Source organism: Lepus europaeus, chromosome 15, assembly GCF_033115175.1.
Source record: "Lepus europaeus isolate LE1 chromosome 15, mLepTim1.pri, whole genome shotgun sequence".
NCBI lineage: Eukaryota > Metazoa > Chordata > Mammalia > Lagomorpha > Leporidae > Lepus > Lepus europaeus.
This window is the reverse complement of record NC_084841.1, coordinates 29144242-29266137: the sequence shown is the minus strand read 5'-3', so window position 1 is coordinate 29266137 and position 121896 is coordinate 29144242. Positions and strand designations below refer to the sequence as shown.

Sequence of the window (121896 nt, the reverse complement as noted above, 5' to 3'; positions counted from 1 at the left end):
CTACCTTATTTGAAGGTCAGACAGGAAATTACTTTTGGGGAAGAACTCGTGGTGGTATTACACTGTTCTAATCCCAGCATGGGAATGACTCCATTTATCTGAGAAACTTGAATCTGACAGGGACAAGTAAGTGGAGACAATTACAGCCAGCACCCCCTCCTGTTGTCAGCTCCAGTGCCAGGAGTCGCACAGGGAGAGGGAGATCGGCCTTATTTTCTCGGGGCTGGCTCCCCCAGCGGGTTCTAGCCAAGATTTTGACCTGGCTACGTGGCGTCCTTTCCCAGCAGGCCTGAGCTCCTTGTAGGGCTTCCACGAGTGGGAATTTTACTTTCCTTCGGGGAGAAGAATAAACAACAGCAAAGTTATGGATGTAAAACTATTTTTCTTTTTAATTGGAAATATTTCTACAAAGTAATGCTGCCCAGTCCATACTGGGTGCACACGTATGCAGAGCCTGTGCTGGGATGGTGAGTTACCCTAGGGGACCTGCTTTCCATATGAAATGGTTAGTGTATATATATATATATATATAAAAACACACCATGTAACAATTAACTTGACATGATTAATTTTTGCTCCACTAGTGTCATGGCAACCATGTACATTAACTTTTGTAGTGTATTTCCCAAATAGAGCCTTGACATTAAATGGTTACTCCATTGTAGCCTAATGTTAGGTTTTCTGTGCACATAACATTCAGGATCTACATAAAAATCTAATTGTATATCAGAGGACGTATGTCTAGATTTTCAGTCTGTTAGCATAATGAAGTCCATTCTTCACCATTTTCAGTCAAACGCAGATGCATCTGGCATCGTCTGACAGCTCCCACTGAGTGTCTTGGACTGGATATTCCTTAGGGGGTAAAAATTATTCTCCTCCCACCCTGATAGCTGCCTCACCTGAAACTGGTGCCCCTGCTGTAATTCCCTGCACTCACTGTACGGAGTCATCTTCTTCCATTTCTCTTAGGGACACAAAACAGAAGCACACTGCACTCCAGCTGAAAGTTTTGAATGATTTGGTAAGTGGAATTCCAACACAGATGTCTTCTTTCATCCTACTAACTTTAATTAAAGTAAAAAACATTTTCAGATAAGAGACCAATGGACCTCTGTTATCTGACTTCTTTAAAGTATAGAAGTGAGCTTATGTTTTGGTACCTAGACTTCTGTGGGGAAATGATTTTAAACTGAGAAGTAGTATTTCAGGTTTAAAAAAAAAAAAAAGGAAACTCTAAACTCTGCTGTTTAAATCTTTCTAAGGCCTCCATTCCTGGTGTTTTAATGTCAGCTGAAGTCCATTCTTTTTCTTCGATGTTCCAGAGTAAGACCGTGGGCCCCCTTGCTAGTCTTCTGCTTTATTTTCTAACTGTCAATTGAGCGATAGGGGACATTTTTTCCCAGAGCAGTCAATCCATTCAGATTGGGAAGGATGGAAAGCTCACATTATTTTTCCTACTGGGAAGAACTGGGCAGAGGATCTCGGGAATAATTCCACTCCTCGCACCTAGTGACTTACATAAATGGTATTTCGGACATGAGCCCAGTGAACAGCCATCCTGCCCCTAGTCATTTCTGAAAGTGTGGTCCATGGCATGGAACTGGTACAAAGTGTATGTGGTGCGGGGAGAACAGAGGGCAGGCTCTTCAATGTCACAGAATGTCTGGCCTGGAAGATTGATTATGGGATATCGGGGGCAGTCACTCATTTTACAGATGGGGACACTGAGGTCTGGAGATGAGATGTGACTGCAAGGCCGCCCAGAAACCTCATTTTCTGCCCCTCTCCACAGCTGTGCTATTGTCGTGCTACTAACAAAATAAGGACACAGTCAGAAGAGAAAGGGAAAAAACCCTTCTGTCCAACTGATAACTGATTGTAGCTCATCCAGTTGCTTAGTCTTGAGACTAACTCATTTGGGTTCCAAGGGACCCGACCACAGTTGGTTTAAATTTGATTTTAACTTACTGAAAATAAGTTTATGGGGTTAAGTGCCACATAAACTCATAAGATTTGATCAAGATTATTTTTTTGATCTGAGTACCTTAGCAGGTAAGACGAACATGATTTAAACATTTTAAATGTAGGTGAAAACTTCACATTTTGACCACTGCAAAATCCTCCCTTGTGCTTGGATAAGTAGTTTCCAATCCTATCAGAACAGAGAGGAAAAGGGGTCTGTGAGAACGGGCTATAAGGAGATGGACGCATGTCATGACGGCTTTCCAACACCTGGTGCTCACGAAGGCAGTTCTTTGTTTACATCTTGGTTTCACTGTCGATGGTTTTCTCGGTTTCACTGTCCTGGGCAATCAGTTGATATGGTTTCTTCATTTCATTCTCTTCGATCACCGAGTTACCCATTTCGACATCTCGGTTCTTTAGTTCGTGCCGTGACAAGTGCTCGACGATGCCGGCTCCCAGGGAGTCGCCTAGCACGTTGGTGGTGGTTCGGAGACGGTCCCTGCAGGCAGGATGCAGAGGAAGGAACAGTGAGGCTCCCTGGGAGCACCGTGCAGGTTCACTTATTGTGAACTGACCAGGCGTGCAGGTTCACTTATTGTGAACTGACCAGGAGGTCTTTAGAAGCAGCTCTTGGAACTCGGTTTGGTGTCCACCAAATGCAGAGTTACATAACTGACACAACATTTATAACAGCTCTTAAAAGTTAGGAGCACATATAGATGATTAATTTTCAGTTAGTAGTCTGACTGGAGCTAGAGTCCCAGCTCTGGGGAAGAAAAAAAAAACCCTTCCCTTTTCTCCATCTATTTAAAATGTTTCCTCCAGCTCACTTCCATTTAAACCAGTAGTTCTCAGAATGGGGCCCAGAAGCCAAAACTAGCCTCCTCATGTGTTACTTAGCCCTTTTACTCTTACTTTCTTGTGAATTATAGTGGAATTATCAAAGACTACATGATGTGCAATAGCACATTGAATGCAGAAGCGATTGCAAGACTCCAGCTAGTTAGTATTAAGCTGGACAATTTTTCTTATGTTATTATGTAATTCATTATAATCTTTAAATGAATTAGAAATTTTAAAAATTTCCATCTCTCTAATATGACAAATATATTTTAAAAGTTTTATTTATATTCATTTTATTTGAAAGGCATAGAGACATGGAGAGAGATCATCTACTGGTTCACTCCCCAAATGCTTGCAACAGCCAGGGCTGGACGAGCCTGGAACTACATCTGGGTCTGCCAGGTGAGTGGGAGTGACTCAAGTACTTAAACCATCACCTGCTGCCTCCTAGGGTGCATATTAGCTGGAGGGGAAATGGAGTAGCCAGGACTTGAACCAGGCATGCTAAGTGGCTGCTTAACCACTACTCCAAATCCGCATAGATAAAATGCTTTTTTGATGCTTAGTACGTTTTGAAGTGTCAAGATCAAAAGCTTTGAGAACCATTGCTTTGCACTGTGAAAGTGCTCACGTTGAGTGCAGACTGTGGCCAGATAGCGCTTTGTAGGCACCAATACATTTACTCCTCAAGGGACCACTAGGAAGTAGTAGGCATGAGCATCCCTGTTTTACAGAGGTGGGATGGAGTGGTTGGGTAACCTGCCCAGGATCACACAGGGCTAAGATGCAAACCCAGATCCAAGGTGAGCGGGGAATTCATGGGTCCTCCACGTGCTCTGTGCAAGCTCTCCAGCTCTTCATGCTTAGTAGTGGGGTCAGGTCAATGTACGTTGACTCCAGCACCTACTGCTATTGTCTCCTAGGCATCTGCTTTGGGCATCCTGGGGAAAATTTTCTCAAAAGTGGAGGGGAACTCAGGGGAGGAAAGGGGCAGAATGTCACTTGGAATGGTGAGGGAAGAGGGCGGAGGGGTGGGCCCGGGAGGTTAGGGTCTGGGAGAGTGGAGGGCACAGTTCTTGGAACTTTCCCTGGAGCCAAGACTCAGTTACACTCGATGACACTAGATCTCTTCCCACTGTCAGCACGGCCACCCCTCGCTCTGCTGGGCTCAGATGGGCAGATCTGCGCTGCATTACACCATTGGAACAGAAGCACAGGAGGGAAGGGCCTGCAGTTCTGTTCCAGCCGCCGTAGGGACGGACACGTTGTGCAATGCCGAAACGGCCTTGCTGATTTATGCTGGCTTCGCAGACTGCAGGTTTCCCAATATCTGAATGGCTTTATGGAGTGAGGAGTACAGCAGCCAGATGTGCTCTGCCAGTTGATAAGGGAGTGCGCACGCGCGGTGTCCAAAGCTTTGTCTCCAGATAAGGGCCAGGGGTCAGGTAGCGAGGGCTCTCTAATTACAGGCCACGCTGCCCCTCTCTGAGGAGTCGTTTATGGCAGAGGAGGGGCCCCCACGGTGTGAGCCGGCACGCGGTCCCGGAGTACTCACAGGAACCAGTCCACGGCAATGATGAGCGTGATGTCGTCAGTGGGCAGGCCCACGGATGTAAGCACAATGACCATGGTGACCAGGCCTGCCTGAGGAATCCCAGCTGCTCCAATGCTCGCGGCCGTGGCCGTGATGCTGATAAAGGAAGGATGGAAAAGAAAACACTGTTACAGATCTGCCAAGGAGAGAGCGTATCCTGAAAAACGCACACGGTGCCGATGCCTGATGTGCCGTGTTAGCACAAGAGGACTTGCTTCAAACACGTGTAGCTGGGGTTTCAAAAAATCCAGTGAGCTAATAATCATACTAGTCTTATCATGTGCTTATCATAAGTCATACTCAGCATCTCGGATGACACATCTTACTTATTATCTAGTTGATCATCACAACAAACTTCATGAAGTTGGGTGTATTACAGCCATTCTTGAATGAAGACGCTTCGTTTGCACATTCCTTACTGTATTTTGTAAAGGTCTAAAATGTCAGTTACAATAGAATCTGTTTCTAATAATTTCCTTATCTAAGTGGACGGTTGTCAAGACTCCGAGTTTGCCGATGTCTGTATTCTCGGCGGTGCATGCCGAAGACATGGGAGCAGAGAGGAAGTGTTTGGATCTAGGAAGAGGATGCTTTTGTAATATTAATCTGACTTTTCTCTATGCAGAATTAAAAAATAGAAATTTGTGGGAAAACCCCCCAAAAGTGACTTACTCTGCTCTTCAAAATACAATGTGAATAACAATGAAAAACGAGCGCCAGCAATGAAGAGCAAAGGCAGATCTGGGACATGAGGCATGAAGTCTTCTGTCGCCTTAGGCTTAACGGATGCTGCACACGGTGACGTTCGGGGGTGGGGGTGGGGGTGGGCAGGGGATTATGTTTGCACGTGGCTGTCCATGGATCTCTCTGCAGGGATGCCAGAGAAACTGGGTGGGTGATGCCAGTTGCCTCCACAGGAGAAAACTCAGAGACTGGGGGAAGGTATGGAAAGGAAAACTGCTTTTCACTCAATACCTCAAACGCAGCAGTTAAATAATGTCTCCGTAAGAATCCAATCCCCAACCTACTTGTCAGTGTGGTCTCTCCTCTATGTTATACTACCTAAAAGTTAACCCAAGAGAAAAAGTTAATCTACTTTTTCAAGTACGTGTTTATTTTCTAATCTTGCCTATAAGAGCTAACATGTTTTAATGCTTTTTAAAATTGAAATACAACATTTGAAAAAGAAAAATCTATACTAAGTATTTTGCAAATATTAAGAGGTATAACTGATGTACTGATAGGCAAACTATAAATAATGGAATCATACCATTCATAAACAAGGAGTGTGTGTGTGTGTGTGTGTGTATTCACAGGAAAAGGTCTTTCTAAACCAAACATGAAGCATGGTCACCTATAGAAAGAGGGGCTGATAAGATGGCGGGTAAGATTTTTTACCTTATATACTACAATATTTGAATGTTGAGTGTGCACATCTAATTTCAAAAATTTTTAATAAGCATTTCCAAATATACAAATAGAACTATTGCTCCAGACTTTAACCTTTTGTCTGTGTGATCCCCTTCCCAACCAGTTTCTCCACCCAACCCTGATCCCCTTCTTCTCTATTAGTCATTTTTAAAGAAAATATCATATGTAACTGTTTCCTTGTACCTGATTGTAATAATCTGTCCAAAGTTCAGATCAAAGTTGTTAACTTGAGCGATGAAGATGGCAGCCAGTGCCTCGTAGAGCGCAGTCCCGTCCATGTTAATGGTGGCCCCCACAGGCAGCACGAAGCGGGTGACGCGCTTGTCCACGCCATTATTCTCTTCCAGGCACTTGAACGTGATGGGTAGGGTGGCAGAACTGAGGACAGTGAAACAGTTCACATCAGCTGAGGGCCTGCCTGTCCTTACCCTGTCTGGTCTTTGGGACAGACAGTTCCTTCCTGTCCCACGTCCTAAAGGGAACTAAGTCAGCACTTGTATAAATAAGGGTGCGGGGTCGGGAAGAGCGTGGCCCCCTCATGGGGTCATTTGGCAGCTCTCCTGCTTCTGGGTTCCTTGTGGTTGCTCCCCATCCCCACAACCTGTGCAGTTACTCTCCTCTCCTCCCTCAGGCCAGGCCAGCTAGAAGAGGGAGAAGACAGACTTGATTCCACTGTTTTCCCCATAAGGATTCAGAGCTGGCCATTCTGGGAATCCCAAATAGGTCTGAGTAGCATCAGGGATGAAGAAGCCAATTCAGGGGCTGGTGTTGTGGCACAGCCGGCGAAGCTGCTGGTTGTGATGCTGGACTCCCATATCATATTGCCAGTTTGAGTTCCAGTTGCTCTGCTTCTATTTATTTATTTATTGACAGGCAGAGTGGACAGTGAGAGAGAGAGACAGAGAGAAAGGTCTTCCTTTGCCATTGGTTTACCCTCCAATGGCCGCCGCGCTGCGGCTGGCGCACCACGCTGATCCGATGGCAGGAGCCAGGTGCTTTATCCTGGTCTCCCATGGGGTGCAGGGCCCAAGCATTTGGGCCATCCTCCACTGCACTCCCTGGCCACAGCAGAGAGCTGGCCTGGAAGAGGGACAACCGGGACAGAATCCGGTGCCCTGACCAGGACTAGAACCCGGTGTGCCGGCACCCCAAGGCGGAGGATTAGTCTATTGAGCTGCGGCGCCGGCCCGCTCTGCTTCTAATTCAGCTTCCTGCTAGCAACTGGGAAAACATCTGGTGATGGTTGAAGTACTTGGCCCACTGCCACCCACATCAGAGACTTGGACGGAATTTCTGGCTCCTGGCTTTGGCCTGGACCAGCTCTGGCTGTTGTAGCCTACTGGGCAGTGAACCCGTGGGTGAAGATTTTGCTCTCGGTGTCTCCCCTTCTCTGCCGCTCTGCCTTTCAAATCAAACAATCAACAATCTTAAAAAGCCAATTCAGTATTTCTGTAAATTTCAAACCCAGAACAAAATGTCTCTTCCTGCTTTCAACTAAAGGGGTGCAGGTTCAAAACAGAGCTTCAGAAACACTCCGAGGAGTCAACCACACATGTGTACATACCTTGAAGAGGTCCCCAGAGCTGTGATAAGGGCTTGCAGCAACCCTCCAATGAAAACCCAAGGGTTCTTCCGTGTCACCAGGAAATAGAGGAGTGGCAGGACAATGACGGCGTGGATGAGCAGGCCAATGATGACTGTCACTGTGTACATGGCCAGCTGCCCCCCAATCACACCCATGTCTTCCATCTCAACAATTTTCCCTGCAATCAGGAAGAGAATGCCCAGAGGGGCATACCTGTGGAGAACAACATACATGCAATTGGAGTCCAGTGAGGGGAAAGAAATGGGTTTCCAAACACTGTTGCCTTGGGTACTGTTAGAACTTGTAGGAATTATGTACACCTTTCTGGTCTTTTTTAAATATAAAGTTGGTTATCACAGAACTGGATCTCATTTGGGACTGCTCTAGGACAGGTTTTTTTCTCCTAATATTGGGACAAAAGCAGATGCAGAGGTTTTATTGTCCACCTGCTGTAGATAGCTGTCTTTTCTCCATCCCTGACCCTCAGAGGCCCTCGCTCCCCCTGGACTGACACAACCTACCTCCCCAACATCCAGACTTTTGGCAACATTTTCTGTTTCTGAACTGGATTTCCAGTTAAAGCAAGAGTCACAGAATACCGTGTCAGTATTCCAGATCGGCAGGCACTTCGCTTAATCTGTGGCCCCTTTTGTTACTTTTTCCCACACCTCTATATCACTTCTAATATTACTTAGCATTCGTCTTTAAATCACCTTCTCTCTTTAGGTAAATTTATTTTAAAAGGAAATTTTTTTGTTATAGTACAAATGGAAACCTGGTACCATTTACCATAAATAGGTGACCATAAAACAAATTTAGAGCTATTAATATTAATAGTATTTACATATAGAGTCCCACAATCAGGCAATAGGCATTCTATTGACATAATACTACCCACAGGCTGCTACTGCCGTTAGGGAGCATTTCCCCGTGGCCTCTGTGAGGAGGAACACAGTAATAACCTCGTAGCTTAAAGGTCTTGCTGCCCAGCTTTCAACTCCGGGTCCACTGTGTGCTATAAACTACAACCAAACGCACATTACTGAAAACAGAGGAACCGACTGCCCTTAAGGAGAAGGGTCTGTCGGGAACTGTGGAGGACTTGTTTCAAACTGGAAAAACACCCAACACAACGCTTCTTTCAAAAGCTCTTTAAAAACGCAGGCCAGGAAGTCACAGGAGTACCTGTTTGCAGAAATGTAATAACTCAAGGCTTGAGTGTGTGGGCCAATGTACGGCTAGAAAAGCTGCATGTGAGGTTCATTCAGTGGCCTTGAATGGGCTTCTTTTATAAAAGAGGTGAAAGGTGGAAGCATTTTAATAATACGAAGATAAATGCCCACTTTGGGGATTCCTGTGGAGACCACATTCTGGTCTTTGTGCCGTGATTCATATCCACCTTGCACCAATTCCTAAAAAATGGATTTCTCTGGGCTTTGGTGGCATTCAAGACAAAAGAAATTGAGTCATGTTGACAAGTAAGTGCTTTTCTTAGCAATGGATGCTTTCCTGCCTCAGTTGCCAAGAAGAGCCTGGATTAGAAATCAAGCATAGAAGAAAATCAATCCTCACCCAAGGCCTAAACCAAGCAAAGGGTTCTCCCTTCTGCTGGGGGGCGGGGGTTTACATTCCAAGGTCAATGTTCTGCTTTGGATTTAGTCTTTTCCTTTGTTTCCTGCTCTCAGCTTTATTAAAGGAGGTTTTGTTATGAATTGTGGCTTGGGTTTCCATAATGCCTCCCACCAGTCCTATAGGGATTGCAATAGAACTGCCATGTGAGTTTCTAAAGGCCAACAGAGAGGAGACCTGAGCTTTTCCAGTGGACCAGGGGCTTCTGCATTTACTCTCCCTTCTACTGGCAATGCTCTCTACTGGCCTTTGTGTAACTGGTCATTCAGGCATTAGCCTCTCTGAACCATCCAGGGCAAACTTTGTGCCTTTTCTTCAGTCACTTGGTGTTATGATTACAGCTTATGGTTGATGGATTTGTTTATTGTCTGTCTCCCTTAAAAGCATGTAAGATTTAAGACATCCTTATTAGGTTTTTCATTGCTATATCCACAGTACTTGGCATTATATGCTTAGCATAGAGTAGACACTCCTTAGATGGATTAATCACTAAATAGATCTAAAATGGAGGAATGAGGAGTGGGTTTCCATCAGCACTGGGATAAAAAAGAAGACACCCTGCGGGTTGGCACTGTGGCATAGCAGGTAAAGCCGCCACCTGCAGTGCCAGCATCCCATACAGCTCTCTGCTGTGGCCTGGGAAAGCAGTAGAAGATGGCCCAAGTGCTTGGGCCCCTGCATCTGTGTGGGAGATCCAGAGGGAGCTCCTGGCTCCTGGCTTCGGATCAGCACAGCTCCGGCCATTGTGGCCATCTGGGGAGTGAACCAGTGGATGGAAGACCTCTCTCTCTCTAACTCTTTCAAATAAATAAATTAATTAAAAAAAAAAAAAGACACCTTTCCAAGACAAGGAAGCAAACTTATTAAGATAGGCTTACAGATAGGTTCAAGGCCTCTCTAGACTCGGAAATTCCATTTTTCTTGTGCTTACCAGAGTGGGATGACTGCACTTGGCCATCCCGCCTGCTGGCATCTTCCTCAGGACAGAACATATGTTGATGGCAATAAGCATCTTGCATATAGGATGTAGAGCAAATGGAAATACATACCACATTATCACTGCCACTAATCTCATGATGGCTTCGTTAAGAGAATCAAAGAAATCTCTCAGGGCTTGTCCCTGCTCCTTCATGTTTCCAATCACAAAACCGAAGCACATGGAGAAGACAACTAGGCCAAGGGCATTGACCCCATTCACAGATCCCGGAACCGGAACCAGCTCCTCTGTGATCCGCGTGAGCGCCTCCATGGCTTCTGACACATTGTTTATCACAGCACCCACGAGCGTTTCATTGGCCTGGATGGGCACTTTAAAGCTTCTCTTCTCATAGTTGGTCTTAAACTTTAAAATAAAAGCACAACATGGTTTAAAGGTGATTTTCATTTTTTCTTCACACTTCTCTGTTGTCCAAATTTTCTGTTTTCTGTAATAGTATATGCTACTTTTTGTTCAGAGAATAGTGTAATTTTCTCTCTCCCTCCCTCCCCTTTTCTATTCACCTACCACCCATCCATCTATCTTGTGGCAAACCCCTACTCCTTCCTCAAAACACACACACACTCAAATACATAGAAATCACAACACACACTCAAATACATAAAAAAATAGAGAAGAGGGATCTTGTTAAAGATGTACTAAACACACATGGGCTTTTGCTATCTTTTGAACCAAATGACTATAATGGAATATTTAAAAAGCTATAAATACAAATAGTCACAATAGTCCTTTTACGTTCTGTGAGGATCATGCTATGGGAGCATGGATAAGTCACTTTATATCCTTTCATAGTCCACAGCTATGAACAAAGGAAAACTATGCTGGTTCTACCCTGTGAGGTTGTTGATGTGACCAAATTAAACAGAACACAGGAGATTATCTTACAAATTTTAAAGTACTGTACTCATGCTGGCTAGTGATGTCCAATGATAAAGTCCTCCAGGGATTACGTTTAGTTGGAGAGTTCAGTGGATATTAAAAATTCCAAAACAACCACTCTTCAAGCCATTCCTAATATTATCAGTTCTTAAGGATAGGTGCTTAATAGTTGAGGATAACAACTTACTTTCTCCAAGTCCACAGTGGCATTTCTCTTCTAACCCAAGAGATGGTCTTTTCCCCATAGCTGCTGCATAGATGCCTCTGACGGGAGATGCTGAGTATATTACTGTGGTCATAAGATACAAGGAAGCCCATCCCTCTAAGATTTTAATGAGAGTAGAATTCCTGGCATTGATGGTGATGGTAATAAAGCATCAGCGAGAGTGAGAATATAGGACTGTTGGCTGCATCTAGAGTCTTGGGGAAGAATGCATAGCCCAGCATGAAGTGCTTGGCCATTTCTTTACCAGGAATAAATAGAGGGCTTTCTTGTCCATTGGGAAACCACCCTTCCCAAAGATATATCCAGCCGTCAATATGGTGAACCATCCCTAAATAACCAGTGGTACTGATTGGTAATTTCAAACACCACCACCAAGAAAAAACTGGCTCCTGTCCGTCTTATATTTCAGTCAACTCTCAAATCTCTATTCCAATGGTTGCCTATGCAACGTATGGCTACACAGTGTAGATTTTCAATCTGCTTAGCCTTTCCCATGCCTCCCTTCACCTTAGACACAGTTTGCAGCCTACTCAGGAATTGAGATCTCATTTGCATTCTGGTCTAAGCCAAACAGATTTGGGAAGATACATTTCCTCCCCCTTCAAAACCCTTTAAATGCAATCCCAAACCAAATACAATAAATCTACATGCATCAGCACTTTTTCCATCTGAAGGATCTGGAAATCAGCATTTTTTTATATTACCCACTGCCAGCTAACGACAATGTCAGCCCATAGTGCTGGGGTTGGCTGGTTGAATTGAAATGGGTTACAGTTGTTTTTGAACAAATACAGTCAGATATTGGCCTCTTAGACTTTTTTTTTAAAGAAAGGATTCTGTTTGAATTTTGCAATGCGCACACGTATTACCTATTAAAAAGTCTTCATAAAAATATTTAAAATGAGGGGGAATAAAGGCCAAAGGAGAACTTGCACATGTGAAACCCAGCCACCAGGGTGGGCCGTTTGGGCTGTGGTTAAGCTGCCAGTCAGGATGCCTGCGTCCCATAGCGGATGGCCAGTGTTTAAGCTCGCTCCCCATTCCAGCTACTTGTTAATGCTACCTGCTGGGGGCAGTAGGTGATGACTCAAGTTACTGGACCCTTGCCACTCACATGGGGAACCCAGATGGACTTCCTGGCCCCCAATGACAGCCTGGCCCAGACCTGGCCGTTGTGGGCATCTGGGGAGTGAACCAGCGGAGGGTGCTTTTTCTTTTCACGTTCCAAATAACCAAATATTTAAAAACCCAGTTCTCCATGAGATCATGGTTTTGTTTTGTTATACTGAAATTCTAAGCAGAAAGGTTGGGGAAATACAACTGGAGCAAATTGACACCATTTGGAGAAATGCTTGGGAAGTATTATTTAACCCAGAATGTCCAACTAATTCCTTTTTTTTTTTGACAGGCAGAGTTAGAGAGAGTGAGTGAGTGTGAGAGAGAGAGACAGAGAGAGAGAGAGAGAGAGAGAGGTTTTCCTTTTTCCGTTGGTTTACCCCTCAAGTAGCCGCTATGGCCAGAGCTACACCGATCTGAAGCCAGGAGCCAGGTGCTTCTCCTGGTCTCCCATGCGGGTGCAGGGCCCAAGGACCTGGGCCATCCTCCACTGCACTCCTGGGCCACAGCAGAGAGCTGGCCTGGAAGAGGAGCAACCGGGACAGAATCCGGTGCCCCAGCTGGGACTAGAACCTGGGGTGCTGGCGTCGCAGGCGGAGGATTAGCCAAGTGAGCCGCGGCACTGGCCTAACTGATTCCTTTTTAATATTTTGGGCAATAAAACTTCTTTATTATGTGAGTTTAGAATTAACACCACTGATTTTATCCCCAAGTACTAAAGTGTTGTATTTTTAAAATGTTTATTTTCTACTTGAAAGGCAGAGAGACAGGGGGCAGGGAATAAGTCTTCCATTTGTTGGGTTCACTCCCTAAATGACCCTAAGGCTCAGGGTTGCACCAGGCTGAAGCCAAGAGTCCCAAACTCCTTCTGGGTCTCCTTTGTGGGCAGCAGGGACGCAGGCACCAGAACTGCTGCTTGCTTCCTCCCAGGATGCAGCAGGAGGAAGAGTGGTGGCTGGGACCCGAACCAGCACTCCAATATGGGATATGGGTGTCCCAAGCAGCGGCTGAACCCACTGTGCCACGAGGTCTGCCTGAGTATATTTGTATCCACAACACAGAGATGAGAACTGCTTGGGTAGGAGGCTAGAAGGATATGGCCTCCAATTGTTCAGCACCCTAGAGATCCCTGTCTAGGAAGCAGAATGGGGTAATTAGACGATAGAATTTGGTTGGAGTTGACACAGTGGATTTGAATTCTACCTAGCTGGGCTATTTACTACTTGTGAGGACTTGTGCCTGTTACATTCCCCACCCCCTGTCCCCAAGTTTACACAGATGGGTTGCCTCACGGTGAAAGGAAGAGAATGATACTCCGCAGGGTTATGTGAGGACTAAATACAACATGGCTGGCACAGAGCAGGCGCTCTGGAAGTGATCATGCCATTCTCTCCTGATAGGGCTCTCCTGATCCATAAAGCCCTTAGCAGACTTGTAAAACACAGTCCACTGGTTTTTAAATCAAACCCAGTGATCTGAATAGTCTCTAACTTTCCTTAAAGTAAGTTTTAAGTGTCTTTTATGTTGGATTTGCTTATTGTGTTGGGGGAACTTTCACATGTGAGAAGTGGACGCAGAAGGAGGAAGGAGGTCTCCTGATTAACCTTCTTAATAACAGAATCAATGAGCTATTGCATGCAAGACACACTGTATCTGACAACTAATAAGGCTTTAATGCAAGGTGATCTTCCCTCTCCCAGAAGAGATGCTCAGAAAACCCTAGTGCTTTCCATCTGAGTGGCAAGAAGTTATTTTTTACTGTAGAGAGATGGAATATCAAAGGAAAAAAGAGGGTATCACTTGGGTTGGTATGCCAAAGGGGAATCTGAAAGGTGAACTAGTAGTTGTGTTTACCTGTTTGAAGCAAGCTTCCACCAGATTTGGAGGGAACATGTTCCTGCGAAGAAAGTAATAATCACTTGAAAAATTTCCCAAATAATAAGTCTTTTTCCTGAATACTGTTTCATTGTATCTAAAGTCAAGAATGCACTGAGCCAAGCAGCAGATGGGCAAAGACAAAGACTTTGGTTTTATGACTTGAATGTACCCCTAAGGGTAGGCCAGGTAGGTACTGTTTTTTAAGGAACTAAGAAACTCAACTCGTATTGTCTTCATGTCAGCCAATGAGATTCTTCATTCAACTGTAATATCATCAAAACCCTGTTCAAAGGATCAGAGTGAGAATAGAAACGTCACTTGTCATCGTATTCTGACTGAGGTGTTATTCAACAGTGGCTATTTTTGGATACTGTACTGAATATTCTAAATTAAGATCATGGTGAGAATGTGGGTATTCTAAAATACAAATCTTCCTTCCAAAGTTCTTCTAGGTGATGGGGTAGTGGCACTGAATTGCTGGAGCTTCTGAGGCTCTTTGGTGGCTAATGGAGACACGGACCACAAAATTCGAACTTGAGGCTATGTGGCAGGGTTTGTCACTTCCTCAGAAACTGTGTCAACCCAGCATTTGAGTTCCTGGGGTTAGGGTGGGGAGAGTTACCAACCAGCTGTGTAATACTGATTGAGTCGCACTACCCAATTATGTCTCATTTGATTTCATCTATAAAAGAGGAGGCTGAATTAAACAATCGTTTGGGTTCCAGGAAGTAAGACTGGGAGAAGGAGACACAATGTGGACAGTTACCTTGAGCTGGCGACTCCAGCAGTTGTATGTTATCATTCGTATTTTAAGATTATGAGCTTTTGTTCCTTTCTTCCTACTACCTAGACCATTCTGTTTCCTGTTCCATCTATGCTTTATAAATTTGTTTCTATAAACCTTGATGGAAATGTTAGATCAGGAGTTTCCAGGATATATGCTCAAGCCATGTGCCTGGGTGGGGACAGGATATTCACACATTTGCCAATGGGACAAGGGAGGGCAGAAACACACGCAGTGCTCCAAGGAGTCAACCAGACTCGGTATAACAAGATCCTGGTTCTTCAAACAGTAGAAATTATAGAGAAAGAAAACATAAAATACCCCTGGATCCAAACTACTTGAGGACAAAGTTCATGAAAAAATGCTGAAGAGCTTTCACTATTTGAGCTTACCGAAAACGCACTTATCAGATGCCAACTTGGTAGGCAATATTGTTGTAGAGTGGCTTGTTACCCTCAGGTCATTGCAATTAACTTAAGAGGCCCCATGGGGTTGGCTGGTGGTTACACAGACACTGCAGTCACCCCTGGGGAGAAGTACTGCTAAAGGAGACCTCTGTTCCCCAAATCTCTCTTGGATCTTCCTGCCACAGGATTCCTTGAGACGGCATGTGAACTCGGTCCCTTGGAGGAGCTTCTTTCAAATGATCGCTGGGAAAGTTAGGGTCAGAGTCTGTGACTGACAACCCGATCACTTTGCAGGTAAGTTGTAAAGATGGGAGTGAAGGAGCGAGGCTTTGGGAGGATAGGCTGGGTGGGGCTGCATGGGGGATCTAGAGGCCGGTCCTGGGCTGTTTTTCGCTTGCCCTTCTAGACTCATCCTTCATTCTCCACGCCCTGGGAAGCTGACCCCTGTGGACTGCAGCATGTGGGTTCTCTCGCCTTCTGCTTCTCATTGAGTTTGTCTTAGTGGCACGCACCAACAGATCACAGGGTGGGCTGAAGACCCTATGTATATTCTTTCGACTCTGATGTGTTTGGCAGCAGCTCCCTTCCCTCAAATAAAGATGTAGCTCCTACTCTGAGACCAGTCTTCATAGCTCCCCGAGTTCCAGGAACAGCGCCCTTCCTTTGCCCTTTTCACAGCTAGGAGGAACAAAATAGCTTCCCACTGTTGTTAGTCCTCTGGTGCCCACCCTCCATTCTAACTTCCCTCGGCCCCACCTACACCTTCACACACCTTCTTCAGTGTTCCATTGGGCTATACACGATGCTTCCTACCAGGACCTGAGTGATACAAGAGCAGGCGTGGAGAGACAGAGGAAGCAGAGAGGTTCTAACACTTCGGTTGCTTCACAAATATAAGGCTTACTGTACTGCCAGGGCTACTTCAAGTAAAGACTCCTGTAAGAGGTGTTTGTTTTGTTCATAAAGTTGAGGAAGCCATAATCTTTGATTATGCTATTGATCTGCCAACTCCTTTCTTCATAAATAGTAACAGGGGAAAATCTCTGGACAAGTATGACCAGATCATCTCTAAGTTCCTTCTGGAAATTCATGAATGCGTATAATGGGTGATGATACAGATCACAAATTTTAATTAGGAGAATCCAATGAATAGACCACATTTGAATAAAACCTGAAAGATGAGGACTTAAGAAAAATGGGTTAAGAATTATTAATTTTCCAAAGTGGATTTTGTAACAGAGAATTGAGTAACTACTAAAAGTAGTGCTTTCAGAAGTCTATCTCTTCTCTTCATCCTTCCCACCTATTTTACAGGAGACCAGAAAACAGGTCCTTACTTCAAGTTCTGCCAGAAAGAAGTAAAAAATGTGACCTCCCTGTAAGCCTGGCAAGGCTCCTTGAGTCCGACAGCTCTTCCAAGGGTCTGCTTAGCTGCCCAAAGTCAGAGGAGCTGGGTGGTCAAAATACCCAAGGGGACGGGCTTGCAAGGACGTACCTGATCAAGTCCAGGAAGGCATCCGCAGCTGTCACTTGTACGATTTTGCCTTCTCTGTGCATGTTTTCCTTTGTGCCCTTCCCAGGATGGATGATGATGACAATGATTATGCCAATCACCACGGCAACGATGGTGGTAGTCATGTAATAGACTACAGCTCGCATGCCCATCTTCCCTGACGCCTTACTATCTAGGGCCGCCATTCCTGGTGAAGGCAAACAGAAGGAGATTTTCAGGCAGTCAGTCCAGGGAATTCTCCAGTGGAGGATAGTGGGAGCAGCGTTTCCTTCTACGCTCCCCTACCCTCATCCCGCCCGGCAATGGGATTTTGTACATCTTGGAACTTGGCCCCATACTTCCAGGGCTGCACCAAATGGTGAAAAGGAAAGCTATAGGATGGCTAGAAATCAGCTGTGTCAGTGAACACACAATCAACTGTTTTTTGTCCCAAGAGTTCATTTCACAAAAAGGATCTTCTCTCCGGTAGTTTCAAAGTACAAATTCTTTCTCAGGTAACTATTAGCTGGGGAAACTGTGAGTGTGAGTAGTGAGTATGTGTTGTGAATATATGGAGAAACACTTAAAAAAATTTCTGGCTGGATAATCTAAATTCAAGGCACCAGTGATTCACACAGATCATCTGGCATTAAATTCTTTCAAAATAATTATTTTATATATGTATTTGGGAGTCTTATTTTTAAATGTATAATTTAGGCCGGCACCGTGGCTTAACAGGCTAATCCTCCGCCTTGCGGTGCCGGCACACCGGGTTCTAGTCCCAGTGGTGGCGCCGGATTCTATCCCAGTTGCCCCTCTTCCAGGCCAGCTCTCTGCTATGGCCCGGGAAGGCAGTGGAGGATGGCCCAAGTCCTTGGGCCCTGCACCTGCATGGGAGACCAGGAGAAGCACCTGGCTCCTGGCTTCGGATCAGCATGATTCGCCGGCTGCAGCGGCCATTGGAGGGTGAACCAATGGCAAAGGAAGACCTTTCTCTCTGTCTCTCACTATCCACTCTGCCTGTCAAAAAAAAAAAAAAAAAAAAAAAAAGAGAAAAAAACAAAAAAAAAAAAGAAAAAGTATAATTTAAGCTACTATTCTGACTACGTGTTAATTTATTTTCAATTATCATTAAAGTGGACATTGAATTAAAGGCCAAAGTTCAGAAATATTTCCTCTACTGTTTCATATATCATGTAATAAAAAATTTTAAAATATATACATTTTGGTGGGGTTCTTTGAATTCTTCCATCCTGTCCTCCTCTGCTGTTCACACAGGTCTAGAATACCTGATCTCATGTCAGAAACCCCTCTTCCCCTCATTTTCAGGACATCTTCAAAGTCCACCTCTGGGAAGGTGTTAACCTAGGTTAAAAACGGTAGCGTGACTTGAAGGTTTCCCTAGTGGCTCTTGCTGATGGAACATACCTCAGTGCTTCTTGGGCTGGAAAATAGTTAAGAAATGACATGACAGGGCCAGCATCGTAGTATAGTGATTAAACTGCCACCTGTGATGCCGTCATCCCACGCAGGCACCAGTTTGAGTCCCAGCTGCTCCATTTCCGATCCAGCTCCTTGCTAATGTGCCTGGGCAAGCAGCAGAAGATGGCCCCTGTACTCACGTGGGAGACCTGGGTGAAGCTGACTTTGGCCTGGCCTAGCCTTGGCTGTCACAGCCATTTGGAAAGTGAACCAGTGGACAGAAGATCTCTGTCTCTCACTCTCTGTTAACTGTTTCAAATAAATAAATAGATAAATCTTTAAAAAATGACACAAAACTCTCAAAATATTCAGTTATCTACAATATTGGGAGCTCTTCTGTCTCATTAGCTGTTTCCTCATTTTCTTCCTTCTTTATCCTTCCCAACTGACTAAACCACTAAAAATGGATTATAATATAATCCAACTGTACTTTATTGGAGTATTTTCTGTACCATTTATCATGTGTTTTCATAAGTATTAAAAGGCTATATTAGATACCTGGAGTATCAGATCCTAATGATAGTTTAATATTTAGGTTATGACTCTTAAGTATATTAGGATAGTTAAAAACAGGATACAAAAAAAGAAAGAAAGTAATGTGTATGACCGCCACATGGATGGGTTTTCTCAAAAATCTTAATACAAAGGTAATTAGATTAGGTGTTACTTGAAGCCATGATCACCAATTCACAATTTTGCTTGTATTTGAGTCATATCATTTCTAATTTTCATAAGCATGTACTTATTTTTAATTATAAACTATAAGGCAAATTAAAAAAAACAAGGTCTTCGTTAACACCAAGTAGAATAGAGGGAAAACTCAAACCTAGATCGTATGTAATTAAGTTTAAGCAAGTTTTTACCCCTAAGAAAACCAACGACAGCTCCTACAAATGAAGAAGTTCACTTTGGTTTTTGGCTTTAGTGTGTGAACTTCCTGCGCATTTTCTTGAAACCCAAGACAAGCATCCATTTATTAAGGTGGTTCACTTTAACACTTCCACTTTATCACAAATGGGCTAATCTGTTCTCCCAATATCCCACCCCTCATTTCATTCTCAGGTTTGAATCACATCTCAAAATATCTTGGCTTGCCTATGCTCAAAATGATTTCTCTCTGAAGAGGCCCCCTCTCCCGATTGCCTGAACTTATCCCGAAAGCCTGCGATTCTTCCACTCTTTCCCTGCCGGCCAGGGGAGCTGTGTGAGCACAGTAGGCTGGGAGATGCCTGCTGGGGGGGCCAGGCAGTGGGATTTCTACTCCACGGTGTTTCCTTCCCCTCTTGCTGTCTGTTCTGTGGTACTGTTCTGTTCTCATGCCAGCTCTTTTCTGATGCTTCTGCCCCTACCATTCCCGACAGCAGCTATTTACAGAGAGCACCGAGTGGTCAAGATAGAGCACGCAAACCAAAATGGAAAGCATTTACATCTACCCCTCCCTCACAGCAAGAGGAACGACAGTTAGCCCAGTACTCGTGATGGGGCCATCAACTCCAGGAATGAAGCTGGTAGCTTTCTTAATTATGAAAATCAATATGAAAGTCTTTCCCCATACTTTCTGAGTCTGACATAGCTGAAGACAACATCGAGACTTTTTTTTTTAGCAGTGAGCACAGACAGAAAATCAACAGTCAGTGAGAGGCCCTTTTCCTTTGAAAGAGAATAAAGCAACAGCGACTATCTCCAAGGAAGCGGTTGGAGGGTATCTTCATTAACCAGTTGTTCGTGGAGGTCTGAAGCACTCCTTGCCCACCTCTGCTCCTGGTGCTCCAGCTTGTAAAACTGAAGAGACCACCAGAAGCAAGGCCACACGCTGTTGTCAGGGCAACAGCAGCACAGATGTGTACACGCTGCTACACCCGCAGTGGCCTCCATGCTGGGGGAACCAGGTGCATGGAGGAAGAACTCTGGAAGACAAAACCCCAGATGAGCAGGGTTCCATTCGTCCTCTCCCTCACCTGAGCTCTGTGGCCATCTCCATTCCCAGCCTCCTGAAATATGAGACGGGCTTTACCCCAGGAAGTCAAACATAAGCGTCAGCATGTTAAGGGGCAGGGTTAATGTACTAAATCACTGTGCAGAAATGGGAACTCGGGCAGGAAGGCCCTAAATGTTTGCGAAGGGCAACGTTTACATTGAGCCCTGTCACTTCGAGAACATTCAGGAGAAAAGGGCACTGGAAGTCATTTGGGTATGCGGACACTGGTGGGAATGTGTTCCAACCGTCATGCGTTCATCTAAATACATGGTTGAGAAACACATTCCAGAGCGAGTAGTAAAGATAAGATCTTAACTGGCTCTCTTTTCTTCTTCTTCTCATCTGGACTTAGCGAAGCCAGCTCCATTCGAGACATCTTGACATCTTTATTATGAACGTAATCTGCCATCAGAATCCGGTCCCTCTTGAAACCCAAAGGAATCCTCCTACTGTAACATTGCTACAAGTACCTTGCTGGCTCTTCCAGTTAGGGAGACATGTGTGTGTTCTGAGCTAACTTTTATGCTGGTCCACCGACTCACCAAGTCCTGCCTCTGACCAATGGTATGCATTCATTTAATTCCAGGACAGCTGTATAATGCAAATAGTGTTTATGCTGTTTTATAGGTGAAGAAAGAAGAGGTCAGAGACGTTAAGCAACTTGCCCAGTAATGCACAGCAAGTTCAAATGAATGGAGCGTAGAGGGCCATGGAGACTTCCTGGCTGTGAGCATTCAGACTTTATTTTAAGCAGCAGTCGCTTTGGAAAAAAAAAAAGCGAAGAGGAAGGGAATTTCTTGACGCAAATCGATAATGACCTCTGTATTTATGAGGACAGCCTTTTGCTAAACAGTTTAACACAACAAATATGCATCAAATTCATGAGATTTTTGGAGGGGAGGGAGAGAATGTGTCATAAATATGTATGTGGAACTCTAAGTCTGTATTGTAAATTACAGTTCTTTGGGTATAATACTTGGGACGACTTCTTGGAAAAATGAAATATGTATTCAGCCAAGTATTGAAGGATTACATAAATAATGCCAAGTTCCCCAGGTTCTATCATTTGCATGGATTTTAGTCTCCCATCTGCTGAAAACCTACGTCTTTTACATTACCGTAGCACAGTGCACCTCCCCCCAACAACTCCTCTTCCTGGTTTTGAAACGTGGACTCTAAAGAGGCCTTCTGTTTCATATTGCCATTCCACTTATCCCAAGGATGTTACATTGTTCTTCCAGGGCCCTGGACCAGGCCCAGAAAGAGCAGAGAGGGGCGATGGCAAGTGCTGATTCCAGGGGATTGCTCTGCATCAGTTTTTGTTTTATTGTAGATGTGTTCCTTCTCCACCAAGCACTCTCAAATGCTCATCTAATCAAAGCCGCCTGTTCTCCGTGCTCCTAGAATTTCAAGATGGGCACATTTACAACAAGGAAATCAGGGATGAGCTCCAATAGGTACCGTATTCCTGGGAGTACAAGGTCCTGGGGTTTTAAAACATTAAACACTACCGATAGAATATATCTCTTACTACAGGTTGAAAAATGAGCTTCCATGTACCAAACAGCTGCTCACTGCTGCCAGTGCTTAGGGCTCACTGCAGACATAAAGGAGTGAAAGACCAAAAGCTCATAGAGAAAAGGCAGTGAGGGGATGAGGTATGGACATCAAGGGAATCACTTTAAATCTGTGTCTAAAGCCGTATGAAGTTTTTCTGCACAACAGTATTTTCTCTTGGCCCCCTAGTAGATTAGATTTTTATTTTTATTTATTTGAAAGAGTTACAGAGAGAGGCAGAGACAGAGAAAGAGGTCTTCCAACCGCTGGTTCACAGCCGGAGCTGTGCTGATCCGAAGCCAGGAGCCAGGAGCTTCCTCCGGGTCTCCTACATGGGTGCAGGGGCCCAAGGACTTGGGCCATCTTCTACTGCTATCCTAGGCCACAGCAGAGAGCTGGATTGGAAGAGGAGCAGCCGGGACTAGAACTGGCACCCATATGGGATGCCGGCACTGCAGGCCAGGGCTTTAACCTGCTGCGCCACAGCGTGTTTGTTTGTTTGTTTTAAAGAAAAGTAGAGTTCTTTGATTCTATGGCTTCTGGAACTGAAGGCAAATCTTTAAATGTTAGGTTCCAAATTGTTAAAGGATGATTGCATCACAATTTTGAATTACAGGGTGTAAGCAGGTGACAGAATCTGAACTTAAAAGGAAGACTACCCAAGCAAGGCCAATGGATGGCAATCTTAGGGCACAGGGGTTAAGGGCTCAGGCTTTAAAGTTAGAATGCCTGGATTTCATTTCTGGCATGGGTACTACGTGGCCCTTCTAAGCCTCAGTTTCCTCATCTGTAAAATGTGAATAATAATATTTACATTGCAAGAAGAGAGTCTACCCAGCAGGCCCTTGATAACGGCAGTGACGAGCACTCTGCCTCCCTATACTAGGCTGTCAGTGCCCAGAGAGCAGGACTGTCCGTTTCATTCACTGTGTGGCCTCAGTGCCTAGAACACAGGAGGTGCCCAATACGTATTTGTTGAATAATCCGTCCTTATTACTGTTAATGGTGTTCAGCTGGGTTAAAGGCCACAGGCATTAACACTTAGGTAGATGACTTTCAGGCACTCAGGTTTCCTTTGTGTTACTTATTCTGAAATTCTGACTCACCGATTTTGTTCATTCTTCCTCTAATTAATCCAAAATAGTGAGGTTCATTTTGTCTGGAACAGTGAGAGGCAGACCTGGTGGGGAAGCAGTGACGGCACATCCAGCATCATGCCCAGAGCTGGGGGGGGCAGGGGGTCGGTCATTCCCAGCAAGGTGTTCCCCCACAGGCTGGGAGGCTGGCACACATCCACCACCCACCTTGGTCCTGCTCTCTGTCCTTTGCCCGCCTCCCCCTATGCCTACGTCGTATTCCCTCTTCTACTAGCTTATTTCACTCTTGCCCATGAGCCCCTAGAAGTCAGTGAATGAGTGAGTCCATTGAAAACAATAAACAATGCAGAGAACAGAGTGGACGAGAAGGGTTCGGTCTGAATGAGTGCTGACTGTGCAGATCATGGAATCAATTGAGGGGGTCATGTCATGAGCGGGTTTTTTTTTTTTTTTTTAATCAACAAAAGAGGATAGGATGGAAAATACCAGTGTGCATCACATGTGGCAAAGGTAAAGTGCTGTTTTGTAAAAATTCCTTTCAGGTCTCTGTGTGCACACATGTGTGTGCCAGGTCCCAGTGCAAAGTACAGCTATTATTGTGGGTGCTGGCAAAAATACGTTTGCAAGCATAAGCAACTTACTTACTTTCCTCCGTGATTCCTGGTGAAGAGAGTTAAACCATCTCCACCAAGGGCTGAGAGCAATTTTGTGGAATTCACAGTCAATTAAATCACAAGTATGTTCACATGGGTGTTCACCCCCGCCAAAGTTTCCTTCCTATTGTGGACTATTCATAAGATCACACAACTTGACATTTCATTAGCGCAAAACACTACAGAGCTTTCCCAAGTTATATTGCCCAAGAACGGCAAGTGAGGCTTCCTTAACAAACTTGTCGTCGCTTGGGATGACAAATAATTTGTCAGGCAAACTGATTTTTTAATTTGACTCTTAAAACTTGTCAACAAGTTTTTTTTTTTTTTTTTCCTAACTTGAGCATTCCCTAGGAAAATGAGGTGCAGAAAAGCAAAAGAGAAACGTTCTCTTTTGAAAAATTGTTAAATGGAAAAATCAGTGAAGTGGACAATATTATTAGTGGCAGAAAAAGTCAAATAAATCACTTTTGCCCTCAGCCCGGTAGGGTTAGGCAGACAATTCCTTTTCTCCGGCTACAGTTTGTCCTTTGGGAATAAACTTTCATAGGAGGAAACGTCTCGGGGAAACTGAGGCCCCACACCCACCACCACTACCTCGATTGTCAGAGCTCCTAGCACCGTCTGATTTAATGTTTGGGGTCCCCACTGCCTCTGCAGGAGAGCCAGCTGGTGGGGTGCTTGGTCAAGGTTTGCCTGTGTGTCTCTACCGTGGTCTTGACCGTCTGACGCTCATTACAGCCTAACACAGCCCCGCCATGCGTCTCGTCGTGCGGTTTGCCCATCCCAGGGGCTTCCTCTCACTCTCAGCAAGGTCGCGGGAAACGCTCCGAAATTCAAAATTCGCTTCTCAAGGCCAGGGCTGCCGGCGCGGGAGCCGCAGTGGGTCATTCAGACACCGGTGCAGCCTTCACAAGAGCCCCTCCTGCGCTCACGGTATTGGAATGTGCCGCACAATATGCTGGGCTGAAGAGGAACCAGAGATAATTCATCTTTATGTGTGCTAAGCAGAGCAAGAGGGAGAGACGCGCGGGACCCAGCGCGGGCCGCACGGCAGGCTGGGGGGGAGTGATTAGTAACAGCTGACAGCCACAGACCAAGACCCTTTCTTTGGTTACCTCATTGTAACAGCAGAGCACAAAGGAATGACTGTCCTCTTGCCAAGATTTAGAAACCGAGGGCCAGAGAAAATAGCAGCGAAAAGGAAAGTGTTGGGCAGAGCGGGCAGTGGGTTGACCAAAGCAACTCTTGGTTGTACCTGTTGGGCCCGGCCTTGGAAAGAAATCCCCACCAGCCACGGGGAGAGGGGTGGGCCATCCGGCGCATCAGCAATTGTGAGCAAAAGAGGTGAATTCAGCAGAACCCCTATGGGGAGCCACACTTTGCTCTGGTTTAATGAGAGGGAGTTCTTTGAGGGTCAGAACCCCAACGCCTTCTGCCATTTTTTCTGAAAAGAATCATGACTTAGAAACAACCCCTGCAAGGGTAGTTTGTGCGTTCCCAAGATGCCCTCGTTCCTTTGGGTTGCGTTTCTCGCCGTGACTTAGGAAAATGATCAAGAGAGCCCATTTCCTAGCTGGCAGGATGCTGAGCGGCCGTGACTGAATTCCACAATGGGGCTCCACTTGTCCAAAGTTAACCAAAGGGTGTCTCTAGTTGACTACAGAACGTGCCCAACTCACGGGGTGCCCTTTCTTCCCACAGAAGGCCTGGCCCTCACAGAAGTAAAAGAATTGAAATGAAAGCAATCTATGGATGCTAAAAACCAATTCAACCTGGCCCTGCTTCCAAAAAGAACAGCTGCAGCAAGAGTGTGACTCCAGACCTTCCAGCAGGTTCCCAAGGTCAAGGGAGCCCCACACATGACCCCCGTCTGTCCCCTGCCACTTTCCCCATTCTTTGGCATCAAAAGATTCTGGAATCAGAACCCAACGTGAGCACTCTGAATTAAGTATGTTCTAGAAACTGATATTAAGATTTTCCAAAATGTAAGATACATTTCTTACTAAAAAAATAACCAGAGGATAAAATGTATTCACCTTATCTATTTTTTCTTTTTTTAATTTTTGACAGGCAGAGTGGACAGTGAGAGAGAGAGACAGAGAGAAAGGTCTTCCTTTGCCATTGGTTCACCCCCCAAGTGGCCGCTGCAGCCGGCGCGCTACGGCTGGCGCACTGCGCTGATCCGAAGCCAGGAGCCAGGTGCTTCCTCTGGTCTCCCATTCGGGTGCAGGGCCCAAGCACTTGGGCCATCCTCCACTGCACTCTCGGGCCAAAGCAGAGAGCTGGACTGGAAGAGGGGCAACCGGGACAGAATCCGGTGCCCCGACCTGGACTAGAACCCGGTGTGCTGGCGCCACAGGCAGAAGATTAGCCTATTGAGCCACGGCGCCAGCCACAACTTATCTATTTTCTACATGAAGTCTACGTGTGAATTATACCATCTAAAAGAATAATTATACTTAATGTATGAATAAAAATATTTGTTAAAATTCAGATTCACATTCTGGCCAGTTAAGAGAATGTACAAAATTGTCTTCGGTGATAGGGGTGGAAGCAGAGGAGAGGAGAATGAGAAGAGAGTTGAAAGAACACTAGGAGGAGAGAGAAAAAGAGAAAAAGTAGAGAAATAAAGGGAGACCAAAATGTAGAGGAACATTTAGCAGAGAAAAATTTCAGTAGGTGCTTTTAACTCAGTGCATTTCTTGGGCTGTGGCCAACACCACCCCATTTTAATTTTGGTTGATTTTCTCAGCATTTAAAAGCTCATCGATTGTTCTTATCTAATCTATAAAGGAATGGTCACACCCAGGGAGTGGGAGATTATTCTTGCAGCTACCTGAGCCAAACAATAAAGCAATATCACTTTGTAAAATAAGGAAAAAAAAAAAAAGGCCCTCTTGTAAGCTCTGGAACTGGTCAGCTTCCCCCATCTCTGCCTTACTCATAGTAAGAACATTCTCCCCTTAGAACAGGAAAAGCTGCATTTTTGCCCCTTGCTCCAAGGGTGCCAATAGCATTTAATTATTCCTGATATATTCTACAAGCAGTAGCTAACACTTTCTTCCTCCCATGGAGGGCAGTTGTTTGCATATTTGACCTTAGTTTTGTAATACCTATGTGCATAGTTTGCTTCTCAGCTTCATTTTTTAAGCATTTAGGACAGTCCCTTGCAGTACACTTCTCCTGAACAGAATTGAGGTTCAGGAGGATGTACACAGAGAGGACGTGGCCACGACATATGGTTGAGTCGAGTCTGATGTTGCGTGGAAAGGGTTGGCAAAATGTTTCACTAGAATTTAGGTGTAGGGTGGGTGATGATGCAGTCCTCACTGGAGCAAATACAACTAGTGGATGGGTCCACGCTAGCCACATATGGCCACTGAATGGTTTTACAAAGAGTGATATCCATATACATGTATGTGTGTGTGTGTGTGTGTAGAGTGTATGTGTGGGGCTGGCACTGTGGCACAGCGGGTTAACGCCATGGCCTGAAGCACCGGCATCCCATATGGGCGCTGGTTCAAGGCCCAGCTTGCTCCACTTCCGATCCAGCTCTCTGCTATGACCTGGGAAAGCAGTGGAGGATGGCCCAAGTCCTTGGGCCCCTGTACCTGCATGGGAGACCCAGAAGCTCCTGGCTTCAGATGGGTACAGCTCCGGCCATTGTGGCCAATTGGGGAGTGAATCAACAGATAGAAGACCAACCTCTCTCTGCCTCTCCTCTGTGTAACTCTTTCAAATAAATAAATAAATAAATAAATAAATAAATAAATAAATCTTTTTTAAAAAAAAAGAGTGTATGTGTGCCTGAGAGAGATAAGACTCAAGGTAGGGGCTGGCGCTGTGGCACAGCAGGTTAACGCCCTGGCCTGAAGCACTGGCATCCCATATGGGTGCTGGTTCTAGTCCTGGCTGCTCCACTTCCAATCCAGCTCTCTGCTATGGCTTGGGAAAGTAGTACAAGATGGTCCAAGTCCTTGGGCCCCTGCACCCACGTGGGAGACCCGGAAGAAGCTCCTGGCTCCTGGCTTTGGATTGGCACAGCTCCAGCTGTTGCGGCCATCTGGGGAGTGAAGCAGCAGATGGAAGACCTCTCTCCCTGCCTCTCCTCTCTGTGTAACTCTTTCAAATAAATAAATAAATCTTTAAAAAAAAAAAAAAAAAAGACCCAAGGTAAAGGGAAGCAGAGTGCAAAACATTGATTTCAAATGTATAATTCAAAAGGCTCTGACTGCCCCATCACAAATAATGGAATGAGTTGGTAAGGTAGTTGACTTATACTAAGAATATATTGCTTTTTCTGAAAGTGACTATTAATTACTTCTACAGTTAAATTTTTCACTTATTCACGCATTGATTCACCATCTCCTAAGGACATCTTTGTGTGTGTGTGTGTGTGTGAGAGGCAGAGACAGATTCCCCCACTCACTGGTTCATCCCCTAAAAGCCTGCAACGGCTCCTGAAGCCAAGAGCAGAGAACCTAATCCAGGTCTCCCACATGGGTGGCAGGGACCCAACTGTTTGGGTCATTATCTGCTGCCTCTCAGGGTATAGATTACCAGGAAGCTAGATTGGAAAGAGAGGAGCTGGGACTTGAACCTGGGCACTCTGATCTGGGCATCCCAAGATAAGGACATCCTATCCAATGGACCAAACACCCTCCCAGGACATTCTTGAAATGTTGATCAAAGACATAGTAATGAGACCCCAGAGGTACTTATTACAATAAGACTCAAAAATATTACTATGAATCTGCCCTAGGTAAATAAGACACATAAAATTACCTTGCAGAGTGATTAGGAACAGAACTGGGAAGAAAACAGGGAAATTTGTTGACATGTCTTAGAAAGAAATAGTAATCTCAGAAAACTCTACAGAGTGTTTGGTTTAAATGCAGGCTCCCCTACTTACTTGTAACATTTCAGCACCTTGGTTAATAAGATTGTTCTGAGAACCAAATAAATCAACCTTTGTGGTGTCTTAGAACAGTATCTGACACACAATGAGTATGATGTTTTCATTTTTATGTTTTAAAAATATTTTTCATCCTGAAGGGCCCCTTAGAATGTGAGAACTCGGTGAAAAGCGAGCCCATGCTGCCCGGCACTGTGCTAAGTGCTTTATCTCCCAGCCAACCCTCCAAGCTGGGGACCAGCAGTGATCAGTCTCCATTTACAGATTAGGAAACAGAGAGGTTAAACGGCTTGCTCACCACCACACAGCTAGCAAGTGGCATTGCTTGCAGCTGAACTTAGTTCTTTCTAGACGCCAGAACTCACTACTTGATCACTATACCACTGGCCTGGAGATTCTTTGTAAAATGCACTATTCTTTGCATCACACTTGTATGAATTATTGCATTGGGTTCATTTAATGGGGAACTGTAACAAGAATCTGTTTAGATTCATATTTAAAAAGATGCCATATAGCACACTGATTTGTATATGGCACAGTAACTGGCAGTGATGAATGGTGGCTGTCACAGCACAGGGACCCAGCCCTGGAGTCAGTGTGGCCTCTCCCACGGCCCTGGAGAGTCATAACCTGGTGGTTTAACTCAGAAGACGCTGTGCTAAAGGCTAAGCCTAAATCAAAGCAGAAAGAAAACTCACCCACAGATAGTTCTACATTGCAAAGGCCTTGGGTCATTCCTAGACAGCCCAGGCTACCTGGTGTAGAGGCTGCAGCGTTCCCCTTCATGTCACTGTGCAGAGCGCCAGTTATCCAACTTTCCGAGTTCCACCACGATGGTGCTCACCATCCTCCAGAGTGGCTCTTTGATTTTCATAAGCCCGTGCTTAGAAATAAACCTGAAATCTGGCTCCTGTCACCCTTCTCCCTTGTGAAAAATTCCTGCTTCTGGAGGAACCCAGAGCAAGGCTGGTCTACATTGATCAGGGAGATTTTGTTCTTTTCTCCGGAATAAATGCATGCTGCTTCTCCAACTGAGCCTCAGGTACCACTGTTTGCAAGGGCTCCTGCTGTCTCGTACTCTGGCCCAAAGCTTTTCTCAGCTTTGTTTCCCACGCAGGCCGCCCCGATTCTCCCAGGCAGCGCGGACCGCTCAGTATTCCCTCGCTGTGCCTGGAGTTCTCCTATCTTTGCATCTTTGCTTTTAAGGTTTCCTTCTTTCTCATTTCCTGTGGAAAACCGACGGCGAGGCCAGCCCCCGAATTCCCACAGCATTTTCTTTGTGCCTCTTGGCATCGAAGTCAGCTTTGTTTTACAGTCATGTGCGTACCTGTCGGGCTTGCCATTAAACATTTCAACTCCTCGAGGCTAGAGACTGGCAATGTCTCTTCGTGTCTTTATTGCCTGCACCAGTTAACACAACAGGAGCCCCATAAATGTACCTTGGATTGGCTCCAACACTCTTAGTAGCTGCTCTACTTTGTCAAGGTCCCTTCTGAATGTGCTCAGAACTAAACAAATAATTCCCAATGCACTGTGTCCAGCGTGGGGAACAGAGAACTATTAATATTTCCACCGAGGAAGCTCGCGGCTATTTTCATTCTTTTTTCACCACTACTTCCTACTGTTGGTTCATATTAAGCTTTTAGTCACATGAACCGCTGCCAAACTCAGTGGCTCCCCATCCTGTAATTGCACAACCGCCTTTTGAATCTAAAAGCAGAATGTACATTTATCCCCTGCTCAGCTTCATCTTGTTGGCTTCCATCCAGCATTGCAGCCCATTGAAGTCATTCTGATTCATGGTCACAGGCATATGTAGCAGGAGCCATTCTTCTGGGGCTTATGTCATCTGAAAACACAATGTAGGTGTCTTCCACCTCTGAGTCATTGATAAAATATGGGACATGACAGGGCCTTCTGAAAAGTGTACTAGGGTACTTCACGGAGTACTTTTTCAGGTTGAAATGGACCTTAGACACTCTTTTTTTTTTACTTAAGAATGTATTTAAAAGTCAGAATGAGAGAGGGAGAGACAGAGAGAGTGAAATCTTCTATCTGCTGATTCATTCCCCAAATGTTTGCAACAGCTGGGGCTCAGCCAGGCCAAAGCCGGGAGCCTGGAACTCCATCCGAATCTCCCATGTGGGTAGCAGGGGCCCAAGCACTTGGGCCATCTTCTGCTGCTTTCCCAGGTGCATTAGCAGGGAGATGGGTCAGAAGTGGAAAAGCCAGGACTTGAACCAGTGCACATATGGGATGTTGGTGTCGCAGGCACCAGCTTAACCCACTGGGTCACAATGCTGGCCCCTTTAGGCACTCTTTAGGTTTAAATGTTCAGCCAATGCCAACCCCCCCTTAACTGTTTTATTCCAGCCCTGTTTTGCTGCTATAGGTATTAGAAAGACTCCAAAATTTTCAGGATAACCAAAACAAAGCGTATCTGAAATTCCACAGCCAGATAACTATTATGAAAAGGGAGTATTCTTAAAAAATAAAGAGATTTCTTTTAGTAGATGGAGCTATTACAACATATTTTGTAAAAATTCTGTAGACCCGACTCTGTAATTTTAGGAAATAAGCCTCATTCCCTAAAAGAATCAGTAATATATCAATCTTTAAGGTGTAAGCTTTTTTTTTTTTGACAGGCAGAGTGGACAGTGAGAGAGAGAGACAGAGAGAAAGGTCTTCCTTTGCCATTGGTTCACCCTCCAATGGCCGCCGCGGCTGGCACAAGGCTGCTGGCGCACCGCGCTGATCCAAATGCAGGAGCCAGGTGCTTCTCCTGGTCTCCCATGGGGTGCAGGGCCCAAGCACTTGGGCCATCCTCCACTGCACTCCCGGGCCACAGCAGAGAGCTGGCCTGGAAGAGGGGCAACCAGGACAGAATCCCCCGATTAGGACTAGAACCCGGTGTGCCAGCGCTGCTGGGTGGAGGATTAGCCTAGTGAGCCACGGCGCTGGCCTAAGGTGTAAGCTGTCTTATGAAGTAGGGACATTATTTCATTTGGCAGAGATGGAAAGGCATCAAGAATTGCTATAAACATTAAATTATTCACATGGGAAAGGAATAGCATTGTGATTATTTTAGGCTTCAGAAAGTTCATTGGATAATTCGTTATCAAAAAATTCTGTATTTGCTACACTATAAAAAATCCATTATTTAAAAGCATATGCATTTAACTCATCTTTACTTTTACTCCTCTTACTGTTACATATCAGCTTGTGATTTTGTATGTCCTAGCCCTTCAGTTATAGAAATACACAATGGTCTGTATTTATCAGTATATGCCCAGTGGCTAATGCTTTAGAGATTCAATGTATCTTTGTTGTATGAACGGTGAACCACAGATCTTGCAAACTCAGCAGGTGAGAATATTTAAACTGTACTCAACCCACAAATGACCGAGTTATTTATGTAGCATCTACTGTAACAGGATCTCATTACTGTAACTAGGAATAGGGTGCAAATGTACTAACAGTAGTTCCTACTCTCAAGTATTTTTTTTTTTTTGTGGTGTCGGCATTGTGGAATAGTGAATAAAGCTGCTGCCTGCAATGCAGGCATCTCATATAGGCACTGGTTCATGTCCCAGCTTCCTGCTAATGGTTGGGAAAAGCCAAGTGTTTGGACTGCTGCCACTCACATAGGACACCAGGACGGAGCTCCTGGCTTTGACCTGGCCCAGTGCTCAATGTTGCGGCCATCTGGGGAGTGAAAGAGTGGAAGACCTCTCTGTCTCTCCCTCTCTCTTTCATTTTCAAAATAAATATTTAAGAAAAAAAGGTATTTTTTAAAAATATAGGTAAGTCATATTCTCATCAAATAATTGTTCAACCATGCATAATGTTAAAAGTTAAGTGTCTGGGGCTGGCGCTGTGGCATAGTGGGTAAAGTTGTCACCTGCAGTGCCGGCATCCCTTATGAGCGCTGGTTCGAGGCCTGGCTGTTCTACTTCCGACCCAGCTCTCGGCTATGGCCTGGGAAAGCAGTAGAAGATGGCCCAAGTCCTTGGGCCCCTGCATCCACGTGGGAGACTTGAAGGAAGTTCCTGGCTCCTGGCTTCCAGTCAGCCCAGCTCTACCTGTTATAGCCATTTGGAGAGTGAACCAGCAGATGGAAGATCTCTCTAAGTCCACCTTTCAAAAAATAAATCTTTTAAAAAATTAATAGGCTTTATTTAAAAAAAAAAAAAAGTTGTATCTGGGGTCGGCACTATGTAGGGGCTAAGCCTCCGCCTGTGGCGCTGGAATCCTATATGGGTGCTGCTTCACGACCTGGCTGCTCCTCTTCCAACCCAGCTCTCTGCTATGGGCTGGGAAAGCAGAGGATGGCCCAAGTGCTTGGGCCCCTGCATCCATGTGGGAGACCCAGAAGCAGCTCCTGGCTTTCGATCAGCTCAGCTCTGGCTGTTGTGGCTATCTAGGGAGTGAATCAGTGGATGGAAGACCACTCTCTGTAACTCTACCTCTTAAAAAAAATCTTTAAAAAAGTGTCTGATATTAGAAATTTAACAACAGCATAGTGAGCTTAATATTTTCATGTCAAAGACATTTTGGGGCAGGCATTTGGCATGGTGGTTAAAATGCTACTTGGGATGCCAATATTTACATTGACGTGCCTGGGTTCAAATTCTGGCTCTGATTTGAACCTAGTTTCGTATCAGTGCACATGCTGGGACATAGCAGGTGATGGCTCAAATACGTATATCCCTATAATCCATGTGGAAGACCTAGATTGAGTTCTAGGCTCCTGGTTTCAGCCTGGCACAACTTGCAGGCATTTGGGGAGTGAACCAGCATATGGAAGATTTCTTTCTCTCTCTGCCAGTTAAATAAATAACAAATTAAAAAAAAAAAAAACAAAAACAACAACAAAAAAAGTTATAGGTAGAAAAATTAAGTCAACAAATGTAATTTATCATTATAAGCTGACCAACACAACTTTGGAGGAAACAAGACATTAGAGATTGCTTGATACTACACAGAGGGGACTTTGGTGACATAGAGGTTTGAGTTTGAATCCAGGCTCAGTCACGTGCTAGCAGAGAAACCTTGGGAAGTTTGATAACTTGTTTGAGATCTAGTTTCTTCATCTGCCCAATGTGGATGACAACGGTGACCTTGGAAAAGGAATAACAAGTATGTGTGTTTAATAACCAGCGTGTCTTTTTTATTTAGTAGCTGCTAGAAATTATGGCAGGTAAAATGAAGAGGCTGTAGACCAATCAGAGAATGAAGATGCGGTCAAGCTCATCATTTTCTCACTTTGAGGTGGAAGAGGAAGCGCACGATCGGAACTGCCACACTAACGCTCTGCAGGAGTTACACTTCCGCTGGAAATCAGTTTCCGAGGAGTGACCATGCGCCAGGCTCGGTCACAAAGCAAACTCCGCACCATTGCCTCTAAAGGACACTCATCTTAGTGCAAAAGAAACTCGATTGCAGAGAACATAATCCCGCAGGGAACCTGCAAACACCCTTGGAAACCAAGGCTGTCATCAAGAAGCCAAAATTAAATGCCTAAAACTGAGGTTAAGTCATGACTGAAGCCATCCAGGTTTGGTAAGCAAAGCCGAGGAAGCCAAGAGGCTCAATGATGTACAAAAGAGACTGCAAGTGAGTGGTGAGGCTAGGATACAATGAAAGCTTCATGTTCTGTGGTTTAAAGCTTTGTCTTAGCTTCCTACCTGAAACCAGTTAAGTTTAAGGCAAATGAAGTTTTCCCCATCTGGGAGGGTCACGAGCCTTCTTGGTCAAGTGAGTTTTTCTTCTTCTTAAAAAGTATGTATGTATGTATTTTGAGAGGGAAAAGAAGGAGAAGGAGGAGAGAGAGCGTGCATTTCCATCTATAGTTCACTCTCTACATGCCTACATCAGCTGGGTTGGAGCAGTCCAAAGCCAGGAGCCGGGAATTCAATCCAGGCCTCCTATGTGGGTGGCAGGGACCCAACTACTTGAGCCATCACCACCAGTCCCACGAGGCACATTTTAGCAGAAAGCTAGAGTCTGGAGGGAACGAGGACTAGAGCCTCGGTACTCCAACATAGGATGCAGGTGTCTTACCTGCCGGGCCACACACCCAACATGGGCTGTTCATCCCACCCTAGGAAATACAGCGATTTCACCTGTTTACATGGGATCCCCCAGGGTAGCTTTCTCATTCAGAAACACATAGGAGCTGCAGTGAGGGGGATAAGGAGGGCAGCAAGTGAGCTGACGCAACACGATCTCTGAAACTGGCTATGGTTTCAGTGGCAGAGCCAAGTGGGGCCAATGTGAATGCCATCGGATGAGCCAGGCCAAGACTGAGGAAACGATCCTCTCTGGGCAGACCCTAGATGTAAGTGCCAGGAAGGGCCTTACACTTGATCCTCTCCAGCGAGGAAGCCCCAAGGACCTTTGAAGTTCACGTTTATGGGACTGGGGTGGAATCTGACTGGTAGCAATCACCACACAGTCCAGTGACCACGGATTCAGGTCAAACATGCTCGCAGCCATGATCTCCTCTCTGGTCCCTAGGAGGCACGTACAACAGATATTTTAATCACCATTGCTATTATTTCCACTCCATAAATGAGTCCTGAATGCCAAAGTGATGTCTCCTACAGCTAGTCAGGGCTGCCATGGCTTAGAATCTAGCCCTGGAGTTCCAAAGTTTGTGTTCTTAAGACCCAAACAGAAATGACCGCAGTAAGTGAGCAAGTGCCACAGATCCACGTACCACTCAGCAGGCCCCTGTTCAGCTTTTCAGATGCAAACGTTTTGTCTCTGTGCAGAGGAGGGGGACCCAGGGCCTGGTGTCCAGATTCAACAGCTCTGTGACGTCCTGCTTCAGCACCTTGCACAGCTAACCCGAGCAGCGCAATCAGGAATGAATTAACCACCTCAGCCAGATGCTACTGCTGCGCGTGACCCACGGCACAAATTCGAGGAGGACACAGAAAGGAATGAAGCATGAAAACACATGGCAGATGCTGTCAGGACTATTTACTGTGAGTCGAGAGAAGACGCAGAGCCGTACAAGGTTTGACAGGGTAAATAAAGGCAGCGGTGCAGCCTGGGCTTCTGAGAAGTTAGGAGGCCACAGCATATGTTCAACGCCATGTGAATGCTTAGGAAATAACTTCCAAATGCATGGAAATGGAAAATATTTCATGCAGGGAGAAAAATTTGTAAAGGAGTAGGTGAGTGGGATATCCATGAACAGGGGACTCTGGATGCGGGCTACACAAATGACCCCTCATGTTGAAGCCTAAGAACGTTCCCACTGGCTCATCGCATGCACAGTGCATTTTCTGTACATCCGGACACCTCCCGGTCTGCTCCCCCATGGCCCCTGGAGGGCACCAGCACCTCCTCAGAAGTGGATTTTGGGCCTTCTGACATTAAATCTGATTAAGAAGAAAACAGTGACATTTTCCTAATTCTTCGCTAACCACCCTTGGCTCATCCGAGATACATACGTTGAGGACCTACCATATGTCAGACCCAGGAACCACAGAGATACACCTTAGCGCGTGCACCGAGAGCTCACAAGCCCCAGGGAACCCAGCATTCCCTGAGAACAGTGCGTGGGATGTTTGTGTGGATGAGGAACCAGGATGGCCTGGTTCCCCCGCCCGGGAAAGTGGGCGGGGACCACTGTAACAACCTGTAAGCTACAGATCTGGCACCCCTATCGGGACAACTGGAAAAGCTCATCTCAAAAGAAGGAGCAGCTCCAGTGCCAAATCAGATCTGCCTGTGCATGTTTACCAGATGCAACCCTGAGAGCCAAGGATTTAGTGGTGGTGGTGTCAGAACCAATAAAGAGGTTAGCAGAACTCGTGAAGGGGTTAGCAGGGAAGCAAGGTCAAGTGCTTACATGAGCACGGGAACCCACGGAAGGTCTGAAGGCTGAGCGAGTTCTAATTACCAGCCACCAAGCAACCTACATTTTGAGCAGCAGTGTTTCTCACAGCGCTGCCCAGCACCTAGCATCTGTTCAGATCCGTGTATGAACCATTCCCTCAGGGAGGGAATGTGAAAGGATTAGAAGCAGCTGCTGAGAAGTAGGTCTGCAAGGGAGGCTGCTTCCACACCGCCAGTCGATGCGCCGAACATACTCACTAGGTAACAGCATCACCCATCACCAACGTGCGGCAAAATGGGGGGAGGAATTCAATCACCAAGCAAATGTGAGGCCAAGTCCTTTAACAGCCAAGCCACAACGTAGGAGGTCCCGCCTGGGAAACACATTAAAAAACAAACTGGCAAGTCCATCTGACTTCTCACCTGGGCTTTGCAAAGCTGTACCTGGGCTTCCCAGGGTTTCAATTTCCAGTGCTGGCCTCCAAACCATTTCAAAGCTTGTGGCTTGCAGGAGCCAGGCCAATTTTTCAAATTCATGTTTTAGAGGTATTTATTTTAACTTGTTTTCTGGAAAAGGTGTGCAAGGTTCCTACGAATTGTTCTTGGAGAAATTTTTTTCCACTGTGCATTTGTCCCCTAGAGTCACCATGGGAGAATAGGAAGCCACGTGATAACAGTATTAGTAATACATAGCTATATTGGGTTACTTTCTTTTTACTAAACATTTTTGGCCTGGTTCTTGCTCTGGGAGTAACTCTGGGAATTCTCTAGAGGTCTGTAGAAGAAATGAATCCAGCTCTTTGTGTCTGTAACTATACACCTGTTATTGAGGCACAGGATGAAAAGAACACGCCAAACACACATTGTTCTATTTTTAAGCTGTTGGACTCAGCTCCAGGGGAGGGCAGATGCCCTTTCTCCCTCTGAAATTTACCAACAGCCAGCTATTCTGCTGGAGCTCAAACCCAACTTCCAAACTTTGAAGACAGATGATCCTCAGTACTGAGGGGGAGTGCATGGAGTGTGCTGGTGTGTGTGTGTGTGTGTGTGTATGCGCGCGCGCGCCCACACCAGTTGAAGCTAATGCTGCCAAAATAAATCTTTGCTCACATCCGGAAATGCCTGTCAGGGAAGCTAACTAGCTGGCAATCAGAAAACTCCCGTGCAATGCTTACTGCTCTCAGTGGTAGGCATGTGTGTGTGTATGTGTGTGTGCACACACAATATCCTGGGGCAGAATTGCATGCCATGGCTTTAGGAGGCATTCTACCAAATACTCACTGAAAGATTGAATCAGTGAATCTTTCCAGGAAAAGCATGGCAAAGTTTTGTTTATTTAAAAAAAAAAAAAAATCCCAACCACATAAACTGGCAGCAGGGTGCAATATTTCTCTAAGAGTCTAAATGTTGATTTTTCTAGTCTGACATGGCCCAAGGCATCAGTATAATCGTTTCAGGATCTTGGAACTTTCCTCCTTCCTCCCTCCTGTAAGAATTTTCCTGAGATGCGGGTGTATGGCCTAGTGATTGAATACCTGAATCCCGTATCAGAGCGCCTGGGTTCGATTCCCAACTCTAGGTCCTGACTCCAGTTTGCGGCGAATGCAGACCCTTGGAGGCAATGGTGATAGTTCAGCTACTTGGGTTCCTGCCACCCACATGAGACTTAGATTGTGTTTCTGGCTCCTTGTATTTGGCCCTGGTCCAGGCCAAAGTCCAGTCCTGGCTGTTGTGGGTATCCAGGGAGTGAACCAGTGGGTAAGACTGCTGTCTCTCAAGTTAAAAAGAAATAGCAATAAAAAGAATAAGTTCTATGGAAAAGTGTTATACAGTTTAAATATCCAAAACTCTTTAAAATGCAACTGGTGACTTTATAATACTTTGTAAAATAACTTAAGGCTCTGTGGAATCTCAAAAAAAAGTTGCCAGCCCCTGTAATGGGGCACTGACCAAAATGGTCCCTATTTCAGACACATTTGTGGTTGGCTAGAGAAGATGGAGTTTGACCTTAGGACCATGTAAGTACACTACACTGGGAAGGTTTCCTAGAGGAGGTGACATACAAGATTGAGGGTAAGGAGGAGCTCGGGGGAGGCTGGGAAAAATAGTCCAGGCAGGCACTGGGGCAGGAGTGGGAAATAAACCAGGACACACACAGGAGCTTTGCAAAGCATGCTCAGGTGTTCGGCCTGTAGGTGGCCATTTGGGGAGTGAATCAGCAGATGGAAGATCTTTCTTTCTCCCTCTCCTCCTAACTCTGGCTTCCAAATAAATAAATAAATCTTAAAAAGAACTAAAAGGGGTTAAGGAGGCAGAATCAGCACACTTGTCGGGTGGGGGAGCAGTCTAAGGGGAGGACTGAATTTCTGGTTTAGCCCCTAGTTTTTCTTTTTTTTTTTGGACAGGCAGAGTTACACAGTAAGAGAGAGAGACAGAGAGAAAGGTCTTCCTTCCATTGGTTCACCCCCTAAATGGCTGCTACGGCCAGCATGTTGCGCCAATCCAAAGCCAGGAGCCAGGCGCTTCCTCCTGGTCTCCCATGCGGGTGCAGGGCCCAAGGACCTGGGCCATCCTCCACTGCACTCCCGGGCCACAGCAGAGAGCTGGACTGGAAGAGGAGCAACCAGGACAGAATCCAGCACCCCAAATGGGACTAGAACCCAGGGTGACGGCGCCGAAGGCAGAGGATTAACCAAGTGAGCCGTGGCGCCAGCCAAGCCCCTAGTTTTAACACTTACTTTGATTAAAAAAATCATCCAACCAACTGGCCAACCAATCCTTTTTAATAGTTTTTCTACTTTTTCTAAATCTAAAATAGCTGAATTCATTTCTATTATTTGACCAAGAATACATTTATTCGACATGCCTCCACTATCTTCAATATAATGAACCAGCTCTGTTAACTCTTAGTAACTTGAAATGGACCACTGGGTCCTTTTTGGCAGGGAGATGAACTTAGAATTATGAAGCCTTTGTCTACAAGTTTATTTTGCAGACAATTTTAGTTATATATATAACTGATAATTACCTCTTTTTCTCTTTCTCATTGTAGATATAAGTAGCAATTGCATTGTCAAAGGATGGTGCTACCTAACTCAATATTCTTTGGCCAATTAACTTATAGCGGCTCCTAAAAACGTGGTTACTGAGGCTCTTCAAGGGGCCTTTCAACTGTAGAATTCCACTGCTTGAATCTGTCAGTCCCACAACTGAAAAACAATGGTCTGGGGAACCGAGGAAGATGTTAAGACATCTCATGAAGGGGCATACATTTGGCACAGAGGCTGAACCACCACTTGGCATACCCACAACTCTTATTGGAGAGCGTGGTTTGCACCCCAACTACTTTGCTTCTGACTCCAGCTTCCTGCTGATGCACACCTTGGTAGACAGTGGTGATGGCTCAAGAATATGGATCCTTGCCACCCATGGGTGAGACCCAGATTGTGTTCCAGTCTCCTGGCTTTGGCCTGCCTCAGCTCCAGCTCGAGGGCATTTGAGGAGTGAACCAGCAGACAGCGATCTCTTTCCATCTATCTGTCTCTATGCCTTTCAAATAAAATGGGGGAAAAAAAAAACTGACAAAAAGGAAAGTGTTAGAAAAATGAGGGTGAAAGAGGCAGACTACAAATTAAAAAACTTGGTGAAACAAATTTAATGTATGAATGTGGATTGATTCAAACTAATAAACTGTACAGAGAGAAAGAAAACAAATGGGAATTTCTGAAAATGGACTGGATGATATTATTAAGGGATTATTATTAATTTTAAAATAAGTGATAGTGGGCATGATGGTTATGTTTGGGGAAAAGAATCCTGAGAGGCAGATAAATGACTCCAACAGAAACCAGTCTTTCTCTAAGACTACAGGAAGTCCCTACCCTCTGTTCAGGAAGGAAGGCTTTTGCTGTTGTCCCAGAGTTAGAGGTCAAGGAAATAGCACTGGACATGTTCACTCAACATTTAATCCAGTTCCCCCACCTGCCTCTGCACTGAGAGGTGGAAGGGCAGACCAACATGCACTAACTCAACTTCCCTATTTTCCCAGAAATGTCTTCCTAAAAGTGAAATCAATGTTCTAAAAACCTTGAATAAAAGTTAAAAGGCACTCAAACAATACTTGGTGGAGCATTTTCTAATTCATTAGTTTAGAAGGCACAACTCACAAGGAATGGGGAATGGGAGAAATGAGTATCAGAGTAATCTTTGGAGTCCCCTAAAAACTACAAATTTACATAGTTCCCCCTGCTCTCTCCCCATGAACAGTAAAAATTAAAACAAGAGATTACATTAAGTACTGTTCATGACTGAGAAGAGGTTTTTTTGTTTTCTTTCTTTTTATTTAATGGTTCAAGTATGTTGGGATTGGAAAAAATTTTAAGAGCCATGGATCTGGGTTATATTTTAGGATATTTTCTCAAAGAGAGCTATACCTTGTCCTTTCTACATAGACATTGTTTTAGAACAAATCTGTTGGAATTAAGTTCTTGAAAAAGAAAGAAATATCTTTCTTTTTAACAAATAACAAGCTACAGAAAGGGTACAGCCCTGTTCTTTATGTCACTTTTCAATCTGCCTTGTCAACCAACAGAAGATAGCATTGTATTTTCACTGGGGAAGCTTAAAAGTAGGAATTTACACCAATTGTCTGGCTTTGTTTTTTTTTGTTTTGTGATAGAGATAATGAAATTCTCAGAGAATGCTTACCAGTGATCCAATCAGATAACTTAATTCAGCTAGGATAAATTTGTGACTTTCACAGTTAAACATAAAGAATAAAATAACTGTATCATACAATCAGCAATGACCATTATATGTAGCACAGAAGTATTTTTGATGAGTTTTGTGTTATTTTTTGCCTTCATTGGAATCTTAGTAACCCTTGAATCATGGGTCATTAACATGGTTAAAGTCATGAAAGATCAAAGTCCTATACTTTCCGCCACTGACTCTTTACACAATGTGTGTGGCTGAAGGGAAAAATGGTGAGAAATGCTATCTCTGTCGACCAGATTCTGAAAGCTTCATGCCTTCAAAAAGTCCTTTTCAAAAGTCTCTCTCTTGATGAAGCTGCACTTTTTACTGTGATTTGGACTATCTGTGCATGCAGGGGGTTGATATCAGTGGCTCCATGTCACAAGCAGGCCAGAAAGATTATCCTACAAGAACACTGTGACTACGAACAAAACCCATTCAATCCATAAATACCTTCTGGGGCAACCAAAGGTTGTAAATGCCAAAATCAAGATATTCTGAGAAGAGACAGTATGAAGCATGACAAGATACATTTGGAGACTGCACCAAGGTCTGATTCTGTGGGCAAAAATGGCTGATTCTGCAGATTTGAATTAACAGAAGAACAATTTAAGTCATATTCGTAAAAAAGTTTTAAGTTTTGAGATTTTAGTTTGTTGCTCCGAGTGGTATGGTTCTCCCTTTAGCTAAAGTAATGGAACACAGAACCTGTTTTCATTTCCTTTCAACACAAAGGCAGTGCACTCATTCATTAAAACTTAGAAACGGAAAGGTATTTGAAGAAAATGTATGTCTATCAGTGTGTTTGGTCCTCAAAAGAGTGACAAGTACAAATCAAATGGTAAGCTTACTAATTAAAGCCTTAATTAAAAGAAAAACCTAAGTGATCACAGATAGGCAGAGAAATCTACATTAACTCTTATTCTCATTTTATAGAAAATAATGATTAAAATAACAGAACTCCAAAATGCCCAAATCATCCAAATAAAGCAAGAAATGAGAACCAGGGTGGGTGCTATGGTACACTGGGTTAAACTGCCCCTTGGGATACCTGGATCCCATATCAGAGTGCCTGCTTTAAGTCCGCCTTCACTTCTGATCTAGCTTCCTGCTAACATGCCCAGGAGATAGTAAATGCTAGCTCAAGTGCTTGGGCCCCTGACACCATGTGGGAGGCTGGGATGGAGTTCTTGGCTCCTAGGTTCAGACTCGCCCAGTCTCAGTCATTGGAGGTAGTCGGGGAATGAACCAGTGGATCAACGATCTCTGTCTGATTTTCAAAGAAAAAACAATGAGAATGAGAAAGCCCATCAAGTTACTGAACAAACTGTGATAAAATAAACTGCTCCCTTTTAGTCTAATAATTACAGTAACTGCTGCTTCATATTACAAACTGATTTCAGTTGTAAATGAAAAAAGTGCATCCTTGGAGCCTGGATCTTTGTTAAGGGAATGCCTTTCAGCAAAAATTTGTCTTTTTTTGACGCTGACAAAAATATCCATCCATGGAAGAATCACTGACTCTGTCTTAATTTTCATACTTGCTCTTGAGTGTGAGTACACTGACAGGGAGAATGTTAGCAATAATGCGCCAAAGCAAAATTGACTCAATTCGGTTTTACACGTTTGGGCTCTCTTCCACCTCCATCTGAGCAATGTCTGGAATCATTCTGAATGCCAAAGGAAATGTTCCCCCTAACAAAAAATATATTTGAAATTGAGTGTATCTTGATTGAATGTCAAAAACGAAAATATTTATTTGGAAGGATTGAGGATGCTTTGCTCCAGAGAAACTCATGGAGGCTAATTTTGCCCTTTTTTTGCACTGCAAACAATTAAATCATTTCATTCAAGTATTCTTAAAAGTTTGCATTATGACTGGCATGTGGCTGAAAATAGAAATTGGTCAGCAGTGAGTGTTGGTTGAGTACTCACAGTGCTCGAAGAATATTTTAAGAGGAAAATGATCTAAGCAGATTCTTATTTGAAACTACAAAAGACCAACACATTTCTAACAATGTAATCAAAGAAAAACAACTGAAAACATCTACTTTATAATGGATTGTCTTATGGGGCTATGTTTTACTGGAAGAGACACCTCTTGGCTGGTGTTATCAGCGTTTGGAATAGAGGTGATTTCAAAGAGGAACAGCTTATGGGACCAGTTCTATCCTTGGCCTTTATACCCCAGCAGCACCATTCACACTGGGTGAACGCAGCGGACTTGTAAATCCATGCCAACAGCTCTGCTTCCCTCACATTGCACTGTGTGTCCTCCACCGAGCCAGGGCTGACTCGGACCTGCAACATTTCAAAGAATCTTTTTCTCAGAAGGAGCCTCTTGAATGTTATTTGTGCATACTATGGAAACCAAGTTTTCCAAGATTTAGGAACCACTTGGTGAAATTTTCTCCTTAGAGAGACCACAAATATGATACCACAAAATGTTTTTCTTGGGGAAAATCTATCTTTCTATGGGGGGTGGGGGTGGAAATCATCTTTATCAACATGAACACACTCTCACAGAACAGCTTTAAACCCTTGTGTGGCTCACATAGAAGCACTAAAGGCAAAACTTAATCAAAACAGAGACAGGCTGTCTGCCTTCATGCAGCTTGCACTTGGAGAGAAACCCTGGTCTCGAGCCACCAAAAGCAAATTCCAGGGTTGGAGAACAAAGGGCACACACAGACTAGAGTGTGTTTTTGTCCAACCACAGCAGCCAGACAGTACTGAGCAATGCCTAGCATTTAGATTTCCAAAAAGTTAGGATATTTTGTTTATTATTTTGAGGGTTTTTCATTTTATGCCCCTTGTGTGGATTTCAACACAGAAGAGATAATCTGAAAAAGCAAAAATAAACAGAGGAAACCAACCACCAACTGCTAGTGAAAAAAGCCAGTCCTTCAGGAGAGTCCACTCAATCCTCTATCAGCATTCTTTGAAATTCCAGCATATCCTTAGACTGACCAATAATCCAGCCTGTCTCCAGCAGTTGCTCTGAGGTTTTGAAGGAAGATAATGCTGCCTCTCTTGACATCAACTTTGAAAGATTCAGTCACCTCTAGTTTTCCCTTTACGACATACTTTTCTCCACAAAGCATTAAGTGGATGAAATTTAGTTTACACCAGAAGTTTTTTTTGGGGGGGAGGGTTCTTTAATGAACACAAAAGAATGAATTTTAATCAGCACATATAAGGGTATTTCAAAAAGGCTGTGGAAATGGATTAAAAGGTTAAGCTTACTTTGGTGCAAAAATATTGAATTTTGTGCATTCAAAGGGTTTTCAAAAAGTTTATGAAAAATGAAAAAAATGCATGGATTTTAACATTTTTACATTAAATTTTTAAATTCTATTTTTCCATAAACATTTTGCAGTACCTTTGTACATTCCTTACAAATCAGAAAGACAATGTCAATAATCCACACAGGAACATGCTTGGGCTGTAGGTGTATTCAGGAATAAAAATTAGTAACAATCGATACCATGAAAAACTGGCTCATTGAATAAAATGAAAAGGTCTGTAGCTCCTGCCAGGAATTCATGACATGTGATGGAAGCTGAAAGAAACCTCAGAATGACAGAGTTGTCAGCTTAACCTTTCCGACCAACTCCACTTTGCCCTTTTCCTACTGAAGGGCCAAGACAGTGGAACTCATTCCTCAAATATGCAAGGTTCAAGATTGGGGTTGGAGGGGTTTCACATGAGTTCAGAAGTGGAGGAAATGTCCTAAAGAACACTAAAGAACATGATTGTAGGGGCTTTCTTACAGTCATTCAATTGTAGACACCTTTGGAAAGCATTTTTTTTCTTAATTTGACAGGTAGAGTTATAGACAGTGAGAGAGAGACAGAGACAGAGACACAGAGAGAGAGAGAGACAGAAACAGAGACAGAGACAGAAAGGTCTTCCTTCCATTGGTTCACTCCCCAAATGGCCGCTACAGCCGGTGCTGTGCCGATCCAAAGCCATGAGCCAGGTGCTTCCTCCTGGTCTCTCATGTGGGCACTTGGGCCATCCTCTACTGCCTTCCCAGGCCACAGCAGAGAGCTGGACTGGAAGAGGAGCAACTGGGACTAGAACTGGTACCCATATGGGATGCCAGTGTCGCAGGTGGAGGATTAACCAAGTGAGCCACGGTGGCGGCCCCCAATTGCAGACACCTTTGAAAAGCAGGCATTGACTTTGTTTCTGAACTGAAAAGAACTGAATTGTAATTATAATGCATTGGTAAAAGCATTACAGTGAATATATAATTCAAAACTATGGTAAAAGACTTTAAGATAACTTTCAGCAAAAGGCCATTCTGTGACAATTGCTTTAAGTAGCACTCTGACCTCAGAATCAGCCCTTAAGGCTTTCTGGTCTGGCTGAAAAGCCCACGAGATCATTTTAGGCAAGGAAAGCCAGGAAACTGTGGCAAAAAATGTCCTGCTTGAAGAACCCAGGGTAAGACTCCAGTGGAAAGAAGTGGTCATCAAAGAAGGATGTACTTTTCTTTGAAGGGAGGAGAGAACTTCCACTTTGCTTATGGCCTTGTCCAAATATTGAAGGGGTCTGTAAATTCAAAAGACTTCCAACGCCTAGGCAGTTTGTGTCAAGAGCCTCGGGTGATCACTGATGTCATACATAAGAGTTTTAATTGTTAAATTAACAACAGGAGTCACTGTGCACTAACTTCCCACTCAAGACCTCTGCCCTCAGAGAGTTGTATTATGTGATTTAACAGTAAAACTTGTTCTAAAAGATTTCATTTTAATGTATTAAGTGGAGAATGTTCCTATGTCTCATAAGTTCTAGTTATGCCAAAGTGTCCAACTCCATTGCTTGTTTTCTTAGGTGCTTCTTTAATTAATGATAAAATTTGTCCTCAAAGACTTAACTTTATTTTAATGTATTAAGCAGAGGAAATTCTTATGTCTCATAAGCTACAGTTATGTCTAAGTGCTCACAAAAGATGTATTTTTTTTTTTTTTGACAGGTAGAGTGGACAGAGAGAGACAGAGAAAGGTCTTCCTTTGCCATTGGTTCACCCTCCAATGGCCACCACGGCTGGCGCATCGCTCTGATCTGGAGCCAGGAGCCAGGTGCTTCTCCTGGTCTCCCATGAGGTGCAGGGCCCAAGCACTTGGGCCATCCTCCACTGCACTCCTGGGCCACAGCAGAGAGCTGGCCTGGAAGAAGGGCAGCCGGGACAGAATCCGGCACCCCGACTGGGACTAGAACCCGGTGTGCTGGCACCGCAGGCGGTGGATTAGCCTATTGAGCCGCGGCGCATTATTCTTGAATGCTTCTTTAAAGTTAATTAAGTTTCTCAAAGTGAAATTAACTTCAAGATGCAATGACTTTGAACAGCCCTTGTCTTGACTGATGAAGAATTTTTTTTTATATAAAAATTGTTGACCTCTTTACTTACTATAGACTTAATCTTCTGTGTAATAAAGTTAATTGAAAATAGATCAGTATAAAATAAGACTGGGAATAGGAGAGGGAGGAGGAAGAGGGGTGAGAGTGTGGTTGGGAGGGTGGGTACAGTGGGAAGAATCACTAAATTCCTAAAGTTGTACTTATGAATTGTATAAAGTTTGTACTCCTTAAATAAAAGGTTTCTTTGGGGGGAAAAAAAGGCCATTCTGTGAATTGAGCTATACTTGGGAGACGGAAGCAGCTGGTAAAATCCATCTCACTCCAGTGAGATCTGTCTCAGCACTCCAGTCTTTGTATCCACATTCCTTGGAGGGAGCCCAGTGTGTGATCCAGAGGTCTTCTTCCTGCAGTCTGAACTTCTCCCCACCCCCATCGCACCCCAGCCACCTCCTTGGCACAACCGCAGGGGTAGCTGAGGAATGTCTCCACTTAGAGAGATATCTGATAACTGCCCCAAGATGCTGGACAGTTCAAATATCTGTATGACTCATCCCTTTAAGAGAATCCAGGACAGGGAGAAAGCAATTTGAGTCAAAGAGAATATACTGTGCTTTAAAACTCTGCATAGAAATTATAACTTCAAAGGTTTCACTGATAAGCAAATACCATTTGGAATGCTATGTCCAAAAGAATTGATGTAACATATTGCACCTACCTTTAAAAAATTTAATTGAGGTTTAAAAAAAAAATGACAAAACTTGCCACTTTAACCATTTTTAAGTGTATAGTTCAATAGTGTTAGGTATAATCAAACTGTTGTGTTATCTACCTAATTTTTAAAGTTAAATTTATTTTTAGTCATTCTAACTGAAGCAGTTAACATTTTAATAGAACAAAATTATAATTGATGACTTTACTATCTACACTTTAAAGCATTTCCAATAATTAGTGTAGATAAAGTCTTTTTTATTTATTTATTTATTTTGACAGGGAGAGTTAGACAGTGAGAGAGAGAGACAGAGAGAAAGGTCTTCCTTCCATTGGTTCATCCCCCAAATGGCTGCTATGGCCAGCGCGCTGAGCTGATCCGAAGCCAGGAGCCAGGTGCTTCCTCCTGGTCTCCCATGCGGGTGCAGGGCCCAAGGACCTGGGCCATCCTCCACTGCCCTCCTGGGCCACAGCAGAGAGCTGGACTGGAAGAGGGGCAACCGGGACAGAATCCGGTGCCCCGACTGGGACTAGAACCCGGTGTGCAGGTACCACAGATGGAGGATTAGCCAAGTGAGCTGTGGTGCTGGCTGATAAAGTCTTGATGTACACAGTTTACCATTTTTAAAATGTAAAATGCACAATTATAATGTCCAGATTATGTATCTCATGACTTCTAAGTTTTAGCTAAAACATAAATATCTGCAAACAAAAACAAAAGTTCCTCCCATGCCTAAGACAAAGTGCTGGGATTGGATCAGCTCTGGCCATTGTGGCCATTTGGGGAGTGAACCAGTAGATGGAAAATCTCTCTCCCTCTTTCTGTCTGTAACTCTGCCTCTCAAATAAATAAATAAATCTTAAAAAAACAGAAATTCTTCTAAAATCATGACGGGTGTATACTTAAGTTTACTGAAAGTTATTAAATTGTATACTTTAAGAAGGTAAATTGTGCCGGCGCCATGGCTTAACAGGCTAATCCTCCACATTGCGGCGCTGGCACACCTGGTTCTAGTCCCGGTTGGGGCGCTGGATTCTATCCCAGTTGCCCCTCTTCCAGGCCAGCTCTCTGCTATGGCCCGGGAAGGCAGTGGAGGATGGCCCAAGTGCTTGGGCCCTACACCTGTGTGGGAGACCAGGAGAAGCACCTGGCTCCTGGCCTCGGATCAGCGAGATGCGCTGGCCGCAGCGGCCATTGGAGGGTGAACCAACGGCAAAAAGGAAGACCTTTCTCTCTGTCTCTCTCTCTCACTATCCACTCTGCCTGTCAAAAAAAAAAAAAAGAGAAGGTAAATTGTATGTACATGAATTATGAGTATATCTCAGTAAGTCTGTTAAAGAATAAGATAGACCTAGATAAACTTAGGTCTATCAAGAAATAATTTTAGGGAATATACACAAATAAAAGAATCTCTCTATTGTAAAATGTTTTACCATTTTAGTTATTTTATCTGAAAGATGGAGAGGGAGAGAGAGAGGGGAGGAGGAAGAGGGAAGAAAGGAAGGAGAGGGCTCTCCCATCTTCTGGTTCACTCCTCCTCCTTCAATGCCTGCAATAGCCAGGACTGAAGCTGGGATCCAGGAATCCAACCCAGATCCCCTAGGAACCAAATTACTTGAGCCATCACCTGTTGCCTCCCACGGTTTGCATTGGCAGGAAACTGGAGTTAGGAGCTGGAGCAGGTATCAACCTCAGGAACTCTGATGCGGGACTCAGTGTCCTAGCCAGCATCTCCACAGTGCTAAGCTAACATTCATCCCCAGTTCCTATCTTTTTAAGGAACAAGGGGAGGTTGGTGGTGTGGAAGGCAGAGCTTGATAACAAGTTTGTTTCTAGCAGTAGAAAGCCTATTCATTGCTACAAATGCATCTTTCACGTAAGAAAAAAATGCTTGCATGGTATATGCAGCACTTTTCAGGCCCTTGACCTCACCTGGGGGTTGTTATGCTAAAGTTCAGATGTCTATGGGAAGCGGGATACACAGCAGACTCATAGAATGGCAGATGTCCTAAATAGCACTCTGGCCTCAGAATCAGCCCTTAAGGCATTCGGATCTGGCTGAAAAGCCCATGAGAGTATTTCAGGCATGGAAAGCCAAGACATTGTGGCAAAGCAAAACAACAACAACAACAACAACAAAAAACTAAATGAAAGATCTCTGTGAGTGAGATCCCAGTGGAAAGAACAGGTCATCAAAGAAGGAGGTACCTTTCCCTGAAGGGAGGAGAGAACTTCCACTTTGACTATGACCTTGTCTAAATATGATCAGAGTCGGCAAACTCAAAAGGCCTCCATAGCCTTGGCAACTCATGACAAGAGCCTAGGGGGATTACTGATGCCATAAACAAGAGGGTCAATTTGTTAAGTCAACAACAGGAGTCACTGTGCACTTACTCCTAAAGTAGGATCTCTGTCCTAAATGTGTTATACATTGTGATTTAATGCTATAACTAGTACTCAAACAGTATTTTGTGTTTCAGTGTGGGTGCAAACTGTTGAAAGCTTTACTTAATATATGCTAAATAGATCTTATGTATATAAAGATAATTGAAAATGAATTGATGTGAATGGAAGGGGAGAGGGAGCGGGAGAGGGGAGGGTTGCGGGTGGGAGGGAAGTTATGGGGGCAAAAAAGCTATTGTAATCCATAAGCTATACTTTGGAAATTTATATTCATTAAATAAGTTTAAAAAAAAAGTTCAGATGCCTATTTAATGGCATTTTTTACGGTGACTTCAAATCAGGTTCCCATAGGACATCTGTATTCCATAAGCTAAACCCAAATTGTTCTCTAAAATCAAATAATGACATTGTGTGCCAAATTCAGAGAAAAAAATAATGGATTAAAGTTAATAGCTTGAATTCTCTCCATTTGAAGACTTCACATTTTATCTTTTTTTTTTTTTTACCCTTTCTTACTTTCTACTTGTTTGAACGCTAATGGAAAAAGGGCTAGAAAGCTATGAAGTATTATATCTAAATGATATGTGAAATGGTCAGTCATGCTTAGATTCAGTAGTCCATACTGCTTAAGGAAACATGCCTATAGTTTTACTTTTATATGGCACAAGAGCCATTCTCACAGTAAATGTGTTCTTATTTCACATTACAGAATTTGAGAGGCAAAAGTTTTTTGTACCCATAAGTGTTATGAATTTTGAGAACTACTGCATTGTTGTCTGGCTCTAAAACTATCTTTGGAGTCTGTGCTAAAGGAATGCTTTCTGGTATGTTGTTAAAGATGAGGTGTCAAGACAAGACTACCAAATTCTATTCCAACGTGAAAAAGAAAATGGTAAGATTCTAGTAGTTATTAATATTTCCATTTTTCCCTTAAATATCTAGTGTGTAGTTAAATATGCTGATATTAAGGATTTTTTCTATAAATCATTATAATTTGTAAAATTTTTATATAATTTCAGAAAGTTAGCTTTAAAATTAACATTAGCTCCTAGCACAAACACCTTATAGAACACTACATTCAAATTGTAGCTCAATTACAAGTAATCTAGTTAAGAAACATTGAAATACAGAAACAAATCATGGAAATTTTTCAAGTTAAGAAAGGGTTACCAACATTAGAAACACAGTCAAATCGGGACTGGCGCTATGGCATAGCAGGTAAAACTGCTGCCTGCAGTGCCAGCATATGGGTGCCAGTTCAAGTCCCGGATGCTCCATTTCCAATCCAGCTTCCTGCTATGGTCTGTGAAAGCAGAAGATGGCCCAAGCCCTTGGGCCCCTGCACCCATGTGGGAGACCTGGAAGAAGCTCCTGGCTCCTGGCTTCAGATCAGCGCAGCTCTGGCTGTTGTGGCCACTTGTGTAGTGAACCAGCGGATTAAAGGATCCACCCCCCCCCCCGCCTCTCTGTAATTCTTTTGAATAAATTATTAAAAACTGTATAAGAATTAAAAAAACCACAATCAGATTATTGTACTTTTTGGAATAGAAAGGACTTTGGGGAAAAAAGATCAAACATATAAAGTCAGGTGTGCACATAGACACAAATCGTGCTATAGTGAAAAAAAGTGTGTCCCCAAATTTCATAGCATAAATATGCTATCGCATCATCTCCTACTAAAGCTCTATCATGGTCTGGCTGCAGGAGGATTTTGGTGATTAACACAAAGCACTGGTGCAAAAACTGGTACTGTAAATGAGGAGAAAGTCAAGAGCGTGGTTAGCAACTATTTCAAGTGATTGGCAGCTCTTGGTATATGTGTGTGTGTGTGTGTGATGGGGCATTCAAAAAAGCCATGAGATATGTTTACATCATCTTAAATTATTACACTTCTCTTAAGTTACCTTTGTTTTTAGAAATATAATGAAATATCTGATATTTGCTTCAAAATAATCCAGTGGTAGGAAGGGGTACAGGTGGGAGAGGGATGTAGTTAGGAGGAGTTCCAGGGGTATTGCAGTTGAAATAAAACTGTGTGCTTACATATCTTTCCCCTTGCCCAGGGTACTGACAAATCCTGGTAACATGGAGGTCATTTTAACAGGCTGAACCTACAAAGCTTACAATCATCTTGCTCTTCTCATTTCTTAAAAAATTCTATTTATCCACTTGAAAGGCAGACAGAGAGACCGACTGAGACACTCAGGGACAAAGCTCTCCCTCCTGCTGGTTCACTATCCATATACTACGACAGGGACTGGGCCAGATTAAAGCCAGGAACTCAGATCTCAATCTGGGTCTCCCACATGGGTGGCAGGGGCCCCACTTTGTGAGCCATCACCTGCTGCCTTCCCAGGGTGTGCACTGGCAGAAGTTAAACACAGAAGCAGAGTTGAGACTCAAACCCCAGCACACCAATGTGGGATGAGGTTAAGACTCAATCAAATATGCCCAATGCCTGCCCCGGCTTCCTAAAAGATTAGCCACCACCTCCTTCTGACTTGTTACTTGCCCCCAAAGGATCAGAGCTTGGTACCGGCCGCCTTTAATCCAATGCCCTAATAGAAGAAACTCCCTTGGTTAACTTAGGGGAAGTTTCTTCCCTTTGAAGAAACCCAGATGGAAACTCAAGGAAAAGAAACACAAAGATGGTGAAACCTACGTCCCCATGTGAGGAAGTCCGTTTGAGAACAGTGATGTGCTGGTGCTGTCTATGTTGATGGGTTAGTGAACAAGCGTAAGGATGGGTAGTGCACTGGCTTGCAGGTGGGGCACTTGAGATTGTTGCAGGATTTTCTTCACCAAGAAGCTAGAAGTTCATCTCACCTGATCAAAGTATTTGCAGAAAAATAGACTTGGGAACCCATATTCCACCCAGTCAACATTAGATGTTTCAACCAGGCAAATTGGTCCAACAACAGAGAATATTACAACCTCAAAGCTTGCTTTCTGCCTATCATGAAATGACCACTCAACACTGAACACACGGGAGACGGGATACTGCCTATGACACCGCCATGGAAAGCCTGGCCTGACTGCGGGACCACCTCTCTGTCTTGGTCTCTAACTCCATCTCTAGCTCTTTTGGTCTCTCTGTTCACAAAAACTCCTGCACCTTTTTCTTTGGCTTTATGGGACACAGAAGTAGGAATCTTTTATAATGGAATGCAGGTCAGCAGACAATTCCAGTGTAAGCAGTTCAGAAGTTCATTCAAACCAGAGTCCATAGACTACGCACGCGGTTGTCTCTGTGGTGTGTACCTGTTTGTGCGTGTGTGTGTACACATATCGCTGTCACATTTTGGTCTATATACTTCCATATACACATACAAATAGTAAGCATTAATGCACCACTTGAGTAACAAAAATAACTTTAAATAAAACCATACGTAATCTACAATGGGCAATATCCTGCATTTTTGAGAGACTGGGAGAAAAGCATTTTTGGGGAGTATGAGAAAATGTAGCCTTTGTGGAAGGTAATTTAGCTCTCTCTCTTTGGATTTTAAATGCATGCACCTGGTGCTCTAATGACTACCTTTAGCAACTGATCAGTCAGAAACAGAACATGAAGATATGTTACCTGCAGATTTATTTGAAGTAGCAAAATATTACAGATAGCTAACCAGTGATAAGGCATATCTGCATATACTAATATAGAATATTTATGAGATACTTTGACCAAATAAAGTATACTGTAGAATAGATATGACTCTTTGTTGACAAAATGGTATATTTGTGTGTAAGCTTTTAAAAAGGATGTGAAAGATTAACATTTTTTAGTTGTTATTGAATATCAGGCAAAGTTCTCAATGATCTATAGGTATTAATTTGCATAGTCACAACAATCCAGTGAGGTAGGCTTTCCCATTATCCACATGTTGTAGATGAGGAAACAGAGATTAAAGTAGTTTATCCAAGGTCATTGACCATGGAAGTGGTCAAGCTGGATTTGAATTCAGTCTGGCCCAAACACTCCACCCATTACCATGTACTACTTCCTTAACAGGTCTCATACTGTTGATTGTGGTCACCTCTGCAAGGTAGCATTTCACTCTTCATTATATGCACAGCAATGTTTATGTGTCATTTTAAATATGCTCCATACTGCTTTTATAATTAAAAATAACCATTTGAGTCTAGCAGTTAAGACACTGATTAAGACCCCCATGTCCATCAGAGTACCTGGTTCAATGTCTGGCTCTAGCTCTTGAGCCCAGCTCCCTGCTAGTGAGAACCCTGGGAGGCAGCAAAGATGGCTCAGTAATCATGTTCCTGTCATGCACATGGGAGACCTGGACTGAGTTTCTAGCTCCTGACCTCAACATAGTTCCGCCCAGCCCTGGGGCACTGTGAGCATTTGGGGTAGGAATTTGTGGATGGGACCTCTCTTTTTCCCTCCCTTCCTCTTAAGGAAATAAGTAATCATTAAAAAATGCTATGCTATAAGGCACCACAAAAGCATACACAATTCGGTCCCAGAGGAAGCCTCCAGTTTAGGCTGGAGACGTTTGCAGCGTGTGTTAGCGACAAACGAGTAACGGCACTAGGTACTCCAGGGAGGGCACCCCGACTTCCCGCTGGAGCCAGCACACACACAACTCGAGAGGAGGACGGAAAGCTAAGCTGGATGGTGAAGCAGTTATAGGATTTTGATGGAGCTGGGGAAGAGGTGGTTTCAAGGGGAAGAAGGAAGTGTGAGGGTGTTAGAGCACTGATGGGGCGAGCAGAGATTCAGCCACAGAGGCAGCAGCAACAAAGCCCATGGCAAGAAGTCAGACTCTAGTCTTGAAGCAATGCAGAGAGCAAGCTGATACATCCACAGCACCCTCAAGCAGCTCTGTGAGGAAGACAAGTGAACAGCAATTCACCCTGTGGTGCCGTGACTATGACGAGAAGACAATGCACATACCCCTCTGAGAGCACGTATTGGCAGGGACCGTCGGAGAGCCAGGGAAGGTTCCCTGGAAGAGGGGGTATCTTAATAAGGACCTGAACTAGACGGTGACGCCAGGGGGCTGTGGTGCTACAAAACAAAGACCAGTTCTAGAAAAACTGTAAAGTGGTAGTTTTACCCCCGGGCGGACAGCAGAATCAGCTGCAGCACTATGAAGTTAACATTTGTTAACTCCCATGCCCAAGTAATTGAAGAACTCTTGGAAGGAAAATGGGTTGAATTCTGGGCAATATCTCCACGTAGCGGAATTTATCTGAGTGGCATAGTATAACACTTCAAAAAGTTGAAAATGGAGTCAAAAGGTAAATTTTGGTGCAAAAAATTTGCAATTCATGCATTGATTTTTTTTTAATGTGCATTTTCTATGGATTTTCTGAAGATCCCTGGCATGTCTTCACAGAACCTGAGCTCTAGGTGTGAGAAGTGTACAAGGTGGTGCTTCACTTCAGAAATGCCCACCCCTACCCTACAGGCACCCCCAGTCCTCAAGTGCAAATGGCCAGAACAGAATTGGCAATTCGCCCTCCCAGAAACCATCATCCTATCAGAGAAGAAAGGCACTAGTTCCCAGCACCTCCCAGAGACCCAAGGTCATTATCAAGTTGATCCTTTGAGGAGGAAAAAATAGTATTTTCCTTAGAAGTTAAGGAAACCTACAATTTTTCTATTTTAACTTTAAAAAAATACATCTTCTAAGCCAGAACTGATTAAATCTGTGGGCTAGGAGTGGGAGGTTGGCTTAGCAGTAAGACAGCCATATCTCACACTGGAGTACCTGGTTTGACACCCACTTCTGTCCTCACTCCAGCTTCCTGCCAATGCAGTGATGATGGCTCAAACAAGTGGGTCCCTGCCACCCATACAGGAGACCTGGTTTGTATTGCCAGCTCCTGGCTTTAGTCCTTCCCAGCCCTGGCCATTGCAGGCATTTGGGGAGTGAACCAGTGGATGGGAGCTTTCTCATTCTGTCCCTCCACTAAATAAAAAGAAAGTAACACAACCACCACCACCACCACCTGCTACCTGGAAGCTGCTGAAGTGAACAGCTAAGAGTCTCCAACTGCCCCAGGCCTAAGGCCTCTGCACAGTAGCACACCACGCTGGGGCCTCTGATCTTTCCACTGAAGAACTGCTCCATTTTCACCACAAAAATCTTACCCCCAACATCGAATTCTGCGGAATTTCACTGACCACAAGCTTCACTCCTCTAAGCCAATGGTTTGTTGCTGCTGGTAAAATAGCTGACACAACCTCAGCCTATGTCAAAAGGCCACTGTCCCTCCCCAGCTACGGGACATCCGGAGCTCCAGGATCAGTTTTGGGAACACAGTGGGGCAGGTGGAGGCAGCCAGGATGAGGGCTGAGGGGCGCGGGCGCAGGCGCAGGCGCAACTGGGACACCTAGCTGTGCTGACTACCAGGTTCACTCCCGACACCAGCTGAAAAACTCGTCCTCTGTGGCTCCACAGGGTGCAGGGAGGACCAAGGGGGACTCTCTAGGAGGTAGATGCCCAGCTTGGCAGATGCCAAGACGCAAGGTTCAGGCGGGGCTTCATGGCCCCCTCCTGGGGTGCTGGTGTGTGGGGGGGATTCCTGCTAGGGTCCAGGATGGCAACAGCCTGGGACAGGCTGGAGTCTCCCAGGCCACCCTCTGAAGGGAATGGCTTCTGTGATTGCACTCCTACCAAGCACCTTTCCCCTGCCTTTCCATCCATGAGGTCATGTTCCTTAGGGTGACCTTTGCTGGGAAACTCACAGGGCCTCACCTCTGGCTCTTACTGCATTTAATGGTGAAAGACTCAGATGGGAGGGAAATGATGCAGTACAGGAAGAGGGCCTCTGCTTCCTGGCTTAACAGGTGCCTTCCTGGCAGGAGAGCATGGATGCTGGAGAGGCAGGGGAAAGAGAACCAGTCCCATGGCGCCTTCCCTAATTTGTGCCCCACAAGGCTCCTACCAGCTGTGATCCCATTACCCTGGATATTTCAATGGGTCTATATCCCAGGCAGGGTCCTTATCTTTTTACAATTTTATTTGCACTTATTTGAAAGGCAGAGTGACAGAACGAGCACATGTGCAAGAGAGAGAGATTGAGAGAGTTAGCAAGAGATTCTATCTCCTGATTCATTCCCCCAAATACCAGCAACAGTGGGACAGGGCCAGGCCAAAGGCAGGAGCCTACAACTCCATGCTGGTCTCCCACGTGCGTGGCAAAGACCCAAGTTCTTGAGGCGTCACCTGCGGCTTCCCAGGGTGTGCAGTTGCAGGAAGCTGGATGGGCAACAGAGGAGCCAGGACTGAAACCCAGGGACTCAGATACAGGATGCAGGCATCCAAATGGCCATGCCAAGAACCTTGTCTTCCCCATTTTGCTATCCTCAGGTCCCTGAAATGTACCTGACACATAACAACCTCAACAAACGCTTACTGAACAAAGTAGTCGTTAATGGAAGACGTTTTCCAGGGTGGCTATGCTTCTGTGACTTTGCCCATATCTCACCAAAACCTAAATCCATGAAAAACAAAGTGGCAATCGATTTCTTTGATTTCCTTTCTACATAATGCTAAAAAGCCAGGTGACAGCTTTAGCCACCCCCCCACCCCCACCCCGCCAACCCTAGTGGTTCCTCCCACTACATCCCCCAGTCCCCTGTGTGGAAAGGCACATAGCTCAGGCTCCCTCCCCACCTGTCTATGAGCAGCCCATTGGCTGCAGAGGGTCTGGGCGGAAGCTTCCTCATGGCTACTTTGTTTTGAGGCCGTTCTAGTGCTCAAAAAGGTTCAGTTTGCCTCAAGTCATAGCCGGCCACAAAGTATCCGCTCACAGCATGTGAGTGGCCTGTGGACTCCAGGGTGCCACACCTGGGGCTGAGTTCCTCAGGGGAGACGGGGCAGTTGTATAACCAATGATAATATTTAGAACTACGCAGCTGTGATGCGGTAATCGAATCCCATGCTGCAGGGAAGAAACTAACCTCCTCCAGTGGTGAGGGAGGAGCCCTCCTCGGCTCCCATTAACTTCAGGGTTTCTTCAATTGACCTTCGTACAGAAGTAGTCACTGCAGGGATCACAGACAAATGAGACTTGCGGAAGCTGAGCCTTCCCTTCGTGTCGCCAAACTCACGTTCCATTTCCTTACTCTAAAACTTCCATTGGCACAATGCGAACTGCCAGAGGACAGCGCCTCCTGCCGCTGCTCTTGCACCCAACAGAGACCACGAACTGAGCACCTACTCTGCGCCAAGCAGAAATCCTCACAACAACTCCACGACACAGGTCTTATCACCTCCCTTTTGCTGAGAATGAAGTTCAAGCAAGTTCAAACTCCTCCTCTCCCGAAATACTTTTTGATTTCAATGCAGTGTGGGGAGGGAGTAGGAAGAGGAGAAATCCACAACTCATTTCTTATCCTGAAGTGCCCAGAGTATTCAGACGAGCCTCAGCTACACCCCAGAGCCATGACAATGAATAATTCAAACTATTAAATTTCTCTTAAGTGAATTTGGTTCTCATTTCTGGAAGACTGTAACCAACTCTTCACATGCCCAAGAATTGTCTTTTTTGTTCTCTTGTGGGAAATGCAACTACAACACAACCTTAGTCTGCTGTTTTTGCAACTGTCATTTTTCAGATGCCAAAGAGGACGACATACTTTGAGATGTAACATTTACTGCTTTTACTTTTGTTATCAGGTAAGACAATCATTTCTGTTTTCAAATTATTTTGGGTAGAAGAGAGACTTGGTAGAGTTTTTCAAGGACAGATGGGTTCTAAGGATCTCCTGTCCTTGGTGACGTCCAGGAGGAAGCTGGTGGATCACTTGGAAGGGACACTGCAGGGATGGTTTCCCACAGCGACCTAAGTCCAGGGGTTCTGGTGCTATGAAACTGCTTCCATTGTTACGGGCAAATGGATCTTGATTTAGAGTCCTAGTTCTAGCCTTCACAAAGCTAAGGATTCAAAGCAGAGGCATAAATACAGTGCATAGAGAGTAGGATTTATTTAAAAGGGAGTGAATATCCAGGCACACACAAGTGTGGGCACCCCCACACAGAGGGATTCTCATCATGAGAGAGTTGGCCATGAGGAGAGCGCATGGGAGGAAGCCAGGAAAGGGCTCATAAGCGAGGCCCAGAAGCCAGGAAGCAAAAGGGAAGGCTGTTCCCGCGTGTATCAGTCCCTTTAATGAGATACAGGGTCGTGCTCTACTTGAATATACAAACATGGTGAAGTTTAGTGTGTGTAAGGCTCTGTGTGAGGCTCGTGGCACCTCCACGTGGAGCTTAGCTTCCACGTGGCCATAATAGTGTATCCTCCGTCCTGGTCCCAGGAGACACAGGTGCATTATGGGAAAGTGGGCATACTGGATTAACATGTAAGGGGGTGAAGTTATAATGCAGTGCTGCACAGAAATTATGAAAACTTCTTCCAGCTTCATTTATTCCTAACTCCCTACTGAGCTCCCCCATGTTACCATCATATTAAAGCATGTGTCATTCTTTTCAATTCTTTGGATTAAAGGAAGACAAAGTCTCATTTTGGAAAAAACATATTTAAAGCCTTGTTAATATTGGCTAATTGTCCCTCTTTTAAAAAAAGAAACAAACATAGGCCGGTGCCGTGGTTCAACAGGCTAATCCTCCGCCTTGCGGCGCCGGCACACCGGGTTCTAGTCCCGATCGGGGCGCCGGATTCTGTCCCGGTTGCCCCTCTTCCAGGCCAGCTCTCTGCTATGGCCCGGGAGTGCAGTAGAGGATGGCCCGAGTGCTTGGGCCCTGCACCCCATGGGAGACCAGAAGTACCTGGCTCCTGCCTTCGGATCAGCGCGGTGCACCGGCTGCAGCGCGCTGGCCGTGGCAGCCATTGGAGGGTGAACCAATGGCAAAAGGAAGACCTTTCTCTCTGTCTCTCTTTCTCTCACTATCCACTCTGCCTGTCAAAACAAAAACAAAAACAAAAACAAAAAAAAAACAAACATGAAAGTGAGGGATAGGGTGTGGGTCTCAGGCTTTCAGCCTTTATTAGGCAATTGTATCAATTTCAAATTTCCCGGTACTAGTTTATTTTCTTCACAAGACAAGCAGATTTCCATTTTTAGTAATGACTTGAGGCATTGAAAGAAAAGTGATTTAAAGAAAATTTTACATAGATGAAAATAGGGATGGTACCCAAGTTAGAAAATTCTTTGGGATAAACAGCCCTGGCTCTCCAAAAATCAGATTTGTGATAAAATGTTCTTAAACATGAAATTCTCTTTCTTATTAGGACAGCAGAGAATCAGGCTTATTTCCCTTTTAGCTGGAACTGGAAGGGACTTTGCTTCCATATATTGTACAAAGTGAGGGATGTGGGGAATTTCTCTCCTCCATAGCCCCCATACAATTTCCTGGGGGGAGGAGGGATGTAGCTTTGCATTTAAGTATTCCCAGTGTCTAGGGTTTGGTGTCTGACATAGGAAGAGCTCAATAAATAGCTATGAATAAGTTGAGTGAATGTAAATAATAAACTTCATTCATTTCCTAATCCTCCCTCCACGAGCTGGACCAGAGGCCCCAAACACTGCTGCAGCTTTTGCTGTGGCTGTGGCTACCCCCGACTCACCTCTTCTAGTTGAGATTTGCCCAACTCCACAGTTGTCTGTCAGAAGCTCCCCATCTCCAGAGAACGGGGGTGACACCAGACATGTCTTCCCAGGTGAGGGATTGAGGGAATGCACACTTAGAATGAGAACAGAAGAAAGTTCTAGGTGTCCAAGAAGATGTGCAAGGAGGAGCTGGTAGGTATGCCCACACAGCACAACTAGATATGGCACTTAATTATTACCTAGTGAATTTAGTCAGGGTGAGCCAGCCAAACCAACTCATACTTCTGGCATGAAATATCTACTTTGGCAGCCTCTCTTGACCAAGTCAATAGAAATCGTTGCCAACTCTATTTTATTGTGTGGTATGTTGGCACAGACATATTCTTCTTGTTCAAAAAAGTAGGTACCTGAATAAAAAAAATCTAGCCAGTGGGCTTTCTCCCAGCTTCTCTCAGGCAGTTTCTGGAATGTTAGTACACATCAAAGATGTTTGAAAAGATTGGAATTTCAGATTCAGGAAAAGGAGACTGTGGCTTATGGGGGCATTAGATTGACAACTCATAAACACACATATTCAAGTATAAAATGTACCTTTAGTACAATTAAATATATAGAATATTTCCTAGAATCTTTCAAGACAAAGTGCCTGGATTAAGAAATGTGTGTGATATAGTGCACTTCAATTTCTATCTACACAGAGCCCGGGGATTTTGAACATTGGAGTACTGAGTCTTGGGAGCATTTTCCCACTGGGAATGCTTTCCATGTAAGCATGACCTCTGAGTTCTTAGTCCGGTGTCTCAATCAGGTGCTGAAAAGATCAGGGCAGCTACTGGACAATGTAATTATAACCCAGAAGATGGAGAGGCTTTCCAGTAGCTGTTTTTTAGCTAACAATAAACATGACACCATTATGTTATTAGCTAGCAATAAACATGACACCATTATGTTATTAGCTTTGGCGTGGGACAGCCTACGGTTGAGTTAGGCAACAATTGAAATCCAGTGAGAGCAGGTTTGGTGCACGAGTTCAGCAGTGCATTGCTTATTAGTGCTAGCATTGACATTAAAACCCGAATTCTGATATTGGTGGCTCAAGGAGTGGATCAGACCGCCAGACGTGCTTGTGGCGTTTTGTGAATTGGATCGACATTTAAAAATCTAAAGGTTCTTTGAAAAAATTGGATTCCTGGATTCTCTTGGCAAACAGGAAGACCTGGCCCTGTTGACACACGGCAACAACTGTGTGAAGAACCTCACACTCTCCAGGCCCCAGTTGTCTCCTTGCCTTCCCTTTTCCCCCTGAATTTGGAGTCGAGGATTAATCCCCATTTATCATCACACTTGTCCCTGTAACTTCTCTTGTTGAAAAGAAATAGTTCTCTGTAGCCATGACTCCATGAAAGTAGAAAGACAAAAATTACCAGGAAGGACAGCTTTATGAATATACATACATCATGTGCTTGACCACTGGAGGCATTTGAAATTGCTTTTCTATTCTAAAATAAGGGAGTCCGAGTTTGTTCCCCATCTAAGCAACATATTGTCCAATGACATGGCCCAACATACCCGGGAATCCTCCAGGGTAATTTTCAGAAGCTCCCCCCCCATCCCCCGGGGGTTGCATCCCCTGCCCTTTGGTTTAGGATGGCTGTATTGAAAACCAGGAAGGAAATTCTTCTTGAATCAATCATTCACTCTAACTGATCCTAAGTATCTAAATTACTATGTAGCTTGGAAATTACACTGTAGAGGCTAACACCTTAAAAAGATTTTTGGCAGACTAAACTATGCCCCTCAGGCTCCTTGTCTTAACACAGTCCTGGACAAGAGCTAAGATTTCTTAATGGTCCCACATGGCAGCACTCCAACTTGCAATTAAGTTGCATTTTAATAGTTCATTTTATATTGATTGTTTGAAGCTTATAATTCCTTTTGTCTTAACAATATTAGGAATGTTGAGCATTTCTCTAAGGTTTGCTCAAAAATTCCTTTTTAACTATGTAAAGGGATTGTATCATAGTCATTTTTTCTGCAAAGTTTCCAACCAAAGCTCTTATTCCTTCAATAAAGTTGATGATAAAGTATTAAAAACATGAAGAAATTCTACTTCAAGGAACTAGCTGTCCACTGGTACTCTATTAAGGAGAAGTAACACTTTTTCTTCCCTCTTCTAAAGAATAACATAGTAGGTTCAGCACAAGTACAAGAAAGTAAATCCTCTAAACATTAGTTCTACTTGTGAAGAGACCATGTACATGGGTCCAGGACCTCTCCGTCTGCATCCAGGAAGATAGTAGGTTTTTATTTCAAATGCCTTACCCCTAGGAGTGATGAAGAGGAAACCCCTACTCTACCAAATAAATGGTGGATATCAGTTTTATCCTAGAAGTGCTTCCTGCAAAGACCTGGTTTCCCAGAAAAATGAATAAGAAAAATGAGAATGTACCCTCATGTCAGTATTTAATACAACTTCTGTGGTAAGAACTGTGGCTACTGTGCCCACCCCTAGTCAGCAATAGAACAGCCTAGACGCACAAACAAGTAATCGAAATCAGCTGGTCCACATGAGTGTTGTCAGGGCAGTTCGTTCTCCAAAGGGAGCACATGTACATGCAACCACTTGTTTCAGGCCCTGGACAAGTGAGGGCCAGCAGGAATCTACAAGGCACTGAGGAAAAATCCGACATAGTTCTTATCCAAGCAACGGCCAGCCCTCCGAGGCAAGTAGTAGCCAGAACGTTACCCCATGACTTCTAAGTTGTACTATGAAATTCTCATTCCACAGAGATTCTGAAAGATTATCAAGATCCTTGAGAACTCCCTGGAAGGCGGAGAGATGCTCAGAGCCAGCTCACTTGGAGGCAGAATGGTCTGCCGAAGTGGAGGTGGGTGAGCCAACATGGAAGAGAACAGGGTCAGTAGTACCTGAGTTCTGGGCTTTAGCTACAAACCCAGAAACCATCCTTCTGGGGCACTGTCTATGGAAGTCCTTCTCCAAGTCAGAGATGTGCTGTGGGGAAACAAGAGTAGGCAGGAAGGAAAGGACGGGAACATTTTTCTGCAACTTCTTGGCTCCATCTGTGTTCACCAATCACATATGCAAATCACTCTTTTTTTTTTTTTTTTTGCCATGCAGGGATAAACGGACATCTTACGGACATAGAAAGTAGAATCCTGACCTGCCAAGCTTCTGCTTGTTAAACAACTAAGTGTCGATTGACAAAATATCCAGATTGCAAAATGCCCCGCCCCTCCCCCTTCTCCCACCAGCATAAGAGGCAATGGGGTTGGGGGGCAACTGGAGAAGGAAACGGAATCATGCGGGTGCACCAGGAAAGGCTCAGTGTTGGTGACAGCAGAGTTGGTGAGTGTGTTGTGGGCATTACCTCTCGATGAGGCTTCCAGGAAGGCTCCCGCTCAAGTCCTGGTGGCTCTGAGAACAAGCATTCTTGCATCAATAGCTAATAGGCTGTCCAACCAGATGTTATCTGGGTGGGATAAGAGGGTGAGAAAACAGACCTGTTGTACGCTATTGTCAACTATATCGCTGTGGTCAGAGAGGGCTGGTCGTGTGGTGTTTAGCGGGGCACCTCTTTCATGGCGAGGCGGACCAGATTACATGGCTGTTTAAATCCATTTCCTCTTGTGATTGGTAAAACACGAGCGTTATAATCATTCATGCATTACTAAAGCCTCCTTTCCATCATTTTCAAGGGACATTAATTTTTTTTTTTTCTAGAACAGAGCATGCATCCAGCAGAAAAAGTAAAGCATTTAACTTTTCTAAGCAATCTTTTGCAATAAGCACTCTCCAAACAACTGCGCGGGGTACCTGTGACAAGACTGGAGATGATGAGTGGCAAGACCAGCATTTGCAACATCCGCATCAGAAGCTCCCCGGGAAAGGAGAAGTACTTCACCTCCCGATAGCTCATTTTGTATGGTCGGAGGCTAAATCCAAGGATTGTACCTGAAGGTGTGAAAAGAAGGAAGGAAGATAAATTCAGTCTTTTTTAGAAATCGAAGCAACAGTCCTAGATAAATAAGTGTTTAGCTGGTGGCTGTTCATGTCTGACAAGAACAAATTTATTCAAGCAGCAAATATTTGTATAGCTTTGGGTTCAAGGGGTACATTTATCTCTGTAGTCATTATCTGGAAAGACCCGGCTAAATCCGCGGTTCCAATTCAAACTCATAGAAAAACGTTTCTGGTTTGAGCAAATGAAAAATTTCTTCGTGCAACTTGAATGTAGTGATACTCATTTTGATATGGCTCAGTACACAGAGTTGCCAAGAACTGGACAAAATTAAGAAACAAATCACTCATGAACAAGGTGATGTCGGGGGGGAGGGAGGCCTTATTATAATAAATTCCCTCATAACAACTGATGTTAGAACTGCTAGCATAACCATTATAAAGGCTAGTGTGATGTTAGTCTCATTCCAATTAGAAAAAAAACCCCTCTTGTTCCCATTGTTAATCCATTTTCATCATCTCCCTGTCTGCACACCACATTTTCTCGCCCTGTCTACACGGTCTTGACATTGCCTTGGCAACATATTGTACAGACTTGTTAGTTGCTGGCAAGAGAAGACTCCAAAATGAGCAGAGATTTTTCTCCCAAAAGCTTTCCCTGAAAACCTGGGGAAAATAGAGGAAAGAGAAAACAATTTTCTCCTTAATTTTCCTTCTGCTCCTGAAACTTTGAAGTATATATTCAGAATAATTTTATATGTCAATCTAATTGTGCTTGACACCTGTTGACATGTGCAGATATTAAAAAAGGTTATTGACTGGATTCCCTCTCCTCATTCTAAATTTTCCTAGTTCCAAGAAAGTTTACTTATTCCAATTGTGTCAATATTTGCAAAAGTTTGCCCTATTATTACTAAAATGTGATTCCATGAAAAGAAAAAAATCCCATGTAAGAGAAAATGCCCAGTACTGAGGTAACCAAAGCTAGAGATGGAGGAAGAGGAAGTATAGAGGGTAGACACATTTTTCCAAAGAAGACAAGCCGCCTTTAGCAGAAATTGAAATAACTTTTTATGAAATGGGCTTTTTCCCTTTATGAAATAGAACACAAAGCTAATTTCATTGCCATTACAGCTTCAATTTCAATTCTTAGGTCTCAGCAATCCATGAAGGTTTTTTTTTTTTTTTTTGACTATAAATGTGAGGTCTTTAAGAAGTTCATGGATAATCAGTATTATGAAAAACTATGCATGGATTTCCATTTTTCTGCACCAAAAAAACCTTAACTTTTAATTTTTATTTATTTTTATTAATTCCATTTTATCCACAATGTTTTGGAAGTAACTGCAGTCTGTGACACTCTAAAGTGAATCTGAGTCTCTCTAACTAGCAAATCCAACTGGTCAAGATCTCAGAGCCTTCAGGGAAATACTGATCCCCCACCCTGACCTCCTACCCCCACAGTAGCAGTAATATGCTCAAGAGAGAAAAGGCGATCTGGAAAAGAAAGAAGAATGGGAAGCAAAAATTTTGCCCATAATGGCTCTACCACTTAAATACATAGCAAATAGTAACTGCTTACTGACTCTTAATATATGCTGGGTACTATTGTCAGCGAGTTATTTGTGTTAGCAAGTCCGATCCTCATAGGAATCCCAGGAGGTGGGTATTATTTTACTGTTGGAGAGACCTAATCACAGTGAACTGAAGTATATTTGACTTTGGGTTCAGTTTTAAGTGGCAGAGCTAGGATACAAACCCAGGCAGTTTCAACTTAGATCCCTGCTTGCTGATAACTCCCTTATGTATAGCCTGCTTTCTGTAGCACAGACAGCCACCTTAGCCCATCAGTTTCTTTCCAGAATGCTCCAATACATTGTTAAATACATGACAATCACACAAAATTTGCTTTTTTCTTTTTTTTTTTTTTAAATAAAGACTTATTTATTTCGACAGGCAGAATGGACAGTGAGAGAGAGACAGAGAGAAAGGTCTTCCTTTGCTGTTGGTTCACCCCTGGTCTCCCATGGGGTGCAGGGCCCAAGAACTTGGGCCATCCTCCACTGCACTCCCGGGCCACAGCAGAGAGCTGGCCTTGGAAGAGGGGCAACCGGGACAGAATCCGGCGCCCCGACCGGGACTAGAACCCGGTGTGCCGGCGCCGCAAGGCGGAGGATTAGCCTGTTGAGCCGCAGCGCCGGCCCAAAATTTGCTTTTCTACATAAAATCACCATAAACATCACTTTTCAATCTCATGATATCAAATCCAATAGCTGTATCAGGATTTTTTAAAATTGTTGAACACTCAGATTGCTTGCATTTTTCACTTCTAGGAAGAACATGATGATGGGTGCATGCAGGGTAATTTACATTTTTTGGTTTAAGAGGAAGGGAACCAGTGCCTCCAAGAATCTGACTACCTCGATCAGTGTTATCAAATGAGTTTCCCAAAGCTTTGGTCCAGCAGCTTAATGCTCTGTGAGTAAATGAGGCTTTATTTTCTATACTCTCAGGAGCACAGTATTATTTATCATAAAGACATTGTTAAAAGAAGGTTTCACTTACATCATGAGTCAACAATAGATATTAAGTAAATACCAAAGAAAACAATATCTAATGATGGGGATAATTTCTAATTGTATTTTTTCCAAGCATCTACTGGATCTTAATCATTTAAGAGCTCATGTATATATGTGTTTGTGTTTGGTATAAGTTCTTTATAAAATAATTATACTTTGCCTAGGTATATAATTTGCTAAAATTATTTTTCTAATTTGCATGCCCTATTACTTTAAAATGCAAAGGTTTTGCATTTTTGCAAAATCATATTTTTATTACATGATTTATTTGAGTTAAAAGCTTTAATTTCTTCCCCCTTCCAAGTTTAATAAACATTTAATTCCTTTTTCTTGAGTCTTTGCTTGTTTTCTTTGAAAATACCTGACCTTGAATTTTCCTTGATTTGGAGTAAGGCTTATATTTAATATTGATTTTCAACATGAGTGATTCAACACAGCAGCATCCATAACACAGGAATTGATAACAAGTTAAATGTTTGATAAATAATTTACTTTACTTCCAATCAAATGCAATTTTACTGAAAGTACGTGTTTTGGGATTTTATTTAGATACATTTAGACATTTCCCATTATTAAACTTACTACAAAAATGTGCACAGTAAACACGGGAAGTTCATTTTCACTATCTGGAACTTGAACATATCAAGTTGTTAGGTATTCCCACATAACAATTTAAAACTAGTCTTGCTTCTACAAGTTTATGCTCAATTGGCTGATTGTTATTAGGAATGTGTTTACTGGGGCAGGCATTGTGGTGCAGCAGGCTAAGCCACCACATTTCAGAGTACCTGACTTCAAGTTCGTCTCTGCTTCCAATTCAGCTCCCTGCTAATGTGCACATTCGGAGGCAGGCAGCAGACGCACTTGAGTTTCTGTACTTTGTAGTTTCTCCATGTAGGAGACCAGGATTGAGTTGCTGGCTTTGGACTGGGCTAGCCCTAGCTGTTGTAGGCATTTAGGGAATGAACCTGTAGATGGTAGATCTTTCTCTACCTTTCAAATAAATGAAAATAGACATTAAAAAATGCATTTACTTGCAAACACCACTAAGAGTATGTAGAATGCTGGTTAGTCCAAAATATCTATTTACTTTATGACTTACAAATGACTGATAGAATTGGCTGCTCTACTAATGACCTAGGTCCTAGAACAAGAGATAAACTAGTGTGGATAAAGGAAGAAATTACTCTAAATACTAAATGCACTTGATCTCTCATCTCCCAAAGTCTGCTTGTGCCAACACTGATTCTACTCCTCTGTACAGCTACACTAACTCTTTTTCTTCTTGGGTGTCTACTGCCTTCTCTCCTCTTGTCCATTAAATCTGCATTACTTATTGTAAACAATTTTCATTTCAGTTAAGAGGGAAAAGCCAGCCAGCTTAGTAAATGGATTCTGGGCACTGTGTGAAAAATATCTGTTAATGCTCCAATCCGCCAAATAGATCACCCAACTGTTAACAGCTGGGTGGTCAAGCGATTTCTTTTCTTTTTAAATGTTTACTTATTTTTATCTACTTGAAAGGTAAAATATGAGAGAGAGATTCTATCCTCTGGTTCATTCCCCAAATGCCCAGAATAGCCAGAGCTGGGTCAGGCCTAAACAGGATCCAGAAACTCTATCCAGATCTCCCCACATGGGTGACAGAAACTATAGTACGTGAGACATCATCTTCTGCCTCCCAAGTGCATTAGCAGGAAGCGGGATCAGAAGCAGAGTAGCCAGGACTCAAACCTGGCACTCTGATATGGAATGCAGGTATCTTAGGCAGCGACTTAACCACTGCACCTGCCATTATTGTGTCAGAGATAATTAGTAGCTGATGTGGGCAATTATGAACAAAACCCAGTGATCTTTCTATTACACTTTTAATGTCTCAAACACATATCCTTGTAGCCTGGGTCCAAGGAAGGTTCTTACGTGAGCTCAGGTCCCGAGTCTTCAGCATCACTAACTCCTACATTGTATATATCCTTGTGTAATAACCTTGGATCTCTTAGAGAAGCCTTGGAGGCACCCAGAACATCTTGGAACCCTTCATAGGTCTTCTTACTTGTTGAAGTCAAAATATTATCATTAGGTCACTGTTTAAAATGGCTACACCAGTTCCGCATTTATGGAATGATTTAACTAAACGTACAAAGTTTATTTTAAATAGCCTGCATATTCCCTCTGCTGCACAGTTTAATCATTGCAAACCACCAGTAACAGACGTGGGAAGAGCACTGAATGAGCACATGGTTCAGGGTTCTCAATACAGCCATGGGGTGCATGGTCGTTGACAAGTCCTCAGATCTACTTGGGCTGTAGTTATCCACACCTCATAGATGAAGAAGAATTAGAGTCATTCTGTGGGTAAGTAAATTTCCGAAACCGTAGAGCCGGCGTGGAGGGGGCCCCAGGAGGCTTTGGAAGGAGCCAGCTGCTTGCCCTGGGCCATGGCGAGGGGCTGAGGTGGGCTTAGCACCCAGGCTGCCCAGCTCCAGAGTCCAGACTTCTCACCCCCTCCCCCGAACTCACAGCCTCTCGGTTGTCAAAACACTACGAATTCATGGCGCCTCGGGCGGCACACACTATTTTGTCTACCTTTTCATTTTGTTTTGAGTTAGGTTAACGAAATCTAGAACTTAAGCTGGGGAAAGGTTTTGTTGGTTTTGCTTAATGAGGTCAAAATCTAGCTTTTTCCAACCCATGTGCTGAACAAATCAACAAAAACCATTTTTCTTCAGCTTTCTGCTCTGACCAGCAGTGTCAGAGGTGAGGTCAACGGTGGGGTCAGCCAGCTACCAGCATCGAATCAAGGGCAAATGCTCTGATGCAAAAACTGCTTTTTGGGTAAGCAATTCAGGTTGCTGATGGCATTCTACCCCAGCCTGGAAACAGCCTTCCCCAAAATACATTCTCAGCCTGGTGTACAGACTTCCCCGAGCCCTCTCTGCCCTTCCCACCTGTGAGCGGGCACTTATTGGAAGCACACTGACAGCCCCAGAGCTCATCAAAAGCTTTCTGGCCCCAGATCCTCAGCGCCAAAGAACAGATCATCTAATATTGAGAGCTCTGCAAAACACTAAAAATCAGAAAAACCTCCCAGCAGGATTTATTAGAGCTGAAACAAACTTTGCCGAGTTGGCATCTCAGTGACAATATGCAACAGGTGAATGTCATGAACGATATTCAGATGGTTCTCTCTCAGTCCATAATCTTACAGCATTCCTGCTTTAGTATTTTAGCCAAGTTTCAGCATCTAGGAACATTTCTATTAAGATGTCTCCAGGTAATCAAAATTAACTCTGCTGGTAGAATGCTTTGAACAAAGATGCGTTTTTGTTTAAATACTTGCTCTCTTCCAATGTGAAAATGGCTCAAGAAGGGAGTCACGCAGGGGTTGGTTCCCCTGGGGACTCCAACAAACACTTCTTTGGAAGATTAAATATCATCTCCCTTTCTAAACCAAGACACAGTGTACTGTACACAGAGCCTCAGAAAGAATATATCTCTGGCTTGCTTTGTAAGGCCAAAAACACAAGTAAAAAGCTAAAGGCCTATTTTAGGTATTTGGTTCATATTTAACCTGATAAAAATCAATGAAAACATCAAGATGCCAGAAAATAGTCAAAAGTGAAAGTATGTGGCATAATTTGAAGTAAAATTTAGACCAAGTCATCCAATTTAACATTTGCAAATGTTAGAAATTGAAATAGTAAAATTTAGCTGTCATTCCTTTTTTTTTTGACAGGCAGAGTGGACAGTGAGAGAGAGAGAGAGAGAGAAAGGTCTTCCTTTTCTGTTGGTTCACCCCCAGTGGCTGCCGCGCTGATCCAAAGCCAGGAGACAGGTGCTTCTCCTGGTCTCCCATGGGGTGCAGGGCCCAAGCACTTGGGCCATCCTCCACTGCACTCCCAGGCAGAGAGCTGGCCTGGAAGAGGAGCAATCGGGACAGAATCCGGCGCCCTGACCGGGACTAGAACCCGGTGTGCCACCGCCGCAGGCAGAGGATTACGGCGCCGGCCTGTCATTCCTCTTTATCTACAGAATCTGTTATAACCATGTTGGTAGATCAAAGTCTCCTAGAATTATCACTCACCATCCAGGATCCTGTAAAATGAGGCGGTACTCCACAGGAGTGCAGATGCCGGAAGAAGAAAATCTACATGTAACAGAGGCATGATCTTGAGATGACAACCTCACATTGTGAAGCCAAACATAATGAAAGCAGAGTACCCAACCAAGGTGAGCCAACGAGCATCTATAGTCACACCGGCCAGAGGCCATTCCAACTCCTACCCAGAAAAAGACGGGTCTCAAGAGCTCTAGCCAGCAAGAGACCACTTGTATGAGAGCCAGCACGAGGAGAATAACAGCTCTAAAAAGGGTTGTTGATAGCACACCATTGGTTTTATGTAACAAAATGCTACTGTTTCCCAATGAGGATCTTTTCATTTATGTAAGAAAACAAACCAAGAAAAATAGTACTCATTCGTCTCTAAGAAACAACAATCAGAGGTACAAGGTAACATCCTCACAGGCCCGACGTCCCATCAACTTTGCCAGACTACTGGTTAGAAGTCAGTCCCAAGCCCCACCCAACTTAACAAACGAGATATGGAAGTTAGTGGTCTATCGCACATGCAAAGCTGCTTCTGGTGTGGTATAAATACACTCACAGTGAAGGTGCTCCATAGGTATTTGGTGAATGAATGATGTGCAATTCTAGTCCGGCTCTGTTTAAGTCTTCTTGTGACCCTGGATAAGTGTTTTGCCTCCTGTGCCTCAATTATTTTTTCTATATTTTTTTTTTTAAGATTTTTTATTTGAAAGGCAGAGTTAGAGATCTTCTATCCACTGGTTTACTCCCCAAACGGCCACAACAGCCGGAGCTGGACCAGACCGAAGCAAGGAGCCAGGAGCTTCTTCTGGGTCTCCTGCATGGGTGCAGGGATCAAAGTACTTGGGCCATCATGCTGTGCCTTCCTAAACACACTGGCAGGAAGCTAATCCAGATCACCTTCTTAATAAGGCCTACCCTGAACTTTCTTCTGCCTTAAGAGCTGTTGAAACAAAGCTGGCTATCACCTCCCAAAACACAATTCTCCACTGTATTATACTTGTTTATTGTCTCCTTTTACAAAAACATACACTCTGGTCCTAATTCTGCCAGTAAATTAGGCTAAAATATTCTTTATGTAAATGATTTTTCACATCAACCCCATAGGATTTAATATCACTTTCTCATTAATCAAGAGATTGCAGTCTAGGAGCATCCCATATGGGCACTGTTTTTTTGGTTTTTTTTTTGTCCTGGCTGCTCCACTTCTGATCCAGCTGCCTGGGGAAGGACCAGAAGATGACCCAAGGACTTGCAACCACATGGGAGACCTGGATGAAGCTACTGGTTCCTGGTTTTGACTGTTGCAGCCATTTGCGGGCTGAACAAGCAGATGGAAGACACTTCTCTCACTCCCTCTAACTCTGCCCTTCAAATAAATAAAATAAATCTTTAAAAAAAATTTTTTTTTTAATTTGTCAGGTAGAGTTACAGACAGTGGGAGGGAGAGACAGAGAGAAAGGTCCTCCCTCCGTTGGTTCACCCCCGAAATGGCCGCTACAGCCAGAGCTATGCCGATCCGAAGCCAGGAGCCAGGTGCCTCTTCCTGGTCTCCCACACGGGTGCAGGGCCCAAGCACTTGGGCCATCCTCCACTGCCTTTCTGGGCCACAGCAGAGAGTGGGACTGGAAGAGGAGCAACCAAGACTAGAACCCGGGGCCCATAATAAAATAAATCTTAAAAAAAAATTACAGTTTACAAAGAATCAGCCAACTGGCCAAGGTTATGTTTTAGTGAGTTACATGGCAGAATGGGGTTTCTGGCTATTCCTTTATCTTGAAATCATATAATCTCTTCTGGCCTCTTTTGTCTTTGTCAGCTGTAAGATGGGAGAGATTAGAATAGGCAGCATATAAGATCATCTTGAATTTTAAGTCTCAGCAGAATGCTCCGGGCTTAAGAGAACCAGGTGGGGCTGGGCATTTGTTGCAGTGGTTATACTTGGGATGTCAGCATCCCATACCGGAGTGCCCAGGTGCCTGTTTCAAGCCCTGCTTCTTCCTCCAATGCAAACTCTGGGGAGCAGAAATGAGGACTCAGGTACTTAGGTCCCTGTCACCCATATAGGAGAACCAGACTGAGTTCTGGGCTTCTGACTTCAGCCTGGCCCACCTCTGGCTGTTGTGGGCACTTGGGAAGTCAACCAGCATATTTAAGACTGAGGTCTCTCTGTGTCTCTACCTTTCAAATAAAATGAAAATAAATTTAAAAAACCAAGCAAACCAAAAGCATTATAAACCTTAGCTGCTTCCTAAGTTCATTGTTTCTTCCAATAAAGTTTAGACTCCTTAAAAATGTACAAGAAAGCATTCAATGAGTGAGAAACTATCAATTTTGTTCATTATCACTTTTGTGGAAGGTGTGCAATAAATAATCATTAAGGGATAGAATGAAAGTTTCTACTTCAGGTCTGGGCCCAACTTGGAGAAGTCATGGGCTTGTATCACAGCCGTCTGGCAAAGCTAGTGGACAAAGTGTTCCTTTAGGTTAGTTTTCAAAGAGGGAAAGGGCATAACGGTGAATTTACCTGCTCCAGAGTCCTGCCAGCCCCTGGTCTTTTGTTTCAGCCCAAACTTCCGGGCATTTTCTGGTGAGAATTTTCTGGTGAGAGTTTTGGAGGTACACTCCCAACTCTCCCTCACTCCCTGCTCCAACAGCCTTCAGAGATTTGGGCTCTGGCCTGCTTCACCCTTTTGTCCACTGGTATTTCCTGTTGCTGGAGGTGGGAAATACCTACTCCTGGCTTGCTCCACCAGCGGAGCCCTGAATGGTCCTGGTGACTGGTGACCAAGTAGAGTGTAGATACAGACCCAAATCTAACCTCAAATGTTACAACTAGGGTTGTATGCTTTACCTGGGTGAGGTAACTTCATACAAGATTATTCATTATACTGTTTCTGAAATAATATTTAAAAATTGGAAATCGCCTCAGTGTCTATCAATTGGCAATTCCTTAAATAAACCATGGTAGCCTTATATAATGCAGCCACAAGAGACTGAGAAACTCCATTATATGCTTAAAAGGCATATTGTAACAGAAGGAAGAAAGCAACGTGGGAAGCAGACTATGCATTGTGCTATTATTATTTGTGTAAGAAAAGGAAAGATTAATTTACCAGTGTAAAAATAAATATATAAAGTCACTTAAGACAAGGGTGGTAAGGTAAACTGACATCCTGGGGGACAAAGACAGGTGGGATACTTCCCTTTTGCTTCTTCCATACTTTTTAATTTTGAACTATGTGAATTATTTATTGCATAAATAAAACAATCAGAAAAGACCCATGAGGTTTTTTTCTTTTTTTAAAATCTGACAGAATTCTATTAGGCACCATTTTTGCCAGATGCTTGGATCTTTCTGAAAAGTCATTTCAGATCTAGGCTGGCTTCTCCTCAATCCTGCTTTAGTTCGCCTCAACAGCAAGTGTACTTTCATTTGGACAGGAAACTCGCTTACTGTGCCTGGATTTACAGAGACTGGATCCCTTTCTGATCACAGAGCTCCTGGTTTTTGCAGATAAGGAAATGAATCTGAAAAACTCAAATTCCATCATTATAGGCTTGTGAACTGCTTCAACCAATGAGGCCTTGGAATTCCAAGTATACCAAACCCCAAAACCCACACTGTAAGCCACTTGGCAAAAGTGCCTTCTCTTTGCTCACCCACCATCCTGGGTAAAGCACTACAATACCAGGACAAAGCCCTGGGAAGTTTACTGAATCTCAGCTTTGCTATCAATACCACTTCATTTGCCTTAAAGGATATCTAAGGACACACAAAGAACCAGAAAGACGACTTTGGTCATAGGCAGTCCCTTAAGAGACCCAATTTCCTCCCTGATGCCTTTACCTCCCCATGCACCAACAAAGATGTCAGCACGTTTCAAGTCAAGCCCCCGTGGTTGTCTTGCTTTAAAGTGGAACTTCAAGCAAACCAATGTTTCTAAAATCAGGGGCCATCTTCTCAGGGTGGGAAGGGTAGTGACTGTCCATCCGCACTCCGATTTGGAATGAATGAACCTCGCCTTACAAGGTTCTGAATGAAGAATCTCTGGGTAAAAGTCTGTTGTCATCTCTCTGGGAAGAAGTAGCAGTGTGTGGCCTGGAACTATTGTTGGAAAACTGAAGTCTCTTTGGGACCAGAAGAATGGAGCTGCCCTCTCTGGAGGCTGGAATTCAGCCTTGAAATTCAAACCCCGATGGAGCCTTTCAACTCATTGCTCCTAAATTGGCCTTCAAATCTTTGGCACAGAGGATAAAAGGGAGTGCCCGTCCTTCTCTCTTTCAGGACCCATGTTGCTTTCTCGGAGCCTTTTGGGGCTTTTCTTTGCCTTCTTGGTTTACAAACCTCATAAGTATCTCTTTCTAAAATAAAAATTATCTGAGAGGCAGAGAAAGACACACAGAGAAAGCTCCTATCTGCTAGTGCATTTCTCAAATACCCACAACAGCCAGGACTTGACTGGGGCCAAACCTGAGATCTGGGAATTCAATCTAGGTCTTCCATGTAGGTGGCAGAAGGCCAGTTAATGGAGCCATCACCTGCTGCCTCCCCGAGATTGCATTAACAGGAAGTTGGAGCCGAGAATCTAACCCAGGTTCACTGATGTGGGCATCTTAATCACAAGGCCAAATGGCAGCTCCTTAGGCACCTCTCTTTGTGCACAATGTGAGTATTCTTGGCTTAGGGAATATATTCTAGGCGATTTTCATGACACTGAAGCTTTACATAAAGCTCATCATTATCATACCCATGAGTCCAATGGCTAAACTTGGTGCCCCAAAGTGTTCTGTGTTTCCCACCTTAAAATAATGAGAAAGCTCATCTGTTTGCCAGACCAAACACCTGATAAACAGGATCTCAATGTCCCCAAAACATCAAGGACTCTAACGCCTAAAATGCACATCTTGGAAAAGAAGGTGCGTGAACTCTGTTCATGTAGCTCTCAACAGCGTAGGTTCTTCCCAGTCTTGTTCACTCTGGAGCAGAACGTGGTTTCCTTCTCTGATCTGTGAAAGATGGGCAGAAGTGGCTTCTGCGGAAATGTAGTCCATGTGGGTCCTCAAACACTGGTTAGGAAACATTGGTCATCAGACCCAGAGCTAGCGACTTGACAACCCTCGGGAGGGAAGGCTTGGTAGAATGGAGAGATCAGCTCCAAAGACTGGAGAGTTCTTAGAAAAATTTGGTTCTCACAATGATACAGTGTCAGGGATTATAAAGCAAAGACTCGGGTATCCTAGGTCACATTCTGACACTGCAGAAGAAGGTAAATTACAGAATTTTGGAGTTGGAAGCAGACATTAGTCCAAACTTACTTTATAGACAAGGAAATAAGAGGTTCAGAGATTTCCCTTAAATCATAAAGCAAGTTAGTTGATGGCAGAAGCGAGCCTATAACCAGGACATTTGGACTCTCAAAGCTTTCCCAGCCACATTCCAGAAGAGAATCAGGATGGTGGACTGGCCCTGGAGGTATGTTGCTACAGAGAGTGCAGTGGGAAAGCACTCCGTAGACTGTAACATTGCAAAAATGGAAGGGACAGTTATTGCAGATAATTGTCCTGCTTATTTTTTTTTTTTTTTTATTTTTGACAGGCAGAGTGGACAGTGAGAGAGAGACAGAGAGAAAGGTCTTCCTTTTGCCGTTGGTTCACCCTCCAATGGCCGCCGCGGTAGGCGCGCTGCGGCCGGCGCACCGCGCTGATCCGATGGCAGGAGCCAGGTGCTTCTCCTGGTCTCCCATGGGGTGCAGGGCCCAAGCACTTGGGCCATCCTCCACTGCACTCCCTGGCCACAGCAGAGAGCCGGCCTGGAAGAGGGGCAACCGGGACAGGATCGGTGCCCCGACCGGGACTAGAACCCGGTGTGCCGGCGCCGCAAGGCGGAGGATTAGCCTACTGAGCCGCGGCGCCGGCCGTGTCCTGCTTATTTGATTAGCTACAGAAAGAAATTTGAAGCTGTCTGCTCAGTTTTATTGCTATCTTAATTAACAGGAAGAAAAGCAAAGCAAAATAAAGGCCAGTGATAATCTTAGCACAACTTCAAGCCTCCTACCCCCTGCTTAACCAACGCTCTCGTAAACAAACATTTCTCCCAAGGTCCCTGCAGTCCTCATTGCACCTGTGCCCACTCTGCTGGGGCGGCAGTAAGTGCGCAGCAGACGCCAGGACAGGGGAGCAAAGGAGAAACCAAAGAAGTGCTGACCCCTCAGACTGGTCCCAGGTGGAACACACAAAACCTGCACCATTGAGTGTATCACAATAGTGCTTATTTGTACTTATTTGAAAATACTCCTTATTTTCCCGAAACTGGCTTCTCCTCTCAGGCACTCCCCTCATTGAGTAGTCTGTATTGTGAGAACAGCCGCCCGGGGACTGCTTTCTGGTTCTGGCCAGATAGGAAAGGGACAAATAATGATGGTATCACTTACTCTGAGGCTTTCGTTTCTGCCTTTCAAAGTCTTTTACAACTATTAACTCTCTTCCAACAACTGGCTTGGCCCTTTTCTGTAGACAAGGAAATACAAGCCACACTCCAGCTGAGTGTCTTCTCCCACTCCCGACCGTCATTCTCTCCAGATCCCCAGGCCTTGTTCTCTGGTCGACCCACATCATCCGATTGGAGCGTATTCCAGCCCAATGCCATGCCAGAGATGTAAGTGAAAGATGAAGGATTTAGTTTATATAAATACTTTACTTGCCAAGCATGTAAGGAAATCATTGAAGGCTACGTGGCTTGGACATGTTCATTCCCCAAATACTGGCAGCAGCTGGGGCGGGGTCACGCTGAAGCCAGAAGCCAGGAACACCATCTGGTGAGTGGATGGGGACCAAGAACTTGAGCCCTCATCTGCTGCCTCCCAGACACATTAGCGGGAAGTTAGATCTAAAGTGGAGGCAGGACTTGAACCCAGCACTCTGATATAGGAGTGGGCATCCCAAGTAGTGGCTTAACCTCTTGTACCACAATACCTACTTTTGGATATAAGTTTTTTAGTTAAAAAAAAAAAAGTTTTAAGGTAAACACATTTCATATATACAGATCTAGGAACATAGTGATACTTTACACCCTACCCTCCCTCCTGTCCACGCTCCCACCCACCCTCTTCCCTCCTCTTAATATTTACAATGATCTACTGTGTTTATTTATACTCATAAGATTAACCCTTACCAAGTAAAGGGTTCACCAGGGATAGAAGTCTTGAGAGTATTTATACCCATTCTATTTTACACATGCAAAAAACACAGGTCCCAAACTGACCGACTCAAAGCAGGGCTCTGTTCTCCACTGCAGCTCACCACTGGCATGGTTCCGAGAAGATGGAGGGGAGGGCTGGGATCCATGTGTGATGTGGACCTCTGTGTCAGGTACTTGCCATTGCCAGCCCTGGTAATCTTTCTGCATTTCTGCTTCCTGGGTGAGATGATGAATTCGAGGCTATCAAAGCCCTCACCTCTATCCCACATCCCTCCAGAGCAAGGCATAGCAAATGCACAGCTTCCCTCCCTTCCAGTTCTCTGCCTGGGAGTCTCTGCTGAGCAACATACAGAGCTCTGGTGATACCATGGGAGAGCATGGCTTGGGGGCCCTCCCTTTACCCCAGCCGCCTCAAACTCCTCTCTCCCCCTCACTTCCAAAAAGTGTTAGAGTCCATAAATCAGATCCTGGAGATCTGTCCTTTATTCTTTGGGTTCTTGTGGTTGGATCTGGTTGGGTGTGTCCCATACATAAGGGGCTTCAGAAAGCTGAGATAATCAGGAAGGGTCCCAGGACTGTCCTCCAGCACTAACTCCATCTGTTCCTACAGTGGCCCTACTACCAATTGGTTCAGCCCAGCAGCTGATAGTAAGACACACCAGTTAACCTTTCCTGGCTTAACTGACCAGGTAGAGACTGTGTCTGAGGCAGAATAGCTCTATAGCGTTTCTGAAACAAAGAGGACTGCTGTCAGCACGAACAGCGCGAGCATTAACGTTGTTCCGAGAATAGACTTGCTTTCAGAGTAGCTAATCCAGTAGGATAACCCGATTCAGAGATCGGGATTCACTTACCCAAAGACAGCATCGTCCTCCTTCAACCTGGAGACACAGGAATACCTTCCGGTTCCCCAGGTACAGTGAGCCTCGTTCACTGCACCCCACCTCTCCAACTCAACAGCTCCCGAACTGAGCTCATTCTCTATAGGCACCCTCTACCGTTACGGGTGCCACTATCAACCACTTGGTCACCCATGTCAGAAACCAGTGGTGCAGCAGGTTAAATCCCTACCCACTATGCAGTCATCCCATATTACAGCACCAATTGAAGTCTTGGCTACTCTGCTTCCAATCCAGCTTCCTGCCAATGCACCCAGGAAGACAGGCGGAAACTGGCCCAAGTGTTTGGGCCCCTCCCACTCAGAGACTTGGATGGAGTTCCTGGCTCCTTGCTTCAGCCTGGTCCAGCCCTGGCTGCTGTGGCAATTTGGGAAATGAACCAGTAGATGGAAGTTCTCTCTTGCTCTTTCAAAAATAGGCCAGCAGCCTGCAGTCCACCCTACCCCACTGAATCACCAACCCTCAAGAGTGAGCTCCTCTAGTGATTTGTTGAGTATCTGTTCCATCTGTCCAGGGTTCAGTGAAGACTGTTAGCGAATTGCTGTGATAAAATGAGAATGGGCCATTTCTGAGAGCAAGGACCAGCACCCAGAGCAGTGTGGGAGACGAGAGTGTGAAATAATTATACACACACACACACAGACACACACCCCAGCTGTGGGATTAGCATCTTATTTTCAGTTTCCTCAACTGTAAAGTGAAAGTAATAAAACTGCCTCCTTCCCTGAACTGCCGTGAAGATGAAATAGCATCAGTACACTTGAACACGACATTGCTTGGCACAAAGAGCATTAGTGGCTGCGGTTACCAATATATATCATAGGTATAAAGAGAGGAGGAGACGGCGGCTCAGAGGACTTCAATGCCTTCTTTAGGATACATGGCAACTGGATAGTCCCAGCTGGCGGGCAAATGCAGGTCTGACCTTCACTGAAAGCTGTACCCTCTTCTACCCCAAACGGCGTATCTAGTCCCCTCTAAGCAGCTGTTAATGAGAAAGTGAAACCTCCAAAATACCAACACAGAAAGATGTCCTACACTGGTATGATATAGAACAGCATCCTATGGTCTTTGACAGGTAGAGTTAGGCAGTGAGAGTGAGAGTGAGAGAGAGAGAGAGAGAGAGAGAGAGAGAGAGACATAGAGAAAGGTCTTCTTTCCGTTGGTTCATTCCCCAAATGGCCACTACGGCTGGCACTGCGCTAATCCAAACCAGGAGCCAGGTGCTTCTCCTGGTCTCCCATATGGGTGCAGGGCCCAAGCACTTGGGCCATCCTCCACTGCCTTCCCGGGCCACAGCAGAGAGCTGGACTGGAAGAGGAGCAACTGGGACTAACTAGAACCAGCGCCCATATGGGATGCCTGCGCCGCAGGTGGAGGATTAACCAAGTGAGCCACGGTGCCGTCCCCCTGTGATCTCATTTTAAACACTCAGTTAACTGCAAACTTCTCTATTGCTGCCTCAATCTTGGATATCCTTTGTCATCTTATTTGTCACCCATCTCTCCCACTAACCTACCTGAGAGCAGGAAATCCCTATTGCTTAACAGGTGGTGGTCAGATACACAACATTCAGTATTTGTTAAATTTGTGAATAGCATTGAATGTTTTTAAAAGTGCATAACTTATGCATTTAGAGCATAGCTAAATAGTAGGCAATATGAATGACATGAAGAAAATCCAACTATACAAAAACGTATTCAGAAAGAAATGCTATTCCTTTTACTGCATTCCCCAGAGATTCAGTTTCTATTTCAAGGAGCAACCACAACAACCAATTTTTCAGATATTGTTCTGGAGTTAAGACAGAATTGTGCTGAATTTTAATGCAATTTAAGTGCCGTGACAAAGTATTAGAGAATGTGGGAAAACATTTCAGAAGAATGTAGGCGTGTTTTCTTTCCTGAGAAGTCATCACTTTTCCTCAAACCGACATAAAGGACAACTCACATGCAAACTCTGCCCGAGTGTGCACGTGGCAAGAGCAGTACCAGAGAAAGATGCGAGCCGGTGGCACGCCTCAGGTGCAACGCCATCTGATCCTCTCGTCCTATTTACAGGCTCCTGTCCCCTGCAGCTGGTCTTATGATTCACTTTTTCATAATTCTTTGGCCCGAGATCCTTTTAGTTGTGCTATTCAGTCCCTAAATAGGGAAAGAGTAGGCATTCTGCGACTTGACCGTGGCAAAGGACTGCCCCTTTCCTTTAGCAAGATGTCCAAGGTCACCCCAATACAGTTACCACATCCTGCCATGAGAAAGTGTTTTCTGAACAAAGACAATAATCACTCTTCTCAGTGGTTTCGTGGTCGTTGTTGTTAGACAGATGTCCTGGAAGACACAGATCTATCCCTGTTGGAATGAACCCTCTTAAAGAGGCCTGAAGCGTGGCACTGCTTTCCCTCAGGTGGCTAACCTGCTCCAGTCACGGGCTTGTTATAGCAACGGCACAACCAGATTTCAACATTGTTTAAAATGACATCCAATTGCACAAGTGGCTCTATGCTGATGTTTGTAGATTAGTAGTGAAATAGACAATTCTTTTGATTCTGAATATACAAGGGTGCTTCAAATATTCATGGAAAATGGAATTCAAAGTATATTTTGGTACAAAAATTTGAAACCTATGTCTTTTTCCACAATATGCATTTGCTACAAACTTTTTGAAGATCTCCCATATGGACTCATATATCTCTACCCTCCTCCACCATACTTTCCTAGTTTCTACTTCTACACGTTAAATGCACATGCATTTCATTTCAAAGTTAGAACATACTTAATAAAAACACTTATCCTAATATGGATTTTCCTGGTGTTTAGTAAAAACTATCAAATCTAAGAATTTGGGGCCGGCGCTGCGGCTCACTAGGCTAATCCTCTGCTTTGCGGCGCCAGCACACCGGGTTCTAGTCCCAGTTGGGGCGCCGGATTCTGTCCTGGTTGCCCCTCTTCCAGGCCAGCTCTCTGCTGTGGCCTGTGAGTGCAGTGGAGGATGGCCCAAGTGCTTGGGCCCTGCACCCCATGGGAGACCAGGAGAAGCACCTGACTCCTGCCATCGGATCAGCGTGGTGCACAGCGGCCATTGGAGGGTGAACCAACGGCAAAGGAAGACCTTTCTCTCTGTCTCTCTCACTGTCCACTCTGTCAAAAAAAAAAAAAAAAAAAAAGAATTTGGAAGCCAAGTAATAGTTATTTTTCCAAAGATGAATTGTGAAGAACTATTTCTTCCCTTGCTCATTTTTTAAAAAATTCATTTGAAAGAGAGGGAAAGACAGAGTTAGAGGGGGAGAGAGAGGAAGAGGGAGAGAGAGAGAGGGAGGGAGGAGGAGAGAGGGAGAGGGAGGGAGGGGGGGAGAGAGAGAGAAAGAGAGAATATGAATCTTCCATCTGCTGGTTTGCTACCCAAATGGCCACAATGGCGAGGGCTGGGGCAGGCCAAATCCAGGAGCCAGAGCTTCTTCTGGGTCTCCCATGTGGGTAAAGGGGCCCAAGGACTTGGACCATTTTCTGCTCCTTTCCCAGGCACATTAGTAGGGAGATGGATTGGAAGTGGAGCAGCCAGGCCTTGAACCAGCACCCATATGGGATGCTGGCATTATAGATAGTGGCTTAACCTGTTACACCACAGCACTGGCACCTATTTTGCCCATTTTTTCCAATGGTGTAGCAAATTAAAGAGCTGGTATCCAGATATGTTCTTTTCCTTTTATTTCATCTAGGGTTGACATAGACATGGACCCAGCAACATTCTAAATGAAGCCCTTGTTTTCGCTGGGCCCTCACTGGAAGGTGCACCAACACATAACTGAAAGGCTCTTCCTTCTCTCCTCAGTCTGTTGGCCGCTAAGTTGTCTATTTGCTACCCCAAGTCTTTGGTGTAGACTCAGTGGTCTGTCACTGAGTTCTCTTCATGCATTTCTTTGTCAGTGCTTTCTAGTTGCTTCTGCCTCTTCAGTTTCCATTAGTAAAGCTAACTGCAAGGGCATACAGCCAGCTTATCAACCCCAGCTCAGCCAACTCTTATTGCAATTCTCAAATTTTGAGGAAGGGGGTTAGTTGCAGCCATTTGGGGAGTGAGCTGGCACATTAGTGGGGAGATGGATTGGAAGTGGAGCAGCCAGGCCTTGAACCAGCACCCATATGGAAGATCTGTCTCTCTGCTCCACGCCTCCACACCGTGTGTCTCTATCTCTGCCTTTCAAATAAGTAAATAAATCTTAAGGAAGGACTCATTGGGCTAGGAAGTGATCCCAGAACTCCTAGAGAAAATGGATTCTTAATCCTGGCATTATCTTCCATTAATTAGAGATGAGATTTCTTTGTACCAATCAATTAGGAACTTTTTTCTCCATCAATCTGGCTTCCAAGTCAAGTTTTATGTCTTTTCAATTCTTCTATTCTTTAATGGAAACATTTCTATCTTAGAAACAGAACTCTTTTGGGGGCCGACATCATGGCACAGAAGGTTATGCCTCCAACTTGTGACGCCGGCATCCCACATTGGAATATCAGTTTGAGTCATCCAATACAGCTCCCTGCTAATGCACTTGGGAGAGCAGCAGAGGATGTCCCAAATACTTGGGTCCCCTGCCACCCATGTGGGAGACCCTCATGGGGTTCTGGGGTCCTGTCTTCAGCCTGGCTATCCCTGGCCTTTGTAGTCATTTGGGGACTGAACCAGCAGGTGGAAGATCCGTCTCTCCTTCTGTCATTTGGCTTTGCAAATTAATTCATCTTTTAAAAGAAGAAATAGAATGTTTCTGGCGTTTAGAACATCATTTTGAACAGGTATTTCTACATCTTTTCCAAACAAAGATATTACTGAACTTTCTGACCATATACATACGGAATTGTAAATAAATGGATATTTGTCAAATGAATGAAGGAGGTGTGGCTTAATTTGTAGAATTATAAGCTTTTTGCTAAGTTTAACTGGCTAAATCATGTGGTAAGATGACAGTGCTGCTTGCTAATTGGCTTCTACCAACACCTGGCATCATCTCTCTCCTTGGCGTCTCTCACAAGATTCCAACTAGTCAGCAGTGCAGAGACAGGATGGCCTAGTGGTTAACAAACTAGCCTCAGGCCCCACTGGGTTTGACTTCCTGCTCTTCCTGCTCCAGAATTACTCGTTTTTGACCACGGAAATGCCTTTGATCGTTCCATCAGTTTCACCAATGAAATGAGAGATCATAGTAATCACACCTCCCCACTCATTTTATGGGGTTATTTGAGGATTCACTGAGCTAATATATGCAAGTCCCCTAGAAAATAGCGGAGTAGTCCTATATAAATGCTTGCTTTTATTGCTTTTCCTCGGCTCGACAACGTCTGACTGAATAAAAAAGGAGGTGAGCATACTGCAGTTTGTGTTGACTTGCAGGAAAATTACATGGTACTGAAGTCCGCCTTCCAGAAAGACCTTCAAATCTGGAGACCTACAAAGAGTCTTTACCTCTCTGGGCCATTCAGGACAGATTACCTTTGAGCATCTCTAAAATCCATTGAAATACCAATTACAATAGGAGCCAAAGATATTCAGATGGAATACATCCGGATGTCTTGTGTCAATCTGTACTCCCCTACGTTTCTATTTATCTACAGTTTAAGAATCCTGTGTTCTTGGACAAAGTTATATTTATATGCTATATGATGATTTAATAAAAATTAAGAAAATTAACTATATAGTTAGTGGAGATGCTGGAAAACTGAGGAACAGATTAAAACTGTACGTGACTTCTTTGGTGGGTAATTGGTACAGAATTAAGTAAGAGCATTTTTACAATAGACCATTGGCTTATATGCTTGCCAATCTAAGGATTTCTAGGTTTGGTCAAAGAATTCCAAATAAGTGGTTTTTTGGTAGCATCCATGCCACCCATTAATGATAAACTATAATTCAGATACCAATTAATCAAATGACATTTTATTAGTATAACCACGCTGTTGATAAGAAACTGAAATGTTTCAAAAAGGGTATAGCTTGTTACGGCAGACTCTGTGGGGCCACAAATGAGAGATCTGTATTAACATTTTCCCCAATTTATCTTTCCCCATTGCTGGGCGAGAGTGCAATCACGTAAGAAATTTGGCCTTGTGTCCAAATGTTGTTACGCAGTTTCCTGTCCGCACCAGTTAGAATTTCTATTAGGTAGTACACCTATCTCACTTGAGGTGTACTAACTGTATAAATTAAAGTGAAAATGACATTTTACAATAATCCTGTTTTGGCCAAATCTAGAGCATGTTGGTTTATGTTTGATTCTTTAACTGCTCATGCTTAAGGATTAAATTATCACTTTCAGCTTCACCCAAAATGGGAAACTTGACTTATGACCTTTCTCCTCACAATCAACTGATTTACATAGTGTTTAATACTACTTCTTTCAGATTCTCGTGTGTTTACCATACATCGCTACAAACATGCCAACAAACTGTCATTGTCTTGTGAAAAGGAATCTTCACATTTCAAGGAAAGCCTGGGCTATCATTTTGAATACCTCCAATCAGTCCATCTGATAATGTTGCCGGCAGCCAGATGTCCCAGAGAAACAGATACCGTGTCTTTTGTTTTCTAACCCAGTGACTCACCCACAATGACAGCGGTGACGGTGAGCAGCACAAAAGCATTCCGAAGCAGGTAACTCTTCACGTCCTCCTTTGTGATGTTCTGCACTTTCTTCTTGGCCAGAAGGGTGCGTTGGCGGACTCCTTGCTGGAACCTCTCCATCCTGCCCCCCACCCGGGGCTCTTCACCATTGCCTTTAGTCATAGTTCACTTTTCTAGGAGCGACTTCTCTGCAATCAGGGTCTCGCAATCACTCCCGGAAAGCCCAGCCTCCTTTTTGGTGTGATAGACCGCAACTAGAATGGCAGAGAAAGAGACGAGCGTTATAGCCTCCACGGGTCAGAAGTCAGTGCTGTCCCGCACCCCAGGGGAAGCTCTTGGCAGACTGCATAATCTCAGTAGGAATTAAGGACTGGAGAGCTGCAGTGCCAGGCTTCAGCTCAGAAAACAGGAGCAGAGATGTGTGTTCACTTTGAGAAGTGTCCTCCCTCCCTTGAGGCTACAAAATGATTCCTCCTCGGAGCACCCAACACCACAGTACCGCCCAGAACCCAGCCAAGTGCTTTGCATGAAGAAGGCACTAGAATGCACAGGAAGTACCTGATAATTGCTCGATAACTTAAATTGTACACATGGTTGAAAGCATAACCGGGTCAACAGACAAGATTAAGATGTTGATATGTGTCAGTTGAGTCTTTGTTATGCGTAGTGAAGTGACTGGCTGTTTTCTTCATTAAGAAAAAAAAAAAAAGTGATAAAGCCAGCTAGTAAATATAGTCACAAAAAGGCACAAGTGCGCAAAGGACAAGGGAAATACATTTGGCTATTTTATAGGTTAACTTTTTCCATGAAAGAAGGCGCTCTAGGCACATCTAGAAATTACGTCATTCTAATTCATTTTCACTTTTTTTACAAGTGTAAGTACAAAGTAGTATCTGTCTCTGTGGCAAACAACGTAGAGTCTTCTGAGGAACGATCATTGACTTCTAAGTATCTGTAAACTTGGGATTTCTAGAGCAGGAGAATCCAATTTTCGTTCCAAACATTACAGCCTGTGGTTTTTGGTTACTTCAAAGCATCTTAGGTTATTCAAATACAATTAAGTAAATCTTCCCTGGGTGGAGATCAGCTGTTCTGAAAATTCAAGGGATTCTTTCTGCTGCTTTACAAGTGTTCTCAATCCATAGTCTTTGCCATGATTAGTCGGGGTGGAAACCAGCCGCGCCTGTGGCCCTATCTGGCAACGCAGGCAGCCAGCGTGTGCGGCTGTGGGGGAGGTAACTGGAAACCAAGGGACTCCTCGCAAGCTTTTGGCAAATCCAAGGGTGGAAGAAAAAGACGTCTTAACAGTTTGACATTTAAATAAAATTGCAGGTTGGGGGTCAGTGATAATAAGACCTACAACTTGTTTAAGACTTCACACCAGATTAAAAGCTTAGGGAGAAGTGCAGAAGTGAAGGGGGAGACTCGGAGAGACCAGATTTTTTCCCTGATAGCTCAGATTCCCTTCCCCAGCCACGTTCCAGCAGGCGGGCTCAGCCTTGGTTCTTTTCTAGATCGCTCACCGCAATCTACTCCGAATGACTCAACGCCAAATTACGAGAGGACCCGGTATAAACAGACACCACACGCTCACTACGTTTAAATTACTAACCCGGACTTTACCAAAATGGCTAGCTTTTACTCCTGCTACTCCCCCGCTTGGGAAACACTGGCTGGGATATGCAAGGAGAAAAATCAAGCCCCGCACGGAAACAGGACGCTCCACTTACCTTTTCTGACTTCGCGACGTGGGGGAGACACCCCAGGCAATGGCAAGGTGACAACCCCAGCAGGCACAAGGGAGCCCCAGAGCACAGGGAGCCGCGCAGGCTAGTCCTGACAACATGCATGTGCTCTGGAACTGCAAGTTACTATCAGGCAACTTAAGAAAAGGGGAGGAGCCTGTGCCCGGGAAAGGGGGAGTGGAGAAATGAAAACAGCACAGAGGAAGGAGGGGGAACCCCGAGGTTTCTGGAATATTGATGAATCTTGGCACAGCAGAGGCAAGGCTTGCTCGCTTTGTTTGACCCCTTAGACGGCTTTTACGCTTTGTCAGCTCACTTTCATTAGAAATGCAAAATCGGGACCGGGAAGAATTGCAAAATAAAGTGCAAACACACTCGGGAAAGCTGGAAGTCTTGATTAGAACATTTCAAAGACTTTTCTACCGCTACAGTTAATCACTTCACTTTATTGCAGGTTTCCTGCCTTGAAGGGAACACGAGTGTGCTCTTTCGCCGGGTTGCACCACTACTAGGAAAGTACGTTCTTCGATTTTGAATTGCGTTAGAATAACTGGCATTTCTTGGGAAGACTCCGAATGTGATCAGATATAGAAGGGAAAAAATGCCCAGTGCAGTTCTCTGAACTCGCCTAAAGTTACTCAAAGCACAAGACAAGACCTGCCTCTCTTAGCAGTTTAAACTCTATTCTAACAAGTCTAGTTTAGCTCCAACTGCATGCCTTGCAAAGACTGAAAAGGTAAGAGACGCAAAGAGGCCAGGAACTTTGCCAAACTACAAAGTAAAAAAGTGTATTTTAAGACCAAGAGTGCAAATGCATATTTGAAGTCTCATAATTTCAAAGGCTAGCTTACTGTCAACTGCTTCAATTTTAAAGGATGCTAAAAATCCCCTAGTTCTCCTCTCCCATCCCAGGATTTTTAGCAATTAGAAAATTATCATTGCCTTGAGAATGTAACTTTAGTCTGTTTTCAAAAGGAAATCTAGATTGTAAAAAAAAAAATTAAAAATAGTCTAACCCATCCCTATAAAACGCTTTATATCAGAAACAAAAGTCCATTAGAAACCAAAACTCATACCCCAAATCAGTTCTGTAGTCTTGTTCTCCAAACTGCATACTCCTCATGCAGAATCTGCCCAATTCTGATGCCTGTTACCTAACTCCAGAGCATGTTCTTTTCCCCTCATTGGCAAATCCAGGTAGGTTATAAGGAAATCTCTCACCAGCTTCAACTATTCCATGTATGTCCTTTTGAACAGCTTCTGATTGGAAAGCAATGATGAATCAGATAAATGCTTTAAAAATTAGCAGCCGTTGTAACCACTTCTTAATTTGGCATCATTTTAAGTGTTTGTTGAAAATAGACACTGGACAATGCAAGTTTTTGGCGATCCATCTTTCCTTTCCCGTGATCCCCTAGGTCACTCGGCAGCTGTCTCACATTATTTAACACTTAATCACACTGAGCCTTATACTATACCATCCTTGTTTTTTAATACTATGTTAAGTTTTGGCTTCTCAACTAAATTGCAATTTCTGAGTCCAAGAACCTGTCCTATACCCAGTGCATAGTAACTATTAACAAACCAAAGGCATGATATAGGGGTGTGGGATAAGATGCTTTTCAACCTTCTGGGTTTAAAAAAAAAACAAAAACAAAAAACTAATTGCTTTTACGTTGGTGCCTCTGGCCTAGGTGTGCAGAGCAGATCTCATTTTTCAACAGAGACTACTTTTAAAAACATTCATTCGCTAGACCAGGTCCTGCCTGAGCCATGGACTTAGGACTAATTTATTCACATTTCTGGTGGAAATGACTTCTATTTCAAGGGGGGAAAAAAAAAGAAATCTGATGACTTAAAGTGGAATTTCAAGTCCCGTGGCCTGTTCTGTTGTTGTTTGTCCGGAGACAAGAAAAAGGGTTGGAAAGCCACGCTTTTGGTTAGCAGAGGGATGAGAAGACTCGGTGCACTTTTACCTTTTTCCAAATCTCTAAAGCTTGGTTAAAAACCATGTCATTATTTTGGTTCGTCAGACATTATGGAAGTCTGGTGCTCCTTGAGACAGGAAGCCATTCACTACTCAAAGTTTGGTGATGTAATAAAACCTAACGAGAAAATGAGATGCAAAGAGTCTCAGTTCAGAGTTCATCTGAATTACAAGTTTTAGTCTGGGAGAAATAATTGGGATTTACTTCTTTTAAGCACCATTTTCTCCTTTTGTAAAGTTATAGCAATAATGCCCCTGGGGGCAACCTGGGTTTACTCAACACATATTTCTACCCTGCTTTATAGGTAAGACCGTTGGAGCTTTAAAAGTTTTCCTTCCTTTATAGAAACACTACGCAAATGAAAGATCCATAAATTATGGACTAACCTCTGTAGACTGTTTCACTTAAAGTGGGGACAGAGAATCTTATTAATGTTGGTCTCCCAGAATGGAAACAACTACCAGGAAACAATGCTGTCCCATTTAAAAAATCTGCCAAGATTAATCTGCTAGGATTATGTGGTAGGTAAGTTCCTTGGGGATCAAAATGTCGACAGAGCAAGGAACAACTAAAAGGCACCTATTCTTCAGTGGAGCACCTCCATCCCTTGCAGTATGAGATCCTGGGAATAAGCAAGTGCTGATCTTAGTACAGTGCAGGGCAGTCAAGTTCCAGCCTTCAAAATCAGGAAATTCTGGTTAATTGGACTTTTTGTACATGTGCAAGGAAATGGGTCAGGAACATCTTTAATTTCACTGATTATTTTCCACTTTTATTAATCTTAGAAGGGATATTTTTGTTATTCCTGGTTCAACTAGCTTGCGTTTTTAGTAGCATCATCAGGAATATCAATTCTCCTCTAAGTTGGAAATCAGAATGTTAAAGACCTGACTTGACCAGAGTGAAATAGCACAGTGAAGCATGGCAGGGAGGGGAAAAGGGTTTCTGCTGGAGAATAGGAGAGGAGGGTCCCAAACATCAAACTGAAGACCTTGAACTCTACTCCTAGGCAACAGGGAGCCTCAGGATTTAAGCACAGGAATGACTTAAATTTTATGTAGAATACAAAGGCTTTCTGTGAATTAGGCTTGAGTCAGGAAGTAGAGGGAGAGGAGGAACACTTACAAAGTGGGATAGTTCACATCCATATTAAAAAGCGGATTACACTAATATGGCTAATCTCACAATATTGAGGCCTTTTAAGGAAGAGGCGGACACTGAGTCAAGGCCACATTTTCTCCTTTCCTTACTTATTTGAAAGTCAGAGTTAAGAGAGTGAGAGATCGTCCACCCAATGGCTCACTCCCCAGATGGATGCAATGGCCAACGCTGGACCAGACTATAGCCAAGAGTCAGGAACTTCATCTGGACCTCCCACATGGTTGGCCCAAACACTTGGGCCATCTGCTGCTGCTTTCCCAGGTACATTAGTAGGGAGCTGGATAGAAGTAGAATAGCTGGGACATGAACCTGTGCCTATCCATAAGGGATGCTGGCTCACAGGTGAAGGCTAAACCCACTACACCACATTGCAGGCCTCACAGCCACATCCTTGAGGTAGATACTTACCAGACCTCTTGGCCTGCCTACTTGACTCATTTTAATTATCAGCATGTGCCTCCAGTATGCTTTGACCTCGGATGTGTTTTAGAAGATCTGAGCAAGGGCAGAGGCCTAGGGAACCCCAACGTTAAGGGGGAAAACAGAGACTCCTACATTTTACCATTTTTAATCACAACTTAGCTAGGAGTCAGACAAAATAGTGGCTTTGAAAACTAAAACATTTTCTCCGTACTAAAGCTCAAGAGGGTGTGCTTTTTAATGAAGACTTCATAAGTGTTACTGTTATTTATATTATAATGCAACATTTCCCCCAGTTGCTCAACACCAGGCAAACCTCTGTAGGACCTGACTTGGCTTAGTTAGGAGGGATCATGTAAGTTAAATGGAATCAAAGCCCTTAATAGATTATTAGGGATAACAATAGGCAGTATTTTTTGAGTCTTTGATTTACAAATACTTCTACACACATTGTCTCATTTAATTCCCAGGATAATGCTTTGAGGTACATTCTATTACTGCTCCTGTACATCCAGATGTTGAAATGGAGATTTGTAGGATTACGCAATTTGCTCAGAATCACAGTTCTTAAAAGCTCTTTGTACTTTATCATTTTTCCTTTTTCTAAAACAAGTCCTCGGTAGCTTTTATTACAGATAGATAGAAAAGGAAGTAGGAAGGGGCCAGCGCTGTGGTGTAGCGGGTAAAGCCTCTGTCTGCAGTGCTGGCATCCCACATCGGTGCTGGTTTGAGTCCCAGCTGCTCCACTTCAGATCCAGCTCTCTGCTACAGCCTGAGAATGCAGTAGAAGATGCCCAAGTCCTTGGTGGGCCCCTGCACCACGTGGAAGACCTGAAGGAAGCTCCTGGCTTTGGATCATCGCATCTCCGCCCATTGCGGCGTAAACCAGTGGATGAAGAACCCTCCCTCTCTGCCTCTCCTTCTAACTTTCAAATAATAAATCCTTAAAAAAATTTAAAAAAAGGAAGTAGGGAATATTAAAGTGCAAAGCCTTCCCACTTTGCAAATCCAGAAGGGTTGTTTGCCCCGTCCAAGTGCTCCCAGCACTCCCCTGGGTGTAAATTTCCAGTCATTACCACTCTGTGCTGCCTTTCTCCCTCCGTAGACTGGAGCAGCAGCTGCACTGGTAACTGCTGCAAACTCTGGAGCCAATCAGAAGGCGTTTTGCATAGGCGCTGCCTGGAGAAGTGGCTATGACAAAGTCATGAACACAGAGAGTTCCTCAATCCACCTGTGATATGGAAGACTTGCAAAACAAAAGCCAAGGAGCTCCTTTTCAATCATCACAATATTAAGTAGGCCCAAGGAGAGCTGCTCTAATGGAATGGATGGGTGGGGAGTAGGGTGGACCCAGGTGGGCCCCTGAAGCACTTCCTCAATTCATGGATTCTAAGTAGGAATAGATAAGGAGTCAGCTTGTGCCATAATTCCTTAGAGCCAAGTTCCAGTTTAGCATTGATGTCCCTGAACTTGTACTCTCGTGTTTGCAGTCACTAAACCACAGGTTCCCTCCCTTCCCAATTCTGAATGTCACCCATAAAACTAGGTTAGGCTAGATTATTCTTCTCCAGTTGCTTTCCCAATTTTAAATCATGCCATGCCAATAATGGGCTTGCCGTATTCATTTTGGTCTATTTAGTTAAGGACACCAATTTTTATATACACTCAATGATTAACGGTTTCTCATTAGGTTTCCCTGCCTCGGATTAAACACAAGCATAATACAGTCCCCAAAGGAAGCTTATTGAAGGGCATGGGTTTTATGAAACACAGCGATGACATGAATCTTGTATAGCTGTTTGCTGGTATAGAATCATAATTACAGCAATCAAGACAGATACACATCTTTTGTAAGAGGAAAAAAAGTAATTATAATTTAAAAGCACACAGCTCAAAGTTGCCATCACAAAAACGACTATTATAGCAACTATTTTGCGTTCGGACATTTTTTTGGCAGGAGGTTTGGGCATTGTTTATTGTGAGTCAGAAACAGGCACTGAGAAAATATGCAAATTTTTTGAGCAACAGAAAATGCAGCTTTGAGTTGCGAAAACAGGGTGAATGGTGGAAACTGTCTGGACTTTCGGCACAAATCAACCTTCGCGGCTGAAATAACTTTTGGTCCTCTGATGCTATGACAGCCATCTGGGGGTCAGGGCAGAGCAGTGAGTGTGTGTGCTAAAACATCCGTTCAGACTTGTACCGTGCTCCCCAGAGTCCATCTTCTGCTAACGCTGTGTCCATGGACTGAAAGACCAGGGGACAAAGACTTCAGAGTAGTTCACAGTGTTGCTTTCCTTGGCCCCAGCAGGCAAGTGTGGAGACCTTCAGCCCTGGGCTGTCCAAGAGGCAAAGGCAAGCCTCCTTCCTCACCCAGCTGCTCCTCGGGAAGGAGGCATCACCCTTGCTGAAATCAAGCTGATGTAGGCTGGCCAGTTCACTCCACCAACAGGCCTCCCTTGTTAGTCTTCATTTCTACTGGAGTTGCATGGAGACCAATGAATTCTTCCCAGGTGACACCAGGAAAGGTAACATAGCATTAGAGAAACAGACAGAGACTGACTGACTGGGCTCTGTCAGCTTGGGCCAACTGTAGGAGGTCATTCCTTCCAAATGAAGGGGTGAGGTGAGACCTGAGGGTCACAATCTTTTAACCCTTTGTTTCACTAAGATCTCAGGATGAAACAAACAATATTGCGCATCAGTTATAAGCCTGAAACGGGGGCGGGAGACCAGAACCATTAAATTCCTTCTTCCTGCCTCTGCTTTCTCTGCCCCCTCCATTCCTCTTACAACAGTCTTCCTAAGCTGCCAGGGCAAGATATGCAAATGACTTGAGTACTCACATTCTAATAAAAAACACTCCCAAGCTGGAGAAAAGACAAAAGGCACGAAGTAAACTCTGAGAACCTCAAAGTATGGAGATCTCAAGGAGTGAGCCTGGTACAGGTTTGTTTTAGCAAATTCAACCATAGGATGCGTGGGGGCTTTGTTTCAGGGTGGGGGATGGGAGGCAGGGAGACAGAGGAGATGGAGATAATGGTCACATGCCTTATGACCCTGGGATCAAGCTAAGCTCCAGGACAGACTTGGGAAGTGCAACAGACAAATTAAATGGTTCATCCAAAGTGAATGGCGGAGTTGAGACCAGAACCTAGTATTAGTCTTCCTGGCCTTAATCATTTTCAGAGGAATACATTGTCCTTTAATAGCAATTACAGGTAAAAGCCTGGGATGACAAGAATCATGTATGAGACTGATGTTTCAAAATCCCACGTTATAAAGTTGCACTGCCCAATATGGCAACCACTAGCTACATGTAGTTATTGAGCACTTCAACAGGATTAAAAGGAATTGAAATGTATGAAGTATAGAGCAGATTTTTAAAACTTAGTCCCACCAAGTGTAAAATAGCTCATTAACATTTATATTGGCTACATATTATATTGTTTGGGATATTAAATATTTAAATTAACTTTACCTCTTTTAATATGATTAGTAGAAAAACTTATTTATGCATTCATTTCTAAATTTGTGTTTGAGAGGTAGAATTACAGAGAGAGGAAGAGACAGGAAGTTTTTCCATCCACTGGCTCAATCCCCAGATGGCTGCAACAGCCAGAGCTGAGCCAATCTGAAGCCAGGAGCCAGGAGCTTCCACCAGGTCTCCCACCTGAGTGCAGGGGCCAAGTGTTTGGGCCACCTTCCACTGCATTCCGAGGCCATAAGCAGAGAGCTGGATCGGAAGAGGAGCAGCAGGGACTTGAACCGGTGCCCAGATGGAGGCTTAGCCTACTACACCACAGTGCTGGCTCCAAAACATTTTAATTGTTTACTTGTTTGCGGTTATTAGAAAAGCAGAGTGACAGAAATATTTAACAGCTCGTTTGATTATACAAGGCAGAGTCGAGGAGGATAAGGAGGTGCGGCCTGCCAACACTCCAGCTTTGTGTAGTGCCCAAATTCCATCATCTTCCCGGCCCGTTCAGCACACTCATGCTTCATCATGCAACTAGCTCTCACCTTCTCACATGCTCCAGTCGACATGATGCCTTCCTGGAGACCCCCACGCGCACTGTAGCCCCATCCCAAATCCTGTCTCCTTTGGTGCCTCAGTCCGGTCCTGCCCTGGGCACAACCCTTGCCCTATGAAAGAATGACCCCAGCCTGGGTGAAAGCAATTCTCTCTCGAGGTTGCCTGCATTTGTGTTGAGCGTGTACTGTTTTTTTTTTTTTTTTTTTTTTTGCCTTTCAATAAATCCTTCTATTCATATCTATGTCTCCTGCTTGTATTCTTACACATGGCAAGACAAGAACCTGGACTAAGTCCAACGGGGGGGAGGGGGGTCTCTCTGAGCCCAACCAGAGCTTTCAGTCTCCACAATGTAATTTAGGGATTCCCATCCCACAATAAGTTCATCCCCCAAATGTCCACCATAGCCAGGGCTGGGCTAAGCCAAAGCCAGGAATCTAGAACTCCATCTAGGTCTTGCACATGTCTAGCAGGGACTCAAGCACGTGAGCCATCACTTGCTGCCTCCAACAATACACTAGCAGGAAGCTGATCAGAAGCGGCAGAGCTGGGGCTTGAACAGGCACTTTGATATGAAATGTGGGCATCTGAGCCCTAGCTTAATCAACTGCACCACAGGGCTTGCCTCAGCGAAGTTTAAATTGCATGTGACTTGCAATGGAGAGCTCTGTTATAAGGTGATTGTTCTTTAGAAGAGACCTGGGAAGAGGGGAGAATTAGCAGGGCCAGGGAACGCTCCTCTCCAGCCCCATCTCTCCCAATTTATTTAAATAGATGAACGTGAGGTTAGAATAGTTTGGTCTTTGCACGGAGACTTAATGCTAATGGCGATAACAGTAGAAATGGCCACCAGTTAAGTCTTTTCTGTGTGGCAGGCACTGTGCCAAATGCTTTATATTTGCTGGATTTACTTGTCACAACAATCCTATGGTGGCTACCTTTTGCCAGCCTCACTGTACCAATGAAGTTAGTGAGATTGTGAGAGGTTTAGCAATCACCCATCTCCCAAGCTGGTTGAAAGGGTGCAGGGAAACTTCATCCCAGATCTCTTCAGAGCTCAGGCACTAAAATGCCACAAATCCTGCTTTGTGCGGACTGGCACTCTCAGGGAAAACATCAGCCTCAGAATTCCGCTACTTCCCACTGTGTCTGCAGACACTGGAAGGAAGACAGTTGTAGTAAAGGATCTTGCAACAAGGTAGGGAGAACATAGGTGCAATTCAGTAAAGCACAGAACGAGAGCTTCTGAGAGATTAATACAATCACCCAGGCAGACAGGAGAGAGCTGGGTTCTAGTTGTGGGGAACAGGGCAGCTTCATGGGAGAGGCAGCATTTCCCAGAGAACTGCAAAGTGCTAGGAGGGGCATTCCAGGTAGAAAAAAAACAGGAGGCCGGTGCCATGGCTCACTAGGCTAATCCTCCACCTGCGGCACTGGTACCCCGGGTTCTAGTCCAGTCGGAGCGCCGGATTCTGTCCCGGTTGCCCCTCTTCCAGTCCAGCTCTCTGCTGTGGCCTGGAGTGCAGTGGAGGATGGCCCAGGTCCTTGGGCCCTGCACCCGCATGGGAGACCAGGAGAAGCACCTGGCTCCTGGCTTCGGATCAGTGCGGTGCGCCAGCCACAGCAGCCACAGGGGGGTGAACCAACGGAAAACGGAAGACCTTTCTCTCTGTCTCTCACTGTCCACTCTGCCTGTCAAACAAAACAAAACAAAAAAAGAAAAAAAAAGAAAAAAAAAAGAAATGTAGTGTGAGCGAGAGGACCAGCTAGGAGTCCTGAATGACTGTCTCCACATGCCAAGAAATGAGGAAAAAAAGGAAAAAAAAAAAAAACAGAGTGATTGGGGGAGTGCATGCTCTATTTTGTTCCAGCAGAGGAGAGAGAAGGAAGTAGAAACAAAAGACGGCTTTCTCGACAACACAGTTGAGAAGGCATTTCTTGGGTTACAAAAGCAAAAACCAGGTGCAACTTCCCAAATCAAAGCCAGGCATGGCAGTCTTCTTTCTAGTATTTGGCGTGACACGCAGCAACATCAACCACAATAAGGCCTTTCAAGAACTACCCAATTCTCATGAGCCAAAAGAATACACCCGAATGTGACAAAGACACCCCCGAAGTGATTCCTTGGTGGCCACCAGCCTTCCATATTCCAAGATGTTTATCAGCACAACCAGAAAGCCCCAACACCCCGCCCCCCATTCATGCTCTGCTCCAAACCCAAAACCCTAGTTTTTCTTCTGTCGCATTGGATCTGCCTCGAGGACAACAGACTCACCAAGGCAGACAGAAAAGGCTGGGGAAAAAGCGCCTTTCACCAGACATAGAAGACAGTGACTCATTTCACGACATTATCCTTTGAAATCCCGCCTTAGACGTCCGCTGTGCTTTTCAAATGTAGTATTTGAGACGGAGCTCACCTCTCCGGTCCTAGAACGCCCGCCGTGTCCGCCGGGCCGGAGCCTCTCCTTAGAAGGCCGCTGGAGCTGGTATCTCCCTCCGCTCAACCCAACAGGAATCAAAGTGTTCTCTTCTAGTTCTGCTTTTGAATCCTTCCAGAAACTTGAAACCACCAGGTGAAGCCTATTGTCATGGAGACATCTCGTGATTAAAATGTAGCACCAATCTAATCCCAGCTGGGGGGTTGCCTCTCCTTTAAAAATGTGTGGGTGTGGAATTAGGTGAAGAAGGCCTGTAGAGGGGTATATTTATTCCTGATTAGCCCTGCTTTGCACAAACTCATTGCCATAGCCAACATTCAGCAAACCCTACCCCTTCCGTAACCGGCCCTGTTCAGTGGAGTTGCCTCTTGGCACTCACTGCTTTCGCCCACCAGGAATGTCTGGTCTTCCCAGCTCTTTATCTCACACTCATCACAAATCTCCAGCACCTGAGCTCCTAGCCAGGGAGCACTCACTACTCCCCTGTTGATCGTTTTGAACTGGGTCTTCTTCCTGAGATCCTGATCCTTCTCTTGAGATATTGAGGCCATATGGAAGCAGGCTCTTCCTTCATGCAAGACTTGAGTCACCAGGAGCTGCCTAGAGATTTCAAAATGCACCTTGTCTATATGAATTAAAACTGATGTTGTCAGAATGAGAGAGAGAGAGAGAGAGAGAGAGAGAGAAAGTAGTTCCCAAATGCCTGCAACAGTTGGAGCTTCGCCAGGCAACAGCCAGGAGCCTGGAACTCCATCAGACTCTCTTATGGGGGTGGCAGGGACCCAGGTACTTGAGCTGTCACCTGCTTCCTCCCGGGGTGCACATGAGAAGGAAGCTAGAATTGGTAGTAGAGCCAGGTGTTGAAACCTAGGCACTCTGATACCAGATGCAGTCATCCCAAGCAGTGGCTTCACTGCTGTGCCAAGTGTCCTAGTTTGTTTTCTGTTTGTGCCACAAGTATGTGTTGAACTCTACCGTGCGCCCAGCACTGTTGAAGGTGCTGTGGAGAATGTGGTGAATGAAGGAGAGGAGGTCTTCACTCACATGCAACTTATATTCTCATAGAGGGAGACAGGCCCTGAACAAATAAATGCGCGTTGCTTTAGGAAAGCACTTTGGCTCTTGCTCAGAGTGAGCTAGGAAGCCATTGTAGGGCTGGATGTAGAGGAGTGAAATGGCTTTTTAAAAAAGCCAGCTTTGGCTGCTTTGTGGAGAATGGTTAGTAGGGGGAAGGACTAGTTAGGAGGCTCCTGAAAAAGCCTCAGGGTGGCTTGGATTGAGGTGACTAACTGCAGAGGTGGTGAGAAGTGGTACAATTTGGAGGTATTGTTTGAAAGAACAGCTGTTGGAATTCGATGAGAAACTGAACAAAGGTATTAAAGAGTCATGACAATGAAGCTAAGGTTTCAGGCTTGAGCTACTGGGTGAATGGAGTTTGAGTGAGGAGTGGAGGCTGCAGGTTCAGGTTAGATGTCGGGGAAGGAAGAGCTGCGTTGTGGATTCCCTGAGATCTCCAAGTGGAAATGGCCCAGTGGCAGCAGCATTCTAGATGGAGACAAAGCTGCAATTCCACACTTGGGACTTGTCACACACGTGGGACTTCCTGCTCTATGGGAGTGCACCAAAGGAACATGAGCAAGTGTAATGACAGGAGATTTAAAGACCAAATGGAATGGGATAGCAAAATAGCAAATAGTCAAAGCTATTTTGTTTTTTTAAAACTTTCATTTAATAAATATAAATTTCCAAAGTACAACTTTTGGATTATAGCAGCTTTTCCCCCCATAACCACCCTCCACCGCAACCATCCCATCTCCCACTCCCTCTCCCACCCCATTCTTCATCAAGATTCATTTTCCATTATCTTTATATACAGAAGATCAACTTAGTATATACTAAGTAAAGATTTCAGCAGTTTGCACACGCACAGATACACAAAGTATAGAGGACTGTTTGAGTACTAGTTATACCATTCATTCACATAGTACAACACATTAAGGCAATGGGGAGTAAGTGCACAGTGACTACCATTGTTGATTTAACAATTGACACTCTTATTTATGACGTCAGTAATTACTCGAGGCTCCTGTTATGAGCTGCCAAGGCTATGGAAGCCTCTTGAGTCCACAAGCTCCGACCTTATTTAGATAAGGCCATAATCAAAGTGGAAGTTCTCTCCTTCCTTCAGAGAAAGGTACGTCAAAGCTATTTTGTTAGACATTATACATGCTCCTATTACAAAAGCCAGTTACATCTAATCAAATCTATTTTTCTGCATCATTTGAATATTGTTAGCCAAATTTTCTTAAGCATTTGTCAACTCTAACAGGAAGACATACAGGTCTTTGACCTCAGTAATTGAAGGAATGTAGAGGAATGTAGGAATTTGCTAATGGGGGAAGAGCACTGAACAGACTTCTCTGGGGTGTGGTCAGGACAGGAAATCAAAATTTGAGACAATCCAGTGAAAATGCTGCACCAGTGTCCTCTCCCAAGGTCTAATGAATAGGCAGTTAGGAGAGAATGAAGCCAGGGCAGAGGTGTTCGCAGATTTTGTTTTATCAGCATATGGATGGTGTGAGTGTAGCTAGAGAATAGATATCTAGGAGCAGACCCTGTAGGCTCTCCAGTGTCTACAGGTGGAGAAGATGGAAGTATTGGGTGGGAGGGTAGGGAGGAAAAGCAGTAGTGTCTAATATACCAAATTACTTTAAATATTGCAAGAACTTTAAATATCAGAGTCTCAAGAAGTTTAGAAGTTAAATTTCTAAATTTAACACAAGCATAGAGCACCAGGGGTGTGATTTAACTTCATCTCTATTTAATAAATTCTGAATCTTTCCAGGATTATAGTTACACGTACATACCTGCTGAGAAAATACTTCTGTCTCCCAACAGTCTTGGGATTGTTTTCCCAAAGGAATGTTTTGAGATCACATTTTCATTTCGTTGGGCCAGGTGTATGGTTCAGTGGTGAAGTCTCTGGGAGGCCCCTAGTCCATACTGGAGTGCCTGATTCAAATCCCTGTTACTCTGCTTCCAATCAAGTTTCTGGTTAATGCTTACCCTGAGAGGCAGCAGGTGACGGCTCCAGTACGTGGGTCCTTGCCACCCAACTGGGAGGCCCTGATGGAGTTCCTGGCTGCTGGCTTCAGCCTGACTAGCCGTGGCTATTGTAGGCATTAGGGAAGTGAACCAGCACCTGGAAGATCTCTCCCAATGCATCTATTTCTCTCTGCCTTTCAAATAAAGTGCATTTTCCAGCTGGTCAGTATTGCCCACTGCCCAGAGCTTAGGGCTGAGAAGTGGGAGGTGTGATTTGAAATAGGGTGTTGCTTTTCATTCCCAGACTGCAATGCTGAGGCATTCCTTGGGGTCTCTTTGTCCTGATTTGGAGAGTAGATTTGGGTCCGCTTGTAAGTCAACACCCAGGAGTTTTGTTCCTTTTCATAACCTTAAGCAGTCTCAGGGGTGCTACACCACTTGATTGGACTTTGCATTTTGTACTTTGCTTTTCTTTGTCTTTGATGTTATGTCAGAATTTTTCCCCAAATGCTGAACCTGGGTCTGGAGAAATCTTCCACAGTTCTGAGGAGAGAACCCATTGGTCTGTGAGGCTCGATGGGAAAGCATTTCATCTTTATTTTTATTAATGCCTAATTGAAATTCAGCAATTCATTCCATTATGGATGTAGACAGCAAATTCTATTAGTTTTAAATGGTTTTTCTGAGACATACATACACACAAACACACACACACACCGTACCCCATGCCCCCACGACCCCTCTCCAATCTGCTGGTTCATTTCCCAAATGCCCACAACATCTGGGGCTAGACCAAGGCTGAAGCCATGAGACAGGAACTCAGTCAGGGCCTCCCATGTGAGTGGCGGGAACCCAATTACTTGAGCCATCACAGCTGTCTCCCAGAGTACTCATTAGAAGGAAGCCGGAGTCAAAAGCTGGAGCTGGCTTTGAACCCAGGCAACTCCAGTGTGAGACGCTGAGGTCTTAGCAGGTGTGTTAACTGCTAGGCTAGATGCTTGCCTCAGACTACATTAGTTTTAACAGTACCTGAACTTAGTCACCAATAAAATCAGACATTTTCATATCATCTTACAATTGCTTTTGATATATCCAAATATCATTTATGCTACTCTGAAATTGCCCTAATTTCCTAACTTAGTAAAGAAGTACATACAGGGGCTGATGCTGTGGTGTAGCTGGTAAAGCCACTGCCAGCAGTGTTGGTATATCCCATATGAGCGCTGGTTCAAGTCCTGGCTGCTCCCCTTCTGATCCAGCTCTCTGCTATGGCCTGGGAAATCAGTAGAAGATGGCCCAAGTCCTTTGGCCGTTGCACCCACGTGGGAGACCCGGAAGAAGCTCCTGGCTCCTGGCTTCGGATCGGTGCAGCTCCAGCCGTTGCAGCCAACTGGGGAGTGAACCATCGGATGGAAGACCTCTCTGCTAATCCTTCTCTGTGTGTAATTCTGACTTTCAAATAAATAAATAAATAATTTTTTTTAAAGAAGCACATACACATACAATCACACTTTGAGGAATTGGTTTCCTCTGTAGTCACTTGCAATCTGTTTTACGTACTTACCTGTTTCATTGTATTCAGAGAAAGGGCTTCATTGGACTTTAGACGGAGACAATGGTGCAGAAAGTGGGAAGAATCTGCATCTCTGAACCTGTGTGCAGTGTTTCCCCCTTCTGGGCACCACACCACTCTTCAGACAGTGCAGTGACAGGCCACGGGCTACCTGCACACTTTGGTCAAGGACGTGAACTTCAGTGACGGAGTCTTCTCTTGTGCCACAGGTTTTACATTTTAGGTGGTGACTTTGTGATTACTGCTGTTTTCTCTATGACTTCCAGGTTTTTTAAAATAGTAGCCAAATGTTCCAACACCATTTATTAGCTTCCACATATACATTTACTGGAATATGATTGATGTACAATAAGCTGTACATATTTAAAATGTATAATTTTATGTTTTGATGTAAGTATACACCCATGACACCATCAGCACAATCAAGAAAGTGAGCCATTTTCATTTTAAGATAGCTTACATTTTGTCTTTTGAATAGTTAATATATTCACATGATTCAAAATTCAGATGCAAAGTCTTCTGTGGTAAAAGGTTTTTTACTCATACCCAACTCTCCTGCCCCACTTATTACTCGTACTCAATCCCCTGGTCATTTCCTTCTCTGGGTATAAGCAATGTCATTAGTTTCTTTTATATCCTTATAGAGATATTTTATTCGTGTGTAAGCTAATAGATATGTTTTTCCCTCTTCTGTTTTCATCTTGATAATATATTTTGGATTTTATTCCATGTGTGTGTTTGAAAAGATTCTTCATTCTATTTTACTTCTACTTAGTACTATCTTGTACAGACACATTCAACAAATATTAATACTATGTATGAGGACTTTTTAAAGCTCTGATATGTCAGTGAATAAAACAATTCCTTCCTTCAAGAAGGTTATATTCTAAGTGGGGTCTGACATAATGTATTTAACCAGTTCCCTCATTAATGGATGTTTAGTTTTTAATGGATTTTTAAAAAAGATTTATTTATTTATTTGAAAATCAGAGTTACACAGAGAGAGAAGGAAAAGGAGAGAGAGAGAGAGAGAGAAGTCTTCCACACACCGGTTCACTCCCTAGATGGTCACAATGGCTGGAACTGCGCCGATCCAAAGCCAGGAGCCAGGAGCTTCTTCCCAGTTTCCCACGTGGGTGCAGGGGCCCAAGGACTTGGGCCATCTTCTACTGCTTTCCCAGGCCATAGCAGAGAGTGGGATTGGAAGTGGAGCAGCGGAGACCCGAACTGACACTCATATGGGATGCTGGCATTGCAGGTGGTGGCTTTACCTACAATGCCACAGTGCTGGCCCCTAGTTGTTTTCAATTTTTTGCCATTGTAAGTTGTATATACCTTAAACATATATCATTTTGCACATGTGTAAATGTGTTGGTGTGATACAATTCTAGACAAGAAATTTCTTGGTCTAAGGGTGTATGCTTTTGTAATGTTGACTGATACAGTCAAATTATTCTCGGTAGCAGAGGCATCAGTTTATATGCCCACCAATGATGTATTGATATCGCTGGTTTTATTATCGCATTGTTTTCTGTAGGTTCTTTATGTTGTCAACTTCATAGGCAAATAAATGGCAAGTCATTGTAGTTTTATTTACATTTTTCTTCTGATGAATGCTACCAGGCAGATTTTCATATTTTTAACAGCCACTACTATTCCACATTCTTTGCCTGTTTATGGAGTTATTAGTCTTTTTCTTGTAGATGTTTAGAAGCTCTATGTATTGGCCATTTTTCTGTGATTTAAGATTTTAACTTTGGCATTTGTCTTTTGGTTGTGCTTTTGGTAGATTTTGGATATACTTAAATTTTGATTTTTATGTAATTGAAATAATCAGTCATTTATGGTTCCTGGGGGTTTTATGGTACTTCGAAAACTTTTTCCACTGCAGAATTATAGAATGGTTCTGGTGATCTTTTTCTTGAATTTTGATTATTTAATTTTTAAAATTTAAGATGTTAATCTAACTGGAATTAATTTATAAAATAGGGAATTAACTTATCATAAAATATAAAGTATGATCCAACTTCATGTTTTTGGATGGGCTGCTCCAGCACAATTTATTAATAATCCTTCCTCTCTCTACTTGCTTTAAATGGCCTTCGTGTAGCTAATGGATCTCCACAAACACTTGGGTGTATTGCCAGGCCTTCTACTCTGACTTCTGGATCTGTCTGCACAATCTGTGTGTGATAACCCCACTGTTTTAATGATTGTAGCTTTATAATAAAGCTGCTCTTGTTTTTTACAATTGTCCTAGCTATTTTTTTTTTTAAGATTTATTTACTTATTTGAAAGTCAGTTACACAGAGAGAAGAGAGGCAGAGAGAGAGAGAGAATGGGTCACTGATGGTTCACTCCCCAGATGGCCACAATGGCCAGAGCTGCGCAGATCCGAAGCCAGGAGCCAGGAGCTTCCTCTGGGTCTCCAATGTGGGTGCAATGGCTAAAGGACTTGGGCCATCTTCTACTGCTTTCCCAGGCCATAGTAGAGAGTGGGATTGGAAGTGGAGCAGCTGGGTCTTGAATCAGCACCCCTATGGGATGACAGAGCTTCAGGCCAGGGCATTAACCTGCTGTGCCACAGCGCCAGCCCTTATTCTTGTTTATTTTTTCACATAACTTCAAAATTAGCTATATAGTCCAATATCTCATTAATTCCAAATATGGGAGAACTTCAGAAAGTTCATGGAAAATGTACTTAATGAAAAAAACCATATGCGGACTTCAAATTTCTTTGTCCACTACAATAAACTAAGCCTTTCATTCCATTTCCCACAAATTTTTTGAGATACCCATGTGTTTGGTGGTGATTCTCCAGGAAACTCAATGTACCGATTTATTTTCTCTGTCCAAATTCTGAACAAATTGAGAAAAGAAGATAAATAATTAGATATTGGAGAAATTAATATATAACCGTATTGGAGACCAAGGCTGAGTTGGACAGTTAAGTGTGACCTCCAAACGGGCTTACAAATTGAACCACAGAATGAGGAAGATCTGCTGTGCCCCACCCCAATATCCACAGGCAAATGTAGTCTGAGGAGGCATCTCAACGTGGGAGCTGTTCAGGTGGCTCCTTGCGGCCTGCTCACTTTTAAGAAGAAAAGAAGGAATTGAGCCAAGAACTTGACAATATATTTTCCAAATTTTGAGGTCAGGACCTACTCAGGAGTCAGGAGCTCCATCCAGGCTCCCATGTAGGTGAAAGGGACGTTAGCAGAAAACTGGATCAAAAACAGAGCAGCCTGGACTCCAACAGGTACAGTGATAGGGGATATGGACCTCTCAAGTGGCCAAGTGGCGGCTTAACCCTCTGTGGCACAGTGCCAACCCCAGGAGCTCCTCTTCTTGACTTGCAGTAGTGAGTAAGGGATTGGAAAGAAACGGAGTCTTTGCCTCCCAGGAGTTTGATGCTGCTAGGAATGAATTATGAACATGCTTTTTTGGAGAAGAGACATGATACACAGAAATGTTCATAAGAGACAACTTCATCTTCTACTTCAGTTTATTCCATTTGCAATGTTTCTCTTGCTGTCCACAAATCCCCTACAGTCACTATTTTGGTTCATTCTCTTGCCCTAACATAAACACAAGAGAAATCATGAGGACACATTTCTCCATTATTTTGATTTTTTTTCTTCCTTGAAATGACCTACAGCTAATCTTCAGTAGAATATCAAAGATAAGTAATCCTCAACTGAGCCTTCAGTTGCTTGCTGTTAGAATTGGGATGTTACGGCCAAGTGTCCGGTAGCACCTGTTTCCGGACAGCGTCGTCCTTTTCTCCACACTGGGCCTGTGGCCTGGGTCTGTCTCATTTGTTCTTACATCAGATTGACTGAACCTGAAACGATGCTGAGTTACCTGCTTGCACAGGTCCGTCTACCTGGTGGCCACTTCAAGTCCTTGAGGGAGTCCATGGCATTACTGCCGTGGAATCCGAAACTGGGAGACGCTGTGTCTGATTTGCTGAACTAGAAAGTAGCATTATCTAGGCCTCCTCTACTCCTTCTCTCTACTCCTTCTGCCCCTATCCCATGGGATTTGGCTTCACCAGAACAGGCCAGCAGTGGGCCCAGCAACTCCTTCGGGTGGTTGTCCAGCCCTCCTAACCCAGCTGCTGGCTTCATGTTGGCCCCTCCTCCAGCACCTCATCCTGAACCACATGACTCCATGAAATTCCAGTGCACTATTCCCAAACATATGATCTGAAATGAAACAATACTTATTTTTACGTTGGTATAATGGCGCTGTTGCATGGTAGGCTAAGCCTCCACCTGAGGTGCAGGCATCCCATACGGGTGCTGGTTTGTGTGCCAGCCACTCCATTTCCAAAAAAATCCAACTCTCTGCTATGGCCCGGGAAAGCAGTGGAAGATGGCCCAAGTGCTTGGACCCCTTCACCTGCATGGGAGACCTGGAAGAAGCTTTTGGCTCCTGGCTTCAGCTCAGCTCAGCTCTGGCCATTGCAGCCATTTGGGGAGTGAACTGGTGGATGGAAGACTTTTCTCTGTCTCTTTAAAAAAATAAATTGATATAATAAATCAATAAGGTAGATGCAAATAGGGAGGGAAAGAACAATTTTTTTTTGTTTTGTTTTGTTTTTGACAGGCAGAGTGGACAGAGAGAGAGAGACAGAGAGAAAGGTCTTCCTTTTTGCCGTTGGTTCACCCTCCAATGGCCGCCACGGCTGGCGCGCTGCGGCCGGCGCACCGCGCTGATCTGATGGCAGGAGCCAGGTGCTTCTCCTGGTCTCCCATGGGGTGCAGGGCCCAAGCACTTGGGCCATCCTCCACTGCACTCCCTGGCCACAGCAGAGAGCTGTAGCCTGGAAGAGGGGCAGCCGGGACAGAATCCGGTGCCCCGACCGGGACTAGAACCCGGTGTGCTGGCGCTGCAAGGTTGAGGATTAGCCTATTGAGCCACGGTGCCGGCCGGGAAAGAACAATTTTAACTGTCTGTTGGTATTGGTAATGAAAGAGAAGGATGGATTTATTTTGAATTTACTGATAAAAAATAGCTTCATAGCATAATCTGCTAAACAATAAATCTAAGTCACGATTACAAAGACCTTTATGATATTTCTGTGTGTTTTGCTTTTATGATTTTTTTTTTTCAGTTTTAAAAATCCTTCTCTAAGTGCACCCGCCACTGAAGAGCTTGTTAACGTTCATCACAGCATCTGTGTTGTATTTTGGGAGGTCCACAGAACTTAATTAAAAAGAAAGTTGGCTCTAATTTCTTCTTTTTGTCCCCCCACTTGAAAAAAGAATAAAGCCTGGTTGTTTGAAGATCCTTGTAAAAAATCATTCTTTAGCTGCCTCCTGATTTGTGTTTATTGGTAAAAGTTTTCCCAGGAAAGTGCTGAAGGTGACCCTAGAACAGTTGTGGTATTCTGCTCAGTTCCCTTTCTGTGCGAGGGCTCCAGATAAGAGCCCTGAAGGAGGGAACACATTCAGCCTTCACAGCAGGACCCTGGTACTCTATAATAACCTCTCCCACAGCCCCAAGCTCTCAGCACTCTGCACTTTGTACCGGTACCCTTAACACAGCACAAAGGAAGACTTTGAAAGTCCCTGGACCGCACATCCCTGCTGAGAGCCCAGGATGCAGGATACTGCACAGCGGTCTTCAAAAAGCCCGCTAATTTTATTTCCGTCTCTGATTTCTGGGCCACAGTCTTCTGCTTGAACAAGGGGAAGCACAGCTGTGTAAATAAATATGGGCGACTGCAACAGGCGAAATGTTTTCTCCGATGCCCTCACGTTGACTCTGTTGATGGTGTGTGGCATGGATGAAGACAAAGATCAAAAGTGTTGCAAATATGGTATTCTCTGGTGAGAAACTTGTCAGGTGTTAAGCACCCAGGAGATTATTCTGTATAAAAACGGTTACAGGGATGACAGAACGTGGTTAACTGTATCACATTATTGTAATTAGGAACTTCCAAAATGCCTATTTTCTTATATCAGTCATTCATCCAATAAATACTTGAACATCTACTGTATGCAAGCATTTTTTTAAAAAGTCTTTTGGGAACCCTTGGCAAGCCTGAATAAGATTTATCTATGCCTTTAAGGCTGCGGAACAAGGAAAGAGGTAGTAATTAAGAGTACAGTATGGGGGTAGGGGGGCAGTGCTGTGGCACAGTGGGTTATAGCCATGGCCTAAAGTGCCCGCATCCCATATGGGTGCCGGTTCTAGTCCCGGCTGTTCCTCTTCCAATCCAAGTCTCTGCTGTGGCCTGGGAAAGCAGTACAAGATGGCCCAAGCCCTTAGGCCCCTGCACCCATGTGGGAGACCTGGAAGAAGCTCCTGGCTCCTGGCTTCGGATGGGCACAGCTCTAGCCGTTGCAGCCAACTGGGGAGTGAGCCAACGGAAGGAAGACCTTTCTGTCTGTCTCTCCCTCTCACTGTCTGTAACTCTAGCTCTCAAATAAATAAATAAAATCTTAAAAAAAAAAAAAAAAGAGTACAGTATGAGGGCTGGCGCTGTGGTGCAGTGAGTTAACGTCCTGCCCTGAAGCGCCAGCATCCCACATGGGAGATGGTTCGAGACCCGGCTGTTCCACTTCCGATCCAGCTCTCTGTTATTGCCTGGGATAGCAGAAAATGGCCCAAGTCCATGGGCCGCATGGGAGACCTGGAAGAAGCTCCTGGCTCCTGGCTTTGGATTGGCGCAGCTCCAGCCATTGCCGCCAATTAGGGAGTGAACCATCGGATGGAAGACCATTCTCTCTCTGCCTCTCTTTCTGTGTAACTCTGACTTTCAAATAAATAAATAAATAAAATCTTAAAAAAAAAAAACAAAAAACTACAGTATCTTGGAGTAGAAATTTGATCTGGTGGTTGAGATGCTATTTGATATGCCCTCATTCCATATCACAGTTCCTGGGCTCAATTCATGGCTCCAATTCAGTTTTCTGCTAATGCATACCCTGTGGGTGGGTTGGGGCAGCAAGTGGTGCCACAAGCAGGTGGATCTCTGCCACTCACTTGGGAGATACGGAGTTCCAGGCTCCTGGGCTTGATCTGGTCCTGCTTTGATTGCTGCAGGCTTTTGGAGAATGACCCAGAGGATGGCAAATCTCTCTCTCTTTCTTTCTGCTTTTCAAATAAATTAATAAATAAGAAGAGTATAGTTGCTTAAATCAGCTAGTCTGCATTGAGTTCTAACTCCATTATCTGAGCTGTGTGGCCTTGGCAAGTTGCAAAGCCTTTCTGTACTTTAGTTTCTTAATCTCTAATATTATTCTCCTTATAAAATCATCTTGAGGGTTAAAGATATGAAGCACAGTATCTGTCCTTAAGCCCTCAGTATAAAGATGAACTATTATACTAAATTAGGGGATAAACTAAGCTACTACAGCAAAGAGATGTCAAAATGCAGTAGCATAGGTCCAGGCATTCAGTTTAGTGCTTAGGAATCCGCTTGGGACAACGGTACCACATATCAGAGTGCCTGGATTTGAGTCTCAGCTCTCCAGGTTTGGGCTGGTCCAGCCCCAGCTGTTGCAGGCATGTGGGGGAGTAAACCAGAAAACAAGATCTGTCTCTTTCTGTCTTCCAAATAAAATGGATAAAAACGCCCCAAACCCCAGTAGCATAGCATAATGAAGAGTGATGCTTTTTGTCCAGAGGTAGGTGGTCTGGGGGTATAAGAGCATCTCTGTCATCTTCAGCAGGAAATTGCTACTTCCTACTCCAAGACCAAGATGAATGTTCCAGCCATCATGTCTGACAGCAAGCAAGACTACTTGCTTAGAACAGATTGACAGGAAGGTCAAAATAGAGGCTGAGAGACCAACTGGGCACAGCAATGCAATATACATGTTTAGATCCCAAGGGCCCCAACTGCATCAGAGTGGTGATGGGATTGGGAAAAAAACCAGATGGAAGGCACCTTTGGAAATGGAACCAAAAGGCTATGACAGCAGATTACGTAAGAGTATAAGAAAACATGTCAAGAATGACTCAAATTTCATAGCCTTGGTTTTTCTCAGAACACTGATGCCACTAACAAGGACAGAGAAGCCGGAACAAAGGGAGAAGAGAACTAAAATGGGGTATAAGATGGGGTGGTGTCTTGTGAACCAGGAAAGGGGAGAGACTCATGATGTCCTTATATATAATTTCTTTTTTGGATAGCTGTTTAATCTATGTTTTTCTCTGCTAGATTGTAAATCATCTATTAATGCATAACAAACCATCTCATACTTCATGATAACAAATAAAAATCTTTTCCTATTAGTGTCCCTCATAGTTCTGAGGGTTGACATGGCTCAGGCAGGCAGGTTGCACTCAGGTTTTCCAGCCAGATGAAAGCTGGAGTTGGAATCATTTAAAAAAATTCCTCATTCACTTGTCTAGTAGGTGATGGCGATTGTCAACTGGGACCTCAGCAGGGAGTGTCAGCTGGAACACCTCCATGTGTTCTCTTCATGTGGTCTCGGGTTCCTTGGCAGCATGGTGACTGGCTTCCAACAAGAGGCATCCTAGAGAAAGTAGTGGAGAAGCCGTTCTTGTATTTGCTACCAAGTCACACACAGTGTCACTCCAGCTGCCCTCTATTTCTTAGAAGTGAGTCACTAATGTCAGCCTACATTTCAGTACTTGATAGAAGGAATGGCCAAGAATTTGTGGTTACACTGTGAACATAGTGGCCTAGCTTTGCTTTTTTTTTTTTTAAATAACAATCACATTTTCAGTGCTTAGGGAAAAGCCACATACCATGTGGTCCTTGGAAGTTTGTTGAATGCGTGAAAGAGGAAAGTTAGTAGGTTCCAGTGCTGCCGAGAGATTATTCAGGATAAAGACTAGGGAATGTTGGCTGTTGCTAACTGTTCATTATTAGTATGGTCAATACTTTTATGTGGAAAACTTGATTATCAGTAACTTTCACGGACATTTCTGGGAGACTGAGAACCCATAATTCCTTTTTATTAGGTCACTGGGTCTGGAGTTTGGCACAAGTGAACCTACATCTATATCTATATCTGTATCTGTATCTATATCTATATCTATATCTATATCTCTATAGCTATAGCTATAGCTATATCTATAGGTGTAACCTGGGCCACCTGCTTAGATCCTGCCTGGGTCATGTTTCTGCCCTTGCCCACACTCACAAAGCAGTTGCTATAGTTTGGATGAAGTTTGTCCTCATCAAAACTTATGTGGAATTGTGGTTCTTGATGTAATGCTGTTAAGAGGTGGTGGGGCCTGTAAGAGATGATTAGGTCATTAAGAGGGACTAATGTCTTTCTGGAGGGAGTGAGTGGGCTGTCACAGGCGTCTGCCCCCTTTTCTGAACATGGCAACTTGCCCTTCTGTTTTCCACCATGGATAAAGCAACACGGCCCTTGCTGGCGCCATGCTTTTGAGCATCTCAGCCTCCAGAACCATGAGCCAAAGTAAACATTTTTCCTTTATAAATTACCCAGTCTCAGATATTTCATTATAGCACAGAGAAAGACCAAGACGGTGGATGTAGTAGTTTTCTTTTCCCCGAGGAATTGCAAATGACCACAAACTTTGTGGCTTAAAACACCCATTATTAGCTCACAGTCCTGTAGGTCAAGAGTCTTGGGTTTCCTGCTCAGAGTTTGAAAAGAGTCACATGAAGCTGCTGTCCATGCTGCATTTTTATCTGGAGATTGGGATCCTCTTCCAGACTCATGTGGCTGTGACCAAGTTCAGTCCCTTGGAGTTGTGATTGGTTCTCCGTGTCTTTGCTGGCACTAGGGGCACTCAGAGCCAGCAGAGAGCCTGTGCTCCTTGCCACATGGTTTCTCTACCTTCAAAGTGAACAATGGGGTGTCTTTTTCATTGAACCCTTCTCATTCATTTGGATATCTCTGATCTTCTGTCTCTGACCCATACTTAAAAGGCTCTTAGATTGGCCAGCACCGCAGCTCAATAGGCTAATCCTCCGTCTGCGGCGCTGGCACACCAGGTTCTAGTCCCGGTCGGGGTGATGCGCTTGCCGCAGCAAGCTGGCTGCAGCGGCCATTGAGGGGTGAACCAACGGAAAAGGAAGACCTTTCTCTCTGTCTCTCTCTCTCTCACTGTCCACTCTGCCTGTCAAAAAAAAAAAAAAAAAAAAAAGGCTCTTGGATTAGCTCAGGTCCGTCTCGATAATCTCCCTATTTTCAGGTCAATTGATTTGTGAACTAAGTTACATATAAAATTAGTGTCTCAATAATGGGAAGTTCATAGCATTAGTGTCTGAATTTCTGGGTGAAGGTGTGTGTGCACCAGGGGCTACGAATCTTGGGGGCTATGTTAGATATCTGCCCATGACAATGGAAAATTCCCTGAACATTGGAAAGAGTAAAGTTGATTCAAATTTTGGGAAGTAAAACAAATTTACAAATGTCTTCAACAGGAAGAAAGAGGACAGGTGGAAATAGAAGGAAACTAAAAGGCAAACATCTGAGATGAAGTTACAAGTTCTACTAAGGAAATTCAAATAAGGATGGACAAAGGCAAGGTGGAGGTGCTGGCATGTGGGCCTTGGCCACTCATGTGGGAGACAGGACGCAGTCCTTCACTCTTCACTTGGTCCCGCCCCAGACATGGTTGTTGTGGGCATTTGGGGGAGTCAGCCAGCAGATTGGAGATATTTCTCTGTCTTCCCTTCTCTCACTCTGTAGCTCTGCCTTTCAAATAAATAAGCAAATAAATATAAATCTTAAAAGAAGTAATGTGGTGAAGTGTTGAGAGCCCAGCTGTGGTAGATACAGAAAATGGCAATAAAAGTCCTTGATATTAATGATTTTCTTAAGCAATTAAAAGAAGTAATGGAAATTAAAAATGAGTTTGGGAAAACTGAATAGAGGTATTTGCATGCCAATGGAGATTGGCAAAGTAAGCAGAACATTGGTCATGGAAGCCAAGGATCATTATAAGAGCACTATTGCATGGAGAGAAGCTGCAGGCCTGAATTTTGTCTCCTTACCTATAAAGTGAGGGTTTTGCAATGGGTAAACTCTTTAGCGCTGTAGCATCTCTGAGTCTATGTCATGACCACGGAGGACAGCTGGGTTGTAAGGCAAAGGAATAACGTTAGTGAAGTAAAAAAATAGGGACTGGAGGTAACAGTGTGGGCAAAGGCTAGGTTTAACAGGGTTTGATGGAATGAGAAAGGTGAAAGGATAATAGAGTAAGGTAAAAAGTTGATTTTAGGGGCTGGCACTGTGGTGCAGCAGGTAAAGCTGCTGCCTGCAGTGGCAGCATCCCATATAGGCGCCAGTTTGAAACCTGGCTGCTCCACTTCTAATCCCGCTCTCTGCTGTGGCCTGGGAAAGCAGTGGAGGATGGCCCAAGTCTTTGGGCCCTTGCACCCATGTGGGAGACCTGGAAGAAGCTCCTGGCTCCTGGCTTCAGATGTGCCCAGCTCCGGCCATTGTGGCCATTTGGGGAGTGAACCAGTGGATGAAAGATCTCTCTCTCTCTCTCTGACTCTCCCTCTGACTCTCTGTAACTCTGCCTTTCAAATAAATAAATAAATAAATAAATCTTTTTTAAAAATTGATATTATACCAGTTCCTATATAAGTAAAGAACTGAAGAGCAATGTCCTTCACTTATCCCTTTCTCTTTCTTTGTTCTATCATTGTGAAATTTTACTTCTCCATGTGAGATAGACATCATATGATGTTGTTTTAATATTTTCCTGGAAATTCTTTTTATGAAAGTTCTCTTTTTTTTCAGGATTTTATTTATTTGAGATGTAGAGTTACAGAGAGAGAGAGGAAGAGACAAAAAGAAAGCTCTTTCATCTTCTAGTTCGCTCCCCAAATGGCTGCAATGGCTGAAGTTGGGCCAGTCCGAAGCCAGGAGCCAGAAGCTTCCTTCAGGTCTCCCACACGGGTGCAGGGAGCCAAGCACTTGGGCCATCTTCCACTTTCCCAGGCCATAGCAGAGAGCTGGTTTGGAAGAGGAGCAGCTGGGACATGAACTGGCTCCCATATGGGATGCTGACACCATAGGTGGAGCCTTAGCCTACTACACTATAGCACAGAGCCCATGATTGCTTTTCACTTTGAAAGTCAGTTCATTTAAAGACTTTTTAAAAAGAGAAATAAATGTACTTTTCATTTACCTGCATGTTTACTATTTCTGACACTATTCATTCTGTGATGTAAATTGAAATTCCATTTGAAATTATTCTCCTGCAGTCTGAAGCTCTTTAATATTTCTTAAAGTGCATATCTGCTAACAATGAATTCTTTTAGCTTTGTTTGAAAGTGTTTTTATTTCAATTTAATTTTTGAAGTTTTTGTTATTGGTTATAGAGTTTTAGATTGATTCTATTTGTTCTTTCTTCAAACTTTAAAGATACTAGCCAATTTTCTTATGGCTTGCATTGTTCAAAATAATAAGTGATCATTCTTATTTTTCATTGTGTATAATGTTTATTTTTCCTTTTTTTTTTTTTGCCACTTTTACAATCTTTTAAAAAAAGGTTTACGTATTTATTTTGAAAGTCAGAGTTACAGATAGAGAAGGAGAGACAGAGAGAGGTATCTTCTATCTCCTGGTTCATTCCCCAGATGGCTGCAATGGCTAGTCCTGGGTCAGGCCAGAGCCAGGAGTCAGGAATTTCAGCCAGGTCTCCCACATGGGTGCCGGGGTCCAAGCCTCTGTGCCATCTTCCACTGCTTTTCTCAGGCCATTTGCAGGAAGTTGCATTGGAAGTAAAGCAGCTGGGACACAAACTGGAGCCCACATGGGGTGCAGCATTGCAGGTGGCAGCTTTCCCCACTGTTACACAACAGCAGCCTCTATAATCTTTCTTCTCTCATTGGTTCTTCAGAAATTTATTGTGGTTCCCTTGGCAAGGTTCTTTCAATGAGTGTTTATTCTGTTAGGAATTTGTCAGTTTCTTGAAGTTGTGAATTTATATTTTCCTTCAAATTTGGGAAAAAATGGACTATTTTCTATATATTCTGTCCTCTCTCTGGGACTCCCTTTACATGCTTGTTAGATCACTTGATGTAGGCTTTTACATAGTGGGTACTGAGCCAAGCGGTTCCTGTCCTCCTGTACTTGGGTCCTGAGATGGGAAGGTCCTTACTGGTGATGGTAGGATCTGCCCTAGATCTTAAGGAGGAGGTTTGGAGGAGGCAGGGCTGGAGCCCTGGCAACTGGGCTGGCTCGGCTTCTCCTACTTTCCCACAACCTTGTTCCAGAGTATTCCCCACTGCTATGATTCAGATGCTGAGACCCCCCCTCCCCCGATCTGGAATGTCAACCCTGCATTCTGTAGGTCCAAGACTCTGACAACCTCACAGCTATGTCAACCTGGTCCATTTCCTATTTCCAGTGGACAATCTGACCCATGCAATCTTCTTCATTCAAGAAGCATCTACCCACCACCGGCCATTTATCTATCACAGAGATGAATTACATGTCTCTTGTCCTTGATGAATTCCCAGTTAAGTAGGAAGATAGGAGATATAGGATATAGGATATATAGGATATAGGATAAGGCAAAAATCATATTGCTACACTGTGATAAGTGCTATAAGAGAGCTTAGTACACATCCCATGTAGACAGAAGAAGGAACTGTTATGTTTTTAATGATGGTAGATAGATGGGTCAGATTAGGAGAAAAAAAATCACTAACCTCAATCCTGTTTGTGTTTGAGCACAACTCTACGTATTAATAAAAGCTGCGGGTCTCCTATGAGACTCTTTTCTGTCTTAAAATATCTTCGTGAAGCAAACGCTGCTGAGCATCTCCAGGGTGGGAGAGGGAGTTAAGGATAACAATGCACACACCTTGGCCTTACGCTTGGGGACAGCGATGGAGAAAGACAGCGATGAACGTCACTGAGGCTGTGGGAGGTGGCATGATTTACACCAGGTGCCCTGGGATCACTGGGCAGGGAGGGAGGGATCTGTGGCACAATGTGATGGAGCCAGCACTGGATGTGGAGTTGGGGGGGGCGGGTTCAGCTCCGGGATCTTGGGTTACCTGCAGGAGGGACGTGTGCAGAGCCTGTGGACAGCAGACAATGAAGAAGATGGTCTCTTCTCCCTGCCTCCTGATACTGATCTCTTCGTCTTGGTTTATGCACCCTAAAGTTATGAGTAATATTTCTCCCTGAAGGAATAGAAGTGAATGAACGTGTATTGAGGCATTTGGCAAATGGAGAGCATTATTGCGGTTCTGTAGGAGGGAGCATTTAAGCTGGGGTTGTAAAGAGCTGACTTCTCCCTCGGGCTTTTTATGGCGGATGTGGCATTCACCAGGGAGTTGTGGCACTGGGTTAGCAGAAGGGCACTGTCCAGCGCAGTTGCTGGAACAGAGCCTAATGGTGGTGAAAGCGCTCGGAGGAAAGGGAATTGGAGCAAAGGGGATGAGAGACGGGACCAGCTGACCACAGCACAGTCAGACCCGGCCCAAGGGCCAGCAGGGAAGGGAAGGGGTGCTTAGTGGTGGCTGCTTAGGACATATGGCCACCTAGCACTGGAACAGTGTGACAAGGAGTGGCCTTCACTCCTTCCCTGCCCTTCCTCATTAGATGATGAAAAGGCTTTAAGAAAAAGTAGGGCAAAGGAAAGAAAAAGCAGGTCGGTTGCCAGGACAGTGGTGAATGGGACAGCTGGGGTGCGTGTTATGGCCCAGGCAGTGAGGGAGAAATGCCCTGAGATGCCCTGTGCTCTGTTTAGCATCCACACACAACATGCAGGAACCAGTGCAGCCCTCCCCTAGCCCTTACCCTCAAAGTCCACCCAGAGAGAGAGAGAGTGGGAGAGAGAATCCATTCTTGATGTAGTGTGCTTTGAAGATGATGTAGAGGAGGGAGAAGTGAGAGAGAGAAGTAGAGCATCTTAGGCTACCTTCACTTGGGGCGCCAGAAGACAAGAAATTCCTACAACAGAGCCGTGACTATTATCTCCATAGGCACCAAATGCATACCAAAATAGGTGGCTTTGTGAAAAGGCGCAGGATTCACAGCATCCTTGGGATGTGTTGTCTTGGAATGTGTTTCCTGTGCACGCCCTTCCAGGCAGCAGGTTTCTGTCCCAGCATGCTCCCTCTGGGTAGTGTGGGTGCCTGGTTAGCTAACTGGCTATGGTGCTTCGTTCTTCAAGCTGAGAAGCAACAGAACTAGAGGCTAAAAACATGATTGGCACCTCCTTTTGGGTTCAGAACCCAGGTCTGCCACTCAGGTACTTCACCTTCCTGGGACTAGGTTTCCTTATTTGTAAAATGGGATGACAGTAGTATCAGCTGTCCATTGCTGTAGGATTAGATAGGTTTATACACGCAAAGCACTGAGCAGACTGCCTGACACTGCATTGTAACAAGCATGATGAGCTGGAGACTATTATTAGTAAATATCTATACCTAGGAGGAATCCACTAACGCCAGGTGAGTCATCACCATCCTACACTTCTTGAACCCCCGTGTGTCCCTGGGGCAATGCTTGGTGCTTGTTTATGGTGCTGGCTGGAAGACATGTCCAGGAACTTGCTTCCAGAGGTAGGCTCCCAGATACACTAAGAGCTGAAGAATAACATCGGAATAAAGATAAAAAATAAAGCATAAAAAACAGAGATCCGAGCATAAGAAGCCAACCGAAATTTACGTTAAGAATCTTAGCAGAGTGAACTCCTTCTCATTGATGGAGTTTATAAATTGGTTGAGAGGAACTTAGAGCTGTTGAAACATGTTAGCCTACCTGGGAGGAGGCCTCCATTAGAGTATCACAGGGATCATTTTATCCTGGTGAGTTATTTTCCATAAAAATATGTTATTAATTATTATCATATAAATAGTAATAGTTGAATATAGAATTTAATATTTAATGCTATATGTAATGTCTATACATATAGAAATATTTCATTATAGAATATGTTGAGAATTATACCAGTTATTATGTCATCCCAGAAATGATATGATATGAAATATTATTCCCATTCAACAACATGAGGAAACAGGGTTAGTTGAAATTGTCCAAGTCCATTTGGTTAACGAAGGATGGAGCTGTTTTTAAGGCTAGAATGGTTTAAATCCAAACCTGTGTTCTTTGTGACAAATTATTAAAGTTAAGAATTTGGCGATTCAAAATATCTCAAAGGAAATAAAGCTATGGACTGAAATGAATAAGATTAGGTAAAAAGGGATAGATGGATAATCTCAAATCAATGTTCATAAAACAGCTGTTTTACTTTGAAATGGAAAAATAATAACAGTTCATGTGAAATACACTCACATTTTCTTTTTTCTTTTTTAGATTATAAATTTAACATAAGCAAGAAAACATGTAACATAGTTGTCCATAAGAGCAAATTATTGAGTTTGCAGCAATAAGCATTATCTACAGGAATATAACTTATAAAAGGGAGAGGAGCTGGCAAGTGGGGGGCAGGTGTTTGGCATAACCATTAAGACACACTGTATGGCCGGTGCCGTGGCTCAACAGGCTAATCCTCCGCCTAGCGGCGCCGGCACACCGTGTTCTAGTCCTGGTCGGGGGGCCAGATTCTGTCCCAGTTGCCCCTCTTCCAGGCCAGCTCTCTGCTGTGGCCAGGGAGTGCAGTGGAGGATGGCCCAAGTCTTGGGCCCTGCACCCCATGGGAGACCAGGAGAAGCACCTGGCTCCTGCCTTTGGATCAGTGCAGTGCGCCGGCCATGGCGGCCATTGGAGGGTGAACCAACGGCAAAAGGAAGACCTTTCTCTCTGTCTCTCTCTCATTGTCCACTCTGCCTGTCAAAAAAAAAAAAAAAAAAAAAAAAAAGACACACTGTACATATCAGGTACCTGGGTTTGTGTCCCAGCTACATTTCCTTTTTTAAAATTTATTTGACAGGTAGAGTTATAGACAGTGAGAGAGACAGACAGAGAGAAAGGTCTTCCTTCTGTTGGTTCACCCACAAAATGGCCGCTATGGCTGGAGCTGTGCTGATCCAAAGCCAGGAGCCAGGTGCCTCCTCCTGGTTTCCCATGCGGGTGCAGGGGACCAAGCACTTGGGCCAACTTCTTCTGCTTTCCTAGACCACAGCAGAGAGCTGGACTGGAAAAGGAGCAACTGGGACTACAACCGGCGCCCATATGGGATGCTGGCGCCGCAAGGTGGAGGATTAACAAAGTGAGCCACAGCGCCGGCCTCCAGCTACATTTCCAATCCCAGCTTCCAGCTGATGTGCAGCTTAAGGCAGCATATGATGCCTGAAGTACTTGGATCTCTCCTACCCACATGGGAGGGCCAGATTGAATTCCAGGCTCCTGGCTTTGGCCTGGCCCAGCATTGGCTGTTACTGACATTGGAGAGTAAGCCAACACATAGGAGATCTTTCTCAATCTGGCCATTTGTCTCTTTCTATGTGCCTCTCAAATAAAAAAAATTTCAGCATAAAAAAAAAAAAAGAATTGGCAAGAGGAACACTAACAGCATTCATGATAGGGTAGGGTCTGGAAAGCATTCTGATTTCTAACAATTTCAACAAAGAGGAATTGTTGAAGGAATTATAGTAATTTTTTTCTAGAAACAGTAATAATTATTATAAGAATATCTAATTTTGATATAATAGTTCCTTTGGCCCAGTCATATGTTTTAATTCTTCTCTTCCTTACAACAACCCCATGTGTAGATTTATTATTATTCTCATTTTAGGAGATGAGGGAAATTGGTAACACAGATCAGAAAACTAAATCAGAGGCCTCTGTCTTATACTTTTGGTTCTACCATGGTCACATGTAACACATACAGGAAAGGAACAGGTTTTACTCTAACAAACGGTTAAATCTGAAAGAGGACCAAAGATAATGCCTCGCTCTTTTCCCAGATATAATTAGGCCCTTATTTTCATGCACAACAGAAGCTATCTATTAGAAGACAATGTAAGTCTTCTCACGTCTCATTAGAAGACAACGTGGGAATCCAATGTGAGTGAGTAGTGGCAGCTCACTCCTCTGCTCTCTGACACTGCTGTCCCTACCAGCCAGTTATGTCAGTTATGCCCCAGGATGTGCCTGGCCACAGCTGGGAAGATCCACAAAGTCACAGGATTGTCCATCAGTGGGCAATATGACAAAATTACATGTTGGGTGTACAAGGGATCTTCAAAAAGTTCATGGAAAATGTGTGCTATGAAAATTCTAGGGGCTGGCGCTGTGGTGTAGTGGGTTAAAGCCCTGGCCTGAAGTGCTGGCATCCCAAATGGGCGCTGGTTCTAGTCCCGGCTGCTCCTCTTCCGATCCAGCTCTCTGCTATGGCCTGGGAAAGCAGTGGAAGATGGTCCAAGTCCTTAGGCTCCAGCACCCACATGGGAGACCAGGAAGAAGCTCCTAGCTTCTAGCTTCAGATTGGCACAGCTCCAGCCTTTGCAGCCATCTGGAGAGTGAACCAGCAGATGGAAGACCTCTCTCTCTGTCTCTACCTCTCTCTGTAACTCTTTCAAATAAATAAAAATTAAATCTTAAAAAAAAATTCTAAGCATGGATTTCAACTTTTGTTTTTGCTTCAAAATAAATTTATCATTTAGTTCTATTTTCCTACGAACTTCTTGCAGTATATTTGTATGTGAAATATATATTAGTTATAAGGGCTGAACAGTACTAACACAGATGGTACAATCAGAAAACAGTGTAGAGCGTCTTGTGATAATGGCTCTGTCATTTGCTACTTGGCAACTCTATGAAAACCTCTGCAATAAGACTGTTCAGCAGCAATGAGCTAAACAAGAAAAGCAAAAGCAAAAATGACAACGCTGAAACAAAGCTACAAGCCTGAAAGCGCATACTTAGTTAGGTCTTGAGTGTTCATTTCTCAAGCTAGTTGATGATGAAGAGAAAACTTGCACGAAATGTTTGTTGACATTTCCCATCCATCAGAGGGCTCCAGTGATGTCACCCAACATAAAAAACAGAAGACACACATCTGCTGTAGACAACAGCATCTACTTCAAAGTCAGAAGCTATTTTAAGGGGCCGGTGCTGTGGCTCACTTGGCTAATCCTCTGCTTGAGGCGCCGGCATCCCATATGGGCACCGGGTTCTAGTCCCAGCTGCTCCTCTTCCAGTCCAGTTCTCTGCTGTGGCCCAGGAGTGCAGTGGAGGATGGCGCAGGTCCTTGGGCCCTGCACCCGCATGGGAGACCAGGAGGAAGCACCTGGCTCCTGGCTTTAGATTGGTGCAGCGCGCTGGCCATAGCAGCCATTTGGGGGGTGAACCAACGGAAGGAAGACCTTTCTCTCTGTTTCTCTCTCTCACTGTCTGTAACTCTACCTCTCAAATAAATAAATAAATAAAATCTTTAAAAAAAAGTTATTTTAAGAGGACTGTGCTCAAAGAAAACAATCTAACATGTGCAGCGGAAGGGTTTGTTTACATATCATTCTTTGAAGTGACTTCATTTAGATAAAATACTTATTTTTTAAAAAATTAATTTCAGTCATTTTCATTACCCAAATTTCTTGTGCATGCACAAAGCAGTGTTAAAATGTTAACTCCATTAGCAATTTTGTAAAGAGTTAAATAATTCTAGTTTTATATCAAAGTTGTAAGATTCTTCAATAGGAAGTTAACCAAGTCAATTCCAGCTCATGGCTCAAGTTTTCTTCCACGAGATACTTCATGAAATCAAAGTGAAGCTTTCTGAAGTTTATTTGTTGAAGGTGAAACATGTGACATCATTGTGTATTCTCTGATAAATTCTATTAAAATTCAACATTGAAAATGATATGATCTGTATCTGGGGTGATATTATGAAAACAAATTTTTGCAGACCATAGCGCCATGGTGAAAACTATGTTCTAATCATGATAACTATGCAGTAGAAATGTAGTTGAATTGATTGTGGTATATACACAACTCTGAATTCCCTCCAAACCAATTTGAATGTTTTACCCATGAAATAGGAATTCTTAGTAGGTAAATTTTATATATCTAAAAATATTTTATATGTACAAAGTAGCTTATTTTTTGTTGCAAGGTTACTAACTTTTCAATGTTTTA

The 121896-nt window shown here is 44.1% G+C and overlaps 1 protein-coding gene across 1 annotated transcript; it reads right to left on the bottom strand.

Annotated features, from left to right (window-relative positions):
- Positions 1-376: 376 nt before the first annotated feature.
- SLC1A3 (solute carrier family 1 member 3) lies at positions 377-87376 on the bottom strand. Its single transcript, XM_062211981.1, has 10 exons — positions 87245-87376; positions 85496-85768; positions 63978-64115; positions 16833-17037; positions 14123-14165; positions 10100-10392; positions 7401-7634; positions 6020-6214; positions 4367-4501; positions 377-2467 (listed from the first exon to the last, which is right to left on the bottom strand). The coding sequence occupies exons 2-10, from the start codon at positions 85674-85676 to the stop codon at positions 2263-2265; spliced, it is 1629 nt and encodes a 542-aa protein (XP_062067965.1). The 5' UTR covers positions 85677-85768; positions 87245-87376; the 3' UTR covers positions 377-2262.
- Between the last annotated feature and the right edge of the window lie 34520 nt (positions 87377-121896).

Bases quoted from the DNA above. Each gene is read 5' to 3' on its own strand.
- SLC1A3 (XM_062211981.1), bottom strand. From the start codon at position 85,676: ATGACTAAAGGCAATGGTGAAGAGCCCCGGGTGGGGGGCAGGATGGAG. The intron at 14,166-16,832 runs GTACGTCCTTGC...CTTTCTTCGCAG, and splicing joins GCCTTCCTGGACTTGATCAG to GAACATGTTCCCTCCAAATC. The intron at 4,502-6,019 runs GTACAAGGAAAC...TTCCTTTATCAG, and splicing joins GGACAGATTATTACAATCAG to CATCACGGCCACGGCCGCGA.